Source organism: Lygodium microphyllum, chromosome 29, assembly GCF_053477565.2.
Source record: "Lygodium microphyllum isolate KBCC chromosome 29, Lygodium_microphyllum_v1.1.10, whole genome shotgun sequence".
Taxonomy (NCBI): Eukaryota; Viridiplantae; Streptophyta; class Polypodiopsida; order Schizaeales; family Lygodiaceae; genus Lygodium; species Lygodium microphyllum.
This window is the reverse complement of record NC_141163.1, coordinates 84,569,249-84,702,020: the sequence shown is the minus strand read 5'-3', so window position 1 is coordinate 84,702,020 and position 132,772 is coordinate 84,569,249. Positions and strand designations below refer to the sequence as shown.

Below are 132,772 nucleotides of genomic sequence, written 5' to 3'. Positions count from 1 at the left end.
TTCAAATGCACGACATACGACTAGAATTTATAATCGGCGAGCAAATAAAATTTCCCAATGTGTTTAAACTTGCCTACGAGATTTAAACATGCATGCGGGACTATTTAACGGAACCTGGGCATTAGGAATCGTGGCGTTGTCCACACGCGTACTCAGGGTAAAAGCTCCTGCTGTGTGTGCTCCTCTCCCCTTTTGTTTAGGAGCCATTGACGCAACAATTTCGTTTCAGCAACTCTCCCTTGGGTCACTTCGCGTTTTGAACCCTCTTTGTCCAAGATATTCCCTTCCGCGCAGGACACGGCCCTTGCAGATACGGTTTTAAGGAAAACCCGAAAAGCACGGGTGAATAAGGCTTATGGAGGCATTTAATGAAAGCTTCCAAAAAGAAGCTTCCAAGCTTCTGTTCCAGATGACATGGAGAGAGAAATGATTGGGAGAGGAGGATGATGACGAAGGAGATGAAGAGGATGATGATTATGATGATGATGGCGATGGTGATGACGGAGGCAGCAATAGTGTGGCCTGGCGGTAGCAGTAGACGGCAGTTTCCATAGGGCGACGGTGGGTAGCACAGCACACGATTCCCTCTCCCTCCCCTCAAGCTTCAAAAGGGGGGGGGGGGGGGGGGGCGGGGAAATAGCCACACACGTGGCTAGTTACATGCCTCCTCCCCCATGCACTCCTACTCCATACCCACTCCTCTCATGTGGCTAGTTACATGCCTCCTCCCCCCCATGCACTCCTACTCCACACCCACTCCTCTCACACTCCCTCTCCCCCGCCATGCAACGGTTGAAGGGGAGGGAGTTTTTAATTTAAAAAATTCACACAGATTTATCCATTATCCATTTTTTCTTCCCCCTTGAAGGGGTGTTCCTACGTGGGCTACAGGTTTTAAGCCACAGTCTCTTATGACAACGGGGCTGGAATTTGATGATGCACGTGGAGGGAGCACTTAGCCACCAACATTTTTCTGTTGCGGGAGATTACTTTAAGTTACTCTTGCACAGGATGTGCAGGGTCTAGGATCATTAATATTTCGTGCGGAAATATTACATCCACTAAGCTTCCAGTTCACAAAAAAATATTCTAGGGATTGCTTCTGGGTAGAGATCCAACTCCCTCAAGGGGGTGGTCCCCTCTTCTGATGTGTCACTAGAGCTGACTTCCTCTACCAATAGGGATCATGCTTACTCTTTGGGATGTTGAAATGGTATCATGGTTGTTTCAAATCTGGTGGAAGGGTTATTTATCTCTGAACTCAAGGACTCATCTTTTGAGGATGCCTCCAGGAATGTTACATAACAAGGACCTTCAAAGTTCTGCTTGGGCTATAGGATTGGTGGTTGTTGGCACAATGCATCATCATCATCCTCTCTTAAGAAGGGTGACTCATTAGCTAGTCCAAAGGGTACTAGAGTCATTCTGTCTAAAAGTATGGGATCTTTTGCTTCTAGGGCTTCTGGGATCTTGTCCTCATTTGTACCTTCTTCGACTAGAATAGATTCTTCCATCTCGCTATCATAGTCTTCTTCTACACTGTCATCTTCATCCTCTTCTTCTACACTGTCATTCTCTGTTGTATCCTCTGTCTTTTCTTACGTGTTTGTCGTTGCTTTTATCTCTGTCTCTGTCTTTGTCTATGGCTTTGACCCTACTTTTGTCTCTGTCTTTGTCTCTGTCTCTGTTATGGCCATGTAACAAGGATAAAAGTACATCCATGCCTCTATCTCACTGTCAGAGGCGACTTTAGAAGTCATTTTGGGTTTAGGCAAGAGGTATTCACCCATTGACAAAGACTTTTCTTCTTTTGGGAGTTGGCTTATGGTGTCTACTGGCAAGGACTGTGTCTCTGTTTTCGTGGAAAATATATGTTTAGCTTCTTCATCTCGAAGGATGTGTCATCTATTACTTCGTTGGAAGAGTCTATTCAGACTTCAATGGAAGTGGATCCATTACCTTTTTGTGAGCCATACAACTTCAGCACTACTTTGTTGGGTCCTCTGCCGAGGGTTAGGATTCCTTTGAACCAATCCATTTGTGCCCTTGCTTCAAAAGGCCATGGTCTTTCCAAAAGTAGAGGGTATAAGGGTCCTATAGGAATTTGATTTTACCACCAAATAGGTTAGCCAAATAGTCTCTTCTTGCAAGGGTTGTCTTCACATATGGGAGAATATCCAAAGGCTTAATTCTGATTTGGTCTACCAGTCTGATAAGCCATTGTGTAGGCTGCATTCTTTGCAAGCCTAGATCCTTCATTGTCACATCAATCATTATGTTCACTATGATGAACCTCCATCACTCAATGCATCTGCTATAAAGCATCCTTCAATCCACATGCCAATCCTTGGGGTACTAGGATCCAAGAAGGCATTAGCCACATCCACTCCTTTCACAGGCTCTAGGGTCTTCTTGGACTTAGGGGTAGTGGTAGGAGCAATCCTTAGGCCTCTTCTTCTGGTCAATATGCTTTGAATTTCTTTCGACTGCTAAGAGACAACATCAAAAACTGTTAGAATGTTAGGTTTGGTTTGAAGGTGTTTAGGTATTTGACCAAGTCATATTCTTTAATAGGATCCACAAGCTTCTCTAGTCGTCTAGGAAATGGGGCAACGCCCACTTTTATCTTCTCTCTTTCTTCTAGAAATCGCAATATCTACACTTCTACAACTGGAGGTACTTCAACATCCTCTAACTCTTGGACCTCTTGTCCTATCTTTGTAATTGTCTCTATAGCCCTCTGTGGCACTATAGTGCTCTATACTATGTTCATATGCCCTATATTGTTTTGTTTCTTTGTTGGGAGATTGAACTTCACATTCCAAGTAGAGGGATTACCATGTTTTTGGACGAGTGGTTCCTTCTTCTTGGCACGCATGATGGCGGCCACTTCTAACTCTACTAAATTGGAGGCAGGTCCTTGTGCTTTTGCTAGCTATTAGTGGCATTGGCCTTGACAGGGGCTAGACTAGGACAATCCTTTGCAATGTGGCCTTCTCCATTGCATTTGCTCCAGAGGGATTTGTAGTTCATGGATCTTCTAGGGTTTGGATAGTTTGGTGAGATATGTCACTTTTCTCCTCATCTATAACACTCCACTTCTGATCTCTGACCATATCTAGACTATCGTCCTTTGTAACTCTAAGAGGGGAACCTCCTTGGGCCAAAATTAGGGCCAAACTCTCTAGGCTTTTGTCCGATATCCTAGGTGGTCATCTTGGATTCCAACAAGTTGAATCTTGCTTCTTCTTCATTATTCCTTCTTTCATGCATCTCCTTCAAAGAGCAAATATCATATGTGTGGTTCTTCCTTAAACAGTACGAAGAGAAGACTCCAGTGATAGTTAGTTTTTGGGTACATTCAATGGCTAAATGTCATGATTGATGGCACTTTCCACACCATGTATTAGATCGAATCACATCTCTTCCACCTCCTGTAGAATTGGATATGTTGGTGGTGGCATTCACCTTTAGTATCTACAACTATTTAGTAATCACATCCATCAACTCCTTGATGCTTGCGACTAAATTGGACAAATAGTCCTTCAAATTTTCACTTGATACAGTACTCACAGTAGGATTTTGGGAAGCTTTTGTAATCACTTCATAGAGTGGTTGAGTTGATCCAAAGGGTCCTATGTTTTGATTCTAATTGAGAGCTCCTGTTGAGACTAGGGGTTGTTGGTTCCAGTTTGGTTTTACTATTGCTATTGAGTTGCCATTAGGAAAACTGTTTGTTGAGGCCAGTGTTGATGTGGTTGAACCATCATTTGAGGTATTGCCGTTAGCCAACCACTGTGGATTCGATGAACTGTATTGCGGCATTGTTTGCATCTGAGGATAGGGGTAGGAAATAGTCCCTGGGACTGCATTTGTTGGGTGTACCATTCTTGGCATGGAAGAAGGTAAGACTCCTCTTCTTAAGGTCATCGACAACCTTGCTTCAACTTCATCATACCATCTTTCACCTTCCATTGTAGCTTGCAGGTTGAGTAGTCTTCTTAATTCCACAAACTTACGACATCTGATTGTATGCCTTCATGTAAGTGATGGTTAGTCTATCTCTTCAGTATGGATTCCATTCTAGAGACATATGCTTCCACCCATTCACCAGAGGACTGTTTTAAGTTCATTAACTCCTCTCGTATTTGCTCATCAAAATCATCACACCTGAATTTAGTGAGGAAGGCCAACTTCAGGAGGTCGTCCCATGTGCCAAAAGCTCCTATTGCTTATCTCTCATACCACTAAAACACCATGCCTTTCAAAGTGGCGGGGGATATCGCCAACCCATGCTCAAGGGTTCTAGCATTGTTGGCTACACACGCTACCGTGAACTCAGCTACATGAAGATTAGGGTCTTCATTGTACTCTCCGTTGAACATGGGCAATGAGACTATATTTGCTGGCATGCCATCAATATTTCTAGGATGGATATGGCTAGAAATGGGACCTTGAGTCACCATGGGGACTTCTGTAAAGAGTGCCGCTAAGGCATCCAAGGAGGCTTCTACTGCTAGCTCATTCTTAGCTTTGATTTTTGCCTTCTTCTTCTCATGTCCCTCTAGACTCGTTCTAGTGCTTGCCTCTTGATCGCATCATTCATCAAGGAGTTAGCTCCACCTAGTTTATCTATACTCACAAAATAGGATCAAAAGGGCTTCAGTCTCTAGAGGACTCTCTTGCCAACATTTCTTCTACTTCCTTCTTTTCAACGCCTCTAAATTCGGCTTTCAATCCACTACAGAGGGGAAGATATTTAGTCTTGAAGGTATCAAAATTTATTCTTCTGAGTATCATTATGGTGGCATCATCGTAGTAATGCCAGCTTCTGATGGTTTCAATAGTGTATGTTGTGAAGAACACTTTGTCTACTAACTTCCACTTGTTGCTAATTGGACAAACAGAAGGTTATTAGTGTACCAAGCATCCCATGTATCTTGTAATTGAGCATCTACAAACAAATTCCAACTTTTTTCCACTTAGTTCTTGTGTACTTCAACTGACCATGACTCTTGAAGCTTCTTCACAATCTCCAGCTTAATAACATCTAGAAAGTCTTCAATGCAGGCCAAATCTCCCATGGATGGTCATTCTCTCTATTTTTTGTGCTCTTCAATTTTCTCCCAAACAATTTGCCACCAAGATGCACATCTCTATTGCTTCATAAGGGAGAGGAAATAGTCCACCACATAGAGTTTGTATCAAGATGGTAATATGTTTCCACCATTCTGGGATAAATTTCTTATAGAAAGTGGATTTGGAAATGAGAATTTTCAATTCTTTAGTGGTAAATGAGCTTTGCATCCATTGAATTCTTCTCCTCTCAGTGACGCCATTTCCTTCATTTTTAGCCCCTTCTAATGCCTATTGATGGTAGTTTTTCCCAACTGCGCACCAAAAACATGGAGCCCCAAGAGGAACACAAAAAAAAAGGAGAATCTACTACAAGAAAATCTATCTTGTATCATCAACAAGCATGTTTATCATATTTTATGTGACCACAACAAGGAAAAGAACACTAATATTCTTAAATCTTCATGCAACTTCATTTAACAAGTTTGTCATATTCTTCATCAAAAGGATAAAAGAACACAAAGGAATGCTCCACTTTGAATGAAAATCATCACATAGTATTCATCTTCAATAGCTTCATAGTCTTTGTAGTCTCTATCACGATCTCTCACTCATAGATACATTGTTTTGCATATGTTTGCCTATCTCTCAACACACACTCTCTCTCACATGCTCTCTCTCAATAGTACATTGGAATAATCAAGAACAATCATCCATAATCCCTATCTGGTTGTGGATATCCCTCCCAAGAGGTATGTTTGATATGAAAGGTCACTAGAGCCACTACAGTGACTCTTCATAGCTCAATAGTGTCACTGTTACTTCAATCTTTACTTGAGTCTTCAACAGCTACTTTTTCCACTTCTTTGAGCTATTTTGAACTTGTATTCATCTCTTTCCAAGGTTAGAAAACTTCCCCAACTTACACATTCATCCCATAGAAGACTTATAGAGGTATACAGAATAGAAACAATACAAAGTTAGAGGCTCTACAAAGGCTCAACAAAGGGTCTACAATATCATACAGAAGGTCATCGAAAAACCTTTAGCTAAACTAAAACCATTCAAAACCATCAAAAATCAATCAATAAGCTTCCAAACAATCTCAAAATCCATCAATCATGATTCCAACCTCTCATATAGAAGGAAAACATAACAAAACAGAAGCTCAACAAACTCAATCAAAATCAATCAAACACTATCAAAACATCAACAAAACATGTCAAAACATCATATCTCCACTGAGAAACATCATGAGCTTCTAAAACTTAATCAACCTTATCCAAAACACTCCTAAACACTTCCAAACCAATCAGTTATCATACAAACTTAATAAAAAATCAACCATTCAATCCACAAAAATAACAAAAATCAACCAAAAAATCAAGTCATTTCAGCAGTCAATAGCAATTAATGCATTTTGCAAGTGTCGAAGGCATAACCTTTTTGTCATCCCCTTGACCATATCCAATCAAATGCCTTGTTCATGTCACGTGTATGAAATTGACCACCCATGTATTTTTCTATATCATATATTATTGAGGAGGGAGTTCTAGATTGTTGAGTACAGGGGTCAAGCAATGTCAACTTTCAAAGCTATAGCAAATGTAGCGGTATAAGAGTGAGGTGTGGGTGGACTTCCTATCAAAGGAAGGTAGAAAGTAATTGATCATGACCATAAGCAAAGCATGAAAGATGACCAACATAGAAATGGAGGGTTCTTGGAAGCATAGAATATTGAATATCTCCTACCTTTAGGTACCTTACATATGGGTATATGGTGCCTTTTCCATAATAATGGTATCCAAATTGACCAAAAAGAAAACCATAGATTTATTTTCATGGTCCATCTTGTAAAAAAAGAGTTAAGCATGGGAATAGGCAGCCATGGAGTGTGTGGTACAACAAATCTCCACCACTTAATTGTTTCCTTAGATATGGGCACCTATAATGGTGTATGCATATGATACATGAGCTATGAATAAAAAGAATATATATGCAATGTTCATTACCTTCATGCTAGTGCTCTAAGAAGGGTGGCATGAGCACTAGCATGATGGTCACGTAGCTTGAACAACAATGTATAAGGCACAAGCTTGAGTACCAACATGATAGGCAACATGGGCACTTATAATGGTTGTGCATACGATAAAGGAGTTGCATATGAAAAGAATATAGGTATGATGATTAGTACCTCTGTGAGTGTTGAATTAGTCAAAAATATGTCATGAGGATTTTAATGACAGGCACCATCCATCATTAGGATGATAATCTCAGTCACATCTAAGGATACTAGCTCAGTAAATGTAGGAGGTAGACATGGTGTCATTTTAAGATAACTCCTATAGTAAGAAACTGAACAATAGACATGTTTTTTGAGCCTTCAAGTCATTGAAATGGAAGTTGCTAATGAGATATGACTGAATTCATGCATTTTAGGTAGCTTGAAGGGAATATCCATGATTTGAGGAGAGTAGAAAGGGTGGTATTAGATGAAATGCCAATCCAAATTTGCCAATATAGATGCAATTGTAGTGTGACATTGAGGCCTATTGGTGCCAAAAATCTAATGACGTTGCTTTTGTTTTTGGCCACTTAGAATGCAAGAGATGTTCCTTTCTGGGATAAGTGTGCTTGAATGCATCAGTAATGGTTAGAGGGGCCTAATAGGTCATAGATGTGATAAAGGTTTGTAGTATATGAGTAATATCAGTGCTGGATTTTAGCAAGAGTATTTAACAAAGAGAATGCTTTGGTGTAAAACTAAAAGAAACTAGTTCCCATTCCGTATTTTAACACCAATAAGCTTTTAAATTGGAGTGGCAATTTATTGATTTGTAAATGGCAATTAGGAGGCACTTCTAATGCTTGTGCACTCTTATGGGAATTCTAGTAATACCACTAATGTAAGGTAGCTTGATACCCCAGTGATGCTTATAATATGTTCATATGGTGAGCTTGAAAGCAAACAGCTCCCATGTTTGATGTATGTATGAGTGTGTGTGTGTGTAAAAAAAGCTAATTAGATAATTAATAATTTATTTAATAGTTAGTTCCCTTATTTAATAATTATTTATTTCTCAAATAATTTTATATTTATATTTATATTTCTTTTGTCTCTTAATTTGTTTTTTTTTCTCTCTCTCTAAGTTGATTAGTTAATGAGCTTGTTTATGAAGTTAGTTACTTAAATAATTAATCATTGCAATTTTAAATAGTTATCAATCGATATTTTAAGTAATCATTTTTAAACTTCTTCTTCTTTTATTAATTTTATTCAAAGGATTTTGAGGGGGCCACATGACACATACTCAACCCTGCTCAAACCTCTCTTCTCCTCTTTCACATGTTTTCTCCATAAGCCTCTCTCTCTCTCTCTCTCTCTCTCTCTCTCTCTCTCTCTCTCTCTCTCTCTCTCTCTCTCTCTCTCTCTCTCTCTCTCTCTCTCTCTCTCTCTCTGTGTCACACGCGCGGTAGGTTACCACCCCTCTCTCCCCTCAATCCACCCCCTCCATTGTGTGTGTGTGTGTGTGTGTGTGTGTGACAGCCATTCAACATGGCAAAAAATGAGTGTGTGCTAGTGGGGAGCCATCTCTCCATCAACTAGGGTTCGAGGAGGCAGAATTGCAGAGGGAATCATGGTAGCAAGGGGAGGGGATGTTGCTAGTGCTAAGTTTGGTGGAAGATCTCTCTCTCTCTCTCTCTCTCTCTCTCTCTCTCTCTCTCTCTACATGGCGGCAACAAGGGGAGGGGATGCCGCTGGTGCTAAGCTTGAAGAGAGAGAGAGAGAGAGAGAGAGAGAGAGAGAGAGAGAGAGAGAGAGAGAGAGAGAGAGAGAGAGAGAGAGAGAGAGAGAGAGAGAGAGAGAGAGAGAGAGAGAGATTGTGTGTGTTATGAAAATCATAATATTCAAAACTCCAAAACATGGGCTAGGAAGAAGCCAAGGAAAGTGAAGCCCTAATTGAAACTAACACATTGGTAGAATCTAGGCATGGAGCAATTGTATGATTGTAACCTAAGAAATAATCATATGATTATAACACATTGGGAGAATCAATTAAAGCTAGAATTAAAGAGTGCCAAATGGGAGTCTCGTTGTGTGGATATATCCATTTTTTCCTTAGGGACAATCAAATCATGTGAAATTATTTAGAGAGAGAGAGAGAGAGATCTATATGAAGTTCTTATGGCTAACAATGCTTTAACCACATGAAGCATGGCTCAGGGCACCTAGCGTAATCTGTTTTCAAGATGTTGTTGCACACAACATTTCAAATAAAGATTGCTTTGTTGTAGAGATTGCCCTGTGTGTTAGACTTTGCTATTTGCTTTTATAATCAATCACATGCACATGCATGCATGCACATGTACATACACACTCTCTCAAAATATCATGTGTATTTCTTCGTATGTGAAGGTATATTCTTGAATACATAAATAGTTATGGATATCACAAAAGCTCTGGGTTTATCATGGTTAATCTTTTTGTGACTCAAACTACCCATGAACACTTTCGCCACATAAAATGTGCATTACGATGTGAAGTGCACTAATTGTTGCTAACATCAATGTTTCAAACCTTGGTGTAAAGCATTGAGAGAATACTGTGATAAAGCATCGAAAGGACCTAGGCATGGAGTGCCTAGTTGTGTTTAATAGTATCAGTTTTTGTTTCGTGCCATGTCTTTAGAGAACTCATGTGGTACATGTTTCCTATAAATAGATATAGAGGAAGTGTGTTGTGTTGACATAGGCAAACCATCATCACGTGAGCCAGAATTCCAAGTAGTTGTTGAGATAATTTGGTATCACATAGATTCGCCTTTGTATAAATTAAAAAAACCTTTTACAGATGTAGTAGACTACACGCACGCACACCCACATGCACATAGAGAGGCCCAATGCTAGGCAAACACCCCAGATGGTGCTGACAAATGCTACATTTTGAAACATCAACCACCATAGAAGTCTCTTTGAATTAATTTAGAGAAACACAAAATGAAATCTTTGTAGAATAGAGCAAATCTTTTCAAAACATAGAAAAGGCTAATCTTTTACAACTAGAATACTCAACTCATAGAATTCAATAAACATAATGGAAGGACCATATTCATTACAAGATGAACTTGTTTAGAAAAGTATATACCATAAGAAACAATGATTGCCATTACCCCAACAACCAAGACATTTCTTTTCTAGAATTTGCACATTCTTGAATTTGAATCCATGGTCTCTTAGATGCAAAACAAATGCCTTTGCATCTCTCCATGAGCTAGTTGACTAGGTGATTTGTAGAATCCAATTCTTCTCTAGAAATAAGGAGTTAGGATGTATGATGACAACCCAAGCCTTTGCTCTAGCTAGGCTCCCATCTCCTTTTGACCTATTAAAGTTTGTTGGTTTACTTTGAACATAGAGACAAGGTCTTGAATTTTATAATTACGCCAAAAGAGGAAAAGTATGACAACAGTGGCTCAATTTGTTGCACGAAGGTGTATCAAGAAAACCGTAAAATTAGGGAGGATTCAGATCAAGGCAGACATCATTGGAAATGCAAAAAAGTAGACAATTGATGCATGACATGTCAAATATAAGCTTTCATATCAAGGCGGATGATCAATGTCCACCACGTTTTGTCCTTTAACTACTAAGGGATTATAGATATTGGGCATTTTATTTGGGCCAGAAGCCACATCTAATGTTGGTTTGATGGTTTGGGTAATATATCCTACATTTTTTTCCATGAAATTGGAAATACTGAAATAGAAAAAACGTGTTTCAAGACACCACTAATCAATTCGTTCACCAAATTAGGCAAAATCTGTAGATCGCAGATGATCTATGGAGGTGTGTGGAATGGATGAAATGCCGTTGTGAAAATAGACCAAGTTGACCTCGAAGAGCTTATTCGGGTTTCGCACACTTGCCATAGTAATAAAATGCACCTCCTTTGCGGCTACTTTTGCAAGCAAGACGTGAAGGCATGTGCTCATGCATAAAGAGGGAAGTGTTAACCATTAGGCTAGGCAATCAAGTGTGAACAATTAAGTGAATAGTTTAGATTTTGCCAGACGATAGAGATATTGAGTGATCCTTTGTCCACAACCCTAGTGTGAACCGGGTCTTAGGGCAACACTAGTGTGCAAAGGCCCTCTTAGGAACCAACGCGTGACCAGGCCCTATATGTCCTAACAAAGGAGGGTGAGAGTTGTCCAATGAGGTGGAGGTCTTACAAGCATGCAACCAATGGGAACTCTTCAAATATCCCCCAGCCAAAAATAAATAATGCAAATAGAAACAAATGGGGAAAATGGCAGGTAATTTTCATGGCTGGGAAGCCTCTCCTCCTTTCAAAATCTTCTTTGATACCATTCCATTGGCTGAACTCTTCATCACACACTCTCCCTCTCTCCCTTCCTCCTTTGCTTTGGGTTCTGACTGTCTTTTCCTCACCTGTATCTTCTTCTCTTCTTGTTCTGCCTCTGTGTCTTGTTGCTGCAGGAGAAGGGGGGGTCCTTGTTGCTGCCATGGCGAACGCCACCTTGTCCCTCTCTCACATCTCTTCCGCTCTGCCTGCGGCAGTGTCCGGCAAGTCGTCTTTCCTCTCTGGATGCAGCAGCAGTAACGGAGCTCGCCTGCTCTGCGCCTCCAATGGCTCTAAGCTCTCTATGTCCGCAGAGTGGCTGCCCGGACAGCCCCGTCCGCCATATCTAGACGGCTCTTCTCCCGGGTAAGCTGAAATCTACCCCAGGTCATCCCATCACTTGTATTAGTAGTAGCCACTGCAGTCGAATCCATCTCCAATTCGTCTGTCTTAGGTCGGTATCCAGGGTGGCTCAATCGTTCCTTTAACAAATGTTGGCCAATATAGCTAATGAATGTATCCCAGCATTATCTAGCCTATCAAATACAACCTATCCAAGTTACACTGTACGCTGAGAAGATAATACTAGCACGATAGACCTGCATTTCTGCCTTCGAAGTTTTATTCATGTGCACATGCTGGAATATCCTTCCATCCGCCCCTCGATTGGAAGATTTCTGTGCTCATTTTGCTCTTCGTGCAGAGATTTTGGGTTCGATCCCTTGGGGTTGGCTGAACTGCCAGAGAATTACGAAAGATACAAGGAGTCGGAGCTCATTCACTGCCGATGGGCCATGCTTGCTGTGGTGAGTTGAGAGTTATGGATGATTGCAACAGTAGAACGAGATATCGCTCATTACAGGATTGCTTGCTGATTGCTAATCTTTCGAAATGTCGGTTTGAGCTTTTACGGGTTCTCGCTTGTAATATATCATGTTGCTGATGTGAACTTTTGAAAATTTGGATTGCGTTTTTGCAAACTCTCTCTTGTGAAATGTTCTGAAAGGACATCAAATAGAATCATGCTGTTGCCACCAACCGTCTAGGTCCACAAATGATACACATGCTTGTTCTTCTTACTGGTCTCTTGCCGATGCTTCTACCAACCTTGATATGATTATCCTATAGAATCTGTGAAATGGTGTTTGCTGTTTGTGCTCATCTGTAATTTCTTTGCGGTGCAAAAAAACTGTTGAGCATCATCACACTGATGCAGCATTGTGCAGGGATTGTTCCAACCTTACCAATGCTGCATTTGTGTAACATTGTTTTATGCTACAAGGTATTGGAAGATTTTTCGCAGTTAACATTTGTTTTCTGACCATGTGTTTTCTTGTTCCTGATTCTTCTGAGGTAAACATGTCCACACACTCTGACCTCTGACAGAATCTACGTACATGAGTCTGTGTGTGAAACTTGCTCTTTGAACAAGTTCTTTGTCTTTATGTCATTACAGATTTCAAATATTAGAAAGCCAGTCAGAGACAAAGGATCAATGTTTTGTAGTAGCTAGAAATTTTGTGCTGTGAAGTAGTATATTAATGCAAAAGTAGTACACCCTGTTTCTTGCTTTAGTGATTTCCTTCCATTTTTTGCTTCTCGAGGGGCTGCTTTCTGCTGTTCTGCCTGATTATCAAGTATTTTCTTTGGCTTTTACTTGCAGCCCGGAGTACTGATTCCAGAGGCCCTTGGTCTGGGTAACTGGGTGGACGCACAGAAGTGGGCGGCTACTCCAGGTGGACAAGCTACGTACTTGGGAGTGCCTGTGCCATGGGGTACTCTCCCCATCATTCTTGCTGTAGAGTTCTTTGCCATTGCCTTTGTTGAGGCTAAGAGAAATGAAGAACCAGACCCAGAGAAGAGGAAGTACCCTGGGGGGCCATTTGACCCTCTCGGCTTCTCAAAGGACCCAGCCAAATTTCAGGAATACAAAGTCAAGGAAATCAAGAATGGTAAGGGGCAGTCTTTAACCCAAATGTTCTGCTGAATGCCAACCAAGCTATCTGCCACATGTCTAGAATGAACTGCCTATGGAGGTCTCTTAGTTGGTCACGCACAGGTTTTTGTGCACTCACCCTGAAAACCACTCATTGAAATCCCTATGAAGCTGAAGACTTTTTCTGGTAAGAACATGCCTGTAAAGAGGGGAACTATCATAGATTATATAGCCCTTTTAACTTCTCAGTTTTAGCCTATCCCTTGGACAGAATTCTGGTGTACTCTATGTCAGCAGGTGTGTAGATTTCTTGTCTGTCATCTCTTGGTCTGGGAAGGTAGTGATAGGATGCAAATGTTGTGAGCCCTTATTAGCAGACTTGTCTGGCCAGGTTGACCATGTGCATTTATAGGGACTGTCTGTCAACATCATCCTGCATTATCATCTTACATTGTTATGTCCTATCAAAGTCATCACTGGCTTTTTCTTATGAAGTTATGGTCTAAGTGAGGCTAGAGTATGAAGTGTAGTCTTTACTCGCATGCAGCCAGTGATAAGTTCATGCCCAACTTCTCTGGAACATGCCAATTTCTGGTATTTTTTTGTTATAGCTCTTTGATTGGAGACTGTCATTCATGCTTAGTGATTGAGAGCTATCCAATTTGTTTTGCAGGAAGACTTGCACTGCTTGCTTTTGTTGGTTTCTCTGTCCAAGCAGCTGCTTACCCAGGTACAGGACCGCTGGAGAACCTCTTCACCCACATTGCTGACCCCTGGCATAAGAACATTGCTGAGATTGTCATACCCAGATCAATCCTGTAAACTTGCAGGCCTTTTGCAATTGTAAATCTTCTGTGGCTTTTCAAAGGCTGGCTTCTGTACAGTAGTTGATGTTAAGCATGGTTTATGCTTTCCATGTTCTGTCCAGAGCCAGTTTGTGTGTATGTGTGTGTGTTTTCTTTTTTTCTAGTTTGCAGAGTTGGTTTGTCTGAACCATTGTGGAGTTGCAGTTTGTCTTTTATTATTTCTTTAATGTGCTGCATTTTGGGGGGAGGGGTGGGGGGAGAGAGAGACATTCATGCAAACCTTCACAGAAGCCATAGTCTCGATCCTTGAATGAAGCAAACATCTACATTTTAGAACAGAAGGCTCTATGCTTGATAAGATAAACTCACTGTAATTGTAGTTGTGTGATTTTTTAGAGAGTCATTTTTAAAAGTCAGGTTTTTAATTTGAAAAGGTCAGGAATATATTTATATCCAAAAAATAGATATTTCATATATAGCAAAGTTGTCTACCCCACTGTCCATGACTATCAAACAAGAAGCACTAGTCCCAGTATTATTAGGGCCTCCAAAACTGTATTAGCAGCACCCTTAATATAACTGACCAATTCTTGTAAGTCCACCAATTGTGATATCCATTGGATTAGGCCTCAAGAGGCAAACCCTGGAAATCTTGTATAGGTTTTCAATTATGTTTTTAGATATCCATAGCGAGTAGTGATAGACAGACAAGGTTGTGTATGATTGTAATCAATAGGCTTGTGAAATTGCACATCATGTGAAAACAAGTCTTACTATTGACTTCTTATAATCTACGCTTCTTTGTGTTGGTTTCATCTACACAATCAAAGATTACCAGAAAATATATCTCATTCCAGTTTGTCCCCTTTATACTTACAGTGCTTGGCTAATCTTGGCTTATACTTTAGCAATGCGTTAGATGGTTAAATTTTTTGCTTGTAAGTCCATTTGCATAAAGATGCATGCCTACTATTAGGCAATGAAATAACTTTCAAACTGCTTTCTTGAACAAAGAAACCTTCTTTGATTGTGTAGCATTCTTCCTCTTGTGGGTATTTTTTTTCACACAGCATCCTCATAATGTGAAGGTTCCCTACAAGTTGCAAAATTATGAAACTATACCTTTGTGGAGGTCTAGAGACCCTCCTAGATCATCTATATATGTATTCAACTTGAGAACATGGTTGTCCCAATTGTCTCTCTTGTTGAATATGAGGTTGCATACCTAATTGTTGTGGCACTTCCACCTCAACATTTTCTATCCCTCCATGATATGGGAGAGGTTATGCTTTCGATTTATGGTAGGCATGATAGCACTCATTGATGAATCTCCTCAAATTTGGAGGTAAACCAACAAGAACAAACACAAGTTTGAAAGATTTTTGCAATTGCATGATTTTCTAAACTTAACATGATTTATATTTCATACGTAAAATGCAAGTACATTTGACCATGGGCCTTTCAAGAAATTGAAAAACTAGTGGCTTCTTGAGTTCTAAAAGGACCTAAGAGAGAACGGTATACATATTGAGAGTTCATGTTTGAGAGAGAGAGAGAGAGAGAGAGAGAGAGAGAGAGAGAGAGAGGTATTAAAAGTTTAGATATAATTTAAGCTCGAAGTGAAAAGAGGGCAGACTGTTATATGTAAATGTTGTCTAATTCAAAAACGTCTAATTCTCCATAAACCTTCTCAACTTTCACATAAGTAAAACCCAACAAGAACAAGGCATCCATCATAATCTCTCCTTGTCCACCATATGCTTCTAATCAAAACATCACATTCCTTGATGTACTTCTTTGACCATGAATATACATTGGCATGTAAAAGAAAAAAGCTACAAAACATCCCATTCCTTGATGATTATGAAAAAGTTAGGCCATGTTGGCTCAAGCACAAGCTTCACTCAATTCATTTAACATCCAAGATTTTTCTAAGGTGATATCTCTAGCCCCCAAGAGAGAGGAAGATATTTAAAGATGAAACCCCTCTTAATAAATTGATCCTTCCAACATAGGTTCAAAAAATTGTCTTTCAAGACTAATCACAAGACTCAAGCTAGTTAATAATGAATCTTGCAACCTCCCCATACAACTAAATGGCTTGAAGAGCCTTGATAATATTGGAGAAGCTTTCCTTGAGAATCATTTGAAGATAATTGGTAAACCCCTATTTGTTGCTTTCCATTGTACTCCAAATGATCCAAAGTGCGCATAACTAATGATATATTGAGCATTGAGACTTAAGGGATATGGGGGAGATCTTGTTTAATTGACTTTTCAACTACAAATGGAACAATTAAAGCTCCATCTTCAAAAAGGTTGAGAGTAGGTAGCTTTAACTATACAATAAAACAGATTTCTTCCTATTGAAGCACATTTTTCCTATTAATAAACATAGTTTCATCTATTGTGATCAAAAGTGTTACTTTCCCTTTGTCCCATATAAATGCACTATTTGCTTATTTGAAAAGCTACCCCAATCATTTGTTGTTCGGGCATTCAATGCATTATTGATCATCGATATACAAGTAATGTTTTCATTGATGGGGATTTAGAACTTGAGTATTTGGAACATGGAATGCATGCTAATCATAAACAAAATAGGTTTTCAAGGGGCAAACTTTGCCCAGCCAACTAGTCAACGAGAGGGGGAGGAAGCAAAGCTCCATCTATGAAATGTTGAGAAGAACATTTTCAACTAAGAGAACATTATTATGAATGTTATTTTGCCAAACCACATTTTCTCCATTAGTACAATAGATGGTCCCATCTAATGTGATTGAAAGACTTGCTAGCTTGTAATATATCCTTTTGCAACATCACAACTTGCTTGCTTAAACCTCTAACCTAATATATCACTATTAGTACATTGTATTCAATCATATTAATAGATCCAACCTTAATGAATATATATTGATTGGGATTTAGACATTTCTACAAAATCAAAGGTAGCCTACTTGTATTAAGCTTGGCTAAAACTTTCTACAAATGCACAAATGAGAATGTAATGTACCCACCATTCTCCTTCTGACATTGTTATCTTAATAGAAATTCTCAAGGTTGTTGCAAACTTTGTTGCACATGAGTTGTTTCCTAGAATGATGATGTTTGGAGATTTTGAAGGCCTTTTCTTTTGGATATTGGTGAAAGTTCTCGATGGTAAAAATATGGAGACTAAATGTTAGCTTCTTCAAAATTAATTTACTTGATATGAGGAAATGCCATCATAGAACTTTCTGTTAGGATTTTGACACTTCAATTTATTCCTAAGTCCAAGTTCTTGATTGAAGATTATGATCATTTCAAGTTATGTCCCAATTGTATGAATTTTGAAAGATAAAATGTGTTGATGATTAATTTTTAAAAGCTTTTTGGACTCTTTTGAAAGACCAATCCTTACTTTTCCTTCCCCTCAAAAATTGACCTTAGCTTTTATTGTCCTTAGAGCTTCTACTCAAAATCTATATAAAGGACATGTGGGGGCTAATTGTAACACGTCTTTCTCAGGCCCAAGTGTCTTGCAAGTATAGTTCATGCCTCAAGAGCCTTGAGGGATGAGATCTTGAGAGTCCAAATACAAAAGGCCAAGAAGAAAAGAAGTCAAAGTTTTCATCTCTCTTTTTTTAATTGTTTTTTGGAAGCTCTACTAAGATTCGTGTGGCTCTTTTTCAAAGTCTTCCCATTCCACACCAATCTAAGCAAGTATATGCTTGCTTATAAAGGAGGGTACATAAATACACACAAATGTTCGAGTGCCATTGCTACTACAGTCATGGTGGGTAACAAGGAGTTAAATCCAAGCATGGAGGTTGTCAACCTATCTCATTTGAATGAATTAATCCATGTAGCACAGCATTCAATTAGCATAGCCTAGGTTTGAATTAATATTAAGTAAAGTAAGAAAAATATTGCTTGGTAAAGGGATGTTTTCATAAGATAAAGAGATGCATTGCTAAGTTGTTTTGTTATGTTCTGAGATTGTTTCTTTCTTGCTTCCCTATTGACTCCTCCCATGTGCTTGTATAGCCAAGGAGGACCATTAGTAATGATGTGATGTATTAAATGTCTCCCTCTAGCTTTGGGGTGGAATGACCATCAAATGTAAAACTTGTGCCATTGATGGGAGTGAATTGAGCTACTAAATTTGAGGAAATGAGGTAGGTGGGAAATATAGCCCAACCCTAGTGTGTGACATTCCTCAAAGAAGTAGAAGGATTGAGTGTTAGGTCTAGGGGGGAAAATCAATTAGCTCAACATCTTGTTGATTGCCTAGGATGAGATTCGGGGTTCCATATGACACACCTACTTGCAAATTGGAAGCATGAATTCAAGATTATTAGTGGATTGTATTTGTTAATGGGATTGTTGTTTTGTAAAGAAAATTATGTTAATGGGATTAGTGTGCATTCAATTGCTAGAAAGGGATTATCTATACATTATTGGTTTGGTAAGGAAAATTACTTTAAGAAACTTGTAAGGATGCAACAAAAAAATGTGTTCAGTAAACATAGTATGGTACTGGGCAAACAAGTAAAATATGCCATGTGAGTGAGTGACAAGCAACAAGACAAAGGTGCCAAAAATCCCATTCTATGCATGAGTAGTAGAAGCAGTAGTTTCTTGTATAAGCAAGGCTACAAGTACACCTTCTAACCCTATCTTGGATGATTGAGACAGAAGGGGAAAAGGAGAATGACGAGGAGTAGTAATAGCAACATAGCAGCAATAACAATACGAGTATCAACAGTAGCACAACAATAATAGCAACAATAGTAGTGGTGATAGTAGTAGTAGTAATAGCAACAACAACAACAACAATAGCAATAGTAGCAAAAAATAGCTACTATAGTTTGCCTCCATCTCTATGTGAGAGAGTGAGCAAGTGAAAGTGAGGTTCTTTTGTGTGCACAATACAAAAGAGTATCTATTCTTTATCTTTTGTCATGGTATCAGTATAAGTTAAGCAAAATGAAGCTTTTCATGTTAGAAGATTGAGAAGGCAAGCAAGCACATGTAAGAAGATAGTTTGCTCTATTTCTTCTAGGGTTTATTGTTTAAGTAGGGCTATGAGTACAACTTCGATCTCGATCTCCAATTGAGACAAAAGTTGATGAGTATAGAGAGGGTGTTCAATTTTGCAAATAAACTCATAAGGGCTTTTCCACGATTAATTTGGCCCTTTGAGATTGTTTTGCCTCTTTTTTGTACTTGCAAGGTTACTACAAGGCATTTTTATAGACTTCGTAGAATTATTGAGGAGATGAGAATGCAAGAAAATAGTGGAGAAAAATAAAGATGCACATGAGAACATAGACAAGCCTTCTACTTAGATTCAAGAAGTAGAGGTAGGGAGTGATCTCAAAGAGGATGTGGTACAGGAAAAGGAAGTGGTTATCAAGCAATATAACAAGAATCAATCAATTGTGGAATATGCAAGTCATAGTAGAGATACAAGACATACAAGAGGAAGAGTGAACTATAAGGGTAGAGGTAGATCACAAAAGGACAAAGGAATAATGTAAAAAAAGTGGTGCAAACTATGGGCATATGCAATATGGTACTTATGCATATATTTCTAAAAGAGATGATGAATGTCTATTTGTTATTATATAGTATATGATGGGCACAAAATATAAATTGTAAAAACTATGACATATGGTATGTGGATTGAAGTTTATCAAATCATGTGAGCATCATAAGAATTGGTATAATGAGATGCATGTGCCCAAAAAACTAGGTTATATGGAAATACATGATGATTTGGTCCATCCTTTTGCACATTTTGTGAAAGTTTCCTTGTCTATGCATGATGGGAAGAGAAAGTATACGAGTAACATATTGCATGTCCCAAAAATTACATTGTAAAACCATGGTAAGGTGGTACCATTTTTCTACTTAGGGAGAAATTAAAAATAATTATAGTTTGTAAACTGCCTTTTAAGGACTTATTGGAAAATTTGAAAGTGCTTAAACAGACCATTATATAAAAAAGTACTACTTAAAATTCCATTTTTTAAATTCTTAAGAATAAATCTAATTCAATGCTAAAAGTAGTATCAATGACACTTCTTTTTGGTACTACTATCTAACTATGCTTTCACTCTACCAATAATCTTATTTCTTTAGGTCAAACAGTTGGTCATGGTTTATAGGTGAAATTCAACCAACATGGTTGTTTTTGTTAAGGACCCTCAAAATAATTGTACATTGGTTACAAAATGCAAGTGTTTGGAAAAATGTTCACATTGGATGTGCATATGCCTATAAAAGTTTTGCAATATATGCAAGGGGCAATGAAGTGATTTTATTTGGCATAGATGTACTGGTCATATAAATGCAAAAAGTTGCAAAAAATGCAATCAAATAATGTTGTTATAGGTCTACCAAGCTTCAAGGTTAATGAAATGCAAAAAGTGTGTAGTGCATGTTAGTTTGGGAAGCAATCAAGACATGAATTTCCATGGAATCTTCTCTCTCTCTTCCCTTCTCTCTTCATGTTCATGATCTTCTTTTGTTGCACATTCTCATACCCTTGCCTTGGAATAGAACAACCATGAGGGATGGACCATGTGGTCACTGGGAGTAAATGAAGCTATTAAGTGTATATTTTTTAAATAATAAAGACACCTAACATCAAGTGTATGAGGTAGCTAGTGACTATAGCCCAATCCTCATGTGATATGTCCTTCAAAGCAACAGAAGGGTTGGCTGTTAGGTTCAAGGAGCATAACTAGCTAGCTCAATGCCTTATTGCCTAGTTACGATGATGTTTTGGTTCCTTGGGACGCACACAATCATGGAATGAGAGGTTAAATCCTAGGTTGTCAATTCTTTTTGGACTAGTATTGACATTTTATGAAGATAACTATGTTAGTGAAAGGTCTATTTAGTTATTAGAAAAGAACTATTTGTGTGTTATTGATTGTTAAGCAAAATTGCTTTAAGAAACCTATATTAAGGCACAATGAAGGAAGGCGTATATTATGCTTGGTGTTGTAGTAATAAAACAACTAAAACATGTTAGGTGAGTAGGCGCAAAGCCAAAGAATGAAAACCCAATAACCCCATCATACAGATGAGTGGATCTAATCTATCATGCAACTCTTTCACTTAAGATTCGTAATATTCGGTAGGATTTATGAAAAGCTAAGCCTATTTCTTCAGGTAAATGATGTAGGAATATGCTATGTATAGAAGTCAATACTTACTCCCTCTTGTTTCACACTCTTTGTGTACAAAGTAAGATAAGTGGTTTAGTGGGGGAGTACCTTGACTTACTGCATATTCCAATAACGTAGTAGCATGACTTACCACATAACATTCTAGTAGAAAATTACCTTGGATATAAGCCAAATACATTGTAGACTGACACAATGCTAAATTGAATTAGCAAAATCCTCCTAAATGTCAAATACATCTTAGTCTTGAAAAGTAGAGCCCAAGTGGCAGCACACAAGTGTAAGTAAGATCAAGGCAAGAGCTATGGCGGATGGAGCAAGAGAGCAAGAGAGACACAATATGTGGGAACTCCAATAGTCACAATGTGTGACCGACCTTCCCTTATTCAATAGTGATTGAAAGAATAAAGAATGAAGTGATACTGATGGGTGCCCACCACCTGCAATGTACAGGTGTGCGGATATAGTGTGCAGTGAGTAAATGTGGGCAGCTAGACACAAGAGCCTTTACCCCCAACAACCCCCCACTTAAAGGTGAATGTACCTTAATGAGGAGTAAAAGGGGGAAAAAAAAGAGAAAAGTAAAACATGTACATAGACTACAACAAGATGAGGAAAGACATCATCTCATCATATGCCCATCAACCTCCTAAGGAAGAAAAATTATTTCCTTGAGAGGCTTTTACTTTAGTAGACCTGCAAGATCCTCATGAATTGAGATCTTGACAAGCTCAATAGACTTGTTCTCTACCACTTCTTTGATGAAGTGTTAGTGCACCTCAATGTGCTTAGGCTTTGTACGTAAGCCTAGATTACGGGCCAACTAAATGGCACTCATCGAATTTCAATGCAATGTAGGAGTAGTAGTAATACCAAGGTCTTAATCTAACCATAGGGCCTCCTTTGCAAGCCTTAGTGGTTGTAATGTACTCCACCTCAATGTAGTAGATAAGGCCATGCATTTCTGCACCCTGGACATCCAAGAAAAAGCACCTCTAGCAAAGCTAAAGACATATCCAAAGGTGGACCTCCTACTGTCTGTATGTCATGCATAATTTGAGTCTATGTAACCCACGACTCCTATTTTCTAGCTACCATAGCAAATGCACATAATTGATTGTACCTTTTAGGTATCTCATGATATCCTTCACAACGCCCAATGTCACCTACTAGGTGTAGCCATATAGCGTGCCATAACTCCCACTAGAAATGCTATGTTAGGAGCTGAGTGGCTATCATGTCATATATCAAACTACGAATGCATATGTTAGGACGAGTGGCTATCATAGCATATATCAAACTACCCAGTACGGATGCATACACAACCTTGGTCATCTCAACCCTCTCATTATCTAGTTGTAGTCAATTGGCTTGACTAACCTTAACATGAGAAGGTAAAGGACAACCAATAAGCTTATCATTCTTCATATGAAACTGCTTAAGTACTTTGTGGATGTACTCATTCTAGGACAAGTAGAGAAGTCCCTTAGAGTGATTATGTGTAGTGCGCATACAAAGTATATGTGAGACTTTTCCATGTCATTCATCTCAAAGCTCTTCTTGAGATGTCTTTAAAGCATCTAGCTTAGCATGAGCATCCCTAGCTATAAGCACATCTTTAGCATAAAGCACCAAAATAATAACACTACCATAACATGCCTTTTTCTTGTACAAATATGGATCCATATCATTGCATTAACACCCCTTCGAATGCATAAAAGTACAAAACTTATGGTACCACTCCCTAGGTGGTTGCTTAAGCCCATAAAGACTCTTCTTCAATTTTCACACTATGTGTCCCCTACCTTTCTTTGCAAATCCCTTAGGCTACTACTTATAAATCTCATTATGCAAGTTCCCATGTAAGAAATATGTCTTAACATCCATCCAATAAAGCTTCAAATCTGAGAACCCTTTATAAACAATGTAGTCTTATATGCTTACTTAGGGTAGTCTCATAGAACTTGTAATCCTACAATAAGTATGAAACCAATCTTGATGTGGGGTAATATGGAAAGAATCCCCCAAATCAAGCACTCAATACTGAGAGTAAGTAGATGAAGCATTGATCAACTAAGTAGCATCAACAAATGAAGCAACTAAGATATAGTCATCATCATACTCAATCTATACTATATTCACCATCTCTTCAAGCTTCATGTTAGACTTACTAGGGACAATGCTATGATCATTAGACTTTGCATTATCTTGCAATTTGAGTTCCTCTCTCGTAGCTAAGATGGATCAACACTTTATGAGGGTGACTAGGGGTAATGTGACTAATGTCACATATGGCTCTTATTTGTATGTTCTCATGGCATACTTTGCCCTTGCAAAGGAAATTCTACCACCTCTTGAAAATCCTCTAATGGTTCCCCCTCCTTCTATTGAGGATTTTGAACCTATCCATGAAGATCATGGCTCTCCTCCTCCTCTAGTCATTAAGAGGAAGCACGTAAAGTGAGTGGCAAAAACAGTGTCTGCTTCCATTCCTTCAGTGTCAATCTCTGCTACATGAAGCAATATCCTTCTTACATGCCCAACATCTCCAAATTTGTGAAAGGGGAGTTACATCTACAGGACTTGCGGGGAAATTGCCCACAAGATTAAGATTTTTCCATGTTGAGTTATGAGTCTCCACCACGATTATTATCGCCATTACCACCATTTTTGCCTCTAACATTCAATGTATAAGAAGTACACGATGCATCGATATTCTTCTTGTTTACTTCTTCTATCACATCCATAGATCACTCTCTACATCATTACATTTAAAACCACCCTAAGGGGGATAAGAACTCATAGCAGTATGAAAGGTGTCGCATGACTCATGGGGGATTTTATTTTTACGAGCTTTTATTTTCGATCTTTTGCAATCAATCCTGTTTTTTTAGCTTTTTCATGCAATGTACCGATTCTATATATAAATTTTTCTACGCAATATACCCCCATGCTTTGCATTTACATGAATACACATCAAGAAAACAAAACCAATATGGAATATTATCAATATAACACTCTCTCCAGCAAAAATCAAATATCCTAATGCATGCAATCACTTAGGAAAAGTCTCCTTAGTGCGAGCAAACATTTTTCAACATGATATATCAACCACCCTCACTTGGGCTTCCACATGGAATTCAAGACAAAGTAATGATACAGAAAGAAAAACAAATATAATCACACGCCAACCACATCATTATGGGAACTTAATGTTTTGATCTTTTACAATCGTTTAGTTTTTTTCAGGTTTTTAAAAAAATGTTTCCATATGTAAATCTTTTGATTAGCTTGTATCAAACAAATATAAATTGAGTCATCACAAACTCTCATTGGGTGAAGGAATAGGAGTAATTGTGAAGGTGAAATTATTGAGCTTTTTGCAAAATCTTAATTTTGGTGAAATACCCAAAGATATCACAAAGTATTATTGGATGAAAGTGAAGGAGAATCTGTCTGCTAAATTTATAGAATAAGTGGTGTTTTTTGAAGCATATGAAGAGCTTGCCATGCACATTTAATAAGCAAAACCACATGGCAAAAGATGTTTAAGACTTCTTTCTATGCAAACCTTAGAACTTCATGTGATATCAAAGTGTCCATACAAAAAAGATAAATCTTTGCACACAAAACCATAGCTATAGTGATATTACTCTCACAATATAAATGTCTAAAATATAGTGAAAGGACTCAAGTCACATGTCCAAAGATAGAAGTGTTCCTCATAAATTAGGACCTTTCTCCACCACATGTGATGTTTGAGAGGCACTCTTGTGTAGTAGGCCATCAATCTCCATGCAAAGGAAATGGCAACCATCCTCAACATTGACCTATACAAGGCCACCACATCCCACAATCACATCCAAGACATAATCACATCATGCTGTGAAGGTAGAGAGTGGGAATCGAGATGAGGCCGACTTAGAGACAAATCTAACTACCTCATGAGGAATCAAGTGACACAATGGAACTGAGGGTGGAACAATTCTCCTCTTTGCATAAAAGTGACCGAGTACATCTTGCGTTAGCCTTAGAGGCACTCTCCCTCCTAGTTGTTTGAAGTGTTTAGATTTTTGCCCCATCTTCCTTATCATTTTCACCACTATTAACATTGTTGTTTTTTAGAGGATCACTAGTGATATCATGCTCAACATTTTTCCCTAAAAAGAAGCAAGCATTTAACTTAACTAAATTACAAGGAGACAAGTATGCAAAGAGAATAGATTAAGAATAGCATGCATGTAGCCTATGTCTTATCATTCAAGTTGTTGGAATCCTCTTCAACTTGTGCCTCAACACCAACAAAGTTGTTGGAGTCCTCTTCAACTTGTGGGCAATTTGTGAAACTTTTTGTTACTTCTTAGCTACACCTTGGTTAGTAGCAACAAAAGACTCCATTGTAGAGGTGTACCCAAAAAATCATATAGGCCCAACATCTACCGATCATGATAAAAAATAATATGAAACAAGATATGGTCACCTATAGAATTTAAAATTGCCCAAGACCTCTTATACGATTTGGACTTATAAATAGAGCCTCTTCTTAGCACATGTCTACATAATTTTAAATACATGATAATTAGTCATAAGCTATAATTTCTTATCTGTAGGGATGATCTCTATTTTGATATTGTACATAGCATCAAAGCATCATATGTGTAAACATAAGCATATCATAATATCTAGCACTAGGTGAGATATTCTTAGGTGTGGTAGATAAGGTATTTAAAGGAGCATATCATAATATCTAGTGCTAGGTGAGATATTCTTAGGTAATAAATAAGATATTCAATGGTAACTCTGTGTGTGTGTGTGTGTGTGTGTGTGTGTGTGTGTGTGTGTGTGTGTGTGTGTGTGTGTGTGTGTGTGTGTGTGTGTGTGTGTGTGTGTGTGTGTGTGTGTGTGTGTGTGTGTGTGTGTGTGTGTGTGTGTGTGTGTGTGTGTGTGTGTGTGTGTGTGTGTGTGTGTGTGTGTGTGTGTGTGTGTGTGTGTGTGTGTGTGTGTGTGTGTGTGTGTGTGTGAAGGCTAGTCATGATTGCAACTAGTCATGATTGCAATTATTACCTTTCATCAAAATCTACTTGAGTACATACAATTAAACTTAGGTGCAAATAACATGTGTGTAAAGGCACATACTCATGGCTCTTCAATTAAGGAAAGAGCAAGGGTAGAGAAAACATTTCCCTTTTGACAAAAGTAAGAAATTCCATTGACAAAATTTTGCTATTTACCAAATTTCCCTCTTCACACAAATGGGTAGTAAAACTTCAAACTTGATTATCATTGCATAGACTTGTCACCCAAGTATAAATAATTTAGACAGCACCATAACTATGCGCATAAGTAACTTTTGATTGCTTTTGGCTAATCAAATGCTAAGAAGTTGTGACATTGTAGTCTCTTAAGTTTGCTCTTATTTTGATATTGAAGTAATCTATGATGGAGCCTCCTCTATTAGGGTCATTTTAAGGTTAGCTTGAAATCATATGGTTATTTATAAAACACTTTCTCCTCCTCTCATGTTATGTCCTATCATGATCCCCCTCCCTAAGTGGTTAGCCACCTGAAGGCCCTAGGGGTTCAACTTGGAGCATGTAATATGCATGAAATAGAAGAGATTCAATGCTCTAGTGGAATTATAGAAAGAAAACATATACATGGGGTTATAGAATAGATCTTATATTCTAGTGGAATTACAGAAAGTAGATTTGCATAGGGGATATACAAGAGATTTATGCGAATCTACTCGAATTGTAAAAAGTAGACAAACATTGGAGCTATAAATGGTATCAAATCCAAAAGTCTTTTGGAGCATACACACATACCATATTTGGTTTTTACATAGTGAACCTACTATGTCTAAAGGTTTTCCCAATCACTCACTTGGTTCACTAGTAACCTTGCCATCAAATAACATTCTAGAGGGAAAATGCACTAAACATGGTTCTATTGTGAACTGCAGTAAACAAGGAACTTGTCTTCCTTTTGAGAAATTTATTTTGTTGTTTCTCTTCTAGCCATCACATTTTAATTAATTTTATATTGGTAGACATTGAACAATGCCATGTAACAATGCAACCATAACCTTGGTTTTTAAACCATGGTTAGCATTCTTAAACAAGAGGTTGGATGTGCTCTTGCTTGACTCTCCTTTGATTGGTGGTCTACCAGGAGGCTAGTGGTGTGACATTGTTGTTGCAAAGCAACCTGGTTGCTGGGCTAGTGATGAAGCCATGAGGTTGGCGGTGACATTAGTAGTGGTGTGATGTCCTCATTGGCAAAGTAACCTGGCTTGATGTTGGGCTAGTAGTGAAGCCACAATGCTAGTGGTAATGTCACTAAAGTCTTGTTGTTGCCACAAGATTGCTCACAAAATATGCATTGTCCTCATTAGTTAATGTTGTTTGATGTGAGATTGGAAAAGGAATCGAGATGATTTGGCATGTGAGTGTATTTCTAATATACTTAGATAAGATGTATTCTAATATATGGCATGGATAGACAAAGGCAACTAGCAAGAAAATGATTATTAGTATGTCTGTGTTTAATGAATAAACAGTAATAAATTTAATGATGAATGTTCCTCTCTCCCAATATGGATGTGTCATGCAAGCTACGATTAATGTAGAGGCTCTTGGGGTTAGAAATTTCACCCCTTTCACCAATTCATGAGATTCTAGCATTGAGATATTGGTATGTGGGCATGCATGAGTGGACTAGATAATGACAAATAACCACCTTTTCAATTAAAATGCTAGTATTAGTTCAGTTATGTAGGATCAATGATCCCCCATCAGCATATGTCAATTTTGTATGATCAACAATCCACCCTACAATTGTTTACAATTTTGGTTCAAGTTTGGTAGTCCTAACCTCTCTCTCTCTCTCTCTCTCTCTCTCTCTCTCTCTCTCTCTCTCTCTCTCTCTCTCTCTCTCTCTCTCTCTCTCTCTCTCTCTCTCTCTCTCTCTCTCTCTCTCTCTCTCTCTCTCTCTCTCTCTCTCTCTCTCTCTCTCTAAACTAATAAGCCCCAAGGAATATTGAAAGTAGCCTAAAAACGGAAAGTTGTGGAGCCCAAGTATATCGAAAGGAATGCGTGAGAGGTCCTAGCATGAGGATAGGTATGCCAAGCTCATGCCAAGGTACGAATGTCCTTCTATCAATACATCTAATATCTGCAATAGCAAAAGATGGATGGCAATGCCTAGAAAGAAAAAATAGTCAAAACACTTTGTTGTTTCTTATCATAATCATTGAAGAAATACAAATGAGTCGAAGATCACCACGATTAGTGTGAAATTCTTGAGCGGATATGTGCTTTCAAGTTATACTAGTGTTTTAATTAGTACAGTGGTTCTTTTTCTTAACTAATTCACCAGATTCTAGCACCATGGAGATATAGGTTAGAGAGCCAATCAATGCAGAGCGTTGCTCCCTTTTTTTAATGACATTAGGCACCTTTGTATTCTTTATCTCAAGGAGGGTATAATTTACGTCTTATGGATATACTTGGTTGTTGAAGACATAAGAATAACATCAATGCAAATGCCGCTTATTCAAGAGCTTGCAATCCTTGCCAAAGATAGATAGACAACACATTTGGTCTGTTGCCTCTAGCTTTGCTAATAGTATACAATGATAGGGAAATTTTCAACCCGAAAGATATACATTGTATTCAATAGTTCACATAAAAGTAATGGCATTCTTGTAGGGCTAGATATATTAGTCCCCTAATATCATAGCACTAATGGAACTACAAAAAAAGGACAAATAAAAGGAAGGGGCAGTAGCCCCATCATTTGCGTGCACGCGGATGATAGGGGGCTACCATCCTCTTTTTTGTTGGTTTAGCTCCAATCATTTGATCATTTGTAGTGTTTCCATTGGGCTAGGGTGATATAATCTAGCTGATCTTGCATTTGATCTAGAACTTGAAGCATATTCTCTCTATTACGAGATTTATGGAGTGTTGCATTAAGGTTCCAAGCATTTTCTATGGGTTTGGAATGAGGTTCTAAAGTTTCTTGGGTTTCTTTTACTAAGGTAATGGTATCCTTTCCTTTCTTGATTTCCTTATCAGTTAGTTTCAAGGGGTATAGTGCCATGTTATTAGTCTTTGTCTTAATGGGCTAGGTAGTGATGAGGTTTGTTTGGGCACTAGCAAAAAGGGGATTTTGAGCTGTGCTTATGGAAGCATGGCTTTTAGAATCCTCTCTTAGAACTTGGAGGGTGACAAAGTTTGAAGTAATGCTGCATAGCACTCTCTTTTTTTGTCTTTGTGTTAGATTTCCTTCAAGGCTTAGCCTTCTTCATTGTAGTAGGTCCTTAAGATTGTCCTATAGGTGGTGCTACTACACTGAGCCTTGTGATGGGATTAAAGGTTTTGAATCACACGTGAGAAGTGCTAATGTGCTATGTACTAAAGATATTCAAGGAGGGTATGATGGTTGGTGCATTAGGGGTTTTGTTAGGGCATTGGAAAAATAAATGCTCAATATCACACCCATTGCAAGTGGCTTGGGTTTGTGCAAAAATTGTTGACAAGGATGGGATTCACTATTGTTGTAGGGGCAGTGAACTAAGTTGTGAGGCAACATTGGTAGCCGAATACGGGCAATCTTATGGGGCATTTGACAGTGAAGTGGGGTTGATTTCCCATGTTGTTCATGACATGTCCTTTTACATTTTTCACAGGATACTCATTTCAACCATAGTCTTGAGCCTCATGGTCCTCAACTTCTAATTGATTGAAAGGGGCTAGTTTGGGTTGACACAACAAAATAGGTGGTGGATGTGGTACAATGGGTCTTTAAGTGGGCCTAGGATTATGAGCCTAAGCTTTCAATGGCATTTTTATAACAATAGCTTTGCTTATTCCTTGTTGTGGTGGTGGAGGATGTGTAGAAAGAGTGAGTCGATCAAGGGGGATAGTTGTATGAAAGGTGAAAATCAAGAAACCTTCTAAAATCCTTGTCTTCATGTGGACATATTTGAGACTTTTAGTAGAATCCATGATATTTGGGATGCAATTAGGGGCATCCACTACTAGGATCCATGCCATGGCAGACAGATTTCCCTGTGGGTCAATGTACCCTAGACTACTCAAAGTAGCTTGGAATATCTCTACCATGGAAGACAGCTTACCATGTGGGTTGTTATTTTGAGAGGACAAGTGCAATATCAATCCCAAAGTAAGTTCTTCTACAAAATGATGTCAATGAACAAGGATATTGCAATACACTTTACTTTTAGTTCATGCTGATGCGTATGGTGGCCCTATAGTAGCTTGAGAGACCATAATGATGTATAGAACATCATAAAGCTTATATTCAGAATGATAGTGATTGTTCATTGCTTGTACAAATTTAGTAGATGTCAATAGTACATTGAAATTAACAGTATGTCCCCAAATTGATAGAGAAATCAAATAGGCATAAATGTACGGATTGGCAATGCTCTGCATAATATAACTCCATGATGATTTAGAATACTACTTGCTTTTTAGTGCAATGCCAAATGGGGCTAAGAGAAAATTCAAATAGGCATAAATGCACGGATTGGCAATGCTCCATAATATAACTCCATGATGATTTAGAATACTACTTACTTTTTAGTCCAATGCCAAATGGGGCTAAGAGAAAATTCAAGTCAAACTTCCAATTTGGGAAATCCAATGGTAGAGTTTCCAAAAGAACATTTATCAAATATGGTAAATTTCTTAACATAATTAGTTTGGAAAGAACAATGATATTAACACAGTAATTACATACTTCAATGTCAATATAGATTTTTCCTTTATGGAACTCTTCTTGAGATGGAAAGTAGCCAAATAATATTTTGATAAAGCTTGATGTAGTTAAATTAAGCCTCCTTGAGATGTAGAATACCCCCGATAAAGATCCTTCTTGAAGCGCTTGATGATGCATAGCCTTGTGAGATGAAGAAAGCCTCTCACTAACTCAATGCAAGATTCAAGAAATCAAAACCAAAATGTAGGTGAATTTTTCTCCAATGACAATCCATCAAGCTGACACCAACTTACAAATGTAACAACCAATTGAGATGTATTTTAAGATGCATGTAAGAACTTATCAATATAGGTTTGGCTCCAATGTTGTAATGGATGAGGATTTGTACACCATGTGGTGAAAATTGCAATGGGAGTTAATAATTAATGAGATAGACCGGTATAAGAATGATAAGTTTACTCTTGTGTTTGAGTTAAGGTGCGCACACACGTGCACGCACGCACACACACACACACACACACACACACACACAAAGTTACCATTTAATATCTTACTTACTACCTAAGAATATCTCACCTCGTGCTAGATATTATGATATGCTTATGTTTACACATATGATGCTTTGATGCTATATACAATATCAAAATAGAGATCATCCCTACATCTAAGAAATTGTAACTTATGATTCATTATCATGTATTTGAAATTATGTAGGCATGTGCTAAGAAGAGGCTCTATTTATAAGTCCAAATCGTGTAAGAGGTCTTAGGCAATTTTAAATTCTTTAGGTGACCATATCTTGTTTCATATTATTTTTTATCATGATCGGTAGATGTTGAGATATAAAACAATTTCTATAGTTATGGCTCGTTAAGATCCATTTTTATTGGGCCTATATGATTTTTTGGGTACACCTCTACAATGGAATCTTTTGTTGCTACTAACCAAGGTGTAGCTAAGAAGTAACAAAAAGTTTCACAATTTGCCCACAAGTTGAAGAGGACTCCAACAACTTTGTTGGTGTTGAGGCACAAGTTGAAGAGGATTCCAACAACTTGAATGATAAGATAGAGGATACATGTATGCTATTCTTAATCTATTCTCTTTGCATACTTGTCTCCTTGTAATTTAGTTAAGTTAAATGCTTGCTTTTTATCGGGGACAAATGTTGAGCATGATATCACTAGTGATCTGCTAAAAAATAACAATGCTAATAGTGGTGAAAATGATAAGGAAGATGGGGCAAAAATCTAAACACTTCAAACAACTAGGAAGGAAAGTGCCTCTACGGCTAATGCAAGATGTACTCATTCACTTTTATGCAAAGAGGAGAACTGTCCCACCTTCAGTTCCATTGTGTTACCTGATTCCTCATGAGGTAGTTAGATTTGTCTCTGAGTCGGCCTCATCTTGATTCCCACTCTCTACCTTCACAGCATGATGTGATTATGTCTTGGATGTGATTGTGGGATGTGGTGGCCTTGTGTAGGTCAATGTTGAGGATGGTTACCATTTCCTTTGCATGGAGATTGATGGCCTTCTACACAAGAGTGCCTCTCAAGCATCACATGTGGAGGAAGGTCCTAATTTATGAGTAACACTTCTATCTTTGGACATGTGACTTGAGGCCTTTCACTATATTTTAGACATTTATCTTGTGAGAGTAATATCACTATAGCTATGGTTTTGTGTGCAAAGATTTCTCTTTTTTGTATGGACACTTTGATATCACATGAAGTTCTAAGGTTTGCGTAGAAAGTAGTGTTAAACATTTTTTGCCATGTGGTTTTTCTTATTAAATGTGCATGATGAGCTCTTGATATGCTTCAAAAAACACCACTTATTCTATAAATTTAGCAAACAAATTTTCCTTCACTTTCATCCAACAATACTTTGTGATATCTTTGGGTATTTCACCAAAATTAAGATTTGCAAAAAGCTCAATAATTTCACCTTCACAATTACTCCTATTCCTTCACCCAATGAGAGTTTGCGATGACTCAATTTATGTTTGTTTGATACAAGCTAACCAAAAGATTTACATATGGAAACATTTTTTAAAAAGCCTGAAAAAAACTAAAGGATTGCATAAGCTTGAAACACTAAGTCCCCATAATGATGTGGTTGGCATGTGATTATATTAGTTTTTCTTTCTCTATCATTACTTTGCCTTGAATTCCATGTGGAAGCCCAAGTGAGGGTGGCTGATATATCATGTTGAAAAATATTTGCTAGCACTAAGGAGACTTTGCCTAAGTGATTGCATGCATTAGGATATTTGATTTGTGCTAGAGAGAGTACCTTATGACTATATGTTATGTATATTATACTAATTTTTGGTTGGTTATATTGAGAATATGCCACGTTGGTTGATGTGCATTCATGTAAATGCAAAGCATGGGGGTATATTTCATAGAGAAATTTCAATATAGAATCGGTACATTGCACAAAAAAGCTCGAGAAAACAAGATTGATTGCAAAAGACCAAAAATAAAAGCTCGCAAAAATAAAATCCCCGCATTGCCACACACACACATAGAGTTATTTAAGTAGTTTATATGTAATGAAATATAGTGCACTTTCTACTATTTTAAAAAAACAAGTGGTATTTAGTATTATTAGATAGGTAATATAGTTATTTATAGTATTTTATAGTATTTGATACATGTTATAGTTAATACTTAGTGACACATCTAGTATTGTAGTCAATTAACAAGTTAGTTACAGAGAGTGTGTATAGTTAGTGTATACTTTCATAGTCAAAATTAACTAATCACTTATTAAAATAGTGTATATTGTTGCACAATAGAGAGAGAGAGAAAGAGAGAGAGAGAGAGAGAGAGAGAGAGAGAGAGAGAGAGAGAGTGTGTGTGTGTGTGTGTGTGTGTGTGTGTCATATATGTAGTTATTTAATTACTTAGTTAACTATCATCAAATAATTCATAATTGGTTGTTATTTTTTCATTCTCATACGTAGTTCAAAACATGCATATTCATTTTGCCTAGATATAGCTTAAAGTAAATTCAACTAGTTAAGATTAATATGATTCATAACGTAAATAGTTAAAATTTATAGAATAAGTTACTCCATGCATTACTATTATAATCAAAAGGATAATTTTGAGGTCAACATAGAGGCAATAGCTAATTATGGCTAGGAGGTTGGAGTAAAACATGATGCTTAAGAAGAATGCAACTATTACAAGGTACAAACACTTCCATATAGACCCAACAAGATGTAAAAAACACTATTTTTTAAGAGAAGAAACTTAATTTAGCATTAAAAATTGTGTATATAATATAATATGCACTTCTTGACTTCAAATAAATAAGTACAATTCCTTCAGTTTCTAGATTATCCATGACTTTTAAAAATATTTAAAGTACATTTCTTGTTGCTTAAACTCCAATGAAATGTTCAATAACCTTCAACAAAATTGTTGGTTTTTTGACATCCATGAATTGAATGTCTTAGCTTCATTTGATTTTAACAATTTTATAGACTAGTCACAATTTCAAAAAAAATACATTTTGTGTTCAACTTTGATTTTCAAGCAATAGAAAGAAAAAATCACTCTCTTACCAACTATTAAAAAACAAGCACTTGGACAAAGAGAAAGTAAGAACATTATATTCCCTATCTAACCTTTTGGAGTTAGTAGGAATCGATCAATTCCACTACTTTGAAATATTAAGAACCAAACCTACTATGGCAAAAATGGATTATTATCTATTTCTTTGTGTGAAACAATTTGGCTTGAACCTAAGTACACATGTCAACCTAGTTTAGATCAACATTATGTACTAATTTGCTAACCTTGGACAAAAAACTTTATTTTAAAGAATAAATTCTTTACAAACATTGCATTAGCATGACCAAAAGAATATGTGAACAACTTAAAAGCATGCCCAAAATATGTAGCAAGAATAGAATTTGCAAAAATGCTTGTCACCAAGAAAATAAATTGCTTTCACTAAACTATAAGTTAATAGTATTTGTGACATAATGTATGTATGTATGTGTGTGTGTGTGTGTGTGTGTGTGTGTGTGTGTGTGTGTGTGTGTAAGGTGATTTAAACACAAATAGATATTCACATGAATATACATTAAACCATACCTAAATGTCATTAGACAAAATAGCTATATGTATATATTTTGCATGGTGATGATGAATCATAATGGTCAAGAATGTAAAGAACTTTAAATACCATAGGTTTACCACAACATTAGCTCAAAAAAACACCAAAAGAGGCTCTAACTCATAGCATTAATAAGGTATCACTACAACCATTCAACATCTCTCTCCAACACAACTAATTGAATACTTTGTCTAGTGTCAACCTCATGATCTACCAATGCCCTATATATATACACATATTTCACAAAGGGATTAGACTCCAAGGTGTGGATGCTTACATCAAACAAGATTCATTTCACACTAACTACAACCAATTTAGTGTAATAAAGCATAGTACTTAGTGGTAGAGAAGGGGAGGCATATAAAGCTGGGAGAAACTTATGTCCATTATCTTTTTCTATTAATCAAATATTGCTCTTGAGGCTTCCTTGTTTGGACCTCCCACCATAGCTATACGTAGACGGTCAATTTTGAACTATTACTAATGGCCTCCTAAAATTTCTTGCTAGTTCAAAGATTAGAGCAGCAGATGCTATAGACTTACATAAGGTCTGAAGAGGCTCAAAGCATAGAGTTAGATACAGTTGGACCTTCATTGTGCAAAACTGATCATCAATTGAATTGTAGATGAAGCCATATGCTCCCTAAAGGTACGGTTGGGAGAATCAATTGACACAAAGGAGTAAAACTACAGTTATAATTGTGTTGAGCTTCTTTACAACAGAGATAGAAACAAATGATTATAAAGGTGTGCTTGCACTTGGACTGAAGACATGTGCACTGAGATAAGATACACTTGAGAGCTTTGTGAGCTTTTTTATATAAACAATGATCTAATATGTAGGTGGCTTTGTGAGCTTTTTTATATAAACAATGATCTAATATGTAGGTGGCCTGCACTCACCAAACCATCGTGGGGGATCAAATCCCGAGCCACCTGCACAAAAGGTGAAGGGCTTTAGTGTTATTCTTCCCCAAAAATGGTTTGCCCTCAAGTGCTTAGAGGTCTTATGCATGGAGTTTCTATAGTAACACAATATATCAGCAGTCGACCCTATTTTCAATAGAAAAGAGCTATTTGCATACCCAATGGATTGCACCTTGTCAGTCTCCAAGCAGTCAAGATCGTTCCCTTTATAACACCATATTTCTTGTAGGCTTGCATAGAGTACTCACTGCAAGTAGGTATATACCGGCAACTTCCAGGTAATAAAGGTGAGATTTCAGCTGTAGACACAAGAACAAGAGGGTGTTATGAAATGGAAGTTGTCTGTACTACAGGTAGAGCAAAATACCTAATAAAACAGAAACTTTAGGGGAAGTTGGTGTACACACACACACACACTGTGTGTGTGTGTGTGTGTGTGTGTAGGAAATGCTCAGATGGAGAGAACCTTTTCAGTAGTGTCGAAAGTCTAATCAAAGCAACTCCCTGGCTGTCTTCAAAGTTTTCCTCACCATGATACGGTTAGCAGAAGAGTACTTGAACAGGATCTAGAAAATGGTGCACAAGCTCAGGAGCTACCAAGGCTCCTCCAACTCTGTTTAAGCAGATTAGCAGGACAATCACCTTCAATGTTGGCAGCTATGACAAAAGCCTGAGGAGGAGGATAAGGTTCCAGGAAGAGCTGCCATAAGAAGAGTGATTTCCCTGCTCAAATGGGGTCCCTGATACAGTGATTTCCAGGCCCAAAGCCAGTGCGCAGGCACAGTTTGCCGGCCCAGAAAGATGCTTTGGGCAGGTGGCTACCAACTCAAGGTCGCTTATCAAAGATAGTTTACAGCCCAATCAGAGAGTCGGATGTTGCTCGCCATGTCCACGGCCACTAGCCAAAACTCACGTCCCCCTGCCAAGTTCACCCATTGGGCTTGCCTGAGCCCATTCAGCTGCCCTTGCAGATACAAACAGTCCTGAACACCTGTCCTAGCACTGCTCATGAGATGGGCACACAACCACCTTCGCCATCTGCATTATAATCACCCTTAACCTGGTCATAAACACCTTGGGTCAGATCAGCCAACTGATCCGAGCTGCCTTTGGGAAATAATCCAAGTACCCTATTTGAGACACCCAAACCTCAGCCATGGTGACATGATTGGATGGATGCCAAGGTCTTCAAGGTTTTTGAAGATCTGACACATAAGAGTCACAATTGCAATTACAGTGCAACATGGCTAGGCTAGAAGTTATCATGAGCCACACCGCGCTAGTTAATCTGTCCTTCTAAACCACCTAGACAACTTGGAATTAGACTTTATTACAGTTGAGCATGAACGCAGATCTAAAGCATTCTCAAGTTGTCAATATAAAACCTTACTCATTACAAAACTTAACTATTTGGTCATGGTGAGACAATGTGAATGCCAAACGCCATGGCCATGGTGGAGAATTACATCAATGGACATGCCAACTATGTCCTTATGGGTGCATGAGTGGAGCCAATAAGGTGCGTGCTCATTTCTTGGGGAAGACCAGGAAAGAGGTGTGCTTTTATAAACAATTGGCACTTGAGAAGGGACTACATGTCGAGGCGCCTGTTGTCGACCAAGACACATTGGCTTGAGCAAAGCAACAGCTGGACCACACATATTCTATTGTTAGAGATCAGATCAGCACAGGGCAGCAGGTGGCCTGGTGCAGTCGGACTGCCACGTGGCAGTCCGACCTGCAGCAGCCAGTCGGCTGCATTTAATGCAGCTGCCTGGCTATTTCTGGCGCCCTATTTCCCCCGTTTCTCGGCTATTTATACCCGACATTCTCAACAGTCTGACACACTTCTCTGCTCGCAGATTACAGACCGGTGACACGCACAGATTCCGTCTCTATTCGCAGATTTCAGACAGCAGACAGTGCAGATTGCAGCGGACTTCGAGCTGGACAGCAGGTTGCATCGTCGAGGTGGAGACACGCAGTCCAGCACACTGCGCCCGTGTATATATCTGCATATCTTTGTATTCAGCATTATTTATACAGCAGATCTTCATCGTCCACTCTCTTTCTCTCCCTTCTCTCTCTACGTTCTCTCTCTCTCAGTCCTACGCTTCCGCACCGCTGCACTCTGACATGGTATCAGAGCAGTGTTTGAGGGCTGACTGAGCGCAGAATCAACCTGAAGAGGAGTTTCCATCGTGACACAAATTTGCGTTTTTTGTGTTTAAGGGCAGACAGGAGGGCTGCGCCTTGGAACAAGGCTGAAACGAGTGTGGGCGCACAGGAAAGGAGTACAGGTGGTGGATTTGCTGCTGTTTACTGCTGTTTGACGCGGAGGAAGTTTGAGCTTTCAGCCTACAAGTGCAGGTTTTGCTTTTTCATCGCCTCCGACGGGTGAAGAAGCTTCAGGACGCGGAAGAGCCTTAGCAGGCTGAGTTTTCCCAGTCAGAGGGGGCTGCTTTTGCGTTTGTGAAGGCATTGCAAGTGAAGATGTCTACAGAGATGGACTTGGAGTTCCAGGCGATAATGGGCCGGAAGGTGCCTGTCTTACCGGCTCTTCCTACAGATCAGAACCTCGACGGCGGCGACAACTACCACATTTGGCGCGTCATGATGTTGGCCATCCTTGAGTCCTATGATTTGGCAGAGTTGGTACAGGAGGAGATTGACCGGCCCTCGGTAAGAGATGAGTCCAAACTCTCTTCCGATGCTCGTGCGGAGTTGGCCAAGGCCCAGTCTCATTGGGACAAACTGAATGCCAGGATTCGATCCTTTCTCTTTCTATCATGCACTACAGCTGTGATCGCTCACATCAAGCACTTGACGGTGGCTCGGGCGATATGGCTGGAGCTTGATCAGATGTACAATCGGATGACCCTAATGAAGAGGGTTTCTTTGGAGGTACAAATGCGGACCTTGTCCGTAAATAAGTCTTCTTCGCTACGGGAACACGTTAACAAGCTAAGGCAGCTTCAGATGCAGGTTCAGAATGCGGGGAAGCCGATTTCCTCCGAAGACATGGCGATCACACTATTGTCCCAGTTACCGCCACGATTCGGTACATTTTACTCTGCCCTTATTGCTTCGGGGCAAGAGTCTACTCTTCGGTGGGAAGAGTTGGTTCCTATGGTCTTGGACCAAGAGGAACAGTTAAAGGGACAAAATGCTTCCAAGTCGGAGGCGTTGACAGGTCAAGCCGTGATCGCTCACATCAAGCACTTGACGGTGGCTCGGGCGATATGGCTGGAGCTTGATCAGATGTACAATCGGATGACCCTAATGAAGAGGGTTTCTTTGGAGGTACAAATGCGGACCTTGTCCGTAAATAAGTCTTCTTCGCTACGGGAACACATTAACAAGCTAAGGCAGCTTCAGATGCAGGTTCAGAATGCGGGGAAGCCGATTTCCTCCGAAGACATGGCGATCACACTATTGTCCCAGTTACCGCCACGATTCGGTACATTTTACTCTGCCCTTATTGCTTCGGGGCAAGAGTCTACTCTTCGGTGGGAAGAGTTGGTTCCTATGGTCTTGGACCAAGAGGAACAGTTAAAGGGACAGAATGCTTCCAAGTCGGAGGCGTTGACAGGTCAAGCCTCTCAGAAGAAGGGGAAGGACCAAAAGAAGAAGAAGGGGGATAACAAGTCCAAGAAGGACAAGGACAAAGACTCCACATGCCATATTTGTGGAAAGACTGGCCATTGGAAGAAGGATTACCCTGACAAAGACACGAAGGACACCAAGAAGAAGGACACCAAGGATTCTGGAGCAGTAGCTGCACCCTCATCAACTGCATTTCTTCATCTAGCTGTCATTGAGGACGCTTCACCAAATGCTTCTGATGCTGCGATGACGGCTCCCCAGGCTCGAGAGTGGATTGTTGATAGTGGTGCCTCACGGCACATGACTCCTTCATCAGATGGTGTTGCCCAGCTGCGACCCTCGCGTGGGCAGATTCTCATTGGAGACAGCTCTTCAGTTTCTGTTGTAGGTCGGGGTAAGATGCACCTTATTCCGGATGGACGAGGTGGTACCCATACCTCAGAGGTTTTGCATGTACCAGGATTAGGGTACCATCTCCTTTCAGTTCATAAGATTTGCTCCCTTGGCCTTTTGGTGGAGTTTGACAGTACTACGGTGCGAGTCCTCGATCGTGGATCGAGGAAGGTTCTCTCATCCGGATATGAGGAGAACGGCATTTACAAACTGAAGTCTTCCACCGCCCTCTCTACTCTTCTTCTTACCTCACAGTCACGGTCAGAGTTATGGCATGCTCGGTTTGGTCACCTGAACTATGACTATCTTCGGAGGGCGTCACGTGGACAGCTTGTTCGAGGGTTGCCGAATATAGTGGTGAGCTAGCAGCCATGTGTCTCCTGCGTACGGGGGAAGCAGAATAGGGATGCCATTCCCCACACAGCTTCGCGGCGGTCTACTTCACCGATAGAGCTAGTATCTACGGATCTATGTGGCCCTATGAGGAATGAGTCCTTGCGTGGGAGCTCGTACTTCATGTTGATCGTGGATAACTATAGCAGGATGACATGGGCCTACTTTTTTGCACTAAAGTCAGAAGCTTTCTCGCACTTCAAGGATTGGCTTCTCTTTGAGGAGAACCGATCAGGCCGGAAGTTGAAGACCTTGCGATCCGACAAGGAAGGTGAATTTGTTTCTAATGAGTTTGCTCGGTTTTGTGCAGATAGAGGAATTCACCAGGAGTTTACCAATACCAACACTCAAGAAACTGGTATTCTTGAATGGAAAAACCGCAATGTGATCGAGATGGCGCGCACCATGATGGAGCACCGACAGACCCCTCAGGTTCTGTGGGCCGAGGCTGTGGCTACTGGAATCCACATCCTTAATCGATCCCCTACTTCGGCCGTGGAAGGGATGACCCCATTTGAGACTAATTTTGGGACGAAGCCAGCACTCAAGAAACTGGTATTCTTGAACGGAAAAACCGCAGTGTGATCGAGATGGCGCGCACCATGATGGAGCACCGACAGACCCCTCAGGTTCTGTGGGCCGCGGCTGTGGCTACTGCAGTCCACATCCTTAATCGATCCCCTACTTCGGCCGTGGAAGGGATGACCCCATTTGAGGCTTATTTTGGGACGAAGCCAGATATTTCTTACTTTCGAGTCTTTGGATGTGATGCCTATGTTCACATTCCCAAGGCTCACCGTGATAAATTTGAAGCGGCTTCCCGAAAACAGGTATTTGTTGGCTACAGCTCCCAATCCCAAGGCTACCGACTGTATGATCCCGTTAAGCGGGATGTGTACACTAGCCGTGATGTGCGGTTTGTGGAGGTTCCGGCTACTTCAACACGTGAGGAGCATCCCGTTCTTGGAGATCCAGGGGAGAGTTGGGCTCCTTCTACAGTTCCACTGGAGCCCGTGCCTTTTGATTATGATTTTGTTTCTGACACAGAGTCTACTGTTCCACCAGACACCTCTAAGGAGTTACCACCGGTGGATATTCCAGAGTCTTCTGCTGATGGAGAACGACGAGGGGAGGTTCGACTTCCTCCTCGTCGCTGGGCCTGTGACACACTCCGTGATTCAGGGATCGAGGGGGTTCCTGAGGAGTGGGGACCACAGGATGGTCCGCGGCGGTCACGGAGACACCAGGCACATTCTACGGAGCTTGTTTGCTCCAACTATTGTTTGATGACCCGTGTTATGCAGGATCGAGAGCCCACCTCCGTGAAGGAGGCTTTACAGTCCGCCCCATGGAAGAAAGCTATGGAAGCCGAGTTGGAGGCTATTGAGAGGAATGGCACTTGGTTACTCGTGCCCTGCCCCCCGAAGAAGAAGGTGATTGGAGTCAAGTGGGTCTTCAAGACCAAATACCTCAGCGATGGTACTTTGGATAAGCACAAGGCTCGCCTTGTTGCTAAAGGTTTTGCACAGCGCCCAGGTATTGACTGTCATGATACTTTTGCCCCCACAGCTCGTATGGCGACCATTAGAGCTGTTATTGCTTTGGCTGGCCATAAGAGATGGCCTGTTTATCAGTAGGATGTGAAGTCGGCCTTCCTCAATGGTGATTTGAAGGAGGAGATCTATGTTGAGCAGCCTCCTGGCTTTGGATCTTCAGATGGCCAAGTCTATAGGTTGAAGAAGGCCTTGTATGGCCTCAAGCAGGCCTCGCGTGCATGGAACGAGAAGATTGATTCGTTCCTCCAATCTCAGTTGGGATATCGGCCGATCCGCAGCTGTATGTTCACACTTCCGAGGATGGTTGTGTGCTGTTTGTATTATATGTTGATGATTTGATTGTCATAGGTGATGATGCACAGCAAGTCTAGGAGACGAAGTCAGCTTTACATCGGACGTTCGAGATGACGGATTTGGGTCTACTCCATTTCTTTTTGGGCCATGAGATTTATCAGTCTCAGAGGGGGATCTTTATCTCTCAACAGAGATATGTACAGGAGCTCTTGGTGTCTTTTGAGATGGAGGATAGTCGGGCCCTCTCTACTCCTATGGATCCGAACTGGAAGGCCACTTCCCATTCAGCTTCTCCTTTGGCGGATGCGTCCCGCTATCGACAGTTGATTGGGTCTTTGATTTGGCTTCTCAACACTAGGGTTGATCTATGTTTTGCTGTTGGGCTCTTGGCAGGGTTCATGAGTGAACCTAAGACGCGGTGCATTGGCCGGCTGCTCAGAGGATACTTCGGTATCTGAGGGGGACGTCTGATTTAGGGATTCATTACCCCGCAGGGACAGATGGGTCAGATCTTGTACTTGCAGGTTGGAGCGACTCGGATTCGGCCGGTGACGTGGACCACAGGCGGTCTACTACAAGTTATTGTTTTACTTTGGGTGCAGGTGTTATTTCATGGAGTAGCAAGAAGCAGCCCACGGTAGCCCTTCGTCTACTGAGGCGGAGTATCGGGCCGCGTCTTCCACCACATGCGAGGTTGTGTGGCTTCGGAGATTATTGGAGGAGCTTGGGTGCCCCCAGACTCGTCCTACATTGCTGCGATGTGACAATGAGAGTTGCATTGCCTTGGCAAGGAATCCTGTTTTTCATGCCCGGACGAAGCACATTGAGATCCAGTACCACTTCATCCGCGAAAAGCTTCTGGATGAGACTATCACTGTGGAGTATTGCAAGACGGAGGACAATCTTGCGGATTTGTTTACAAAGGCGCTTCCTCAGGCGCTACTTCGGCGACATTCCAGATCCCTTAGGCTTCTGCCCTGCCCAGGCTCTGAGAGGGGGTGTTAGAGATCAGATCAGCACAGGGCAGCAGGTGGCCTGGTGCAGTCGGACTGCACAGTCGCACTGCCACGTGGCAGTCCGACCTGCAGCAGCCAATCGGCTGCATTTAATGCAGATCGGCTGCATTTAATGCAGCCGCCTGGCTATTTCTAGCGCCCTATTTCCCCCGTTTCTCGGCTATTTATACCCGACATTCTCAGCAGTCTGACACACTTCTCTGCTCGCAGATTACAGACCGGTGACACGCGCAGATTCCGTCTCTATTCGCAGATTTCAGACAGCAGACAGTGCAGACCGCAGCGGACTTCGAGGTGAATAGCAGGTTGCATCGTCGAGGTGGAGACACGCAGTCCAGCGCACTGCGCCCGTGTATATATCTGCATATCTTTGTATTCAGCATTATTTATACAGCAGATCTTCATCGTCCACTCTCTTTCTCTCCCTTCTCTCTCTGCGTTCTCTCTCTCTCAGTCCTACGCTTCCGCACCGCTTCACTCTGACATCTATGACCACCACCAAATGCATCCACATTACCATCGGCCATGACTACACCCTCATCTCCCATGCCCAAAGCACATTTGAGACATTGTCAAGATGGGCGCCCAACTATTGCACCTCACATGTGATGACAAGGTATCACGGGTTTCACACAAAGAGATCGATGCAGCAATTGCTCACTTCTTCTACCATAGTAACATTGCCTTTTATGCTGAGGTAAATTTTAAAAATAATAAATGTTCATCTATTAATGAGTCAAATTTCAATGATAATTTGATCTTCTTGCAAAATATTTACATGTTAAATTTTAACTGTTATTCTATGCATGTGTATCGATGTGTTTGATTAGGTTTGAGTATTTCGAAGCAATGGTAAAGAAGATTCAGGAATATGGCCCCACATAAATACCACCATCATCAGAGACTTTCATACTCCTCCACTGGAGGAGATATAAGGCTAAACAAGCTGCAAAGATAACAAAGAGGCTATGAGCATATGCATTGTAGTGACCTTAATTGCAAATGGATGGAGTGGCAATCATAGGAGATCCATACATGGCTTATACTCTCATGGTGAGATGTATTTTGTTTCATCACATGATGCTTCAGGCACAAGCAAGAGTGCTGATGTACTTGCCCATGAGTGGATAAATGCAAGCAGTGAGCCAACAAATAAGAGTTGTTGATACAATAGTTGAGGGGTATTATGACCACATTATAATTTATTTTGGTATGGCTCACTCCTTGAATAAATCTTCTAAATGATATCAACAAGCCTTCATCAGAATAGCCAATTATTACTAGAGTCAATGAGATGGTGAACTTATTGCCATGAGTTCTCCAAGAAGTCCAGAAAGTTGTGAGAGTGCGCAATGGTCCACAAAAAAGAGACCCGAAGATGGAGAGAAAAGGGAAAAGAGAGACTCAAATGAACGAGAGAAAAGAAGAAATAGATTGCACTAATTCGAAAATGAAAGATCAATATTGGTGTAAAGAAATGCTTTAGGGTTAGGGTAACATAGAGACAATGAACGCAATGAATAATAAAGAATGAATATTGAATAGAATACAATGCTCAATGCAACAAACACACTATGCAATGAAGAATACTAACCCTCAAGCTCTTGTGTCTCAAGAACCGAGGCAGAGCGTATGAGCTGGAGAGTGTGTCATACTCTGATGGATCCCAAAATATAGCAAGGTAGTCTCCATGAGTGTTTGGCAATAGTAAACACAGCAATGGATGCTTGATCAGTGGACAGACGAGCAAAAGATAGAATAGAATCAGCACACATAGATGAAGATGATGACATGGTGGCTATACAGATGGCTGAACAGTAAAAACACAACACACAAGTGTGAATCAACCTAGAAAACACCAAATGATGTGATGTTGTGCAAGGCCGGGTGACACAAGGCTGGTTAGAACGCAACCTGTTTGGTAGATGCTAGCACCTTCTCGGCTGGTTGGATACAGGAGATAGCGAGAAAAGAGTGGACAGAAACAACATTTGTGAAGATATGTTAGGGTTTGCACTAAGGAAACATAGAAAGTACGACCACAACTGAAACACAAAGACTCAAACAGTGACATGCAAAACTCAATCCCTAAACACAAAAACGCAAAAATCAAAACTCAAAATGCAAAAACACAAACACACACAAAAAGATTTGTACTCTGAAGTGAATGAATCAATACAATAAATGAATGTAAGAGTGTACAAAATACTCAAGGGCAAAGCAATGAGTGTTGGAGTGTTACGTCCATTGGAAATGGATCCCAAGTGCTAAAAACCACCAGTTGAAGATGTCAGAGTGCTAAAAAGTGATGAACACTAGTCACTAGAGGATATAAACAGCCAGACGACAACAAAGGAGGTGGAGGATGATGCAGACCACCTCTTGGACAGCAAAATGCAAGGCTACAACAATCGCCGGAAGGGGCAGCAACCTAGTGCCTAGCTCCACGAGCTGAAAATGCAAGGCAAGCAACTAGGACAATGGCGTGAACTACTAGTAGCTACAAGTAGATAGCAAATGCAATAGGCTGAAGGCTCCAAGCAGCAAGGCGGCAGCTATAGACAGCTCACCATGTGCTGGAGGAGATAGAGATGCAATGGGCAAGGGCAAGACAACTAGTAGATGACAGCTAATAGCTGGAATCTACACGTAGATGCGAGAAATTTGCACACAAGCATGGGGCTGAATGGTGGGCAGCCTATATGTTTATAGACATGAAAGGATCCTCCCAAATTAGGGTTTTGCATATGGGATACAAACAAGGTGGTTTCATACGTTCAGTACACAAATATGTACCGTATGGAACGTACACAAAAATTTTAAGAATAAAATATATTGTTTCATACATTCATTTAAAAAGTACATATAAATTTATATATATAATCAACCTACACATATAAAATGTGAAACTTAAAGATGGATCATGAAGAGGCCTAGGCATTGTGGAGAAGCATGAGGAGAAAGGAGGAGAGGAGAGGATGAGGGATTTGGGAAAAGGAGAGGGTGTAATATGTATGAATGAAACTTGAAAGTGAGAAACACCGAGAGGGATGGAGAGGGAGAGGGAGAGGGAGAGGGAGAGGAAGGAAGAGGGACAGGGACAGGGATAGAAGGAAGAGAAGGCAAGGGAAAGGGAGAGGGGGAGAGAGAGTAGAGTGATTGAAGAAGACAAGTGGCTTACAAGTTGAGCTCAAGAGAGGGAGATTTATGAAGATGAAGGCTAATTTGTGTGGTGGGATGGGGGGAGGGGGCTGCCCTTTTATAAGGGCTGAGGTGAGGGAGAAGACAAGAGGAAGGAGTATGAAGAGAGAGGAGTGTGAAAGAGGAGAAGTTTGAATGTGTAAGTTATAACACGCCAAAAAAAAGGGCAAAAGTTCAAAAAAAATGCACCAATGGACATAATAAGTGGTCCTTTTTTTTTATATAGTTTGAACGCATGCGAACCGAACGGTACAGTATGAAACGAACGCACAATATGATACCATACGAAACATACCATATGCATATAGAATGCAACCTTAGATACAAAAACTCTCTAGAACTACTCCTTATTTAATGAAACTTTTGGTAATTTATTGTTGTGGTTTTATCCCAAGGCATCCCACCCCAAAGTAGCCATGGCATCGGACAAAGTTTGCACATTGGCTGTCCAATGGCCTACCAAGACTACAAAGGCAATGGTTATCTTACCAAGAAAGTCCAAGTATTCACCCCAAAGAGGACAGGGCATCGAACAAAGGATGCTCGTTGGCTACCTAATGGCCTACCAAGTCCTGTAAAGGCAAATGGAACAACATCGAATCTTTTTTTTTTAAGAAAAAAAAGGTTTACAACCTTTTAAGTAATTGTGCCCCATAGAGAGAATGAAAAGGAATGGGTAGATCCAACACATCACAAAACAAACTAACTAACCCAACCACTCGAAGGTCTCGATGACAAGGGAAAGTTCAAAGGGTGATGAAGGATGGTGAGGTAGTGAAGAACCGTCAGTGAAGACAGCTTAGCATCTGTCCACTTGTACTCTACACAATGAGATGCATAGTAGTATGCTACATGATAAAAATGTGCATGCAACACATACCACTTAGATAGTGTCCCTTATTGGAAAATTATTGACTTGCCCAATCGCTCTGTACAAAGATGATGAAATCATGCAATGCAAAGGAGAAGGTACAACAAGGATAGAAAGGCTGATGTCAAAGACAAGAACCGAAACCTATAGGATACCATGAAAGGGTAGAACCCCCTCTAAACCTTGGATGTCAATACCAAAGGAGGAAAAGGAGTCTCATGTTGGGCTTTTTGAGGTCCCAAGAACCGTGAAGACGAGGATGAAGAACCCCGACTAGAAGAGCAAGGTAGAAGTCACCGCCATGATAGCATCAAGAGAGATGCTACATGATCCACCTCAAGAGGGGAAGCCTCCATGCTAGTAGAATAGCAAATCTCCTAGGAAGATGAAACCATGAAAGCAACGGTGCACATCCCACGTCTCCAACCTAGGAAGGATATAACTCATCTATAACTCACATAAAGCGGTAGTTCCTTCAATTAACACTTGGTCTTTTCACACACACACACACACACAAACAGAGACCTCACTCCCTCGCTCAACACCAAATTGGCCCCGAAGACCGGTGCCCCTCTCGGTATTTCTTTATCAATTAAAAGATAAAAAAGTTACAAAAATGAAATGTTCCAAAATACATAACCTGTGAACAGTTGGTTTTCATCTTTTCTGAGTAAATCCCAGCTGCATAAGGACAGTACAGCATGACCAGAACAACATTCCTTTTAGGAAAGCATTTTCTGTAATCATAACTCAATGATTCATGTGCAAATTTGCAATCTACAGAACTCTGTATTTATGATTTTTACTGTCCAGCATATCCAAAACAACATCCCTTTTAAGCAAGCATTTGCTGTGACTATAACTCAATAATTCATGTGCAGAATTGCAATCTGCAAAACTCTAAATTCACTGTTTTTACTGTCCGGCATATCTAGAACAACATCCCTTTTAGGAAAGCTTTTTCTGTAGTACCATTCCAGCAGTAAACAGTCCCACAAATAGCACTAAATCAAAGCTGAAAAATCATGTTCCTGTGTGGCATGGTCATCACTTTCTTTAGTTCCTGCATTGGAGAAGCCAACAGCTGCTCCGGAACCTGAACAGTGAGGCTCTTGCCTCAGCAAAAGTGCAAAGAAAACACAGAACTGTACCTTCAATGGAATCAGCCCATCATGCAAAGCATTTCCTCTGAGAAAAGAGAGAGAGTTGACCAGAGGGAGCAAGCTCTACCTCCCTACATGAGTCAAAGACGAAGAAGTACTCTCCATAGCTGATGTACTTGCAGCAATCTGCCCTCAGCTCCTCGAAACTTCACTCTCAGATCTGCCCCTCATGCCTAATACATTTTTTCTTTTTAATGCTCTCTCTCTCTCTTTTGGAAATTTGTGCCACATAGCATACATGTAACAATCTCCCCGTTTAAACCTTCCGGTCTAAAATTCTCCATGATCAATGCAAATTTTGACCTCGGCACAGACCAGAGAATTAATCCTCGTGCAAAAACGAAGATAATGACGCGAATTGATTCTGGGGTTCAAAAATAGTAACTCCCTAAATTTTAGAGATGGTGACCCTTGCATTCCTCAAGTTGTTCTGAGAAACTTTTATCATTGCAACCACATCAAAAAGTGTAATATGGCTCAATTATAGTGACTTTTATTCCGTGAGCATTCTCACATGTGCATCTTCTGTCTTGGCCAGGCTCATTGTCCTACACCATCTCCAGTGGCTAAGCACACAATCCTAAATCACTGGCATTGTATTCTTCAATGCCCATTCAATATGGAACTGGTCCTAAGGACCAGACAAACCATTAGTCCAATTTGTCCCAATGGCTGCCTCTTCTGGTCGAGTAAAGATCCCAACTTAATCTAAGAGAACTCTGGGTTGTTCCCAACACTGTCTCTTTTTCTCTCTCTCTTCTCTCTGTGTTCACTCTCTCTCAATCTATGTCCTACGCTTCCGCATCACTGCACTCTGACATGGTATCAAAGTGGTGAAGATGGACTGACTGAGGGCTGAACCCATCTGAAGAGGAGATTTCAGCAAGACACAAGGCTGAGTTTCCAGGATTTGATGGCGAGTAGGAGGGCTGCGTCGGATCAAGGCTGAAGCGAGCGTGGGCGTGCGAGAAAGGAGTCTAATCGGTGAAGTTGCTGCTATTGCTGTTCGAAGGGGAGGAAGGCTATGTTTGAGACCTCCCATTGCAGATTAACTTTTTTTCCGCCTCCGGCGGGTAAAGAAGGTTTGGGCAGCGGAGACCAGTCCTAGAAGGCTGCGTTTACACAATGAGAGGGGGCTGATTTTGTGTTTGTGCAGCTATTGCAGGTTAACATGTCTACAGAGAGTGATTTGGAGTTCCAGGCGATCATGGACAGGAAGGTGCCTGTCCTACCAACTCTTCCATCGGATCAAAAGCTTGATGGTGACAATTACCGCATTTGGCAAGTGATGATGTTGACCATTTTGGAGTCTTATGATTTGGAGGAACTGGTGATGGAAAAGATTAACAAGCCCTCAGTGAGGAATGAGTCCAAACTCTCTTCCAATGCTCGTGCGGAGTTGACCAAGGCCCAATCTCATTGGGACAAAATGAATGCCAAGATTTGATCTTTTCTATTTCTATCTTGCACTATAGCCGTAATAGCTCACATCGAGCACTTGGCGGTGGCTCGAGAGATATGGTTGGAGCTCAACCAGATGTATAACCAAATGACCCTGATGAAGAGGGTTTCTTTGGAGGTGCAGATGCGGACCTTGTCCGTGAATAAGTCTTCTTCGCTTCGGGAACACATCAACAAGCTTTGACAGCTTCAGATGCAGGTTCAAAATGCGGGGAAGCCTGTTTCCTCCGAAGACATGGCAATCACTTTACTGTCCCAGTTGCCGCCACAATTCGGTACCTTTTATTCCGCTCTTATTGCTTCAGGGCAAGAATCAACTCTTTGGTGGGAAGAGTTGGTTCTTATGGTCTTGGACCAAGAGAAACAATTGAAGGGACGGAATGCTTCCAAATCGGAGGCATTGGTTGGTCAAGCCTCTCAGAAGAAGGGAAAGGACCAAAAGAACAAGAAGGAGGACAACAAATCCAAGAAGGACAAGGAGAAGGAATCGACTTGCCACATTTGTGGTAAGACCGGTCATTGAAAGAAGAATTGCCCCGACAAAGACAAGGACACCAAGAAGGACACAAAGGATTCTCGAGCGGTGGCTACACCCTCCTTCCCCAACTCTTACCTCTCTTCTTCTTACTTCTCAGATATAGTTCGAGCTATGGCATGCTCGGTTTGGCTACTTGAACTACGAGTACCTTCGGAAGGCGTCGCAAGGGTCGTTTTTGTCCGAGGATTGTCGGACATAGTGGTGAGCCATTAGCCATGTGTCTCCTGCATTCGTGGGAAACTGCATCGGGATGCCATTCCCAACAAAGCTTCTAGGCAGTCTACTTCACCCATGGAGCTTGTATCTACGGATCTCTATGGCCCGATGAGGACCGAGTCCTTGAAGGGGAGCTTGTACTTCATGTTGATCGTAGATGACTACAGTAGGATGACTTAGGCCTATTTCTTGACTTAAAAGTCGAAGACTTTCTCTCACTTCAAGGATTGGCTTCTCTTTGAGGAGAACCGTTTTGGCTGGCGACTGAAGACCTTGCGTTCAGACAAGAGAGGTGAATTTATGTCTAATGAGTTTGCTCGTTTTTGTGCAGATAGGGGCATTCCCCAAGAGTTTGCTAACACCAATACTCCCCAAGAGAATGGCATTTTGGAGCGGAAAAACCGAAGTGTGATCGAGATGGCACGCACCATGATGGAGCACCGCCAGACACCTCAATTTCTGTGGGCCAAGGCATTGGCTACCGCAGTTCGCATCCTCAATCGATCTCCCACTTCGGCCGTTGACAGGATGATACCTTTTGAGGCTTACTTCGGGACTAAGCTTGATGTCTCTTATTTCAAGATCTTTGGGTGTGACACTTATGTACAGATTCCAAAGACGCAGTATGATAAGTTCGAGACGGCTTCCCGACGTCAGGTTTTTGTTGGCTACAGCTCCCAGTCCCAAGGTTATAGTTTGTTTGATCCCGTCGAGCGGAATGTCTACACGAGCTGTGATGTGCGGTTCGTGGAAGTTCTCTCATCACATAGGGGGGTGAGGAGCACCCCATTCTTGGAGATCCAGGGGAGAGTTGGGCTCCCAAGACAGTTCCTTTGAAGCCAAAGTCTTTTGATGAAGATTCTTCTTCTGATTCTGAGTCTTCACTTATACTGGCCACCCTCCAGGAGATTCCGCCGGTGGATGTTCCTAAGTCTTTCGCAGATGGAGAGCGACGGGGAGAGGTTCGTCCTCCTCCTCGTTGGGCTCGTGACACACTCCGAGATTCAGGGATTGAGGGGGTCCCTGAGGAGTGGAAACCGTAGAATGGACCGTGAAGGTCATAGAGGAATGGCACTTGGTCTCTTGTGCCTCGTCCCTCTCACAAGAAGGTGATTGGTATTAAGTGGGTCTTCAAGACCAAGTACCTTAACGATGGTTCTTTAGGCAAGCACAAGGCTCGCCTTGTTGCTAAAGGTTTTGCTCAACGCCCAGGCATTGATTTCCATGATACTTTTTCCCCCACTGCTCGTATGGCGACTATTCGAGCTGTTCTTGCCTTGGCTGGCCATAGGAGATGGCCTGTCTATCAGTTGGATGTGAAGTCGGCCTTTCTGAATGGTGACTTGCAAGAGGAGCTCTGTGTTAAGCAACCTCCTCGCTTTGGATCCTCGGATGGCAAAGTCTGCAGGTTGAAGAAAGTCTTGTAAAGCAAGCTCCGCGTGCATGGAACGAGAAGATTGACTCGTTTCTTCAATCGAAGTTGGGATATCTGCGCTCCAAGGCTGATCCGCAGCTTTATGTGCACACTTTCGAGGTTGGTCATGTGTTGTTTGTGTTATATGTTGATGATTTGATTCTGACAAGGGATCATGCAAAGAAGGTCCAAGAGACCAAGATAGCTTTATATCATGCATTTGAGATGACGGATTTGGGGCTTCTTTGTTTCTTCTTGGATCACGAGATTTATCAACCTCAGACGGGATTTTCATCTCTCAGCAGAGGTACATTCAAAAGCTCTTGGTGACTTTTGAGATGGAGACTTGTCAGCCCATTACTACTCCTATGGATCCGAATTGGAAAGCCACTTCACACTCAGATTCTCCCGTGATAGATGCTTCACGCTACCGTCAGTTGATTGGATACTTGATTTGGCTTCTCAACACTCGTGTTGATCTTTGTTTTGCTATGGGTCTTTTGGCAGGGTTCATGAGTGAACCCAAACAGGTGCATTGGCAAGCAGCCCTGAGGATTCTTCGGTATTTGAGGGGGACTTCTGACTTAGGGATTTCTTATCCCGTAGATACAGATGCTTCCAATCTGGTTCTTGCAAGTTGGAGTGACTCAAATTGGGCTGGCGATGTGGACCACCGACGGTCTACTACAGGCTATTGTTTTACCTTGGGTACAGGTGTTATCTCTTGGAGTAGCAATAAGCAACCCATGGTAGCCCTTTCTTCTACTAACGCGGAGTATTGGGTTGTGTCTTCCACCACATGTGAGGTTGTGTGGCTTCGGAGATTGTTGAAGGAGCTTGGCTGCCCCCAGACTCCTACTATTCTGCAGTGCGACAATGAGAGTTGAATTGCCTTGGTACGGAATCCTATCTTCCATGGCCGGACGAAGCACATTGAGATCCAATATCACTTCATTCGGGAGAAGCTTTTGGATGGAACCATTGATGTGGAGTATTGCAAGATGGAGGATAATCTTGCAGATTTGTTTACGAAGGCGCTTCCCCAGGCTCTACTTCGGCAGCATTCCAGATCCCTCGGTCTTTTGACCCGTTCGGGATCTGAGAGGGGGTGTTAGACAATCATTTCCTGGACAGCCGACGGACAACAGATCAGCACAAAGGCCACATCAGCAGGGTGCCACATCAGCACCTGCAGTCGGACAGTTTACTGCAGTCAGCTGCATTTAATGCAGCCGACCTGGTGCAGTTATTTCCTATTTTTTGGCTATTTATAGCTGGTTTGTGGCACACTCCAACATTCATTCATTTTCAAATTCTGATCTTGAGATCTGTTGGCTGAGACAGACTGTGCTCGGGTTGACGGAGATCGAGGTCATCAAGTCAGAGACCTACGCAGATATTTCCTATGTCCCCGTGTATATTTCTGCACTCTTATACAGCATACTACACTGCAGATTTTCTGCATTTACATTGTCCCTTTTCTCTCTCTGTCTTCTCTCTATGTTCACTCTCTCTCAGTCTATGTCCTACGCTTCCGCATCGCTGCACTCTAACAAAATCTTCTTATAACTCTACCTTTCACTTTCCTATCCTTATGTGCCAAGATCTGCTCAGGAACTAGAACCTCATCGAATTCCTCTACTTCAGGCTGTTCCTCTTGAACCATATCTTCTAGCACTTCACCAATAAAAGGCCTCAATAGGCTCACATGAAATGCATTATGAATTTTCCAATTCTCTAGCAATTTTAGCCTATATGCCACGTCATTCATCTTCTTTGAGACCTGAAAAGGGCCATAGTAACACATACTCAGCCTTGGAAACAAACGTTCCTTGCCCTTCTGTTTTCTCAAACATGCATTTTCAAAACGCAATAAGACCTTGTCATCCTTTTTGAACAAGAGTTCCTGATGATGACTATCAACAGCTCTTTTCTGTTTAGCTTGTGACTTTTCTAAGGCATACTTCACCTTTTTATATGCTTCTTCCCAATCTTTTACATAACGATCTACTTCAAAAATGTTATCTTTTGCATGCAAAATGGGAGACAATTTCTTTCCATCTTCCACAATCTCAAAAGGTGCTTTGCCAGTAGATGAGTGCATTGTATTATTGTATGCATACTCAACCAATGGCAAGTAGTGTTCCCAAGAAGTATTATGATCTAAAACATAACACTTCAGTAGATCTAAAACAGTCGAATTTGCTTCTTGAGACTGTCCATTAGTTTGTGGATGGAAAGAAGATGAAAATTTCAGCGTAGTGCCCATGTTTTCAAACAATGCTTTCCAAAACAAGCTAGTCATTCTTGGGTCTGTATCACTCACAATTGACCATGGCATTCCATGGTATTTGAAGATATTATGCATAAATATCTTTACCATGTAATCTGACTTAACCTCTTTCCTTACAGGAATGAAATGTGCATGTTTGTTGAATTTGCAAATGATAGTCCAAATTCCATCATTCCTTGAAGAAGTTATTGGAAGATCAAAAATGAAATCCATGGCAATACTTTTCCATGGCCTTTCTGGAATAGACAGTGGTTGCAATAACCCTAGTGCCTTATGTCTATTAAATTTGACCTTTTGGCATAGAAGGCAAGATCTAACATATGCATCAACATTAGATCTCAAGCCTGGCCAATAGAAGAAAGCCTCTACCACTTTGACTATAGCATCAATACCACGATGTCTTGCATATGGTGGAGCATGACTTTCTAATAAAACTTTTGGCCTTAGCTGTTTTGTAACGCATAGTCTTCCATGCATCATGATAAAGCCTTCTTTGAACACATAATGATCATGATGTTGGCCATTGATCCACTGTTCATAGATTTCAGAGAAATCTTCATCATCAACATACTGCTCTTTTATATCATCCAATTCATGGTGATAAGAAATTGAAACAGCTGACACTTGTGGTTTGCGAGATAAAGCATCTGCAACTACATTCTTCTTGCCTTCCACATGCACTATCTGAAAATGAAACATAGATAGGAAATTTGCCCAAGACATGTGTTTCTTTAACAATTTAGTCTGTGTGAGAAAGTATCTCAGTGTTTGATGATCCGTTTGCACTACAAAATCAGCACCAAGCAAATAGTGCTTCCAACTAGAAAGTGCATGGATCACAACCAATAACTCTCTCATAAATTTAGTAAGTCCTTTCAATGACAGAAAGTACTCTACTCTCATATGCCACAACTCGGCCATTCTGCATTATTACAACACCAATTCTGTTTCCACATGCATCACACTGTACTACGAATGGCTTAGACAAATCTGGCAAAATAAGTATTGGATCTGTAGTCATTTCCCCTTCAAACATCTAAATGTTGATTTCTCTTCGTCAGTCCACTACTATTTGACATCCTTCTTTTTAAGCGCATGTAAAGGAGAAGCAATCTTTGCAAAGTGTCTTACAAATCTTCTATAGTAAGAGCATAGGCCAAGGAAACTGCAAACATCATGAACGGTTTTCAAGTCAGGCCAAGAGACAATTGCTTCTATCTTTGCAGGATCCATCTTCACACCATCTTTAGAAACTGTGTGTCCAAGGAAGTGAATCTCTTCCAAAAAGAATTCACTCTTCTTGCCATTAATGAGCAATCTATTATGCTTAAGCTCATTAAAGACTGTATATAAGTGTTTTCTATGCTCCTCTTCATTCTTTGAAAAGATAATCATATCATCAAAGAATGTGCCAACGAAACTTCAATAAGGGTGGAAAATTCTATTCACCATCCTGTTAAATGTAGCAGGAGCATTGGTCAATCCAAACAGCATGACTAAAAATTCATAGAGACCAAATGTCGTTCTAAAAGTAATCTTATGGATATCCTCTAGACTGATTCTGATCTGATGGTACCCACTTTTGAAATCTATCTTGCTAAACATTCATGCTCCTTGTAATCGATCAAGAATGTCATCTATCCTCGGAATCGGAAACCTATTCTTGTTCATGTTCTTATTCAAGGCTCTATAGTCAATATACATTCGCCAAGAGTCGTTCTTTTTTTTAACTAGCTGTTGAGCTAAAATATGCATTACTTGCTGATTAGCCTCTTAAACAGCCCCAAAACACACTAAAAATGCTCTTTTAGAGTAAAACCCTAAAACGGGAAGCAGTTCGAGAGAGTTCAGTGGAAACCCTAAAACGGGGAGCGGTACGAGAAAGTTTAGTGGAAACCCTAATATTTGGGGCGCCCTTCCACATCTGAAAATAGACAGACTGCCCCCATTCAACCAATTATCCTTGTTTGCAGGTTACACCAGCCCACACACCCTCTGTTGCTGTTGGCGCCCAGTTTCTAGCCTGCAGCCCGCCTCCATCTGCTGTCCAGCCATCATCGACTGCAGCCACATCATCTTCAGCCTGTCCATTGCTGTAGGCGACAGCTCTCAGCTGCTGCTGGCGACTGCTCCAAACTGTCCCAGACTGCTGTTCAGCCTGCTGTCCATCATCTCCAGGGTCAGCCAGCCTGCATTTTCAGCATTGCAGGCCCTAATACTCTCAGACACTGTTTCAGTCTGCTGTTTACAGCAAACTATGCACAGTTTCCAGCCCCCAAATCGATGGTACACTGCTGCGTTTACAGTTTCCAGCCTCCAGACTGCTGCATTTTGGTGACCAGCCTGCTGCCATTCACTATTCAGCACTCCTACACTCTGACTAGTGGTCACAGACTTGGGATCCGTCTTCGGTGGACGTCACACTCCGACATTGCTCTGCCCTTGAGCACACTGTACACTCTTACATTCATTTACAGCATTCATTCACTTCAAAGTTGTGCTCTCTCTCTCCCTTCTTCTGTTTGTGTTTGAGTTTTGAGTTTTGAGTTTTGAGTTTTGCGTTTAGGGTTTGAGTTTTGAGTTTTGCGTTTAGGGTTTGAGTTTTGCCCTCTGTGTCTGTGTCTGTGTCTTTGTGTTTCTGTCGAGGTCGTACACTCTGTGTGTCCTCAATGCAAACCCTAGCAGTCTTCTTAACACTAGCAACACAGGTAAACAAAATGGAGAACTACTGGACTGAATTAGTCCCTTCTCTAAAAGCTTATTAACCTGTGTCATAATCTCTTTCTGTTGCGCTGCACTAACCCTATACGGTGGCCTATTGGGCGGACTAGTCCCTAGAATAAGATCTATGGTATGATCTTCAAGCCTCTTAGGGGGTAACTCTCTTGGTAACGAAGCTGAGAAACAGTCACTGAATTTATCCAAGAAAGCCCTTCTACTTTCATCTAGTACAGACACATTACTATCAACTTCATTAACTTGCTTTGCCAAAACCAAGTACGCAAAAATATGATTTTTCATTACAGAAGTAATTGCAGAAGCAAAAACAACTAGGGCAGACTCTCCTTTAAGCTTTACATCTAACACATGAGTCTTGCCCCTATGTACAAAAGTAACCGTTCTATTGTAAGTATCCAAGATAGAATGCTTCCTGTGGCACCATGGAATACCCAACGGAACATCACAACCCTCTAAAGGCATAATATGGAACTCATATGTGTCCACATAGCTCTGGATGTGCATATGAAGTTTGCCAAGAATGGGGGTGATAGGTTGAATATGTCTTGGGCATGCCAAATTAGCCTGTCCAACTGGTTCCATTTTCTTGGGACGTATACCCAGCTTAGCTACCAATGCCAGTGAGATAAAGTTTGCACGAGCTCCAAGATCAAAGAAAACAAGCACTGTGTAATCTCTCATCTTTTTCCAAGCTCTGCACAATTCTATAGTATCATCAGCTAATTGATCTCCCACCATATCAGGCACTAAGCCAATGTTGGGCTTCTTTTAACTTGGTGCATCTTTATTGTCCACATCTTTAGAAGATTGTTGTGGGCACTTAGAAGCAATATGGCCTTTTTGTTCGCATATAAAGCATTTCCCAGTCATCGTTAAAGCCTTTCTTTCTTCAAATGATTTGCCAAAAAGTGGCCTCTTCTATCCTTTGCCCTATTTAAAAGAAGTATGAGGTTGCTGCTGAAATCTTTTCTTTCAAAAAGACTTCTTTGTAAAGCTGGTCTTTTCTAGAAATTGCTTCTTCTTCTTCTTGCCAGGATCTTGCTTAAACTTGGAATCCTTCTCTTTTCAGTGCCTTTAAAGCTGACAGCTTTTCCTTTGAACAACACATTTGCCACACTAGCATTTTCAATTAATTGTACCATATTTGTAACCCTAGTCTTGGTACAATAATCCCTGATGGCTTCGGGCAAACCACAACAATACTTTTCAATTTGTTCTGAGAAGGGCACTGTCCTGTAAGAACTCACGGGCAAAAGTGCTCCCCAAAATTTCTTATTGTACTCTTCTAAATCCACACAATTTGCCGCGTCCAATTTATGCCATACAGTCATGACATCTACTTCACGCGTATTAGTTAACCATGAGGCTGCAAACAATTGTTTAAAATGAACCCAAGTGGCAGGTGCATATCCTTGCATCAATAATATGTTCCACCACTGCAAAGCATTACCTTTCGAAAAAGTTGTAGCCTTCTGCACCTTAGAAGTCTTAGTAAAATTCACTCCTGTGTAAGCTGCATCAAACTGTTGTATAAATGTCAAAGCTTTCAGCTTATCTTGCATACCACTAAAGGTTTCAAACTTTAATGCCTGACCACCCTCTTTATAGTCTTTAGGCTTTGCACTTTTTCGTGTCAAGTTGTCATAGACAGGTGGTTGTAAAAAGAGAAGTCCCTTAGGCACATTATAAGCATCCATTTCACCTGTCTTAGCTGCCATATGCCCACTAGGCTGAAAAAAACCAGCCACTGCATTTTGTGTTCCAAGCATCAAATAAGGACTCTATAAAGTCTAATAACCGGGCTGTAGACCAATATTAGCATAAAGTGGGTTCACTGCCTCAATAGGCATCATTCATGGTGGCCCTCTAGGCAAGTATCCTTGATAACCCGTAGATGATCCAGCCATTGCTTGAAAAACTGACCCACCAAAAAATAACCAGGATAAGTAGCAAACTGAGGAATAGTCTGCTGTGCCACTTGTACATAACTGCCTTGACCATTCACTCCCTGATCCTATGCTTGTGCTTCTTGTAGCATTGGACCTATCTCCATGTTTCGTGTCATTTCCACATGCTCACACACTTTAGAAGTTTGCCTTTTCTAGCGCTCCATGGTATGGTGTGATGACTCAGCCTGAGAACCCTCATTATGTGGCTTCAAAAATTTTTGCATACGAGGATTCTTTACAAGCTATTGGAAAGAGCCAACCATACTAAGGAGTTGTGCCATAAACAAGTCCTCCTATTCTTTCTCCTCATCCTCTGGTTCAACGTCGACTCTAGAAGGTATTCACACCTATGCACCAATACTCTCTCTTCGGTGTCTATGAGCAAAAGAAGAACTCTCTTCTTCATGAGAGAGTTTTCCTTTGCCTTTATCCATGTCTACCATCTCTCTAGTCCTGTAATCTCTACAAAACATGCGTGTATGGCCTTTTCACCCAAAACTATCCGAGCTTAAATTCTTACAGAAAAGAATTCAAATCCCTGGAATGGAACCACGCAACCGATCTATGACTCACATAAAACGGTAGTTCCTTCAATTAACACGCGGTCTTTTCACACACACACACAAACACAAACACAGACCTCACTCCCTCGCTCAACACCAAATTGGCTATTCTTCAATGCCCATTCAATATGGAACCGGTCCTAAGGCTCAGACAAACCATTAGTCCAATTTGTCCCAATGGCTACCTCTTCTAATCGTGCAAAGATCCCAACTTAATCCAAGAGAGCTTTGGGGATAAAAAGCAACAATAACGAAAGAAATGAAAAATAAAATATTTATATAAGTAAATTAAAAAAGCAGCTACAAAAAGTATCACCACCTGGTAACAAAGGACCCGTGCAAACCTGCATGTTAGCCCTACACATAAATACAAAACCCTACAAAAGATATCCGAATCTACAAAACATAGATCAGTAGTGAGATGCTTCAAAGCAAAACAAAACAGAAAAGTAAATCTAAATAAATAATCTGCAATGAGGGTGTGGGTATGAGTGAATACAGTGGAAGTCGAAAGAAGAAAAAACTCAAGATGTGGCCAATGAAACACCTGACAAGGTGGAAAAGTGGTTCTAGATGAAAGTGCAAAGAATGACCTAAGAATGGATGCAAAGGAGTACAATGAGTAAGGAGCTAGCAAACCAATCAACTAATCCTTCAGGAGTTCTAAAAGATATAGGCAACTTGGACCATCCGCACACCACATCCAACGGCCATTGGGACAAAAGGAGCAAATGGGGCAACGATGGGAGGCATAGTCCCATTGGACTACCCAACAAGAATGGAGGTAGTCGTAGCGGTCTGCCAACATTTCTTAGGAAAAAGACCTTAGGCCTTGGTATGACACTCCTCATGCACAGCTCGATCTTTGGCAATGTACACAAAACCCATTTTTCTTAGGGAGTTGTTGCCAAATTGGGTTTTGGTTCTTTGTTTCCGTTAGAGAAAGAGATGTCACCCTTGTTTTGTCTTGCCTTCGCATCTAGTAAATTCTTGCAATTGTTGGTTTTCCCTTGCAAAGAAGAGACAGCCAAACCTCTCTCTAAATAAGAGTATGTGGAAAACTTCTTGTGGGCTTGATCATGCAAACTCACATAACGCAATAACTGACACCAAACTAATACATCAAGCAACGAGATAATGTGCTGAATGAAATGAATTTTCACACAGCTTATTTAAAAAGAACATAGCCTAATTGTTGTTTGATTTCGATGAGCTAGTAGTGGCAAACTCAACAAGTAATTGCCAATATTCAACCAACTTGACTTCCATATCATCCGCTTTCTTAATGAAAGCTCCTGAAGCTCAAAGTCAACATTGATGCGTTGAGTGCGACCTCTCACCACACAACGACGGTCAATGAGATGACTCCAATGCTGAGATACAAGAGGGAAATGCTATAACTAAGAGTGAAACTCAGGAAGCAACCCCTACACTAAGTCAACATTGGCTATAGCATTGCGAGCTTTCCATTGATGGATGTGATCAAAGTGAGCTACTTAAGGGTTCGGCATAGACTCTAGGCCAACGATGAGGTCCCAAAGTCCCTAAGATTCAAGCACTTCTACGTGGGAGTGACTCATGATATCCCCTATAAATAGGCCATGTACTAACATTCATTCTCTCTCCCAGTCATTCATTATCAAAGTAACCCCTCGACTTGCTGCTACAACCTTGCACTCTTCATCCTCAAAGTATGACAACTACCTTCCACAGCCTACTGACGTCTTTCTCCACCTGGCAACCTAATTCTGCTGACGGTGACCTATCTTTCAAACTCTAACAACTGTGTTTACAAATCAGAGTAGCCACCCTGATGCCATTGATGTCTGCCACAGCTCTCCAAGCTGTGTTTTTCTGTCCTTGATGCTTCCAGCCTGCACACATCAGCTCCAAGAACTGCCACATCTACGTTTACTGCTATGGTCTAGGACAGCCATCCAGCTCATCATCCTCTTCTATAGCAGTTTTCTTCCATTCGTCAGCCTGTGTTTCACTGTTTGGAGAGTCAAGCCTTTGATCTGCTACCACTTCTATGTTTTCTTTTCTGGTTGGCTACCTAGCAATCACCTTGATAGCAGCCATCATTACAAAGAGATCTCAGCATGTCCTTTGTCACCAGTAGCTCCTGAGAACTGTGTTCCACTCCCTCTACTGCTGTGCTTCACCACCTGGTATTTTTTTCAACATCCCTCTGCCCGGAGGACTACGTTTTAATCCCTCCATAAAGCATCCTCTTCCATGGGTGCTATCACCTGATCAGCAAGGACAGTGCAGCCATCTCCAAGCTCTAGTCAACGTCATCCCCAAGCTGTAATCAGCCAAGACAGTGCAATCACCTCCAAGCTCTGATCAGCGCCATCCACTCAACTTTGCTCACCTTAGTACCAGTCCTACAGACTCACAACCCTAAGACTCTCACTCCCTTGTATCAATACTTAGCATGATTCATTTCTTCACTCTTCTTCTATGGGAAAGATTCATTAGGCAATAATAGAAAGACATGGCCTGGTGCCACATGTCCATATGTGTATAAAAACAACTTTACAAATGCAATATACAAATTCCTGTGGATACATATTTTGTCCAAGAAATAAAACATACTGCATGGCAAGTTGATACGTGTACACATCTTGTCTCTAAATGTAACTTTCTATGTGAGCGATCTGATTTGTTTAAGACACCTCAAGAGTCACCAACTTGTCACTTATCAGAAAAATTGTTCACAAAACTTGGCACAACACGCCTCAGACAAAGGATATGTGTACTTTGTGTAAACCATGCACAATATTTTGAAGTTTAGTGTTGTCTGACAAAGAAATAAACTCACTTCTGTAAAACTGTAGAAGGGTAAGGGCAATCGTGACACCCAAGCTTTGTTGAATATCTTCAAACTCTTCATCCTTTGTCTCTGCATTGCCAAACAATTAGAGATGATTGTACTGCAATTACTATTAATAACATTTCCAAACTGAACTATTGTTTTCTACGTGCCTTCACTTTGGAGCTCAGATTTTCTTGAACAAGAGCATTTATGCTCATTCTGACACCTCCTCTTCAAGACGCGCTCTCGACTAACATGTACAGACAGCAACTGCCAAACTCAAACTGATAATTAATCGAAACCAATAAAATAGAACAGAGTCCTTCGAGTGTGGATGATGCTCAAGCAAACTTATACAATGCGATGCAATGCAAAATGTGCTTACTCTCTTTCTTTCTCCAAGTCTACCTGTGGCGTTTCTCTGTCTGGAACCGACATTACAAGCAGCTGCAAGAAGAACGGTCCTAAAGGTTGCAATTGAGAGGTCCAGATGTTTTATGTGAACACGGCAAAGCAGCAGACGTTCAGATTAGAGATGAAACAGCAAGACGCACCTGCAGCAGGTCCACAGATCTGTGCCAACCACGGTCTATAGTCACAACTGGGGGAATGCAACGCACTCGCCACAAGCGACGAACTCACGGTAGTCATTGCTCAGGCTGGATTGGCTCTCGAGGGTCACAATTTACTGTTCATTGAGAAAGGCTTCCCCTGAGGATTTTAGAAGAATTGCCATCGTCCTTATTGTGCTAGAAGCCCGAAGGCTATCATGATCTATTGTTAGGATTCGACGTACATCCACCCGTCCTAGGATCTCCAACCCATCCTACGAATGGCAAAACTTCCGACCTAGCTCAATTGCCAATGTTCACACGAGTGTAAACGTGTTGGGAAAATGTCTGTGGACTGGTATAAGGATAAACTAGGTGCTCCCTCTCGAAGGGGCGGGCTTAGCGTTACATGCTAGCTTAAGTTTGGAGCTTTGCGCCAAACTTTAAAGCACCACCATTACTATTGGTTAACACATTTCATATCTTGATGCACGTTTTACACGGCAATATGATTCATGGCCAATTGAGTCCCAAAAAAACAAACTATGAGAGATTTCAAAACCATCATAAAAGACTTATATTATTAATAGTTAATATATTGCACTTCCCTGTCAATTATTGAATCAATAACTTAATCAGTTTGTTCTCTCTCTCTCTCTCTCTCTCTCTCTCTCTCTCTCTCTCTCTCTCAGCATTGATTAAAAGCTTAGTCTTGACTCATTAGTCACCATAGAATTAAGCCTTAGAGTTCCCAATGAGGCGAAATATTTTCTTAATATCATTGAATCACATAGTATACACACAATAAATAATTATGTATCAATACGAACCTTTCATTGAATATTGCTTATACATACACATATAATCAATATTTATTTTTACAATTTTACCTCTATAAATTGCAAATAACATGCTATTAGTGCCATTCTCTATACTCTCTAAAAACTATTTGAACATGTAGAGTAAGTTATCTATCTTATCATTTGTCTTATGGACTTTCTTGTCTAGTTAGTTTGAGTTCTTGATAACTTTCCTTTGCAAGGAGATGATAGGTTTATTAACACAAGTTCTCCCTAAAGATACTTCCTTGTACTTCAGATCTTACATATATCTTTTAACTTCTTATAAGATGTTCGTTTGTAGATTTTTCTAGTAAGAAGTCCCTAAAGATACTCTCTTGTCATTTAAATCTTACATATATACTTAAATTTCTTATAAGAGGTTCACTATGGACTTTTCTAAGAGGGGCTTTGCACTTCAAGGTCTAACTCACCTCTCACATTTACTACTGTTATAGCCACATATGGATTCACCCATCCAAACAAAGCCTTCTTCTTCAAACTTTTGCATTTTTGGCATACTTACAATCTCAATGCTCAGTTTGAACTTATGCTTAACTGTGAAACTAAGCCTTGCGCAAAAGGCTTCTAATCAAGATAGTTGAATATTATGAGCTCTTTTTGAAAGAAGATGATAGGTATACTATTTACAACACATTTGCTTGTTTGTCGAGTATGTCCCACTTGACATACACACACGCGCACACATACACACACACACACACACACTCTCTCTCTCTCTCTCTCTCTCTCTCTCTCTCTCTCTCTCTCTCTCTCTCTCTCTCTCTCTCTCTCTCTCTCTCTCTCTCTCTCTCTCTCTCTCTCTCAACTCACCAGAATCAAGCCGCACTCTTTGTCTATATTTACACGCGATGTCTATGCCCGGGGGGTCCACTAGGGTTTATCGTATGGTACCACATGATTGTAAGGGAGGGGGTTGAAAGGTACATTTTATAAGGTAAGGTCCCATAAATAGGGGGTAGATAAGGGGTATTTTAATATATTTCTTGCACGCAAGTGACTTCTTCTTATTACTACTAGTGAATCCCCCCGTGTGTCCATGACATGTGATGCCTGTGACTATTGTATCAAGAGTACATGCCACCTCCTTTTCTCCTTATCTTTGAAGGGAGTGAGCCTGAAGTAGAAGCACGTGAGTGGAAAGCAAGAGCTATAGTGGAAGGAGCAAGAGAGAGAGAGAGAGAGAGAGAGAGAGAGAGAGAGAGAGAGAAGATGTGGGGGTTCCAACAATCACAATGTGTGACCGGCCTTCCCTTTATTCAAACATTACTGAAAGAATAAAGAATGAAGTGATAGTGATGAGTGCCCACAACCTGCAATATATAAGTGTGCAAGTACTATCACTGTAGTAGTACATGTTGTCGAAGGGGTTTTTGTCGAAAGGTCGAATCCACCGCGGATCAGAGGTAGAAGGAAATAGAGATAGGAGATGGAAGAGAAGAAAGAGACTAGACAAGAGGTAAACACAACAAAGGCAAAGCATAATGAACTGAATCAATATGTATTGAAAGAACCTGGAATCTTTGCACCACTCAGAAGCAATCTTCAGGCACTAAATCTCCTAGAGCCTCTTTGTAGAACAAAACGTGCATCAAAATTACAGCTCCTTCTCTACTGCTCGAAACCCAAATTTGTTGGCTCCGTTGGCTCCGAAAGGGGGGTAAAACCATAGGACACCTGATCTCGGATCTCCCAAATCACTCCTTCTTCTTCTTTCAGTTCAAAGTGTAGTTTTTAGCTTGTTTATAGCGATCGCGACCCGTGCGATTTCATCAATCTGTCCTTTTTTATGAAAAACCCATAATTGGCTGAAAAAGCAACTAGCTTTTTGCATGCCATCCTAATGTAGAAGCTTTTCTAACTTTTTTGGATTTTTAGAATAAATAATATCAAAAATAGGCTAAAATTATCCAAAATTGTAGTATTTTTGGATAATCCATGCAACTCACACTAATACTAATGACTCAGATCACATTAACTCTCTTGATTAATAAGAAAGTTGGATGATGATGCATTCCATGCTTTTTCACACTGTGTCCGCATAGCATCACGACATCCACCCCCTCTGAACTTGCACATCCTCCGGTATGTACCAAAATCCTAGTTGTCACCGAATTCTGAGTCCTCCGTATCCTCTGTAACCATACCCTTTACATCTTCATCTTCCATATCTTCGTAGCTACCCCCTGTATCATGACCAGCATTTTCTTTTAATTCTGGCAACTCATATGCAGTAGATTCCCACCTCTTGAATAATTTGATTCTTTTCCCTACTACCAGAAGTTTTATAGCTATCTCATCCAATTCATTTAATGCATAAGTAGCATTATCAAACACTTGTCTTACCACATAGGGTCCAAACCATCTTTTGAAAACTTTACGCATGGCACTATGTTGGTTGTCTAAACTGCTATCATAAACCAATACCCAATCCCCTCCTTGTATGGTTCTTGGTCTCAGTCTATGTCTTTTGTCAAACTGTTTCTTATTCTATATCCTTGCTGCCCTTAATCTTACACTGCTGCCTCTATGTCTTCTGACTTCCTTTCCAATTGTCTAATGCGCAACGCCAACAACTCCTCTCAATTTAACTCCTCTTCCCAAGGTAGCACACTCCATGTGACTGTCATCTCTTCTATCGGCATGATAGGTTTTTGACCATACATCAATTCTATAGGCATATATCCTGTAACAGCACTATGAGTTGTTCTATCAGCCCATAAAGCATAAGGGAGTAATCGTGGCCACTCTTTTACCTTCTCTCCACATGCTTTTGCCAATGCCTTCACAATAGGTGGATGACCTCTTTCACTTTTGCCATTTCCTTCAGGATTATAGGCTGAAGTTAAAGCAAGCTTTATCCCCAACCGTGCAAAGAAATCATGAGCTTCATCTGCATCCAACTCACCCCTATCTGCTGTAATTTTTCCCACACAGCCATACCTACAAAAGATCTCTTCTAAGAGAAAAGTGTACACAATATTTGTTGTCTTAGTACGTAAAGCTCTCCCTTCCACTTGATTAGTTAAGTCTTCACGAGCAAGCACAAGATATCTCATTTGCTAAAGACCTGTAGGCATTGTGACCAAATCCACCACCCACCTAAAATGAAGAGACAATGGATATGTGGGCTACAATCCATCTCGATGTCTCACATATGAATACATTTGACATGTCATACATATTTCCACAAAGTGAGCAACATCCTTATACATAACCTGCCACCAATATCTTTCTTTGATCTTTGCAAAAGTACCCCAAACACCTCTAGGACCAGCTCACAAGCTTTCACGAAATTCTTACATAACATTTTCTTGTGAAGCTCTGTCACCCAAAACTCGCAATGGCATACCCTATTTCTTTTTAGCATGCTTCCATAAGTACCCATCTTTTAAGAAAAACCCATATGTTTTCCTCTTGATCTTCTTAGACTCCTCATTTGACCATTTATCTCTCTTTGTTAATGTATTAAGGTATTGACCAATTCTCAGCCACTCTCCTGCATATTTGTCTTCCAGAAACACTTCTACACAAGATGCAAAACATCCAAAGTGTCTTCTCTTTGTTGTCCAAGCTTCTGTTAATGTTGTAGCAACACCTTGCATTGCTAAATTAACTCTAACAACATCATTTTCAGCTGTAAGAAAGATATCTTCTTCCTCCTCATCCATCATCCCATCTTCATTCTCATAGCATGCTCAAGATAACATGTCTGCCATTGGGTTATCTCTTCCTGCGATATGTTGAAATTCAGGGTTCAAGAAATTGACGTATGCAATCCACCGGAGCATAGCAATGTCTGGGGTAGCACAACTAGTAATCACGCCCAATACCAGTAAACAATCGGTCTCAATGACTACATGAGCACCCATTAAATACTCCTTATCACATTTAAGGGCTGTCACAATTTCCCATAATTCTCTTTTTACCTATGGATATATTCTCTATCGTTCAGCCAGTACTTTAGCACCAAAGCGTATTGCATATCTTTGCCCTTCCTCATCATCTTGCCCAATTGCCCATCCAATCCCGATTGGACTTGTATCAATAGTAATAATGATAGCCTTTCCATTTGAATAGTCAATCTTTCTCAATGTAGGAGCAGATTTTAAGAGTTGCTTCAATTTCTTCATTGCTTTCTGATGCTTCCTTTCCCAATGAAATTTCTGACATTTCCTTAGAAGCTGATAAAGAGCATCAGCTACATGTGCAACGTGAGGAATCCATATCAAATAGAATACACATGCTCCCAAGAATCTACGCATCTCTGATACATTCATGTATACATCTTACATTCTATCAATCCCATCTATTTTTGTTGGTGATGGTCTTTGCCCATAAGGTCCACACATATGTCAAACAATCAAAACCTCTTCAACTCCAAAGACAAACTTTTGTCCAAAAAGAGTTAAATGCACCTCTTCTAGACACATCAAAATCCTCTCACAATCCACAATATGGTCTGCAACAAAGTGTCTGCATCCATGAGCATCCATCTCTTCATTCTTTTCATCCACTGCACACCCTTTGATTGGAACATCATCCAAGAAGGGCATAGTCAATTGTGGTATAAAATCCATGAGTACCCTATTCATAGCATTTTTCATGTGTGCCACTGAGTTTGTTGCACCGAGTGGGAGAGTACACATCCGTACTAACCCTAAGGGAGTCTTCATGGTTGTGATATCCCTGCTTTCAATTGCAAGCTAAAACTAATCATACCCTGAGTAAAGATCACCCAAAGAATGGATCGCTCTGCCTGTAAAAGCCTCTACAAATTCATCAACCATAGGACATGCACCAACATTTCTTATGGTCACTTTATTGACCAGTTGCATGTCTTGAATAAATCTCAAAGCTCCATTCTTTTTGGGCACAGTAAACCAACAATTTGAGTACGAGGCTAAAGAAGGCTCCAAGATCTTCATGCGAATCTTTTCATTTAGCAAATCCATTAGCTTTGGCATGTAAGCTTTAGGCACTGGAATAGTCAAGTTCCATGGTACATGTGGCACAGTAAATATAAACATAGGAGAGACAACATTTGGATCCACACAACCTATTTCACTTGGCTGAAATGAAAATGTCTTTCCATGCCTAGCCAACATATGCATAAAACAGTCTCTCTCAGCAGCACGCAAAAGAAACCCTTATGCACCAACTTTCAATTCATGTAATGTTTCAGATATAAAGTGATGACCTATATCTTTAGGATCCCGTAAGCTTGGCTACCTTGACACTTTTTCATACATACCCTCACTCTCTGGTGGAAGTGGCAAAGCAATTGGTTTCACATTTTTGTCAATTGTCTTATACTTTGTCTCCACAAGTGCTTCAACCCATTGTAATCCTTCATGTTGAGCAAGCAATGCTATAACATCATACATATCCAAAGAACATACTGACAACATTCTGTTTTCAGCCTCATTTTCTATATGTATAGTTGTTGAAATTTTAGCCATAGTGTCATTAATATTCAGCCCATAAAAGATGCTTGAAATGCCTTCATTTTCAACTAATAATCCCAATGCTCTCAGTTCCTTAGTAGCTTGTTTCATAGATATGCGTTCAGCCTTGCACATAGCTTCCATAGGCTTAAACCAACATGAATTGTTTGCTGTAAACTGAGAATAACCAATAGTAAATACATGCTTTATTTTATCAAGAGACGAGTACATCCTCTGAACAGCACTACTGTAGCCCCGCATTACAGTAGTGCTTAATGAAAATCCAGGTCTTTAAATTCCCTTGCATTTGGAGTCAAAGGAAACTCTCGAAGTGTATCCCAATTTCTAGGATGATCAACACAAACAATAAGAAATTGGACTGCTTTCTTCCCATCCTTGCTTTTGACTCTTGCATAACCAGGACCATCATCAAGCACCTTTGTTTCCATATGCACTCCTTTAATATAGGGTTGTCCCAAAATCACTACAAATGAGGAATTATCTTGCACAAAGAAGTGTTGCTCTTCTTGTACATCACCCATTGTCCCTTTTACATTAGGACATGCAGCATAAATCTCTCCCGAAGAATTATTTGCAGCCCTCATACGCCAACCATGATCAATATCTATAGGCCATGCACCATTTTCATACAATGCACGCTCAATGATATTTATCTTAGACCCATGGTCAAGTAAAGCAACACAAGGAGTTTCACGTTCCCCTATTTTCACTACCGTTTCAGTGGTAGCCCAGCCCAATGATTTCTTGTGTAGTGACTTTGAGGAATAAATCCTAGAGTCTCTTCCTATATTGTTGTATTTGCCTTACTCCACCATGCATATTACTACAAGACAATGCATTTTTAGCCACTTTCTTCTCTTTTTCACATGTTGTCCCATTGATTAGTAGCATTGTGCATAAACAATCTTGTACTTACTTCATGCTCATATTCAGCCCGAATACCCAACAAACCAGTTTCCTCTTCAAATTGTAGCAATGCACTAGTGATATCACCAAGAAACTGACGCTTCCTCTTAATTATGTCAATGATCTCATCATGAAATTCTCGCTTGGCAATGCCAAGAACCTCTCCCAAGGTGAATTCCACCTGACTATTTAGGATCCGTTCTTGAAGAACCTTCTTAAGATATGTGGTTGTCTCAATGTCAGATTGCAACTTATATCCTGGCTGCTTGCCCTTCTTTTTGCCCTCTTGTTTGCTATCCTGCTTTTGCTCCTGACTGACCTCTTCCATAACATGCTCGGGAGGTGGCTGATTTGTAGCTTTAGGCTGATCCACACTTCTTCTTGTCATTCTTTTAAATGTTCCTGCAATATCTTCATCTCTTTTTCATTTTTCTTCCACAAGTACATCTGTGTTTTGTACCCTTGCTAAATATGCATACACTGAATATGCATCTATCGATGATTCCCAACCAGTTATGTTAAGAATGTCTTGCCTTGCATGAGACATTTCACTATCAGTGACCTTTCTCTTTTCAGCTGCATGGAAAGCATGTGTCCATATTTTAGCCTTTGGACCAACCATCACTTGGTCATGCATTCTATCCAACTGTAGACCAAAAGTAGAAGCATGTACCACCCATAAGCATTTCGAACTGCCAAGTCTTCCAACAACTTCTGCATACCTCCCTTTCTGAAATTCAAAGCAAGAAGCAATCCCATTTCGTGTGCATGGATCTTTCCATCTTTCTAGAAGAAGAGCTGTCGTGCCAAGGCCTCCTAATAGGCAGCACAATCCTTTCTCTCATGTTACAAACTATCACATCATGTACATCTTTTTTCTGGGTTAGGGGCTGCTGTCGATCCCCTTTCCTCTTGTCCTTTTTCATCCAATTTTGCAACCTTCAATTGAAGATCCCGCATGCCTTTGACCAATTCATCTAAGACATCTTTCCTAACAGAGGGAACAATAGTAGGTATAGCCATAGGGTTATCCACAGAAGTAGGTGGATTACTGGATACATCGATTGTCTTGCCTGTAACAGTGGGCAAGCTAGAGACATGTAATCTTTCTCTTCTTCCATGTTTCTTCACAAGTGTAGTACCAGCTTCCTTGACATGTCTCCACTCCGTTTTTAAACCTGTCTCTGTAGTCTAATCCTCTAGCAAATCATCAAGCTTCTCTTGAAGCTCAGGATTTGCTGCTTGTAGAAACAATTCAATTTTCTGACTTGTAAGAGCTTGTTGTTCTACAAGATCCAATTGCTCAAATCGACTTTCAAATTCTCTCAACAATTCTATAGCCACAAGACCCTTATTGGGTTGTAAAACCCACTCCTAAAATTTTTTGCGCATAATCAAACTAATGTCCTCAATGTGAAATTATTCCTTGAGTGTTTTCTTAAAGGCTACCCAGTCAGTATCCTACAAGTATAATTCAGTAATCCGTACTTTCAATTCATGAACAGTAACATGTACAAAATACTGGCTCCATGTAGATTGAGCCACCCCAAAGAATTCCATCTTTTGAGCATAGGTATGTACATATACACATTCTTGCCATTGAATAACTTCACCTCACGCTCAACTGCTTGCAAAGCATTCTTCACAACACTTTCTGTTTGAGTAGAAGCTTGCATCACCTGTTGTTGTTGTTGTTGTACTTGCATAAGCATATTTATATTTTGCACCAATTGTCGCAGTACATCATTAGAGATTGTACTCGAAGATTCTCCCATCTTGTCTTTCCTTCTTCTAACGACCTTTCACATTGGGTTCACCAATGTTGGAGGGGTTTTTGTCGAAAGGTCGAATCAACCAGGGATCAGAGGTAGAAGGAAGTAGAGATAGGAGATGGAAGAGAAGAAAGAGAATAGACAAGAGGTAAACATGACAAAGACAAAGCACAATGAACTGAATCAATATGTATTGAAAGAATGTGGAATCCTTGCACTACTCAGAAGCAATCTCCAAGCATTAAATCTCCTGGAGCCTCTTCATAGAACAAAACATGCATAAAAAATCTCCCAGATCACTCCTTCTTCTTCTTTCAGTTCAAAGTGCAGTTTTCAGCCTATTTACATCGATCGCGACGCGTGTGATTTCGTCAATCTTTCCTTTTTTATAAAAAACCCATAATTGGTTGAAAAAGCAACTAGCTTTTTGCATGCCATCCTAATCTAGAAGCTTTTTTAACTTTTTCAGATTTTTACAATAAATAATATAAAAAATAGGCTAAAATTATCCAAAAATGTATTATTTTTGGATAATCCATGCAACTTACACTAATACTAATGACTCAGTTCACATTGACTCTCTTGATTAATAAGAAAGTCAGATGATGATGCATTCCATGCTTTTTCATACTGTGTCTGCATAGCATCACGACAATGTGCAACTAGGCACATGTGCCTTTACCCCCAACAACCTCCCACTTAAAGGCAAGTGTGCCCCTAGTGAGAAGAGCATAAGAAAAAAGTGACAAAGCACAAATGTACGTAAGTAGAATAGGATGAGGAAAGACATCATCTCATCCAACAACCATCAACTTCCTAGGAAGACAAAACACTCTACTGATTAACTTTTTATGAGCAGATTTGTAGGATTTTGGTCAATTGAGATCTTGGTAAAGTTACTAGACTAGTCCTCAATGACCTCTATAATGAAGTGATAATGCACCTCAATGTGTTTGGTATTCGCATGGAAGAACATCTAACTAGATAGCACTCATAGAATTCAAATGCAATGTAGATACATCAAACTGCCCACGACGAATGCATAAGGGATCTTGGTCATCATGGCCTTCTACTCATAAAACTATATACAATCAGCCTAACCTTCACATGAGAAGGTAGAAGATAGCCAATAGGCTTACCATCCTACATATGAAACCAATCAAGGACTTTTTGGATATACTCCTTCTATGACAAATAAAGGAGCCCCTTTAGAGCAATTGCACATGATGTGCATCCTAAGAGTATGCAAGGCATGTCCCATGTCCTTCATCTCAAAGCTCTTCTTGAGTTGAGTTTTTAGGGCATCTAGCTCATCATAAGATCTCCTAGCAATAAGCATATCATCCACATAGAGTACCAAAATCATAAAGCTAACGAGCCTTCTTTGTGTATATACACGGATCCATAGTACTATGGCTATATCTTTGTAAATGTATCAAACTTGTGGTACCATTCCTTTTGTCTAAGGCCATAAAGGCTCTTTCTCAACTTTCACACTAGCTGTTCCCTATATTTTTCTTCAAAGCCCTTAAACTATTGCATATAGATCTCATCATGCAAGTCTCCATGTAAAAAAGTTGTATTTACGTCCATTTGCTAAAGGTTGCTAGTACCAAGCATAGGTTCATCATTTTTACCATAGGAGAAAAGACTTCAACACCATATTCTACTTGAAACCCTTAGCTACCAATGTGGCCTTATAAGCGGGGGCTTAGGGCATCGAGTGATACTTTTCAGCTTGTATACCTACTTGCATGGCAGTGCCTTCTTGCCACTAGGTAAAAGAACCAAATCCCACGTATATTTAGTCTGTAAGGAGTCAAACTCCGATTGCATAGCCCTATCCCATAAGTGACTATAATCTATGTGAATAGCCTTATCATAAGAGAGAGGCTCACCTGCATCTATCACCATAACATAATCCATGGAGGGCATAAAAAAGCACTCAAGCTGATATCTAGTAGAGCATCTCAAAGCAAATTGATATTGCACAACAAGCGGGGCTTGGGCCACTAGAGTATCAGCTGATGTAGGCTGTCTAGTTGGTTGTATAGGAGCAGGAGGCTCCTCTTGAAAGATCACCTTGCATACCTCAACTACATGCTCAAGTTGCTCATGTATCTTTTCCTCATGAAAACCTACATCATGGATGTTGATAATTGTCTGAGCTTGTGAATCCCACAGGCAATAGCCCATCTCACATGCATCCCTATAACCAAGAAATATACACTTCACAGACTTAGGATCTAGCTTATTGCACTTGTCTTTGGGAACATGGAAAAATGCCTCACAACCAAAGACTTGCAAATGAGCATATGATGGAGGTTTCCCAGTCCAAGCCTTCTGTACAATCTGGCAATCAATAACAATACAAGGGGATTGATTAATCAAGTGTACAGTAATAGTAACTACCTTTGTCCAAAAGTGCTATGGTAAGCTTGCTTGGCTAAGCATACTATAGACTCTCTCCTAAATCATCATGTTCATGTGTTTGGCAATACCATTCTTAGTCAAAGGCTCACCCATGCGCTTTGTGCTGAACTTCTTATATGCGTACTACATGTCTACCTGCATCATATATATAAATAATAATCACAAGACTCAAAGCACTTATAGTTTAGGGGCATAAGATTCTCCAAAGTGGTAACCATTTTCATTCCTTTCAAAGATATGTGCCCAAGGTGACGATGCCAAAGAGATACATGTGGAACTGTAGCCACAACCAAAATGTGGTCAATTGACCCAGATACATAGAGGGTACTAGACTTAGCACCACATATAATAACAAAATTCCCGTAGAAAATCTTCCATCACCAAAAGAGATAACATAACTTGCATCATCCAAGGTGCCAACAGAGATAAGGCTCTTCATGAGAGCCAGTACATTATGTATATCATGAAGAGTGAAATTTCTGCCTAAACCAAAACAGAGCTAGACATCACCAATACCAACTAACTCCAATGCTAGGTCATTATCCAATCTGAAACATCTAGTTATAATGCGATAGGAGTGAAACCACTCTCTATGAGGGGTCACATGAAAGGAAGCCCCTAAATATATCAACCAATACTGATGAGTATATCTTGACAAAGCATCAGTCAGCTGTGAAGCATCCAAAGAAGAAGTTGCCAAGATAAGATCATTAGATATATCAGGCTACACTACATTGATTTCCTCAATCTTGACACTAGACTTGCTAGGCACAATGCTACAATAATCATTCTTGTCCCGCACTTTACCCTTCACCGTTTCTTTGTGCTTGTCTTCACACATCTTATGACATTGTGACTGAATATGACCTACTTTCCCACAATAATGACAAGTAATACTAGACTTATAGCCACGTGACTTATTGTGAGACTGTCCATGTGTCCTAGATTGAGACTTGTTAGAGTCTCTACCATGGCCATTTCCAACCTTGCACAATCAATGCATGTGACATACGAGAAGCGTCCACATTCTTTCGATTCACCTCTTTTATCAAGGGGCATTCTCAACATCCTATAATTTCAACCTATCCTTAGCACAGAGAGCTATATGGAAAGTGTCCCACGACTCAAGTAGAGTACCAAGTAGAAATAAAGGATGCAAAGTATCCTTGAACTCAATCTCCTATGAAGCTAAATGGTTAATGATGGAGTGAAACTCATTCAAGTGTGCAGATAGTCGTCATCAGCCACAATGTTTTTGGGTTTGGCACGCACCCCCATTTTTGAAAGGTCTAACCTACAAATTTTGCACTAAAACTTTCCATATCTGGGTCTTCCAATAGATATAATTGGTCCCATCCAATTTCTCAATATTGAAGATAGCAATGTCACAAGAACCACTAATTGTAATGAGACCAAGCAAGTACAAAGAAGGGCAAGATGAGTTTCTATAATGCCTTGCAAATTAGTCCCAAAACCACTGCTAAATCAAGCGGAAGACTGGAGGTACTGCCAAAGTAATGAGCTATTCATAACCTATAAGAAAAAGGCTGTCGAGTCTAGGTGTTTGCCTCAAATAGAATGCACGAAACTGAAATGACAAGTTATTGTAATAAACTGCAATAATATGCCAACCACCACCTATGAGCAACCAAGAAGGAAGAAACTAGGAACAATTGGCACTGAAGACTATCACAACTGCAATGTGTTAGCAACCATAGATGCAATAGGCATAGATGTCATGCACAGGGTAGGTGTCAAGGGTGAATGAAGAGAACTACTAGATGCATAATCCATTGAGTAAAAGCTCAATGCATAACCCAAAAGCATATAAATACCAGTTACAACACCCTCACAGACATAAGTACCAGGTCTAAGCCAAGAGATTGTCATTGAAAGAATAAAGAATGAAGTGATAGTGATGGGTGCCAACCACATGTACAATGTACAAGTGTGCGGGTACTATTAGTACAGTAATACACGGATGGCTAGGCACATGCATCTTTACCCCCAACAATCTTACCGTGAGTAGCATTCTTTATAGACTTCACATTTGCCACCATTGGAGCATGAACAATAGGCAGGCAAGTTGTGTCTTCCTAGCTATTGCTTGTAAATATGGCAGCACTATCCTGTGCTAGACCCTAGCTTAAATAAATTGAAGAAGTAGAATAAGAGAAAGACAATGATGATGATGATGATGAGGTTCCTTTAGCAACTCCATGGTAATACCTCTGTGGTTTGGCCAACAGGTTTGAATCCACTAATTTAATCAATCTTGAAGTTATTGGGAGTTGCTTACACTCTCCAACTCCAAATCTTCCAGCATAATCAAATCTTTGCCAATGCCCATCCTCCAAGCAGTCTTTCAACCCCAAACTGCCACGCACCATTTCCACCTCTAGCATCAACAATCGACATTGATCCTACCTCCTCGTCCAAGCCATCTATTTGCACCCACTTTATTGCAATGCCCCATCGACCTCATTGTGATGTATCACCATGAGTGCTTTCATCCTAGCATGCCTTCGTCTACTAATCCACCCTCAATCACACGCGACCACCTTGTGAACCTACCTACTATTGGTTGCTTGTTCTTAGTTGTGTGGGTTGTCTTTCCTTATCCCCTTTCCTTGCTCTCATTGACATGGAGGCAAAGGAGAGAAGAGGACATGTTGGGCTTAGTTTTCATCATTTCCTTCACCATGTTGCACACCACTGCAACCACATTGAAGTAGCTCTTAGCCTAGAACACCATAGTAAGGGGAGAGAGAGAGAGAGAGAGAGAGAGAGAGAGAGAGAGAGAGAGAGAGAGAGAGAGAGAGAGAGAGAGAGAGAGAGAGAGAGAGAGAGAGAGAGAGAGAGAGAGAGAGAGAGAGAGAGAGAGAAGAAGAAGAAGAAGAAGAAGAAGAAGAAGAAGAAGAAGAAGAAGAAGAAGAAGAAGAAACGATAACCTACGCATAGAGGGGGGTGTGGTCTATTGGGCACGTGAAAGCTTGGGGGCTGGTAAAGCCACATGGCATCATGGAATGGCAAGATGGGAGGGGCTCCACACATGCCACATGGCATTTCCCCCTCCTTTTATTAATAATAGTAATAGATGCTGAGTCATCTAAAAACTCAAAACAATTTGAGACATAATACATTAAATACACTCTCTTTTTTATTTTGAGATCTACCTAACCTATAACTAAACTTGAGTTCCCAAGTACCATGAGAGAAAAATATGAGTTTATTTTGAAAATTTATTTTTTACAAGACTTTTAAAAAATCCCACTCAACATACATACATACATATGTATAGCTAACTACTTTCTCTTTCACTTCCACAAACATTTAGCTTATTAAATTTTGATCTAGCACCATTCTTAACTTCAGTGAGATCTCAACGTTTTCTTATTCATTCACTCACTCACTCACTCTCTCTCTCTCTCTCTCTCTCTCTCACACACACACACACACTCTCTCTCTCTCTCTCTCTCTCTGACATGAGATTGCAAGTGCAACATTAATGCTCTGCAGATTAGATACTTTCTTGATGTGACATTGCATTCTCTGAGATTGCAACAATGATATTGCACGATTATGATTTCAGTTTCATGATTGTAATGAGGTTATGACAATGATGCTCTAACTTACAGGATATGAGAGTAATGCTCAGAGGCTTTGTGACACTCCATGCCTCTAGTGTGATTGACAGGGCAATATATGTTGTGACAGATTATCTATGCTTGCAGTGACTAACCTAATAGTTTGTAGTGACAATTTGTGTCTACAATCACATTTTATGTTGCATGCACATTGGCATTTTATGTTACATTGATTATTTATGCTAATTGATAGTTTATGCTAAGCCACATTTTATGTTGCAAACACATTGACAATTTACGCTACAATGATAGTTTAGGGGGAGATTGATAGTTTTATGCTACATTGACAGTTTATGCTCCAGTCACATTTTACGGTGCAGTCACATTGATAGTTTATGATACATTGACAATTTATGCTATAACGATTGTTTTACTGATTTTCTACTCTAGTTGACTGTAAACAATTTATGCCACAATGTATGCTATAATCATGATGGAAGAAATTGACTGAAGGAAACACAAAACCAACCATGGAAACAATGTTTCATACACCACCAAAGAACTTGAGATATGAAGCCTATAGGCATAAAACCTGAGATTGGAATGTCTTTACAAGGTCGAGTAGATATGGGAAGACATCCTGCAAAATCAATGAAACACTATATGAGGAGATGTTGACCATGCTCCATGTTGAAATGCATATCATGAGGAAGGAAATGGAAAGTGATATGCAAGAGTGGGTTCGAGCTAAAATGATGGAGATGCAACTAACATTGGATGCACACATGACAGAGAAAGACTCGATTATCTCTAACCTAAAAGAAGAACTAGAGGAATGCAAAAAGAAATTGGATGCACAAAAGGAACCACAAATCACACCAGAGCTGCAAAAAGAAATGGATGTTTTAAAAAATGATATACACACCTATGCAAGTGTGGTGGAAGACACCCAAAAGAAAATGGAAAATGTTGAGAATGCTATCAAGGAAGGTGCAGAATGGATAGATGTGGCAAAAAAGAACAAAGGAATGCATGGCAACAAAGTCAAAGTTATGAATGCCACCTTGAAAGAAGAGGCAAAAAGACGAGCATGCACACTCCACATAAGAGTGGTTGGACTAGATGAGAAAAGCTCCCCAATTGAAGATGCTATAGCTCTTGCCACCAAAATTGGGGCTATAGATGTACCCATCATTGGGGCCTGGCAAGTCATAAGGGTGGAGTACAACTTGTGTTTGAGCAATGTCATTGCTTTGCCCCACTCACAAAGGGGTTTGCTTCATAGATTGAAAGATATCTTAGCCTTTTGCCTACTAAGGCAACCTTAGCCTCAACAATAGACTCCTCTTGGTCTTGTCCATATTAGTTTGGGTAGAAGTGCATCCTTTATCAATAGCATCACACCCCCTCTGCCTCTAGTGTAGCCTTGAGCCAATGACACATAGCCAGGTATGCCAATAGCTTGCACCTCTCCTACATCCATTTTGATTTCTTGCAATGCAACTATCTGAGGCTTCCTTTTTCTCACAATTCCCTAGAGTACCACCTTCCTTCTCTTGGAGCATAGCCCTTTAACGTTCCATGTGATGGAAATGACATTCTTGGTGAGACTCATTCTAGTAACTTGGGACATCACAGAGCTCACTTTCCCCTTCAATAACTAGATAGTGGTTATAGTCCATCAAAGGTTGATGGCCTTATGTCTTAAGAGAGATCTCCCCTTGCCATTTTGGCTTGCTTGACCCTGAAAGTGTCTATCTTGGGGTTGATATTTTCCTTTCCCTTTTTCTTTGGATCCTTAATAGGAGGGATCAGTTGCTTATTACCCCTAATTTGTTGCTCAATCAGTGTCTTCTAAACCTCCTTCCTCCTTGAGTTCGACTTATCAATTGGCTCGAGTTTAGCAAGTTCTTTAGCTTGCTTCAAAGCCTCCAACTCAAATGGCTAAACCGCCAACTTTGCATTGGAGGCTTCTTATTTTGCCATTTCTCCCATTTATTGGGGCAATCTTTTGCAAAATGGCCACACTATTTTCACATATAACACGAGTCTGGGAAGCTCCAAAATCTAACTGGGACCACCATCTCAAACCCCTTTTGATCATGAAGCTCAAGGTATTCTAGGGGTTCCTTGAATCATCTCATAGCGTGCACGCTTTCCTCTCCATTTTAAGAGCACCAAAGGACGTTACTACTCTTGGCACATATAACAGCTTACCCAAGGTGCTAGTAATGGCCACAACCTTATCTTCTAACCAAATAGGCAAGTAAAGGAAAGAAACCCATACATGGCACTCATGCAGTAGAACTACATTGGGTGAAAAGGATGGAGACCAAGGCATTGCTAGGACCAAGTGACTATTGTAATTGACATCACAACCAAGAACCTAGCAAGAGCCATATGAAAAACCTTACTAATAAATCGGAATTACTGCATGTAGGCTCTTCCTTGATAGGTCACTATGAACCACTTTTTGAAGTCCTCTTTTGTTGGTAGTCTCCCATGAAGTAAAAGAAGACTCAAACTAAGGTGTAGCTCACAAATCTTTGCTTGATCCTATCCATGGATAAAGGGGCTTGCGCCACCCTAAGGCATTTCTTCCCAAGCCCTATGGCCTTAGCCTTGCATTGCTCATTGATGGTGGCCTGCTCCCTCTTGACTTTGATCTCCATGATGTTGACCATGTCCACCCCACTCCTATGAGTAGCAGCGGAAAAGTCTAACCCCATAGTGGTTCCATTGCTCAAAGCTTACTTCTTGGCATGGTGAAGCTTAGTCTCTCTCCTTCCTCTCCACCCCATTTACTAGTTCCAAGTGCTTGCATGCATGTAAGATGCATTGGCCACCATATGTTAGGTGGTTTAATAAAGAGTTAATGCCCCAACTGCCAATTATGTTGTTAGTTAACTCCTCTAGTCCTTTCCCTCAAGGTTACCTTTCACAACACTTCCAATGTATACTTGAGTGTTATGATTAGTAAAGGATGGTTTCATTTTAAATGTTTTTATTTAAACAATATAGTAACTCACCCCCCTTGTGTGTGTGTGTTTGTGCTTGTGTGCATGCATGCGTGTACACATGCATGCACACATGCATTAGTAATGAAAATTAGTAGGAGATGCATGCTATATGCCTCCCTTGGTCACCTCTAGCTCTTCTCCCAACCTTATCAAGATGTAGATTTTCCCTCTCCTTCAACCTCCAAAACCATGGCACACTAGAGCATTGGTGGAGTGGTAGTTGCAACAACCCTAGCTCACATACTAATCATAATTCTTAACCCTTAAATGGTCATGTTACAAAATAGTTTCCTCATATTTAAATTTTAAAATTTCAAATCTATTTAAATGTCAAAATTTCAAGATGTTAAACACTCATATGATACATATCTATATCATATTCAAACCTATATGCACACACAAGCATTTTTTGGTTTGCATCATTTTGGTACAACTCTCTTCATCATCTCAACAACTCTTCTCCTAACCTTGCTAGGATGTAAGCTTTTGGTCTCCTTCAACCCATGAACCATGGTGTCATCAAAGGATTGGAGGAAGAGTGGTAAGTGCAACATCCCTACCCTGTAGCTCATGTATAGATGAGTCTTAACACTTCAATTAGCATTTTAACTAAATAGCTTCCTAACATTTAAACATAAAAAATTTATGATGTATTAGAAACGCACCTATGATACACTCGCACATCATATTCATACACACCTCACCCTTCCAAATTAGTGTGAGGTGTATGTGATATTCCTTTGCCAAAACACACACATGCACATGCAAATACACAACTCTTTACAATTGACTTGGGATACACATACTATTTTCCTATCAAAACATGCATACATGCATGTTTGCATGTATACATGCAAAGCAAAGTCTCTCTCTCTCTCTCTTTGAACCATTTTATAACCAATATTTCAAAAATAAAATGATCTAGAAAACACATTTACCATAGTGATTTCTTGATAAGAATAAAGAGAACCAACTAAAAGAAATGATAAAAAAGAATAAATAGATATTTTTTCCACAATCATACTATATGGATGTAATAGTTGGACAGCTAGATGGATTCAATTGTTTTTCCACAATCTTACTATAGAAGAATGGATGTAACAATTGAACACATTACCCTAGATGGACAAAACTATGTTGATAATATTTTTTAATTGGAGAGAGAGAGAGAGGACCCCCAAGTCACACACAGAGAGAGAGAGAGAGAGAGAGAGAGAGAGAGAGAGAGAGAGAGAGAGAGAGAGAGAGAGAGAGAGAGAGAGAGAGAGAGAGAGAGAGAGAGAGACCACCATCTCCACCACTAGTGTTTGCAAGGAAGGAGGAGAGGAGTGTGAAGGAGAAAAGGGAGGGAAGCCACCATGAAAGTGAAGGGTTTCTTCTTCAAGTCCTTGAGGTAGGTGCATTGTTTTGCCTCTCTTTGTTTTCATATTTTCTTCTTTTCCCTTTATCTTCTTGTTTGTGAAGAGATACATTGAGGGGGGAAGAGAGATTGAGAAATAGAGAGAGGAAGGGATGGAGAGACAAAAAGAAGAAGGGAGAGAAACAAAGAGGGAGAGAGAGGGGGAGAGAAATATAGAGAGAGGGAGGGAAAGAAAGAGAGAGGGGAGGGAGAGGGAAAGAAACAAAGAAAGAGGGGGAGAGAGAGAGATAAAGAGAGGGAGGGAGAGAGAAATAGAGAGGAAAGGAGGGAGAGAAAGTAGGAGAGAAGCAAAGAGGGAGAGGAGAGAGAGAAAAATGGGATAGGGGGAGAGAAAGAGAGAGAGGGAGTGAAACAAAGAGTGAGAGAGGGGGAAGAGAGAAACAAAGAGGGGGAGAGAAACAAAAAGAGGGATAGAGAGATGTAGAAACAAAAGGGGAGAGAAAGGAATAAAAACAAAGAGAGGGGGAGATAAGCAAAGATGCGAAGGGAGAGAGGGGGGGGAGATGGAAAAATAGAGAGTTTGAGGGAGGGAAAGAAAGAAATAGAAACAAAGAAAGAGGGGAAGAGAAAATAGAAATATGGAGGGGAGAGAGAAAAATAAAGAAATAGAAAGAAGATGAGAAAGAGTAAAAACAAAGATAAATAAAAAGAAAAATAGAGGGAGATAAACAAAGAAAGAGGGGGAGAGAGAGAGATAAAGAGAGGGAGGGGGAGAGACAAAGAGAGAGGGGAGAGAGAAAAATAAAGAGGGAGGGAGAGAGAGAGAGAGAGGAGGGAAAGGGAGAGAAACACACACACACATACACACACACACACACACACACACACATGCGCACGCGCACACACACACACCGAAGGAGAGAGAGGGAGAGAATCAAAGAAAGAGGAAAGAAGAGAGAGGGAGATACAGGGAGGAGGGGAGAGAGAAATAAAAAGAGGAAGGAAAGGAGAGAGACAAAGAGGGGGAGAAAAGGAAGAGAGAGAGGAAAGAAAGAGAGGAGAGAGAAATAAAGAGAGGGATAGAGAGATGTAGAAACAAAGAGGGGGAGAAAGAAATAGAAACAAAGAGAGAGAGGGAGAGAAAAATAAAGATACAAAGGGAGAGAGAAAAATAGAGAGAGGAAGGGAGAGAAACAAAGAAGGGGAGAAGAGAGAGAATGAGAGGGGAAGAGAAATGAAGAGAAAGGGATAAGAAGGTAGAGAAATAAAGAGGTAGAGAGAGGGGGAGGGAGAGAAATAAAGATGCGGAGAGAGAGAGAGAGAGAGAGAGAGAGAGAGAGAGAGAGAGAGAGAGAGAGAGAGAGAGAGAGAGAGAGAGAGAGAGAGAGAGAGAGAGAGAGAGAGAGAGGATTCGATAGAGTGATGATTTGAGCAAGAGAAGTGTATTATCTACCATGACATAGAGAAAATGGACAATAATGAGAGCTGTTATGTTTAAGATCGATAGACATATCTCAATCAGCATATCCCATGTCCATGCACTCAGTGCAAGGTTGCAATTCAACAAAAATGTCACTTGTCTATAGGCTATATGCGAGTTTCAATTAATAATCATCAATGAAGCAGTCTTGGACTTTGAGTTAATGGTGAGCAAAGTGTGTATCATTCATGCTTTACAATCAAAATCTAGTTGAAATAAACTTTAATAATATGAAATGTGCCCTAGAAATGTCCATAGAGAGGTGTCGGTCCATCTTAAGCAATGCACCTGTATAGCCTATAAGAAAATTTTGTGGTTGTACAGTGGAAGGAGCACTCGAGTCGATAAAATTATTAGAGGACACTTCACCAACTGCGCCCTTGACATTAGAAGACATTGGGGACTATCCAAATCTTCTTCAAACGTTAGAGCCTAACATGAAGGCTATAATTGATGCATTACCACTGATACATACAAGGTCATCCTATCCATTAAGACAAAAGGCATCTATACCATTATACAATGGGTGCTAGTGTCGGAGGGGTTTTTGTCCAAAGGTCAAATCCATCGGGGATAAGAGGTAGAAGGAAGTAGAGATAGGAAATGGAAGAGAAGAAAGAGAACAGACAAGAGGTAAACACGACAAAGACAAAGCACAATGAATTGAATCAATATGTATTGAAAGAACCTGAAATCCTTGATCTACTCAAAAGCAATCTCCAGGATTAGATCTCCTGGAGCTTCTTCGTAGAACAAAACGTACATCAAAATTACAACTCCTTCTCTACTGCTCGGAACCCAAATCTGATGGCTCCGTTGGCTCCAAAAGGGGGGTAAAACCCTAGGACACCTACTCACGGATCTCCTAGATCACTTATTCTTCCTCTTGCCATTCAAATTGCAGTTTTTAGCCTGTTTACAGCTATCACGATGCGCGCGATTTCGTCAATCTGTCTTTTTTTTTGTGAAAAATATCCTAACTAGCTGAAAAAGAAACCTGCTTTTTGCATGCCATCCTAATCTAGAATCTTTTCTAACTTTTTCACATTTTACAATAAATAATATAAAAAATAGGCTAAAATTATCCAAAAAACTAGTCTTTTGGGATAATCTATGCAACTTGCACTAGTACTAATGACTTAGATTACATTGACTCCCTTGATCAATAAGAAAGTCGGATGATGAGGCATTCTAGATTTCCTCACCCTGTGTCTGCGTAATGGCACAACATCCACCCCCTCTAAAGCTGCACATCCTTCGATATATGCCAAAATCCTAGTTGTCACCGCATTTTGAGTCCTCCTTATCCTTTGCAACCATATCCTTTGCTTCTTCATCTTCCATATCTTCCTGGCTATCCCCTTTATCATGGCCACCATTTTCTTCCAATTCTAGCAACTCATAGGCAGTAGATTCCTGCCTCTTGAATAATTTGATTCTTTTCCTTGTTATCGAAAGTTTTATGGCTGTCCCATCCAACTCATTTAATGCATAAGTAGCAATATCAAATACTTGTCTTACCAGTAGGGTCCAAACCATCTTTTGGAAACTTTACGCATGGCACTATGCTGGTTGTCTAAACTGCTATCATAAATCAATACCAAATACCCATCCTGTATGGTTCTTAGTCTCAGTCTATGTCTTTTGTCAAACCATTTCTTGTTTTGTATCCTTGCTGCCCTTAACTTTGCAATTGCTCCCTCTATGTCTTCTAACTTCTTTCCAACTCTTTAATGCGTAAGGCCAATAACTCCTCTCGATTCAACTCCTCCTCTCAAGGTAGCACACTCCATGTGATTGTCATTTCTTCTATCGGCATGATAGGTTTTTGACCATACATCAATTCTATAGGCATATATCCTGTAACAGCACTATGAGTTGTTCTATCAATCCACAAAGCATAAGGGAGCAATTGTGGCCACTCTTTTACCTTCTCTCGACATGCTTTTGCAATGCCTTCACAATAGGTGGATGACCTCTTTCACTTTTTCCATTTCCTTCAGGGTTATAGGTTGAAGTTAAAGCAAGCTTTATCCCCAACCGTGCAAAGAAATCATGAGCTTCATCTACATCCAGCTCACCCCTATCTACTATAATTTTTTCAACATAGCCATGCCAACAAAAGATCTCTTCTAATAGAAAAGTACACAGGGCATTTGTTGTCTTAGTACGTAGAGCTCTCTCTTCCACTTTATTAGTCAAGTCTTCATGGGCAAGCACAAGATACCTCATTTGCCAAAGACCTGTAGGCATTATGACCAAATCTACCACCCACCTAAAATGAAGAGACGATGGATATGTGGGCTGCAATCCATCTCGATGTCTCACAGATGAATACATTTGACATGTCATACATGTTTTCACAAAGTGAGCAACATCCTTATACATACCCTGCCACCAACCTTTTTCTTTGATTTTTGCAAAAGTACCCCAAACACCTCCATGACCAACCCACAAGCTTTCATGAAATTCTTGCATAACATATACTCGTGAAGCTCTGTCACCCAAAACTTGCAATGACATACCCTGTTTCTTTTTAGCATGTTTCCATAAGTATCCATCTTTTAAGAAAAACCCATAGGCTTTCCTCTTGATCTTCTTAAACTCCTCATGTGACCATTCATCTCTCTTTGTTAATGTACCGAGGTATTGACCAATTCTTAGCCACTCTCTTACATATTTGTCTTCCAAAAACACTTCTACACAAGATGCAAAACATCTAAAGTGTCTTCTATTTGTTGTCAAAGCTTTTGTTAATGCTGTAGCAACACCTTGCATTGCTAAATTCACTCTTACAACATCATTTTCAGCCGAAGAAATTCATCTTCTTCCTCCTCATCGATCTTCCCATCTTCATTCTCATAGCGTGCCTGAGATACAATATCTACCATTGGGTATCTCTTCCTGCAATATACTGAAATTCAGGGTTCAAAGATTTGATGTATGAAATCCACCGGAGCATAGCAATGTCCGAGGTAGCACAACTAGTAATCCTACCCAATACCGGCAAACAATCGGTCTCAATGACTACATGAGCACCCATAAAATACTCATCACATTTAAGGCTTGTCACAATTCCCCATAATTCTCTTTTTACCTATGGATATCTTCTTTGCCGTTCAATCAATACTTTAGCACCAAAGCGTATTGCATATCTTTGCCCTTCCTCATCATCTTGCCCAATTGCCCATCCAATCCCGATTGGGCTTGTATCAATAGTAATAATGATAGGCTTTCCATTGAATAGTCAACCTTTCTCAATGTAGGAGTAGATTTTAAGAGTTGCTTCAATTTCTTCATTGCTTTTCGATGCTTCCTTTCCCAATGAAATCTGCGACCTTTCCTAAGAAGTTGATATAGAGCATCGGCTACATGTGCAAAGTGAGGAATCTACACACCTCTGATACATTCGTGCATACATCTTGCATTCTATCAATCCCATCTATTTTTGCTGGTGATGGTCTTCACCCATAGGGCCCACACATATGCCCAACAATCAAGACCTCTTCAACTCTAAAGACAAACTTTTGTCTAGAAAGAGTTAAATGCACCTCCTCTAGACGTGCCAAAATCCTCTCACAATCCACAACATGGTCTACAACAAACTATTTTCATCCACTACACACCCTTTGATTGGAACATCATCCAAGAAGGGCATAGTCAATTGTGGTATAAAATCCATGAGTACCCTTTTCATAGCATTTGTCATATGTGCCACTGAGTTTGTTGCACCTTGTGGGAGAGTACACATCCGTACTAACCCCAAGGGAGTCTTCATGGTTGTGATATCCCTGCTTTCAATTTCAAGCTAAAACTAATCATACCCTGAGTAAAGATCACCCAAACAATAGATCTCTCTGCTTGCAAAAGCCTCTGCAAATTCATCAACCACAGGACCGGCACCCACATTCCTTATGGTCACTTTATTGACTGGTTGCATGTCTTGAAAAAATCTCAAAGCCCCATTCTTTTTGGGCACAATGAACCAATGATTTGAGTACGGGGCTGAAGAAGGCTCCAAGATCTTCATGCGAATCTTTTCATTTAGCAAATCCATCAGCTTTGGCAAGTAAGCTTTAGCCACTGGAATATGCCTCAAGTTCCATGGTACATGTGGCACATTAAATATGACCATAGAAGAGACAATGTTTGGATGCACACAACCTATTTCACGTGGCTGAAATGCAAATGCCTTTCCATGCCTAGCCAACATGCGCATAAAACAATCTCTCTCAACAGGCAAAAGAAACCCTTCTGCACCAACTTTCATTTCCTGTAATGTTTTAGATGTAAACTGATGACCTATATCTTTAGGATCCCATAAGCTTGGCTGCCTTGACACTTTTTCATATATATCCTCACTCTTTGGTGGAAGTGGCAAAGCAACTGGTTTCACATTTTTGTCAACTGTCTTATACTTTGTCTTCACAAGTGCTTCAGCCCATTGTAATCCTTCCTGCTGAGCAAACAATGCTATAACATCATACATATCCAAAGAACATACTAACAACACTCTATTTTCAACATCATTTTTTCAATGTATAGTTGCTGAAATTTCAGTCATAGTGTCATTAATATTGAGCCCATAAAGATGCCTGAAATGCCTTCATTTTCAGCTAACAATCCCAATGCTCTTAGTTCCTTAGTAGCTCGTTTCATAGATATGCGTTCAGCCTTGTACATAGCTTCCATAGGCTTAAACCAACATGAACTGATTGTTATAAATAGAGAATAACCAATAGTAAATACACGCTTCATTCCATCAAAGACGAGTACATCCTCTGAATAGTACTACTGTAGCCCCGCATTACATTAGTGCTTAATGAAAATCCAGGTCTTTAAATTCCCTTGCATTTGGAGCCAAAGGAAACTCTCGAAGTGTATCCCAATTTCTAGGATGATTAACACAAATAGTAAGAAATTGGATTGCTTTCTTCCCATCCTTGATTCTCACTGTGGCATAACTAGGACCATCATCAAGCACCTTTGTTTCCATACGCACTCCTTTAATATAGGGCTGTCCCAAAATCACTACATATGAGGAATTATCTTGCACAAAGAAGTGTTGCTCTTCTTGTACATCACCCATTGTCACTTTTACATTAGGACATGCAGCATAAATCTATCTTGAAGAATTATTTGCAGCCCTCATACGCCAACCATGATCAGTATCTATAGGCCATGCACCATTTTCATACAATGCACGCTCAATGACATTTATCTCAAACCCATGGTCAAGTAAAGCAACACAAGGAGTTTCACGTTCCCCTATTTTCACTATTGTTTCAGTGGTAGCCCTAGCCCAATGATTTCTTGTGTAGTGACTTCGAGGAATAAATCCTAGAGTCTCTTCCCATATTGTTGCATCTGCCTTACTCCACCATGCCTATTGCTACAAGACAATGCATTTTCAGCCACTTTCTTCTCTTTTTCACATGTTGCCACTGATTAGTAGCATCTTGCATAGACAATCGTGTACTTACTTCATACTCGTATTCAGCCCAAATACCCAACAAACCAGTTTCCTCTTCAAATTGTAGCAATGCATTAGTGGTATCACCAAGAAACTGACGCTTCCTCTTAATTATGTCAATGATCTCATATTAAATTCTCGCTTGGCAATGCCAAGAACCTCTCCCAAGGTGAATTCCACCCGACTATTTAGGATCCGTTCTTGAAGAACCTTCTTAAGATCTATGCCTATCTCAATATCCGACTACAACTTATATCCTGGCTGCTTGCCCTTCTTTTTGCCCTCTTGTTTGCTATCCTATTTTTGCTCTTGATTGACCTCTTCCATAACATGCTTAGGAGGTGGCTGATTTGTAGCTTTAGGCTGATCCACACTTCTTCTTGTCATTCTTTTAAATGTCCCTGCAATATCTTCATCTCTTTTTCATTTTTCTTCCACAAGTACATCCATGTTTTGTACCCTTGCTAAATATGCATACACTGAATATGCATCTATCGATGATTCCCAACCAGTTATGTCAAGAATGTCTTGCCCTACATGAGACATTTCACTATCAGTGACCTTTCTCTTTTCAGCTGCATGGAAAGCATGTGTCCATATTTCAGCCTTTGGACAACTTGGCCATGCATTCTATCCAACTGTAGACCAAAAGTAGAAGCATGTACCACCCATAAGCATTTCGAACTGCCAAGTCTTCCAACAACTTCTACATACCTCCCTTTCTGAAATTCAAAGCAAGAGGCAATCTCGTTTCTTGTGCATGGATCTTTCTATCTTTCCAGAAGAAGAGTTGTTGTGCCAATGCCTCTTGATAGCCAACACAATCCTTTCTCTCATGCTGCAAACTATCACACCACATACATCTTTTTCATGGCTTAGGAACTGTTGTCAGTCCCCTTTCCTCTTGTCGTTTTTCATCCAATTTTGCAACCTTTAATTGAAGATCCCGCATGCCTTTGACCAATTCATCTAAGACATCTTCCCTAACAGAGGGAATAATAGCAGGTACAGCCACAGGGCTAGCCATAGAAGTAGGTGGCTTACTGGATACATCAGTTGTCTTGCCTGTAATAGTGGGCAAGCTAGAGACATGCAATCGTTCTCTTCTTCTATGCTTCTTCACAAGTGTAGTAACAGCTTCCTTGACATGTCTCCACTCTGTTTTAAGACCTGTTTCTATAGTCTAACCCTCTAGCAAATCATTAAGCTTCTCTTGAAGCTCAGGATCAGCTTCATGTAGAAACAATTCAATTTTTTGGCTTGCAAGAGCTTCCTGTTCTATAAGATCCAACTGCTCAAATCGACTTTCAAATTCTCTCAACAATTCTATAGCCACAATACCCTTATTGGGTTGTAAAAGCGACTCCTGAAAAGTCTTGCACGTAATCAAACTGGTATTTGCAATATAAAATTCTTCCCTTAGTGTGTTCTTGAAAGCTATCCAGCCAGCATCCTGCATGTATAATTCAGTCATCTGTGCTTTTAGTTCATGTACAGTAATACGTACAATATACCGGCTCCATGCAAGTTGAGCCACCCCAAAGAATTCCATCTTCTGAGCATAGGTATGTACATATGCAGATACATTCCTGCTATTGAATAACTTTACCTCACGCTCAACTGCTTGCAAAGCATTCATCACAACACTTTCTATTTGAGCAGAAGCTTGCATCGCTTGTTGTTGTTGTACCTGCATAAGCATATTCATATTTTGCACCAATTATTGCAAAACATCACTGGAGATTGTGTTCGAATGTTCTCCCATCTTGTCTTTCCTTCTTTATGATGACCTTTCATGTTGGGTTCACCAATGTCGAAGGGGTTTTTGTCAAAAGCTCAAATCCACCGAGGATCAAAGGTAGAAGGAAGTAGAGATAGGAGATGGAAGAGAAGAAAGAGAATATACAAGAGGTAAATACGACAAAGATAAAGCACAATGAATTGTATCAATATGTATTGAAAGAACCTGGAATCCTTGCACAACTCAGAAGCAATCTCCAAGCATTAGATCTCCTGGAGCTTCTTCGTAGAATAAAACGTGCATCAAAATTATAGCTCCTTCTTTGCTGCTCGGAACCCAAATATGATGGCTTTGTTGGCTCTGAAAGGGGGGTAAAACCTCATGAAACTTGCTCACGGATCTCCCAAATCACTACTTCTTCCTCTTCCTATTCAAATGCAGTTTTCAGTCTATTAAGAGTGATCGCGATGCGCGATTTCATCAATCTGTCTTTTTTTTGTAAAAAATCTCCTAACTGACTGAAAAAGCAACTTGCTTTTTGCATGCCATCCTAATCTAGAAGCTTTTCTAACTTTTTTGGATTTTTACAATAAATAATATTAAAAATAGGCTAAAATTATCCAAAAATCTGGTATTTTTGGATAATCCATGCAACTCACACTAGTACTAATGACTTAGATCACATTGACTCTCTTGATCAATAAGAAAGTCGGATGATGATGCATTTTAGATTTTTTTCACACCGTGTTCGCATAGTGGCACAACACCGAGTATCTTGCTTAAGCACACTTGTTATGCTCTTAAGTATGCATATGAAGTATGAATGGAGTGACGTAAGTATGATCAAGTTATTTATGTACATATTACACTCCTTTGTCTTGATATATAAATAAGAACAAATTTTTATTTCTTTGAAGGTGTTTGGATTTTTTAAAAGGCTACTAAAATGTCAAATACTACCATAAAAAAACACAATGCTCGAGTCTTATGATGATGTGCGACAAGTATTACAGAAGCTTGGCATGGATTATAATAGTATTCATGCATATCTCTATGATTGTTGCTCTTTAGAGGAGGATATGAGTCCATGAAAACATGTCCAAAGTGTGGTATTCATAGGTCTTTCCAAGACCTACACAGGCAAATTGTCCCTCAGAAGGTTCTCTGACAACTGTGCATCTATCACATATTTTGTATGTCAAGCATGGTAAGTTTGACAATGTGGCATATGTAAAATAAGTCCACATATGTAATCTAACGAATACCAGTAGACTCACAAGCATGGGGCCACATTAACTCCACCTTTCCAAACTTTGCAAGAGAGCTAAGAAATCTTCGGTTGGGTCTTGCTATGGATGGCGTGAATCCATTTGGGCTCAACTCAACTTCTTATAGTGTGTGGCTAGTAGTCCTTATGAACTATAACATCTCACCATGGCTTTTTATGAAGAACGGACACCTAATCCTTAGCTTGCTCATTCCTTGGTGTTATAAAGTCAAGAGGATAGACATTTGTCTTTGTCCATTAGTTGACAAGCTCAAGATTTTGTGGGAGGAGGAGATTACTATGAAAGACATGAGCAAGCATATTGGAAGGTGTTCCATTAACAATACGAGCCATTCTTATGTGAACCATGCATGAATTTTTGGGATTCGATGAGTGCTCAAGTAAATGAGCTTCCATTCTCATTGTTGACACCTCACATGGCTTGTTTATGTTTGTTTGACTAGATATGGATATTGTGATAGGCCTAGTTACCTCGGTTATCATGTGTGTCCATTGTATGGCAAAGTTAGACTCTTGAAGGTTGTGGAGCATGAAAAAGATGGTTTATCAAGGGCACGCCATATCCTAGCTGGAGGGCCATGATTTGAGAGTGGGATTCCTTGGATGACCTCCCACATGAATGAATGCCCAAAGTTGGTATGAGTGTAAGATGATCCATGAGGAGTCGCTTCTAAGAAAAATGTGATAGTTTTCAGTTTTTTATGAGTTGCCATATTTCGAAGTCATTGCTGACAGTGGATTTAGATAACAGGATGCTATGGATCTTGAAGGATGATGATAGAAAAACAAGAGATGTGGCGGTCGAAAATGGAATAGAGAAGAGGATGGACGTTACTATGGAGGAGAAAGTGAATCATTTTTGTATGTTGCACCACATGCATCCATGGAGAAGTGGCTCGGTAGGTATGAACAAGCCAAAAGAGAACGTGAGATAGCACAATCAAAATTTTAGCATAGTATATGACAACAACTGCTAGTTCAATATCTCAAGGGCATGGAGGAGATGTTGCGGTTCATGCCTATGAGATGGTTGCATGATGCCTTGACTAAAGCTTCATGTTAAGGGGCGGAAGTCTCTAGGGAGGAGTGGAACTTCTTAAGGGAATGTAATCCAAAGATAACCACGTGCTTTCTTTATTGTTGTATCTAGCAATTGTATGTAGCAACTAACCTAGACATTTCAATATACAATACAAAATCTACAATGCGGTATGTTCATGTGGGTAACATTTTCAAGTTGAGCACATTGACAAAATGTGATATGTGAGATTGATTGTGAAGTTTGAGCAAGAAAGTTAATGACGGGCCGTAGATCTGAACATTATAGTGGATGAGATGGAGTATTTTGGCAACTTGCAAAGTGTTCTTTTAGTAGATTACCATAGCTTCTCCATGATCATATTTGATGTACAATGGTTTAAAATGGTATTGGAAGGAGCAAGGGCAACCATTCAAAAAGGACCCTCTGGATTCCTAGTGGTAGACTCCAAAAAAAGATAGAACGATCTACCTAACAGTTTGTCTTATCAGGCCACTATGAATAGGTGCATGACCTTTTTTGTTAATTTTTTCACAGCACAAAATAGCCACAAATACTTTTTCATTCTTTGTATTATTGAAAATGTAATCTTCTACCCAAACCCATGACAACCTCATTGGTAGTATGCCCAAGTGGTGTGCACTTATAAAAAATCATTAATATAGCGTGTGTTCAAAGGGTATTAAGAAATGCCATTTCTTTACATACTATAAGGCCATAAAACAACTCCCTTTACTTTACCAAACTTACTTATAATTAAAAGTAAATTTTAAAATATAATCTTGTAAATTTTACTAAATAAAATATCCATTTCTTTGAACTCACGTGGTATCTTACATGTTTTATAAGGTGCACTCCTTGGGGTAGTATATTGTGCCATTGACACCTTGGAGCACTCAAGTGTATGATGAAAGTAATGTTCCTAGCATGCACAAGGAGAATATGTAGGTAGAGGAGTCACTATTGTAGGGGATGGAGGATGAGGAGGGCTTATAGCGTGTGAATGAGATAATCATGAGCAATCTAGGTAAAGGGTATGGAGTATAACAATACTTCAAGAATGAAGTAGACTCCTCTTTCAATGTAGACCTATGCATAAACCTTCTAGTGTATGCCGAGCTATGCCAAGAGCTTGTCATTAGAGCTATAGGACTAGTTGTATTTGCATCCGCTTGTCAAATTTATTGACTATTTGCTTATATTGATATTTTATTATATATATTTAAACTAACATCATTCTTTGCAAATATATATTATCATGCTTCACCTTCCTAGGTCATATAAAAATGTTCTACTTCTATGGACAAAAATAGTTCAGCATGTCATTGTAGGGAAGTATTTGGTATACCAATTTGTTTGTGTCTATGATGGCACGTACGAAGGTGTTGGCTCAATAATTTAATTAAAAAAGTCAATGATCCTATTACTCGTGCAACAATGTTTAGAGCACTTGAGCATATCATGAATATTCACACATGCAATGGAGTACTAAAAAAGAAGAAGAGGCAAAAGATCTAGTGCAAAAGTTTCTAAACACATATAAAACACAAACTTCCTTTATAGAGTACTTCAAGAACTAGTGGGGGGCTGGGGAGAATAGGTTCAAAGCTGAAATATTTTACATTGTTTTAACAAATCTTGAAATTAAGATTAGAATCTACACTAATGTGAGAAAATTGTTTAGGTTTGTGGGTACGTGCAATAAGGATATTGCCTCATGAAAATCAAGAGACAAATGGGAGCATAGAATCATATCACAGCATTGTAAAGTCTTAGTTCTTGATTGGAAAGAAGACAATCCATGGACATCGACTAGACTGGTTGATCCACAAATTGCTAGGTCCTTGCCACTCGTATTATTGGTATCATGACATGTTAAAGGAGGTTGGTTTCAAGAAGAACTTTAATGTTCTTGAGGTTGTCTTAAGTTCACTGGAGCATGCAAAAGCAATTCCAGATGACCATATTCAATTTTTGGACGAGGAAAAGAAGATTGCAAGAGTAAAGAGCCAAAGCCAAAATGAGTATCGGTATACTATTCAAAATACAGATTGTGAATGGGCTTGTTGCTCATGTGACTGGGCCACAAAAGGGAATATATGCAAGCATCAATTGAAGGCTATGATTACAAATGGCCTACACACATCCATGGTGGTTGCCAAGTCTATGAACTTATATACTGATTATGCTAACATTGTTAAATTGGCTATGCAGGTCACTATAGACAATGTAGAGAGCAAGATGAGCCAAGGGATGATAGATGAGGAGTTGTAAGAGATCTTTATATGTATGTCTTCGAATCAGATGGTGCCCTTCATAGATATGGCAAACTTGATCATCATTTGGGCATTCAGTGAGTTCTACCTTGACACACTATGACACATCAATCTTTAATAGGCACAGTTAATACTCTAGGCTAGCCATAAAGGGAGACTAAGGGACACCTCACTCGACTGGTGGAGGTGGTGGTTGTGGTGGATGTATCAAAGAGGTGCGTAGAGTGGAGATAACAATGTTGTGTTCCCATCTCGTTAGTCAAGTGGGCGCTTACCACCTCTAGGATTTGCTACACTTAGTGGGATGTCTACTCTCATGACTCCAGGTTTGTCTTAGTCGTCCACAGGTGGCACCCTTATGGGTGCTAGTCCAAGAGATTCCACCTCTATAGATATGCCAATAAAATAGGGATCTCCAGGTTGCATGATGTAAGGTGGCTTTTTAGAGGTCAAGTGATGATCAATATTGTGAAGCTGATGCTTGCATTATTAACTATTATGCAAACTGAGGATACCACTTTATACTCCTACTCGACTAGCTGTAACATGCAGTTTCTTTTTTACTTTTTTGTTGACATGCTTGAGGAGTTGAACATGTTACATACCATTTTCCACAAAAATTCTCTAAGATATCTAGTATTGGGAGCCATATAAACTTAGTTATGAGAACTTTTTGTCTTGCATTTCTTAACACACAATTTCCTATTGGTACTATGTGTATGGAGAGCTTTATAAAAAAGGTGCATCAAAAGATGAGAGTTATGATATTCAAAGCCATGCAAGGTGTAATCCATAGACACTATTGGCATTTGAAACCTATGTGGGAAGGTGATGTGGCCAATACATAAGTAACTTATGATGGTGTAGTGGAACATATGAAATATTTATGTAAATTCTACATTACAAGTTTGATCTAAGCTTTATGGGATCAATTTAGAAATGATTTTGATGTGTTTGAAGCATCAAATCTTTTTTCTCCAAAATATTATGATAGAGATTTGAAAAAGTTGGATGCTTCCACCAAAGAATGCTTGCACAAGTGTTGTATAAGCATTTTTGTCAAAATCCAAGCCCTTTTGATTACTAAACAAGAATGCAAAGATGAGAGAAGATCTTTCATCACAAGAATGGGTAAATGCTTTAAGAGTAGAGACATGCACCTAGCTTGGCAAGAGTGTTTGGATCATGATGAATGGGAGCAATCATTCCCATAAGCTATGAAGCTATGGAGAACATTATTGGTCTTGCCTCTTTCTTCAGTTGCATGTGAGAGAGGTTTCTCCAAGATGAATAAAATCAAGAATAAGTTTCAAAATCAAGTTTTACTTGGTCCTTTGAGTTTGCTAATATTTGTGTGTATTAATGTCCCAAAAGTTTCAAATCCAAAGTAGTTACCATGGGATGAATGCTTTAATGCTTGGAAGGGCATGAAGAATATGAGATTTGGTGCTTTGAAGACAACTTGCGGAAGTTGGTACCTTTTTTAGATGTTTCGTTTTGTGCTTTGTGACTTGCATGAAAATATCTTTTTGGGTTATTGTTAGGTGATCTCTCTATGCATTTATTTGGAAGTTGGTACTATATTTATGATTGAATTGAATATCTATATCACATTTTTAAATTCATGTTATATGTCATAGTTTGGTAGAAACTTAACGGAAGTTGATCAACAATGTGATACACTATATGCTTAGCCTTTTCAATTGTTATTATTATTATTATTATTATTTGTATTAGGTAATTAGTAAAACTATGTATCAGAGGGAGCCTGGCGCTCTTTTACAGAGGTTTTGGCAACATCTTTATATTTAAAGGTGCGCCTTCTTGCTTTTGGCTTCTTGCAGTTTCCATGGTTGCGTCTTGTACTCCTAGTGGGCCCACTCTTTTGTAGGGTGCCTTTTCCTTTTTTCTGCCTTGTACTTTTCCTCTTGATGCCTCGTTTTTCGCTTCCTTCGCTTTGCAGTAAACATTACCCCCTCCTAGTTGAGTGCCAGTCCCATGGCACTACTAGGTGGTGAGTCGGTGTTGCAAGGGTAGCCAGGTGGCTTTTTGAGTTTGTATACAAGCCGAGTTGGAAGGTGTGTTGGAGGGATTTATGGAGCTGGAAGGCCCTTGACTTGGATATGAGCCCTAGTGTTGGAGGGATTTATGGATCTAGAAGGCCCTTGCGTTGGATATGATCCCTAGTGTTGGAGGGATTTATGGAACTAGAAGGCCCTTGTTGCATTGGATATGATCCTTGGTGTTGGAGGGATTTATGGACTTTTTGGAGGGATTTATGGAACTAAAAGGTCCTTGAGTTTGAAATGAGCCCTGATGTTGGAGGGATTTATGACTCCTCTTTCATCAATGTTGCAGGTAGTAGGCAGTCAACTGCATGGAAGAAAAATGATTACCTCATGTAGATAGTCAACAAAGATGCTACATCTCACATTTTATAACGGCCTTTTGGATAAAGTTAAACCAACAATTTGCTTCCAAGAGTTCTTTATTTTACTAGGTAGCACTTCTCTCCACTTGTTTTTGATAACATCAAAATAGGCTAGAGGTTTTTTTCCACCCTTTAAGGCTCTCTATAAGCCCTTTGCAATGTTTACTAGCACTAGTGTCGTTTGTAACTGCCATCTTTATCATCCAATCTACTACTTCCTTGGCTTTTAGCATGTTGGCACAACTAATTCTAGCATTATTTTTTATGTTCAATTACATTCACTCATTGAAAAAGGTCTTAATCATATTCCATCTAGAAGATATGATGTGAATGAAGCTATTTCAGTCATGATGGATGGGTTTAATGACCTCTTAGAAATTCATAGCCTTGAAAAGCAACTATATATGAATAAGTTTGAAATATACATCTCGAATAAACTTTACATGGTTATGAATGAGCACAAGTACGATGATATTTATCACCCCAACACACATGCTCTTGTAGAGCTTATTAATGATTTCTTCATATCTGGGATAGACAAATCCTTGAATAGCTCCTCCTTATTTTGCAAGGTACTCACTACTATGTTTGCAAAAGAAAGGCTTAATGGGGCATACTTTGAGGATTGTCACACTTCTACCTCATGTATACTTTCCCTAACTCATGAACAGGTCAAAGTATCACATATCTCTTCATGTATAGACTATGGGAGACTTCCTTTTCTCATGGGCATATATAATGCTCAAAAAAGGGAATTTAGATGGTCAACAAATGCTTGTTGTTGTGCATACTCCCAATCTGCTTCCTTGCTTGTGAACATACTTGATTGCTATTAGGAATCTCTCAAGGAGACATGCAATCTTTAACCCAAAAGTTGCTCTAATTATTGTCCACTTGGTGTAATCATTTTGGGTAGTAGAATCTAATCAAGAGGTATTCATTAACCTACCCATGCAAATCTATAGTGTGCTCTCAAACAAATATGAAAAAATGCTAATATCCCACATGTAGGGGAATATGGCATCATGTATGTTATTAATACATGATGTTATTAATATCCCACATGTAGGGGAATATGGCATCATGTATGTTATTAATAGCATTATATACATGGCCTTTTGTTTTAAAAAGGGGGCGTAAGGGTGAACACACCATAAAACCACGATTGATGAATACATGCTTGGAGATAGATTTCCAATAAGTGAAGATGGATGAAAGCATCAACATACGGACGTTGGTCATGCCCTTTGACCCACTTGGGGGTCTCCTAGGTAGTCTTTAATATTTTAGTATTTGCATCAAATGGTAGCATCGCCTTTCTTTTGGTTAGATTATTTAGAGAAGGAGTTGCGACTAAAATAGATCTCTTAAGGTAAGGATTTTCCTCTTGAAAGGTAATGTTAAGATGAGAAAACAAGTTCTTGATAATACCTTTTGAGGATTCCATCCAAGGATTCAAGTTTCTTTCATCCTCCTTGATCAAGGTGTCAAGATTGTCTACTAGTACTTTGAGATTAGCTATGGCATTGCTAGGATTGATAATTGAGGAAAGGTTGCATCATATGTGGTTTGCTTTCTCATGCCAATGCATGTTTAGATGAGTTGGCCCATGCCTCAATATTTGCTATTGTCCTAGAACTCCCTGCATGTTATACCACATGCACGCCATGCTTGCTCATGTTGAAGCATGGTTACATAAGTTGATGGTGTATACACAATTGTCCTAGAACTCCCCGCATGCTATATCTCATGTATTTGTGACTACAATACCCTTGTGAAATTATGACATCATTTGTAGTCTACATACACATGCTAGTGTATGGTCAAATGTGTTGTCTCTTGATCATATGTCCCAAGTTGGTATAATAGAACCCATAGCCATTATGCTTATTATCATACATGGTAGTTGTCTATCCTATAACCTTTAGATGGGATAGGCCAACTTGTTGCACCATTGGATGTGCTATCTAGGTTATCCCATACCTATTGGCATAACTACCCCTATACAGCTTGCACTAACCCTGTGTTATAATAGTTATGCATTAGATGTAGTAAATCAAATATTTCATCACTTAATATCCCAAAATTAATGCATGAGTTAATTGTTTAATTTCCCTCCTTATCTTACCAACTCTACCAGAAGGCAACATTAACTATGATTAGCTTCATCTCGTAACATGACACTTGAAATGTGGGGTGATATCCATGCCTAAGTGCCTATCATACCCCCATGCCTGACTCATGTCTATAAGAATGCTATATGTTGCATGACTATGTGCAACCCATTTATCACAGTAATGTCTCAACCTACCCTCTAGATCTATCCCATTCAGAAGCCTACATTAATATCTCCACATATCTCAATTATTGGATACATTCCCACCATTCAAGCCTTAATGATAAGTATAAGAAACACATACTTCTATATATATATATATATATATATATATCATTATCTTTGCACATAAGGAAAAATCTTGTATTATCCACTACCCTCTTTGGTGCCCCATTGTTGAGATGACAAGCTCAACACATACATTGATGATAGACCGCCTGGTTAGATGGGTCCACACATCTACACTTAGCACGTCGGTGGTCATTATGACTCTCACATGGCCACTGACTCATTACTTATTATATTCAGGTTGTTACACCTATTTACAGCTGGCATAGTTATAGCGCCAGTTGACTAGTGTAGTCGGTTATGCATTGTTTGACTAAGTAGGCCACTTTCCTTTATGTTGTATCTTATCTATACTTTGTGTACATTGTAAAGAGTGTGGAAGAAGAAGAAGAAACCAGCAAGAAAACGTTTTGGCCTCCATCTCTCTTCTTATCTCTTGAGTGAGCTTCTCCTTGTGCATTCTATGTGTGATCGACGCAACATCTTGAGCAAGTCCTCCCACCACGCGATTCTTGACATGGTATCAGAGCCGCGCCATTGAGAGAGGCTGATTTTGAAGGCTAAAGTGAAGGAGAAGAAGCAAGGTTCGAGCAAGCAAGCCACGGGTAAGAAGCTCTCCCATTCTTCCACTCTCTCTCTTGGATAGTGCCTGTGGAGGCACTGGAAGCAAGGTCGAGCAAAAATCTCAGATTGCAATGAGATTCAGTGTGCGTGAAGAGCACTGTGTATTCTGTAGGTAAGCCCTTTAGGCCATACCGCAGTTATTTTAGGCATCTGAGGCCGTTTCAAGCCCCGTTTTAGAGCTGCAAGGTTGCGGACAGCAGTTTCAGGGTACATTGTGACTTCGACTGTATTGATTGAAAGTGGGTGCACAGGTTACAGATTTCAGATTTGTAAGTTCAAAGGTGTTTACCAGCGAGTAAACACAAGGTTTATCTGCAAATTGGTTACAAATTGCATGTATTGTTGAGCAGATAGTGAAAAAGGTTATCTGGTGTATTGCTGTGCAGTAAGGTCGAGGGTTGCAGAAGATTTGCTTGCTGTTGGTATTAATTTTATGATAATGGTAGAGAATAGTGGAAGCCCCATCATTGAGAAGCTCGACAAGAACAACTACCCTTCATGCAAGTTTCGTGTCATGAACTTCCTTATTGGAAAAGGTCTCTACGAGTTTGTTTTAGGTGAAGAAAAGGAGCCGGAGGTGAGTGATCCTCCAACTGCAGAAGAGACAAAGGCACGAAAGGAATGGAATGCAAAAGATAAGAAGGTCATGTATTGGTTGTCTATAGTAATTGAAAAGAATATGCTGGGACACATTAGAAATGCAGAGAATTCATATGCAGCCTGGACCATACTTGAAAGTATGTTTTCTGTAAATACAAAGGCACGAAAGATTCAACTCAAGCAAGAGTTAAATACATTGAAGAAAGGGAAGATGTCTATCAATGAGTATGCACTGAAGGTAAGGAGCATTGTAGATGCCTTGGCAGCGATTAATGCAATGCCCGATGATGATGATTTGGTGTCGTCTACCTTGGGTGGACTTAACAATGAAAAGGCTTGGAAGTCTTTTGTAACTTCCGTATATGTTAGAAAGCCATTTCCAGATTTCAATGAGTTGGTCTCCCTTATGATCACTGAAGAGATCAACATGCAGAGTGAGACATCTGAAAAAAGTGGTGAACAGGTCCAAGCTTTCTACTCCAGTTCAGGAAGAGGACGTGGCAAGTTCTCTTTAAGAGGCCGTGGTACAGGACGTGGTAGTGACAACCAGTAAAACAGATTGAATAAGCAATTTGGCGATATGTAGGTTTCAGGAGGTTGTGGTAACTTTAGAGGTAGGGGGAGCTTTAGAGGAAGAGGTGGATGGCAGAACAGAGGCTTTAACAATTCTGGTATTGTGTGCTACTGTGGCAAAATAGGTCATATCGTAGCCCAATGTTATGCTAAGAAAGATGATATTCGCAGTGGTAAGTTGCAGCAAGGAAACTATGCATCGTCTTCACGATAGAATCAAGACAAAAATGAACGTCTGTTTATTATGCAGCATATGCTGAATGCTGTTACTGGAAAGGGAACACATGATGATGTTTGGTATGTTGATTTAGGTGCATCCAATCATATGACTAGCCATGCAGAATGGTTTGGAGAGATGCAGGATTTGCAAAGTGTAGGCTATGTGCAGACGGGTGATGATTCATGCCACCCAATTTCACACATTGAAAAAGTTCCCTTGTCCTTGCATGATGGTAAGACAAAGAGCATTTCAGATGTATTACATGTGCCATCTATTACAAATAACTTGGTGTCAATCGGTCAAATGGTAGAGCAAGGGCTGCAAGTCAGATTTAATGCAAAGGGTTACTTTGTAGAAGACTTCAATGACAAGTGCAGGTTGGTAGCAAAGGGAAGTAGAGTTGGACATATGTTTACTCTGGATGCTGGAATTCCTACTATGAATGCTGCTATGTATGCTAAAGGAAAAGGTGTTGTAGCAAATATTGAAATTTGGCACAAATGCATTGGACATGCAAATGTACAAAGGCTGAAATTAATGCACTCCAAAGAGTTAGGTTTGCCTACATTTAGAGTTGTAGAATTTCATAAGGTATACGAAGCATATCAGTTTGGTAAGCAGGCAAGACAACCCTTTTCACATGATAGAGATGTAAGCAGAAATATTCTTGATGTTGTGCATACAGACATTTGGGGGCCTACACAAAATGTATCTCTTGGAGGCAGTTCATACTTTGTCACATTCATTGATGATTGTTCTAGAAAGCTGTGGGTATATTTTATGAAGGAAAAGAGTGAAGCGTTTGAGCACTTTAGAACTTTCAAGGCTGTAGTCGAAAGAGAAACATGCTTGAAAGTAAAGTGCTTGAGATTAGATGGAGGGGGAGAGTACCTCTCGAATGAGTTCAGTGATTTTCTAAGGTCTCATGGGATAAAGAGACAGTTCACATGCAGGTATTCCCAAAGCGAAATGGGGTTACAGAAAGGAAAAACAGGCATATTGCAGAAGTTGCACGTGCCTTGATGGCTGAAAAGAATATGCCTAAGCATTTTTGGTCTGAGGCTGTTCATACTGCTGTTTATATTATGAACAGAACTCCCACAGCTGCAGTTCATGGGATGACTCTTGAAGAATTCTTTACTGGCAAGAAGCCTGATGTATCGCACTTGAAGGTATTTGGCTGTGTTGCATACATTCATGTGCCATATGAGCTACGAAAGAAGCTTGATCCAAAGGCAAAAAAATGTGTTTTTATTGGATACTCTTTAGAGCAGAAAGGGTATCGCTGTTATAACCGTGTCATATGTAAGTTCAGAGTGAGCAGGGATGTCATCTTTGATGAAATGAGCAGTTGGTATGCATCTAGTGGTGATGCATTGGATGATGATAACGATCATGACACTCATGTGCAGGCTGAAAAGCAAGAATCATGGACTCTTAGTGGACCAAAGACATCATCTGGAGGTTCTTGGTCTGGGAGACTAAGGAGTAGCTCTACATCTTTAGGTGCATCTAGTAGCACTATAGGTAAAGACAAAGGAAATAATAAAGTGTCAGATGGCATTGATGCAGTTCTTGATGGAGATTCCAGTGGCTCAGAGAGCTTGGATGATGAGCTTGGCATTCCTTCAGTGAGGACTCCAGGTGTGCAGAGAGCACGCGTCAATGCAAAGACTCCATTGAGTGATCCAGTGGTATGCAGGTCTAGCAGGGTGAGATACCTTGTTAAAAGATTTGGTTTTGAAGGTTATGTAGCTCACCATTATGCTTATACAGTGAAACTAGTTGAGGATGTTGAGCCCACTTGTTTTGAGGATGCTGTTGGTAATACTCATTGGGATGCAGCAATGGATGAGGAGATGGCTGTAGAGGCCAATAAGACTTGGGATCTAGTATCATTACCAAAGGGCAAGAAAGCTATTGGATGTAAGTGGGTTTATAAGATTAAGCACAATGCAGATGGTTCTATTAGTAGGTACAAAGCTAGGCTGGTTGCAAAAGGCTATGCCCAGACATATGGCATAGATTATGATAAAACCTTCAGTCCAGTTGCTAGGATGGCAATTGTCACATGTGTGATTGCTTTTGCAGTAGCCAAAGGTTGGAGGTTGCAGCAAATGGATGTGAAGAATGCCTTCTTGCATGGTGATTTGCAGGAAGAAGTGTATATGGATCAACCAGCAGGTTATGAAGATTTAGAGCATCCCATGTATGTGTGCAGGTTGAAGAAGGCGTTCTATGGGCTGAAGCAAGCACCTAGAGCATGGTCTGACAAGATCAGAGAGTATCTTGTCAATATTGGCTTTTATGTTTCTGATGCTGATAACTCACTTTATGTGAGAAAGGGAGATGCAGGTTTGGTCATCATAGTCATCTATGTGGATAACTTGATTATTACAGGTGATAGTGATAGTGGGATTGCAGAAGTCAAGGACTTTTTGAAGAAGAAGTTTGAGATGAAGGATTTAGGTGAGCTAAGGTACTTCCTTGGCATTAAGGTGATCAGATGTGATGATGGTATATGGCTGTCCCAAAGATAGCATGGCTTGGATATGTTGTCCAAGTATGGTATGACAGCATGCAAACCACTTTGAGTCCCATTGGAGCAGAATGTGAAGTTGAGTGTTGATGTTGGGGATGAGATAGAAGACCCTACTATGTTCAGGAGGATAGTGGGGAGTTTGATCTACATGACCATTACAAGGCCAGACTTGAGCTACGCTGTTAGTCTTGTGAGTCAGTTTATGCAAGTACCTAGAAAGCCACATTTGGATGTAGTCAGAAGCATATTGAGATATGTGAAGTCCGCATTACATTATGGACTTTTCTATGAGGCAGATACAGATGTACATGTGTTTGGATACACAGATGCAGATTGGGCTAGTAGTATGTCTGATAAAAGATCTACCAGCGGATACATGTTCTCTCTTGGTAGTGCAGCAGTTGCTTGGAGCAGCAAAAAGCAATCTACGGTTGCTTTGTCGAGTACAGAGGCTGAGATAGAGGTGTTGCTGTTGTAGCATGTGAGGTAGTATGGCTACAAAAGTCAATGGCTGATTTGGATGTGCAAGTGGAAGGTCCAGTTGTCATTTATTGTGACAATATGAGTAGTATACAGTTGTCTAGGAACCCTGTGTTCCATGCCAGGACAAAACATATTGAGGTAGACTACCACTTTGTGAGAGAGAAGGTACTAGTAGGTGAGATTGACTTGGTGTATGTCAGCACATAGGATCAGATAGCTAACATATTCATGAAAGCATTGGGTACAGAGAAGCTTCAAAAGTTTCGAAGCTTACTTGGAGTTGCAGAGACGCAGTTGAGCTTGAGGGCGAGTGTTGAGATGACAAGCTCAACGCATGCAGACATTGATGATGGACTGCCTGGTTAGATGGGTCCACACGTCTACACTTAGCACATCGATGGTCATTATGACTCTCACATGGCCACTGACTCATTACTTATTATATTCAGGTTGTTACACCTATTTACAGCTGGCATAGTTATAACGCCAGTCGACTAGTGTAGTCGGTTATACATTGTTTGACTAAGTAGGCCACTTTCCTTTATTTTGTATCTTATCTATAGTTTGTGTACATTGTAAAGAGTGTAGAAGAAGAAGAAGAAACCAGCAAGAAAACGTTTTGGCCTCCATCTCTCTTCTTGTCTCTTGAGTGAGCTTCTCCTTGTGCATTCTGTGTGTGTTCGGTGCAGCATCTTGAGCAAGTTTTCCCACCACGCGATTCTTGACACCCATAGGGGTAGGTTGTTGACACTTGTAATACCTAGAAATATGTCTGGTTCTTACTAGGTGTTGCTACATGGATGTAGGTAACAGACGTGCCCCCTGCTCCTGTTATGGCATGTTGAGTTTGAATGTGTGGTCCTTACTAGCTCATTGTAATATAAGAAATGTTTTTTATAAATAAAGGGGTCTTTTTATGCTATTGATATAATCTTGGTGCCCTCACATTTTACATTTCAATTATTCAATATTTGAATTATTGCTAATGTTGTTGTATGTGTTAACACAAAGCAAGATAAACCCTTCAATACAATTGTCAATAAGGCATTGATGCACATGTTTCTTCTTCATACATATTGGATGGTGCTATGACAACCACTCCTTATAATATCAAGTACTAATACATCTTGTCATATTCTCTATCACATGGCAACCAGATCTCGCTTCATTAAGATACGGACACCCTCTTCCACCCCCCTCAATCTTCATCCAAAGGTTACTATGCTGCATTAGCTCTTGCTAGTTTCATTGCACCATCATTGACATTAATATGGTTTCTACCCATAATGACCTTGATTCTCAAAATTTACTTTTGCTATAGCTACATACCACTCTATGGGTAAAACTTTACCATATCTCTCTATCCAATCCTAGCATTGCCATAGCTAAACTCAAAGTACTAGCATACAATCTTGACATCTTGATAGAGGAGGATGAAAGAAACTTGAATCTTTAGATGGAATCCTCGTATTATCAAGAACTTTTTTTCTCATCTTAACATTACCTTTTAGGAGGAAAATCATAAGCCTAAAAGATCTATTGAAGTCGCAACTCCTCCAAATAATTTGACCAAAAGAAAGGTGTTGCTACCATCTGAATACTTAGATGTAGATGCTAAAATATTAAACACTATCTCGAAGACCCCCAAGTGGGTCAAAGGGCATCACTAGGGTTTGTATGTAGATGCTTTCATCCTTGTTTTCTTATTCAAAATCTATCTCCAAGCTTGCAATCTGATTAGCCATGGACTTCTGGTGTATTCACCCTTACTGCTCCCATCCCTATTGCAATGTGGTTGTTGTTGTTGGATGAGGATGATATTGCTACAGTAGAGAATGACTTTTCTAATCTTGAACAAGAAGGTGTCTCTTCCCTCTCATGAACCATTATACTCAATGGACTAATTAGCATGGCTCTGTTTGAGCACAACTATTGTAATTCTTCTTATGGTGTGCATCTCTACCAAATCCACTAAACCAAGTGATAGCAAGCAAGATGCTAAGACTATTTATGGAGTGTTCAATTACTTGTGCTCCTTTGTAAAGTTTTGTTGTGATATTGCTAGTCACAAAGCATCATGCAAAAATAACTCTATACTCTGGTTTGATCGTGCTTTATGGTACATCATGCACAATATTGACACCATATTTTGGGCTAAAAGTCTACATGGAACTATGATTTTATTTTTTAAATGGATTGTTGTTGAGGTGCATGATGTAATCATGGCATCAATTATCTTTGCTTACTATAGGGATATGGTACTAGTAGCTGCAAAAAATCTTATGTTGAATCCTAATGCACAAAGTATTATTGGAAACTTAAAGGGGGATGATGTTTTCCTTATTGAACGATGCTTTACTAGAAATAAGGGCTAGCCAATGACAATAAAAATAATTGCCAATGCAATTCTCAAGACTCTACACAAGGAAATTAGTGGCCACAAGGCCACTACCACCCCAAGAATTTCAGGACTAGATCTTTCTCAGTTTTAGGGCACAGACTTCAAGCAACACTTAAAACACCACTATTAATTTCAAATGGAAAGGCGTACTTCTTGATAATTGCACCTCCATAGCTAAAAGAATCCTCTTTGATTAATGCTACAAGTAGCAAGCAACTAGTTGCATGGAAGAAAAATGATTACCTCATGTAGATAGTCAACAAAGATGCTACATCTCACATTTTATAATGGCCTTTTGGATAAAGTTAAACCAACAATTTACTAGGGTAGCACTTCTCTCCCCTTTGTTTTTGATAACATCAAAATAGGATAGAGGTTTTTTCCACCCTTGAAGGCTCTCTATAAGCCCTTTGTGACGTTTATTAGCACTAGTGTTGTTTGTAATTGCTATCTTTATAATCCAATCTACTACTTCCCTCGTTTTTAGCATGTTGGCACAACTAATTCTAGCATTATTGTTGATGTTCAATGACATTTGCTCATTGAAAAAGGCATTAATCATATCCCATCTAGAAAATATGATGTGAATGAAGCTATTTCAGCCATGATGGATGGGTTTAATGATCTCTTAGAAATTTATAGCCTTGAAAAGTAACTATATATGAATAAGTTTGAAATATACATCTCGAATAAACTTTACATGGTTATGAATGAGCACAAGTACGATGATATTTATCACCCCAACACACATGCTCTTGTAGAGCTTATTAATGATTTCTCGTATCTGGGGTAGAAAAATCCTTGAATAACTCTTCCTTATTTTGCAACGTACTCACTACTATGTTTGCAAAAGAAAGGGTTAATGGGGCAGACTTTGAGGATTGTCACACTTCTACCCCGTGTATATTTTCCCTAATTCATGAATAGGTCAAAGTATCATATATCTCTTCATGTATAGACTATGGGAGACTCCCTTTTCTCATGGGCATATATAAGGCTCAAAAAAGGGAATTTAGATGGTCAACAAATGCTTCTTGTTACGCATACTCCCAACCTACTTCCTTGCTCGTGAACATACTTCATTGCTATTAGGAATCTCTCAAGGAGACCTGTGCAAACTTTAGCCCAAAAGTTGCACTAATTACTTGCCACTTGGTGCAATCATTTTGGGTTGAAAAATCTAGTCAAGAGGTGTTCATTAACTTACCCACCCAAATCTTTAGCATGCTATCAACGGATATCAAAATATGCTATGAAAATATTCCACATGAAAGGGAATATGTCATCTTATATGTTGTCAATATCATTATACACATGGCCTCCCACTTTGAAAATGCCAAGTCTATCTCGTGTCAAAATGGGAAATGGACATGGGTTAAGGAAGAATTGGGTTAACACAACTCGTTCTCCCAAGAACACTGCAAACATCTAAACACATTGATCATTTGCAACATATATATTTCCCTATGTGGCCCAATTTAAAAGGAAAAAGAAAGTCATCCCCATGGTATTCACATGTTCTCCTTTATGGTGCAATTGATATTTGGCATATTTTGAATATCACTTTTGTCATCACCTAGCTAAAAACCAAAGATATGATATCCTGAAAAATTTCACACACATCTTTAGATACTATGATGACCTCCTCCTTGTCAATGTTCCAAATCCCATATTATTTTTTGAAATGTTGCCCCAACTCAATCTTTAGTATTTATAAAGGTGTTTCCTTGGAATTTGACTATTTGGATAATCAATTTCTTTACCGAGCATTTTATTTCACTTGCCACACTTTCTTACTATCGACATTTCATGTAGAGATGGATACACCATTATCAAATCTTTTGATAAAAGAGAAGAGCTACCATTTACAAGTATTAGGTATATCCATTGTGCAAGAAATAGCCCAATTGATTGGGTCCATAAAGTAATCATATCCCAAATTGACTTTGTGCTCTACTCCAACAACCATGCCGACATGGTAGGTGCTAGTATTCGATTATTGGTGAAAAGATTCTCTATAGGAATGGCTTTACTAATTCACACCTTTCAAGGCTAGTCCTAGAAGCATTACAAAAAAGTATCTATTACTTAGGCTTGATAAACAAGAACTCATTTCCATGCTTAACTAATTGGAGTGTGGCTAGGGACCATGCCACACATTGTGGTGGTCCCAATGTACCACCTACCGAGATGTTATCCCTTGGCATGGGATAAGTGGAGGGTCTCAATGGCTGTATGATTGGATACTCATTTGCTAAAGAAGGGCATCCCTACTGAGATGTTATCCCTTGGCATGGGATAAGTGGAGGGTCTCACTGGTTGTATGATTGGATACTCATTTGCTAAAGAAGGGCATCCCTACTTGGGGTATGATTGTAAAGGTATTTCACCTTGATAGTCTTCATCAAACATCATGGGCATGGATCTTGATGTACATCTCCTCCTTCATAAAGAAATTGCCTTTTCTTGCCATCTCCATATGGCTCTTGTTGCATACACTTCCCTCCTATAGTACCTACTAAATTGTGCCCACGCATATTTCATATCACACGATTTTCTTTAAGCTTCAAGCCCTAATGCATCAAGTTCATACACACAGGTACACTAAATTTTTAACTTTTTTCCTCAGTCCCTAATGCAGCAAGTTCATACACATAGGTACAACCCCAAATACTTAACTTCTTTCCTCAGCTTGTAATAGTTATGGTATTATCCTTTAATGTTTTACACTTATCTATTGAAGTATATATATTCTTGTTGGCTTGCATTGATAAATATATATCTATATATAAAAATAACCACCTTGAAAAATTATTGTTAAAAAAGGACTATCCCTCAAACAATAGTGTGCTTGGCTTCAAAATAAAGAAAAAGGGGGCAGAGGGGGGGGGGGGGGGGAGGGGGGTGGCTTTCCTTTTGATGCACACTCCATGGCTCAATAATGACCCTAATGGCTATGACTACTCTACGTGAGAAACACAACTCCTCGAGTGAAGGCACGTACATCTTATGAAAATAATGTTTATTTCATAGGCTTTTAGCTAGCCCTATGATAGGCCTTTCTTGGTGTGAAGGGTGGAGGCTGGTGGTCCCTACACTTGTTTACTATCATATCTAGCCCTCCCAATCTATGAGAGGTGCTTGGACAATAACGACCTCTCTCCTAATGGCTTTTGTTTCACCTTCTCTCATGATTCCTATTTGCTAAAACATTGATTGTGACCCCTATATCATGGCTTCACCATGCTTGCCTTTGTGCTATGCAGGTTCAATGACCTATACTGGTTCCTCTTAGTTGCTCTTGAGGTATGGTATAGTGCAATCTCGAGCATGGGCAATTATCCCATGGCTCCCTACATGCTATGTCACATGCATTATTGTAGTATAACCAAGGAAAGGATGTGTCATATGGGTTAATGCTTGCTCATGCTAATACATGTTTAGATGAGTCGACGCATGCTTGAATATTGGCCATCATCCCACAACTCCCTGCATGTTATATCATATGCACACCATAACTGCAATATAACTATGGTAAGTTGCATCATGTGTTGTATGCCTGCTTAGGTTGAAGCATGGTTACATAAGTCGATGCAATATGGGCAATTGTCCTAGGACTCCTTGCATGCTATATCTCATCCATTTGTGACTACAATGCCCCTATAGAATTACGACATCATGTGCGGTTTGCATATGCATGCTAGTGCATAGTCAAATATGTCGTCACTTGATCATAAGTCCCAAGATGGTATAGTAGAACCCATAGCCATTATGATTATTATCATATAGGATAATTGTCTATCCTATAACCTTTTCATGGGATAGGTCAACTGTTGCACCATTGCATGTGCTATATGGGTTACCCCATACCCATTGGCATTACTGCACTTATACGACCTACAATAGTCATATGTTATAATAGCTATGTGTCTGTTGTAGTAAATTGGATATTTAATCACTTAATATCCCAAAATTAATGCATGATTTAATTGCTTCATTCCCCTCCTTAACTTACTAGCTCTACCATAAGATTACATTAACTGTGATTAGCCTCATCTTCTAACATGGCACTTGACCTATGGGTAGTATTCATGCCTGACTACTTGTCATAACCCCATGCTTGACTTATGTTTGTAAGAATCATGTTGAATGCTCTCTACATGCATATGCTACACAATTATGTGCAGCCCATTTATTACAGTAATGTCTCAACCTCCCCTATGGGTCTATCCCATATAGAAACCTAAATTAATATGTCCATATATCTCCATTGGAGATATTGGACACATTCCTATAGTTCATGCCTTAATGAGCAATATAAGACACACATATACCTATATATATCATTGCCCATGTGTACAAGGCACACTCTTGTATTATCTACTGCACTCTTTAGTGCCCCAACCTTTACAACTTATATGCTGACAATCCTTGATAACTGATACTCGAGCTATTCTTAATCATGGATTCCAATAAGGTAATCTGTAATATGGGTTAAATTGGATAACAAGTAGAGGTAGGTTGTTGACACCTGTAATACATAGCAATATGTCTGGTTCTTACTAGGTGTTGCTACATGGATGTAGGTAATAGATCTTCCCCTTGCTCCTATTATGGCATGCTAAGTTCGAATCTCTAGTCTTTATCACCTCATTGTACTAAAAAATATTTTTAAAATAAATAAAGAGATCTTTTTATGTTATTGATATAATCCTAGTGCCCTCACATTTTACATTTGAGTTATTCAATATTTGAATTATTGCTAGTGTTGCAATCCTTGGGATATTGTGATGTTACAAAGAGGAAACATGTGCATCAATGACTTATTGATGATCGTATTGAAGGGTTTTATATTGTTTTGTGTTAACACACACACATTTCACTATTTGACTATAACTTGTGAGGAAAATGGAAAGATTACACACATATTGTGGCAAAAACACACACGCACATACACACACATGCATGTACATGCATTCTCATGCACACATACACATGCTTTTTAGATGAGTAAAAGACACATAGATATATGCTTTTTTACTTAGCGTGATGAGGCAAACACACACAGACATACATACTATTTACACACAATTACATTGGTATCTTTTACTCACACCTTCTTTTCCTCTCCTTACTTGTACCTACATATATCACCTAAGTCTTGTCTCTTGCATAGGCTTACTAAACTGAAAGAATGAACACACACACACACCCACACACGCATGCACACACGCCGGCATGCACGCACACGTGTGCCAAGTATTCTCTTTCTCTCTCATACACACATTCATACAAGTACATATACACATATTTTTTCCCCAACTTCATTCACAGGATTTGGTACATAGTTTATCCCCCTTGTGGAATTTAATCTTGTGAATTAGCTATTTGAACTTGACCTTGCATAGATACATATCATAATGACTAGAGATTTTCCTTATAATTTATGTGAGCCTACTTCATGTTTTAGTTTTCTCTCTCTAGTGGGTCTTTAAATATCTTGGACATCCTTTCTTATATTAACTTACCCTCTTAGATGTTTTATCATACATCTAATATTTTCCTTATAGGTCAATTCTACACATGCCTATTAACTTACCCTCTTAGATGTTTTATCATACATCTAATATTTTCCTTATAGGTCAATTCTACACATGCCTATTAACTTACCCTCTTAGATGTTTTATCATACATCTAATATTTTCCTTATAGGTCAATTCTACACATGCCTATTGATCCACATTACCTCTTATCTTAGCCACATAGAAGTGAATGATTCATTAGGTGCTCATTATGGGGCCTCTCCAGCGTTGATATAAAAATAGCCTTTGACGTGATATTCCTCCTATCTCAATGAATGGGTGTTAGACTATAGCACGATGATTGAGATTCTAAACCGTGATTCATCATGCCTAATTCCCTATTCAATCCTCATACGGCAGGAAGATATGAACCAAATATTGGCATGTACTCCCATAATGACTCGATGCATGCATGATGCATGGTTAGAGCTCTGAATAAAGACTGTTGGACTAGAGATCTAGTGATAGTGAGATGGCTCTGCTCAAAACCCATGAAGGAGTTCATCTCCAAATCGAGGCACCCAATTGTGGTATATATAATTGATAAATTGTAGCTTGGTCGTGTAACCATTGACATAGGTTTGATGCAAAGCTTCCTACAATGATGGGTTCTGGATCAGATCTGAATTCATGAATATAAGTATGGTTGGTGAAGCACCCATTAATTGGGGTTGCATTGAATAGCACACACAAGGAACTTTAAACACCTTTTCCATATAGTGAAAAAAGCGAGATCAAAGTATCTAGAAAAAGTCTCAACTAGTAAAAGTGGAACACTTTACAAGTTAGTGATCTAGTAAAATATTTCTATATAGAAAATTTTTAAAATTCCTAGTTGATGATCTGGTAAAATATTCCTATATAAGAAAACTAGTTGAAACCATAGATATAGAAAATTTTCCTATACAAGAAAACTAGTCGGAACCATTAATACAAGCCATTACCACACTAATATATCATGTTAAGCAAACTAATCATGATTTGTTCACAATATTGTATTGTTAGCAATAGAATTATGACTGAATCCACTAAAAAAGTTTTGTCTTGAACACTACATTCTCTTTGCTTCACCATGTTCTAGAGCATCTATAATAAGGGCCAGCATTGGCAACAGGAGCTAGAGCAATCTATCTATAGCTATTATAGGAAATGTCATGGATCAAGAGAGCAATCTATCTATAGTTGTTATAACATACCTACTATAATACTCTAAACACCTCTAAACCTACATTTTTTGACTAATAAGACAAATCTGAAGCTTCATTCACTAAAAGAAATGATAAATTGTCGCCACTCAAAGCATGAGAAGCACAACTAGACAATGTAACATGTCTGCTTGTCCACTTGAGGGACACATCTTAGCAGCCCATCGGAACAGAGTCTAGAAAGTGCCGCTTGGCACTCGCAAGGAATGTCACAGGGTTTGCGATCTAGGTCTTCTCGAGTCTGCCCTGCGCGGAAGTATCCAGCCGTTCCCACTAGGATCGACCTGAAGTCCAGGTTCCTCGTAGACAGGTCTTCCTAACAGTCTTCTAGCGTCGGTCTATAACTGCTCCACTTTGCACAGATGCAACTGGACCCAAGCAGACTCATACCTCACTTGGTTCAAAGAGAATGGGAAACGAGAGGGATGCATCGCTCGACCTCTCTGCTCGTAGGGCATAGTCCCATTCCGGTCCCCTAAAACAGTATGAATCAGGGTTCTAACCAATATTGTCTAAGGTCATCGTCCGACTTTTCCTAACATCTCTTGTTAACATTTCCTTTGAGGAAAGCTCTCGCTAATCGAGACCACTCTTCCGTAGGATAGACCCATTGGTCACATCCACCACGCTTCCCTCGGGGGTTGTTTTAGTTAACTAATTACCTACCACATTACGTTTGACACATAAAAGCAGCTTCCTTAATTAACCTGTTAATCACGGGTTCCTTTACGTAATTTAGGGCACATACACGAAGTCGATGTCAAGCAAGTTCCTTTTTTCTCAAATATCTATTCTCTATTTATCATAATCCCGGAGTACATCAAGTATCATGGCCGAAGGCTATCCCAGCAATCTATAGGATTGTTGCTCCAAGTTTCACCCGTAGACTAGTACACGGGCCTCGAGATCCCATCTCGAGTCACGTCGGCCTCTTGTGCAGGATCCAGAGGCAAGGAATTTATAGCCAGAGCCTCCCATGGCACCCAAGCATCCTCCCGCTCCAAGCAGCACCCACGGAGAGACCTCTTGCAGCGGGTTAGGTCCATATACCCTGCGTGGTTAACAACCCCCTTGGATAGGGTGAGGCAGACAGTCGGAGGTAACTATTCCTGCCTCTCCCTCCAGGCTTCTAACCTGAAGCATTAAGTGTTTTTCCTTGAATTAGTTCCTTGAGCAAAGGAGATCAAATAATGTACTTGCACAAACATTTCGGAGGCCGTTTGCACGACCAACTACTAAAGTGTAATTCCTTTTTCCCGGATGCTCGCAGCATTTGATCCTGGATCTTTTTCCCGAATGCTCCCAGCATCCGATCCTAGATCGTTCACGACTTGGCAAGATCCCAATAATCTCAAACAAGATCATGCAATCAAATGTTCTTGGTAAGTTAACTTATTTTGACTTGCCCTTCCCCTTGGGTTTTACCTTATGGTATCTTAATCCTAACCCAAAGCATTAACTGGTCAACCAAGGCAATGAACATGCCTTATTCGCAACCCAACCAAGGGTCTTTCATTCTTCCAGTTCTAACCAAGTTCAGTTAACACACTTAGCAATACAAGACTTTCTATCTAGGCCGTCAAGTCTAGATGCATGCATTCCTTCCATTTCTCTTAGTATAGTACTATGCAGAATTTTCCAATCAAACTTACCCAACATGCACATGGTACATTTAATATATTTGTACATCCTAAATGACCTTTAACTCTCTTCATACCTGGCAATGAATACTTATTCCTAATGCACCGGATCTCATGCAACTTGCATATATGAAAGTCTAGGTTTCTATCCATCGGTGCAATTACATCTTACGAATGGAAACTAACATTTCATGTGTTTCTTTTAATCATGATTGCGAAGCATGAATTCTAGATGACTATTCATGCACTGAAATGGTTTAAAAACTATTATTTTATGTGAAATAATGTGAAAACCCTATCGTTCTATGTGTGTAAAAGTTATCATTCTATGCACATAAACTTGTGCGAACTCCATGCACTACCATTTCATGCATGCAACCTATCACTTAGAGTTAACAAGAATCCTAAGACTCGTTCTTGTTCCATGCATGTAGCTACCCCTTTATTCTTTCTCGAGGAATAATACAGAATATGCTTAACCAAGATTAATTACAAAGCCTAGAATATAAAAAAGAACCTGGGTTTGATTCGTGATCGTAGGGGCATTTGTTGCGTTGGTCGCTCTGCTCGCCTCTCCCACATTACCGGTACCAATGGTAGCTTTGGCACTTACACTTCCCGCGACTCTCTTTTTGGGAGCTATTTGCCACACGGAGTTTGGATAGTCCTGACCTTAATGGGCCTTGAAGATGACATGCTCGGGAAGAAAAGGTCATGAGAAGGGGTCCTCCGCCGATGAGGGGGTGGCTTGAGAGTGGCTCCTCAAACACGGTTCTCGACGCCTTCCCCACTCACCAACTCTCCCCCCCTCTCTCTCTCTGTCTCTCTTCTTCTTCTTCTTCTTCTCCTTCTCTCTCTCTCCCTCTTCTTCTTCTTTTCTTCTCTCCTTCTCCTACTCTTTCTCTTCCTCTTCTTCTTCTTCTTCTCTTCTTCTCCTCCTTCTCCTACTCTCTCTCTCCCTCTTCTCCTTCTTCTTCACTTCTTCTTCTCCTTCTCTCTCTCCCTCTCCTTCTCTTCTTCTTCTTTTTCTCTTCTTCTCCTTCCCTCTCTCCCTCTCCTTCTCTTCTTCTCTCCCTCTCTTCTTCCTCTTCTTCTTCTTTTTCTCTTCTTCTCCTTCTCTCTCTCCTTCTCTCTCTCCTTCTCTTCTCCTCTCCCTCTTTTCTTCCTCTCCTTCTTCTTTTCCTCTTATTCTCCTTCTCTCTCTCTCTCTCTCTCTCTCTCTCTCTCTCTCTCTCTCTCTCTCTCTCTCTCTCTCTCCTTCTCTTCTCCTCTCCCTCTCTTCTTCCTCTCCTTCTTTTCCTCTTCTTCTTCTCCTTCTCTCCCTCCCTCTCCTTCTCTTCCCCTCTCCCTCTCTTCTTCCTCTCCTTCTTCTTTTCCTCTTCTTCTTCTCCTTCTCTCTTCTCTCCTTCTTCCTCTTCTTCTTATTCTTCCCTTCTTCTTCTCCTTCTCTCTCCTTACTGATCACCAGGGGGGGCAACTGCCTAGTGAACGAGGAGGGGAGGAGGCTTCTGTCAGAAGCCCCTAAGGGGGGGGGGGGGGGGCATTGCTGCTGCTGCCGCATGAAGGGGGGGAGTTTCTGAAAGAAGCCCTAGGGGGGGCACATCTATCGCATGGAGGGGGGTCCTAGACGATGGCCACAGGGGGGGAGGATCAGCCTGCAAACGAGCTAGAGGGGGGTGCACTATCTAGACGAGGGAGGGGGAGAGCTACGCTTTATAGGAGGGGGAGGAGGGTGGCATGGCCACCACCCCTTCCACCTGGGGGGCTGCATGCCCCCCTATTACTGCACTCACTCCCTCTCTCTCTCCCCGATGTACTGTTGATGAGAAGAGAGAGAGGGATTAAAAAAATTGAATTAACATTAATAAAAAATTTTAAATTAAGGGGGGGGGGTATATTACATCCTCTTCCTCTTAGAGGAGTTGAGATTTCCTCATCTCGAGAGGACCAGGGGGTATTGTTGATTGAGAGTATTTTCATCCATCCAGGTGGCATCCTCTTGAGGATAATCTTTCCACTAGATGAGGTATTCTCTCAAGGTCCTTGATCTCAAATGCCTCTCCCTAACATCCAGGGTTCTATCAAGCCGTAGCTCAAGGACTCCTTAGCTAGGCATTACAATTTGTTGGTCATCAAGTACATGATTCAGATTCGGCACATACTTTTTCAATAGGCTAACGTGGAATACATTATGAATCTTTAGGGTTGCGAGCAGCTGTAGTCTATAAGCATTAGGTCTTAGGCACTTAATGATCTTATAAGGTCCACAATACCTTAGACTTAGCTTCTTGTACTCTCCCAAGGATAGTGAACTCTTTTTAGGGCCTACACGGATGAAGACCATATCACCTTCAACAAAGGATCTATCTTGCCATTTCAAGTTAGCATAAGCCTTCTGTCTATCCTTGGCAGCTTGGATGTCTTGTCTTATTGATTTGATTTGATCATCCATGTCTTTCAGCATCTGCCTTGAAGATTCTACCCTCAAGGTTGGATCCGAGAAGCTCAAAGGGGTATGACAATCGTGCCCATACAATGCTTAAAAAGGGGTCATCTGAATACTCTATTGGTAAGAAGCATTGTAGGCAAACTCAACCAGTGGTAAGTATTGAATCCACTTTTTGGCTTCGTGACAGCAGTATGCTCTAAGCATATCTTCAATGACTTGATTGACTCATTTTGTTTGACCATCAATTTGGGGATGATAAGCTGTACTGAAACAGAGTTGAGTTCCAATAGCCTCAAAGATAGCCATCTAGAAGTGTGATGTGAAGAGAGAGTCACGATCACTAATGATTCTTCTAGGTAACCTATGCAATTTGAATATTTCCTTGATTAATAATCTTGCAATGTCTGAAGCTTTATAGTTTGTCTTGATAGGGATGAGATGTGCGACTTTGGTGAGCATATCTACTACAACCATAATAGAGTTATATCCTCCCTGAACTTGGGGTAGGCCAACAATGAAGTCCATACTAATGAACTCCTATTTCATTTGTGGAATGTCAAGTGGTTGCAACTTCCCAGGCATTTTGACATGGTCTTGCCTTAATGTGTTGATAAGACAAACATTCTGTGACATATTTGAGAATGTCACCCTTGAGTCTTTCCCAATAATAGCTCTTTCTGACCGCATTAAGGGTCTTGGCATAGCTAGGATGTCCTGAGAAAGGGGAGTCATGGGCTTCCCAAAGTATCTTCTGCTTGAGAGTTTGGCTTGCAGGGATACATAATCATGTCCTAAAGTAGACAAGTCCACTACTAACAGAAAATTCTTGATACTTTGTCTTTATCTTCAGGTCTTGATCCTTGATGGGTATCTCCCTTAGCATTTTCTGATAGACTGGGTCATGATATGCCTTATCTTTTGCTAGCTCAAGAATCGGGTTGTTTGGCATTGATACCTCTATGGCTAACGACCTTCTTGTTGATGGATCTTGCAAAATAAGAGAGTCTAGAAATGCCTTGCGACTGAGTGTATCAGCAAACAACTACATTCTCTTTTCCAAGTCTATATTTGATTTCAAAATCATATTCTTCCAGCACTTCGATCCATCGACGTTGCCTCATATTGAGCTCATTCTGGGTGAAGATCCATTTAAGACTTTTATGGTCCGTCACTAAGGAAAATTTGTTACCTAGCAAGTAATGTCTCCAAAGTTTGAGGGCATGGATGACGGCCAACAACTCCAGATCGTGGGTAGCATAATTCCTTTCATGGCTCTTCAATTTTCTTGAAGAATATGCTACGGGGTGACCTTCTTGCATAAGTACACATCATAAAGCAAGTGCGCTAGCATTAGTTACCACTTCAAACTCCTTACTAAGGTCAGGAAGTTTCAAGATGGGTGCTAATACTAAGCTTTACTTTAGTTTGTCAAAGCTGGTCTGTTCGAGAGGTGACCATGCAATTGCTTCTTGCTTCTTTAGAAGATCAGTCAGAGGTGCTGTAATCAAAGCATAATCTTTGATGAAAATCCTGAACCATCCTGTCAACCCAAGAAAACTACGTATTTCTTTGACAGAAGTTGGTGTTGGCCATTCCAGAACGTCTTTGACTTTAGCTGGATCTACTAAAATTCCTTCCACTAATACAATGAATCCCAGATATTCAATCTGTCGCTTGAAAAATGTGCACTTCTTCTTCTTGGCATAAAGCTTGTGTGCTCTCATTGTTTCAAGAACAATGCGAAGCTAGGGTTCATGATCTTTTTCCTATTTAGAGTAGACTAGGGTATCGTCAAAGAAGACGAGTACGAAGTCATCAAGATAGGGCCTAAAAATATCATGCATTAACATGTTAAAGGTAGCAGGAGCATTCCTTAGCCCAAATGACATCACTAGGAATTCGAAGTGTCCATACCTTGTACTGAATGCAGTCTTCAGAATATCTTCTTCTTTGATCCTTATTTGATAATATTCGAATCTGAGATCTATCTTAGAGAAGATTTTCGCTCCTTGAAGACGGTCAAGTAATTCATCTATTCTTGGAATGGGGTATTTGTTTTTTATGGTTGATTGATTCAACCCTCTGTAGTCAATGCATAGACGAAGCCTTCCATCTTTCTTCTTTTGGAACAACACTGGAGCTCCCCATGGTGAACTGCTAGGATGGATGTAGCCTTGGTCTAACAGTTGCTTGAGTTGCTCTTTCAGTTTGATAGCTTCCGGGATGGACATCTTATATGGCCTCTTTGCGATTGGTTTAGCTCCTGGCACAAGTTTGATTTCGTGGTCGACTTCCCTTTGAGGAGGAACATCTGTCAGATCTTCAGGAAATATGTTTGCGTATTCCTTTAACCATGAAGGTTCTTCCCCAAATTCCTGATTCTGATCTAGCTTACTGAGTTTAATCAGGTAGACATGTAGACCCTTTCTAACACCTTTTATTATTCGTGTTGCTTTTGCCAACTGTATTTTTGGCTTACCAATCTCTCCTTGAGTCGTGACTAATTCCCCTTTAGAATTTCGGAAGGAGACTTGGCCCTTCCCACAGTGGATGTGGGCATTATTAGGTATTAGCCAATCCATTCCGAGTAAACATTCGTGGACACCTAGGTTCATTATCTTGAATCTCACCAAAGTTGCCTTCCCACCCAGTAGGAATTTCACCTTAGCAGTTTGCCTAGTACAAGTGACCTCACGACCATTTGCTAATTCCACAAGTAAGGTAGGTGCATCTATTGTGGCTATCCCTAATCTTTTTGCACAGATTGGTGAAATGAAGGAATGTGTACTGCCATAGTCAATCAGGGTTTTGAAGCTTTTACCTTGATAATATGATGGAGTTTGAATCACCGAGAATTGGCGATTCGGACCCTTCTTGTGAAGAGATTTATGAACCATTGCCCTCTCAATGTCAGCATCCATGGATGTATCTTCTTCATCATCCAGATCTTTGTTGGAAACACTGGAGGTTCTTTCTCTGGCCATAATGGTGGTTCCTTGGCCATGAGCGGCTCTATTTTTGACCTTGGAATTGCCCTTGGCGATGTCCTCTGCTAAGCTCGGGACATTGCCTCTTAAAGTGTCCGAGCTCGTTGCAATGGAAGCAACATGGGTTGCGGTCAGTACTTTGTGTAGGAACAAAGTTGTGGACAGTATTGGCCCTAGCTTTCTTTCTTTGGCCTTGATTCTGACCCTGCACTCTTTTAGTCTGAGCCTTAGACATACCCTTATTCTGATCTCTGTAAGGCCGAATCCTATTGTTCCTTGGTTTGGTCTGCACCTCCTGTATTATTGGAGCAACTCGAATGAGTGCATCTTGTAGGTCCATTGGGCGCATTGATTCCAATCGAGTGTTTATGGGTGGATTCAACCCAGCACAAAATTTTGACACCTGTTGTGTCATACCTATTGGAGGTGCGTACTTTAGGAGTGAAACGAACTTTGAATAATATTCATCAAGGGATAATCCTAGTTGCTTCAAGTCATAGAATTCATTCATCTTTTGTGTGCGGTAGGCAGGTGGCAGATACCTCCCTCGCACAGCTTCCTTAAGCTTATCCCAAGTGACTGTCCCCTCCGAGATTGCTTGGTCTCTGCACCACTATTTCCACCAAAGTCTTGCTTCACCTGTAAGCTTAAGTTTGGCGAGCATGGCTTGGTTAACAGGTGCAGTTCCTGCTGCCTCAAAATAGTCCTCCATGGACTCAATCCAGATCTCGACATCAGCTTGAACAATACTTCCCTTGCCATTAAACTCGAGTGGCTTAATTTTTTTGAGAAGGAACTTATTCTCTTGAACCACAGCTGTACTTAGTGCAAGAGTCAGACTTGGAACCTGCGCTTGGGGTTGAATTTGGACAATAAGATTCTTTATATTAACATCTTATCAAACATTCCCCATATTACATTAGTATGACTAGCGTAGCTTTTAGCTAAGTGATTTAATCACTTAACACCTTGGCTAACACTTACGATCAAGATAGACAACAACAAAAAGTCTTATTCATTCATGAGGGCATAACCCTTTGAGTACATTGATTTTGGATAAGTAGGACAAGCTGATTGATACATCAGTTTGGGGAAAATAGGATTGTGTTACAATCGGCTATAGGGATGGAATAATAATATGGAGTGGGGTCATGGATTTTCAGGAATCGATAAGTCATAGGAAGCCTGGGGTATCCCTTCCTTTGATACCCGTTCTTCTCATAACGCCCTAACACTTTGATCCTGTCACTAGAAATCACCCGGGTCACTTCTTCATAGACATACTTGTTCTGCTTGACTTGCCGACCGCTAATATGCAAAGTTGCATTTGTGTGAGCTTCGACAAAGATGAACGGCTTCATGATCTTTAAATCCTCCATCCACTTGATTCTCTTCAAGTTGGTTTGAAGGTACGCGAGTCAGTGGATTGCTATGTAATATATTCCTGAATCTCCCGTCCATCTCCGCTCCACATACAGGAGTGAGGGATTATAGATGTGGTCTAGAATATTCATCATGCCTAGCCTCTGATGGTAATCCGAAGCACGCATTGCAATCATGAACATGACCTGGAACACCAAGAACTTGCTCCATGCTTCGTGACTCTGCAACCCAGCATCCATAAGTGAGTAAAGAAATGTTTTCAACAGAAAACACTGCTCTATTCCACTTACCTTCCCCTGACTATCCCCTTATTCCCTTTATTTTTCTCCATTAAGTTCCCTTATAATCATTAGATCCCATTGGTTCGCTCTAATACCAACTGTAACGTGTCCGCTCGTCCACTTGAGGAACATGTCTTAGCAGCCCATTGGGAAGAGAGTCTAGAAAGCGCTGCCAGGCACTTGCAAGGAATGTCATAAGGTTTGCGATCTAGGTCTTCCTGAGTCTGCCCCATGCGAAAGTATCTGGCTGTTCCCAGTAGGACTGACCTGAAGTCCGAGTTCCTCGTGGATGGGTCTTCCTAACAGTCTTCTAGTGTCGGTCTACAATTGCTCCACTTTGCGCAAATGCAACTGGACCCAAGTAGACTCATACTATACTTGGTTCAAAGAGAATGGGAAACGAGAGGGATGCATCGCTCGACCTCTCTGCCCATAGGGCATAGTCCCATTCCGGTCCCCTAAAACGGTATGAATCAGGGTTCTAACCAACATTGTCTAAGGTCATCGTTCGACTTTTCCTAACATCTCTTGTTAACATTTCCTTTGAGGAAAGCTCTCGGCTAATCGAGACCACCCTTCCATAGGATAGATCCATTGGTCACATCCACCACGCTTCCCTCAGGGGTTGTTTTAGTTAACTAATTACCTACCACATTATGTTTGACACATAAAAGCAGCTTCCTTAATTAACCCGTTAATCACGGGTTCCTTTATGTAATTTAGGGCACAGACACAAAGACAATGTCAAGCAAGTTCCTTTTTCTCAAATATCTGTTCTTTATTTATCATAATCCTGGAGTACATCAAGTATCATGGCCGAAGGCTATCCCAGCCATCTATAGGATTGTTGCTCCAAGTTTCGCCCGTAGACTAGTACATGGTCCTCGAGATCCCATCTCGAGTCACGTCAGCCTCTTGTGCGGGATCCGGAGGCAAGGAATTTATAGCTAGAGCCTCCCCTGGCACCCAAGCATTCTCCCACTCCAAGCAGCACCCACGGACAGACCTCTCACGACAGGTTAGGTCCATATACCCACCATGGTTAACAACCCCTTTGGATAGGGGCAGGCAAACAGTCGGAGGTAACTATTCTTGCCTCTCCCTCCAGGCTTCTAACTTGAAGCATTAAGTGTTTTTCCTTGAATTAGTTCCTTGAGCAAAGGAGATCAAATAATGTACCTATGTGTACAATCACAAACATTTCGGAGGCCGTTTGCACGACCAACTGCTAAGGTGTAATTCCTTTTTCCCGAATGCTCCCAGCATCTGATCCTGGATCATTCGCGACTTGGCAAAATCCCAATAATCTCAAACAAGATCATGCAAGCAAATGTTCTTGGTAAGTTAACTTATTTTGACTTGCCCTTCCCCTTGGGTTTTACCTTATGGTATCTTAACCCTAACCCAAAGCATTAACTGGTCAACCAAGGCAACGGACATGCCTTATTCGCAACCCAACCAAGGGTCTTTCATTCTTCTAGTTCTAACCAAGTTCAGTTAACACACTTGGCAACACAAGACTTTCTATCTAGGCCGTCAGGGTACAGTCTAGATGCATGTGTTCCTTCCATTTCTCTTAGTGCAGTACTATGCAGAATTTTCCAATCAAACTTACCCAACATGCACATGGTGCGTTTAATATATTTGTACATCCTAAATGACCTTTAACTCTATTTATACCTGGCAATGAATACTTATTCCTAATGCACCGGATCTCATGCAACTTGCGTATATGAAAGTCTAGGTTTCTATCCATCGGTGCAATTGCATCTTACGAATGGAAACTAACATTTCATGTGTTTCTTTTAATCATGATTGTGAAGCATGAATTCTAGATGACTATTCATGCACTGAACTAGTTTAAAAACTATTATTTTATGTGAAATAATGTGAAAACCCTATCGTTCTATGTGTGTAAAAGTTATCATTCTATGCACATAAACTTGTGCGAATTCCATGCACTACCATTTCATGCATGCAACCTATCACTTGGAGTAAATAAGAATCCTAAGACTTGTTCTTATTCCATGCATGTAGTTACCCCTTTATTTCTTCCTCGAGAAATAATACAGAATATGCTTAACCAAGATTAATTACAAAACCTAGAATATAAAAAAGAACCTGGGTTTGATTCGTGATCGTAGGGGCATTTGTTGCATTGGTCGCTCCGATCGCCTCTCCTGCATTATCGGTACCAATTGTAGCTTTGGCACTTACACTTCCCGTGACTCTCTTTTTGGGAGCCATTTGTCACGGGGAGTTTGGATATTCCTGACCTTGATGGGCTTTCAAGGGAACAGGCTCGGGAAGGAAAGGTCGTGAGAAGGGGTCCTCCGCCGATGAGGGGGTGGCTTGAGAGTGGCTCCTCAAACACGGTTCTCGACGCCTTCCCCCACTCACCAACTCTCTCCCTCCCTCTCTCTCTCTCTTCTTCTTCTTCTCCTTCTCTCTCTCTCCCTCTTCTTCTTCTTTTCTTCTCTCCTTCTCCTTCTCTTTCTCTTCCTCTTCTTCTTCTTCTCCTCCTTCTCCTACTCTCTCTCTCCCTCTTCTCCCTCTTCTTCACTTCTTCTTCTCCTTCTCTCTCTCCCTCTCCTCTTCTTCTCTCTCTCTCTTCTTCTTCTTTTTCTCTTCTTCTCCTTCCCTCTCTCCCTCTCCTTCTCTTCTTCTCTCCCTCTCTTCTTCCTCTTCTTCTTTTTCTCTTCTTCTCCTTCTCTCTCTCCCTCTCCTTCTCTTCTCCTCTCCCTCTCTTCTTCCTCTCCTTCTTTTCCTCTTCTTCTCCTTCTCTCTCCTCTTCTCCTCTCCCTCTCTTCTTCCTCTCCTTCTTCTTTTCCTCTTCTTCTCCTTCTCTCTCTCTCTCTCTCTCTCTCTCTCTCTCTCTCTCTCTCTCTCTCTCTCTCTCTCTCTCTCTCCTCTTCTCCTCTCCCTCTCTTATTCCTCTCCTTCTTTTCCTCTTCTTCTTCTCCTTCTCTCCCTCTCTCTCCTTCTCTTCTCCTCTCCCTCTCTTCTTCCTCTCCTTCTTCTTTTCCTCTTTACCTTCTCCTTCTCTCTTCTCTCCTTCTTCCTCTTTTCCTCTTCTTCTTCTCCTTCTCTCTTCTCTCCTTCTTCCTCCTCCTCCTCCTCCTCCTCCTCCTCCTCCTCCTCCTCCTCCTCCTCCTCCTCCTCCTCCTCCTCCTCCTCTTCTTCTTCTTCTTCTTCTTCTTCTCCTCCTTACTGATCACCCGGGGGGAGGGGGGTGGGGGGCTGCTGCCTGGCGAAGAAGGAGGGAAGGAGGTTTCTGTCAAAAGCCCCCATGGGGGGGGGGGGGGGCACGCTGCTGCTGCCGCATGAAGGGGGGGAAGTTTCTGACAGAAGCCCAAGGGGGGGTGCAGCTACCACACAGAGGGGGGTCCAGAGGATGGCCACAGGGGGGGAGGATCAGCCTGCAAACAAGCTGGAGGGGGGCGCACTGTCTAGACGAGGGAGGGGGGAGAGCTACGCTTTATAGGAGGGGGAGGAGGGTGGCATGGGTGCCACCCCTCCCACCTGGGGGGCTGCATGCCCCCCTATTACTGCACTTCACTCCCTCTCTCTCTCTCTCCCCAACGTACTGTTGGCGGGGAGAGAGAGAGGGATAAAAAATGTTGAATTAAAGTTAATGATTTTTTAAAAAAATTAAGGGGGGGTATATTACAGACAACTATATAGGCCTTTTTATTGTACTCCCACAACCTCCTCCAAATAGGCTGCACAACTAAACAACTAGATATATTTCAACAAAAAAAAACAGCTTTCTTTGGTGATGAAGGAGATTCACAAGCTGTCCCTCTGGAAGGTTTTTCCATAGTTGTGTTGCATCATGCATATTGTCTCTTACCAGTTTCACCTAAGCAAGGAAATAATCTGAAATTATATATTCATAGATAAAACATGTCTTTCAAGAATGCAACAAAAAGCATCAAAAGAAGATTATAGAATGGTAAAGCACAAACCTTGTCAAACTGACAAGATTCAAGGATACTCAAGGTGTTTGACTTAAAAGACATTAATGCAAGACCAAGATTGAAACCAATGCGAGTAAGTGTTTCAGTTGCTACCTTCCTTGTTGCCCAATCGTTGTTCTCCAAAGCTTCATGTATGCATGGCATCAACATAGCCAAATGTTGTTGAGTGAGGACTCCAACTTGTTGCATAGGATATGCATGTTGAGACGAACCGGCATCTCAATGTACAAATACTAGAAGAGGGCCCCTCTTCTTGATAGCGTCTAAGGGTTTTTCAGTTGAAGACCTAGACCAATTAGGACTTGATGAATTTGAGTCAAATGTATGTTCACTTCCAATGCCATCTACTCCTGCAGCCATGCTTGAAGTTCAGAGCTCTAGATTCTGCATCGATAGAGCCAAATCCTGGCCATCTAGGACAACACTAATCAATGATTAGTCAAATTCAAACAAGCTGCCATTTAAAAAACCCTCTCTCTTATAATTGCACAACCCATCTACCGTAGAAGACATTAGCAAAAAATAAGCATACAAATGAAACCACCCTTATCACAACATATCTTCTATATGTTTTGTTATTTATAACACTCACTAAACATCATATGCATACAACTATAGTCTATGAATCCAAAAACAATTATAAAGTGTACCTGGGGGTTAATAATTTCCAGTTCAGCACTCTTAGAATGGATAGAACTTAACACTGATATTGAGGGTGCCAATGCCCTACCAACCTCCATATCACTAGAAGATTCCTTTAAATTCTTTCCTATGAGATTGGCACCTGCATTACCTCCTTCTACCTTCCATTAGATGCTTGAAATGCAGTTGCTTGAAACCTACCTACATGTAAGCTAGAACAAATAAACATAGAAGAGTTGTCATCTTTTATTTTACTCCCATTAGAGGGGAATAGACAATTTTAAGCAAAAATCCCAAAATGGCCAGCATTTGTAATCAGCAACCCAAGGAAATGTGCTGTGTACTTGTCAACATAAAGTCAGCATGGCAAGTAGTTTGTAGTCAGTAAGGAAATGTGCCAAGGACTTGTTAGGATTCCATAATCAACTTACAAGCCAAAAACGATTAAAAAGTTATTCCAATGTGTGCCTCACAAGAAAAGCTATTTTGGTACTGATGGCAAGTACTGACACCCCAATATCCACTTAAAGCTTCTCTAGAACCTACATCAAAACTTTAATCTAATCTTAGGACCAGCTAATGATTAATATAAAGAAGTGAACCCAACCTTGTTGGCATCTTCACTAAAACAAGAGAAGATGAGGCCTACAAATCTTGGTTCCATTAATTGATACATTCCTTGAGTCCACACATCTAAAAAGTTAAGCATCATCCCCAATGTATTCAAAGCTTTACATAAATTAATCTCCCTTAAGTGCAACGAACACAGAGCATGCCCCCATGTTCATAAGTTTAGGAATCACAAACAACTCAACTTGAAGAAAGCACAAGGACAAGCTCACTTCCAGGTGTGATCATGCTAAAAAGTGGTTGCAGAAGAGCAGTACATATTATTTTCTTGACTAGCCATACTTTGATCTCAAACACAATAGTACTCACGAACATGAGAAGGTAGGACAATGATGTGTGGATGTGAGTGATACCACCCTATGACTAGTTATTCTCCCAGTGTCACATCAGATATCCGGTGCTTGGCGGGCGGCAAATCTGTCTTCAAGGTTGCTGCCCTTTGCCCCTTGATGATTCTGCCCTTGATTGTGCCTGTTGCAAAAGAAAAACCCTAAAATCATATGTAGGAAAAAGCAGGTTGTCCTGCAGACTATGCCTATCCCTCTATGTCTATGAACAGATTTCTCTGCATTTAGCACCAAATTTTGCAGGGTCTACAACCCCGATTGCTCTTGACCAAGGTCTGTTGGCAGCCTGCACCTGTGACTGTCTAGTTTTGATAGCTCATATGCAGAGCTGTGCCAATCCATAGCCTGTCTTTTATACCAACAGGTCATATCTGTGATGCTCCCAACCTATGCATCAATCTTGTCACTTCAGGGTCGACAAAACTGGCTTGTCTCCTACGTAGGTCGTTTACCATTGTCAAATATAAATTCTCCACTAGAACATCTTTTAAAATAGTTGCTAATTTTGTAGATTTAGAACATTCAGTTGGATAAGGCCTGTTAGTTAACTTTTACAAGGAGAATGATGGTATTTTACATCTTTCTTCAAACTTTCAGACACCTATTTTTCAAAAGTATTGCACAAGTATAATTAAGGCATGAAAATGTTGACAAACATGTTTGCTAACTTTCACATTGTCATAGGCAAGCATTGTACTTGATAATGTTGCTAACCAATCCTCTCAAGATAGTCATGCCATAATCTAGCTTGGTGTTGTTGCCCGTAAGGATTCAAACCATATAGTAAAATATTGTATGTGTTTGGATACTTGCATAGTGCTACCAAATCGATTTCATAATGAGGATACACCAATTTCAACTAGTAAGTTACCATTGATACAGAGCTTGACAAAAAACCAAGTCATTTCCAATCATCACTTGCCAATTTCCGATCAAAACTTACACCTATCTTGCATGTTTAGAAAGCTAGAATTGTGATAGTATGCAACAAGTGAAATTTCAAAGTTCACTTGGCCATGAATAATCACAAACTAAGAAGTGAATCAACATGGACAAGTATATTGATTATATTCACATGCTTTTATAAGTGAAACAAAAATATCTTTGTCTATTTCAATATCCCTTTGATGCATTCTTTTGAGTAGTCCCAAAGCAGAGAGCAGACAACCTAGCTTCACATAGCCTTTGATTAATGCATTCCAGAGAAGGACATTTTTATTCTGGAAACTCTCAAAGACTTGGGATGAGCTTTCAAAACTACCAAAGTTCACATACATGTCAATAATGGCAATTCCAATGATGACATCTTGATCTAGTCCAATTTTGACAACTTGATTGTGTATCTTTCTACCCCATTCTCCTTCTTGAATGCTCCCACATGCCTTTAAAATGGATGAAAATAGGTAATTGTCTGGCATTATACCCTATTGAAGCATTCTCATGTACAGTTTAGGAGCAATGATATGTTTACTAGCTGCCACGTACCCTGAAATCATTGCAGTCCATGATAGCAAATGTGGATTTTCTAGTTGATTAAATAATAATCGTGCCTCTACTGGAAGGCCACACTTTGCATACATGTCAACAAGTGCACTGCCAATTGGAACATTTGATTCATATCCACTTCTGATAATCTGGTCATGTATCCACCTGCGTGGTTCCAAAGCTCCTAGGCTTGAGCATGCTTTCAGAATGCTTGCAAACGAGAATATGTGAGGTTTTCTGCCCTCTTTCTACATTTCATTGACAAGCTCGAGAGCATAAGAGCTATCCCCAACTGTAGCATATCCTACAATCAATACATTCCATAACACTACATCTCTACATGACAACCTGTCAAAGACTTTATGTGCCTCCACCAGACTTGCACACTTTGTGTACATGTCAATGACAGTATTCATAACCTCAACATCTGATTCAAGTCCACATTTGAGCACCATATCATGTATTGATCTACCATACATCACAACTTCAACAACACTGCATGCCCTTAGAATGGACAAGAAACTAAACCTATCTCGGTCAATGCCCTTCTGTTGTATGCTGGTAAAAAGCTCAACTGCAATCATGCTGCTTCCAAGCTCTACATGTGTTGCAATACATTTTTTGCCAAACTGACCACATCTTCCAATTCTATGCAGGTACAGTTCATAGTTTGGCTCATGGGGATACTCATTTTTTACTGGTAGATCATAGTTGACCATGAGAGTGACTTGAGCTCCCCACCACAAATTAAAGGACCCACAATAAAAAAACCAAACAATACAAACAAAGACAAATAAAGTCACACCAAAAAAACCTATTGGTTCATGTTCATTAATATTGTACCTAACAGTTTACACACAACAAACAAATTCATAAAACCTTCTACATAATTCATCAACATGAACATAAGGACACAGAATGCATAGACTAATGCATGTTTGCACACATGCATAAAACCAAAGCTAGTAAATGCAAATGCTCCTTATGTCTGCACATAGGCTCGTAAACCAAAGCTAGTAACTGCAAATGCTCCTTATGTTAGCAATTGTACCTTATCCCATTGAGGTGGAAAAAGTCGAGTTATAGCCAAAGCATTTTTCCCATACATCATGGGTGAGATCCAGTACCCTCAAATCCACCAACTAGGGATGCTATCTACAAAACAAACCATCATGAATCTATCAAAATTTAGGATGCATTACCAGTCTACTAACCTTTCTATAAGGAAAACACTACCTACCTTTCTATTAGAATGTCAAAATTTATTCATTTACTATAAGATTAGAATGCATTAGCACCAACACATCAGATTTTTCATATCCATAACAAGGATGAAATTGCACATGCAATTGCTTTATGCATATAGAATACAATCCTAATTGTTGCAAATTAAAAAGAATATGGTCTCATCCACCTTCATAACCCATTTTTCCATCAGTATGCTCACTTTATGCACGAAATCGTTTCATGTATCATGCACTTACAAAGTAGGCATAACTTGACTTGACGGATCATTGCATGCATGCATACTTAAATAATTAACTATGGAAACAATAAAGGAGTTGAATGGATAAACTCATCCATAGTATGAAAACCAATAAGTACTTGAAATGAAGGTGATACCAAAAAAATTTGACAAGTGAAACCAGTGGATGAAGTCACCTTCACAAAAATGGGATGTGTTGTTTGCATGTACGAAGTTTAAAGGACATCAAATATTGTCTCCTATTACATGACAGGATAGCAACTCGATCTTGAACCTCTACGAAGGCTTCATTGTGATAGTGTTCCCACTTTTATTGCCTCAATACATTTCAAAAAGGATGTTGTCCATGGCTCCTTTTTCATTCAGTGCTCTCCTTGAATACACCTGTGATAGTAGTCCTGTATGCAGCTGCCCTTTGATTCAATTAGGACATCTGGCTTCCTTTCAAAGCTTCCAGCTGATCCCATTCTGCACTGTCATCC

General features: G+C 40.2%; 2 protein-coding genes across 3 annotated transcripts; one reads left to right on the top strand and one right to left on the bottom strand.

Moving 5' to 3' along the window:
• The first annotated feature begins 11,444 nt into the window (after positions 1-11,444).
• Positions 11,445-14,369, top strand: LOC148010862 (chlorophyll a-b binding protein 6, chloroplastic-like). The gene is made up of 4 exons (XM_087671662.1): positions 11,445-11,806; positions 12,144-12,246; positions 13,104-13,392; positions 14,050-14,369. The coding sequence occupies exons 1-4, from the start codon at positions 11,604-11,606 to the stop codon at positions 14,196-14,198; spliced, it is 744 nt and encodes a 247-aa protein (XP_087527788.1). The 5' UTR covers positions 11,445-11,603; the 3' UTR covers positions 14,199-14,369.
• A 21,472-nt stretch (positions 14,370-35,841) lies between these two features.
• LOC148010861 (membrane protein insertion efficiency factor) lies at positions 35,842-63,538 on the bottom strand. 2 transcript variants are annotated; one of them, XM_087671919.1, is made up of 6 exons: positions 63,216-63,538; positions 63,047-63,108; positions 62,832-62,931; positions 62,668-62,748; positions 36,347-36,473; positions 35,842-36,183 (listed from the first exon to the last, which is right to left on the bottom strand). In XM_087671919.1, exons 1-6 carry the CDS (start codon positions 63,310-63,312, stop codon positions 36,168-36,170), a joined length of 483 nt encoding a protein of 160 aa, XP_087528045.1. In that variant the 5' UTR covers positions 63,313-63,538; the 3' UTR covers positions 35,842-36,167. The 2 variants fall into 2 exon arrangements, with proteins under 2 accessions (XP_087528045.1, XP_087528044.1); XM_087671918.1 differs by having other exon boundaries at positions 36,333-36,473; positions 63,216-63,533.
• Positions 63,539-132,772: the final 69,234 nt, after the last annotated feature.

Coding starts and splice junctions, on each gene's coding strand:
- LOC148010862 (XM_087671662.1), top strand. CDS start 11,604: ATGGCGAACGCCACCTTGTCCCTCTCTCACATCTCTTCCGCTCTGCCT. Junction 11,807..12,143: donor CTAGACGGCTCTTCTCCCGG/GTAAGCTGAAAT, acceptor CTCTTCGTGCAG/AGATTTTGGGTTCGATCCCT. Junction 13,393..14,049: donor AGTCAAGGAAATCAAGAATG/GTAAGGGGCAGT, acceptor TTTGTTTTGCAG/GAAGACTTGCACTGCTTGCT.
- LOC148010861 (XM_087671918.1), bottom strand. CDS start 63,312: ATGACTACCGTGAGTTCGTCGCTTGTGGCGAGTGCGTTGCATTCCCCC. Junction 62,932..63,046: donor GACTTGGAGAAAGAAAGAGA/GTAAGCACATTT, acceptor TGAGTTTGGCAG/TTGCTGTCTGTACATGTTAG. Junction 62,749..62,831: donor ATCTGAGCTCCAAAGTGAAG/GCACGTAGAAAA, acceptor TTGGCAATGCAG/AGACAAAGGATGAAGAGTTT.